At 48.1% G+C, this 102618-nt stretch overlaps 3 protein-coding genes and 1 pseudogene across 3 annotated transcripts; 2 read left to right on the forward strand and 2 right to left on the reverse strand.

Annotated features, from left to right (window-relative positions):
* Window positions 1-25737: 25737 nt before the first annotated feature.
* Window positions 25738-38108, reverse strand: LOC147083969 (uncharacterized). The gene is made up of 2 exons (XM_085979998.1): window positions 37899-38108; window positions 25738-28991 (listed from the first exon to the last, which is right to left on the reverse strand). The coding sequence occupies exon 2, from the start codon at window positions 28702-28704 to the stop codon at window positions 27895-27897; it is 810 nt and encodes a 269-aa protein (XP_085836124.1). The 5' UTR covers window positions 28705-28991; window positions 37899-38108; the 3' UTR covers window positions 25738-27894.
* LOC147083970 (uncharacterized) lies at window positions 37648-92970 on the forward strand. Its single transcript, XM_085979991.1, has 4 exons — window positions 37648-38156; window positions 38258-38359; window positions 40838-42140; window positions 91511-92970. The coding sequence occupies exons 3-4, from the start codon at window positions 40848-40850 to the stop codon at window positions 92318-92320; spliced, it is 2103 nt and encodes a 700-aa protein (XP_085836117.1). The 5' UTR covers window positions 37648-38156; window positions 38258-38359; window positions 40838-40847; the 3' UTR covers window positions 92321-92970.
* LOC147083971 (uncharacterized) lies at window positions 58424-59570 on the reverse strand. The gene has a single exon (XM_085979999.1). It carries the CDS (start codon window positions 59378-59380, stop codon window positions 58607-58609), a length of 774 nt encoding a protein of 257 aa, XP_085836125.1. The 5' UTR covers window positions 59381-59570; the 3' UTR covers window positions 58424-58606.
* Window positions 92971-98384: 5414 nt separating the features above from the next.
* On the forward strand, window positions 98385-99254 carry LOC147083972 (uncharacterized; annotated as a pseudogene).
* The last annotated feature ends 3364 nt before the right edge of the window (window positions 99255-102618 follow it).

Genomic DNA, 102618 nt, shown 5'->3' on the forward strand with positions numbered 1-102618 from the left:
GCGGGCTGACGGTCCTCCAACTAATGGCGGCGCGGGCGGGACCTCGGTGGGCTGCAGGCCGCTTTCCTGCTTTCATTGTCTGCAGGAGCTGTTAAAGGGAAGGGGAGGAGGGGGTGGAAAAAACCCAGCTTGTGAGTGTTTATTCCTTTGCATTACCTTTATTGCAAGGCTATTCATCATCTGCATTCATTTAAAAATAAGTGAACCTTTTTCTTTTTGATTTTTATCCAGGACAAAGAGCCCTGGTGCTGTGAACATTTTGGTGGGCAGCCACTTTTAAAGGGACAAAGACCAGCATTCTTCCTCCACTCTCTCTCTCTTGTGAGTATTTGTGGTGGTGGGGGGTGAGTCAAAGGGGACTGCAGCCCCTTTGCAACAATAAAAATTGTATGGCCATTTAAAGGGGAATGGGTGCCCCCCAGGTATTTCAAGGGGCAGTGCCTCTTTCTTTCTGTATCGTGTGTGTTGATTTGTATGTGGGTTCATTGACGACACATTCATGAAAGAGATGTCTTTTAATCTAAAGTATGTTCAACTCTGTTAACAGCATTACAGGAGACACCATCTTAGAGATCCATCTAAAGTGAAACTAAAACTAAACTGCTTGTCTCTCACATGCCCTCTGCTGGTCAGGCATAAATAATCAAACAGGCAAATATGCTGGTAAGGCATCATAATCAAACAGGCAAATACCATCACTATTTGCTGATATCATTACATCTCCCTTTCTTAAAACAAAAGTATTTTACTTTTATCTAACAACATGTTTTCTTTGTATTACTCTGCATTTTAACTGTAACACTTAATGAACTTACATTATCATTATCAAGGTTTTTTAACCTTATTTTGTGTGTTCACATGAAATATGTAAATACCTAGAACTTGAAGAAAGAATAAGATAACATTACTTCCTTCTATAACAATAGTCCTTAAACTTGCTCAATGAGTCTCTCAGGAGGCTTCACGTGTCTTGAGGATTTTCTGATTGATAGTCCTTGAATCTGAGTTGTTGCCTCAGATGATGTTTTCTCAGCTGTGTGATCAGGTTGTTCAACAGTATCAGTCTTTTGACTTGCTGTGGCTGGTCCCATGAGAAGATCTCGACAATTTCTTCGCAGAACAGCACCCTCATCTGTCTGAATGGTGTATGATCTTGGTTGAACTTCACTCAGGACAGTTCCCTTCTGAGTCCATATGTTTGTTTTGTCTTTGAACCTTACTTGGTCACCAATGTGGAGTTCAGGTAGGTTTTGTGTTCCTCTGTCATAGTAGTACTTTTGCTTTTCTTTCTGTTGTTCTTTGAACTTCCTCACTTTCTCCCCCTCCTTTGTTTTCAGGAGGTTCTCCGGGATGGGTAGGTTTGACCTTAGCAGACGTCCCATAAGGAGTTGGGCTGGTGACATACCACACTCAAGCGGCGTTGTGCGGTATACAAGCATGCTCTGGTAGAAGTCAGTTCCACTGTCTTTTGCCTTGTACATCAGTCTTTTCACTGTCTGGACCGATTTTCCACTAGTCCATTGGACTGTGGAAAGTGAGGACTTGACGTTGTGTGGACAAAGTCCCACTCTCTGGCAAAGTGTCGGAAACTTGCATTGTAAAACTGGGGTCCGTTGTCTGTGAAGACCTCGCTTGCCACGCCATGTCTGGAGAATATGGCTTTCATACATCTTATCACAGCATCTGCAGTGGTGGTGTACAGTCTACAAACCTCTGGATACAGGGAGTAATAGTCTGTGACTACAAGATAGTCCTTCCCTTGACATACGAATAGGTCAGCGCCTACCTTCTGGTAAGGTCTGTCTGGCGCTGGGTGTGGCTTTAGTGGTTCTACCGGATTGCTTGCTCGATATTTCAGGCATATTGTGCAGTTTGACACCTCATTTGTCACATCTTGGTTGATTCGTGGCCAGTACATCGCCTCTCCTGCTCTTTTCTTACACTTTTCGATTCCCAGATGTCCTCCATGGATCCTTTTTAGCATCTCTTTTCTCAGACTCTTTGGGATAACTATTTTACTTCCTTTGTAGATGATGTCTTCGACCACTGAGAGTTCCTCCCTGCAGTTCCAGTACTCTGCCATGTCAGGTGAGCAGTCTTGCTTCATGTTGGGCCATCCATCCAAGATGCTTTTCCTCATTCGTCTCATTGTTTCATCTTTGTTTGTCTCAGTCTTTATGAGCTCCATTTTTGCATCTGCTATGGGCAGTGCACTTGTGATCATGTCCACGTAGGCGTTCACTTTTTCATCCATTTTGGTGTTTGCGGGCTCACTTGGCTCAACAGCTCTGGACAACGTGTCTGCTGTATACATCAGCTTACCCGGTGTGTACGCAACATTCAGTGTATAGCGTTGCAGCCTGATCATCATTCTTTGTATTCTAAGCGGACAGCTATTTAGTGGCTTTTGGAACAATGCAATCAAGGGCTTATGGTCAGTCTCTACACTGATTGCTTGTCCTGCCACAAACTGGTGAAATCTTTCACAGGCGTATGTGATGCTGAGCAGCTCCTTTTCTATTTGAGCATATCGCGTCTCCGCGTCTGTCATTGAGCGTGATGCATATGCAATAGGTTGCCAGTAGTCATATTTTTGCAGAAGAACGGCACCGAGCCCACTCTGTGATGCATCTGATGATATCTTGATGGGTCTCGCTGGGTCATAAAACCTCAGAACTGGTTCCTCTGTGAGCAGTTTCTTTAGATCGCTCCATGACTTCTCATGCTCATGATTCCATTCCCATTCTATGTTCTTTTCAGTTAGTCTTCTCAGTGGCGCCATCTTTTCTGAGAGGTTGGATATGAATTTACCCATGTAGTTGATCATTCCATTAAACCTCTGCACGTCCTTTTTGCATTGTGGCTTTGGCATATTCTCAATGGCGGACACCTTTCTGGGATCTGGTCTGATGCCCTCACTGCTAAGGATATCTCCCACGAATACCAGTTCTGTCACCCCGAGCTGGCATTTCTCTCTATTCAGCTTCAGGTTTGTTTTCCTTGTTGCTTCCAGCACTTTTTTCAGTCTCTCGTCATGCTCAGTTCTCGTGGTTCCCCATACTATGATGTCATCCATTGATGTATCAACTCCCTCCAGGTGCTCATAGATCATATGGATAGTTTTGTGATACACTTCAGGAGCTGAGGCAATGCCAAATGGTAACCTTAGGAATCTGTATCTGCCAAATGGACTGTTGAACGTGCAGTCTTGAACTTGCCTCGTCCAGTTTCATCTGCCAAAATCCTGATGATGCATCTAACTTGCTGAAATACTTTGCATTTGCAAACTGTGCCATGATTTCCTCACGTGTAGGAAGCTTGAAGTGCTCTCTCTTTATTGCTCTGTTTAGATCTCTTGGATCCAGGCAAATTCTGAGCTTTCCATTCTTTTTGTCCACAACGACGAGGGAACTCACCCACTCAGTTGGCTCATCTATCTTCTGAATCATGTTCAGGCTTTCCATCCTGTCCAACTCTGCCTTCAGTTGCTTTTGAAGAGCAAACGGAACTTTTCTGCATGGATGTATGACCGTTGGCATACTTTTATCTACTCTGATCGTGTGTTCTCCTGGAAGGCAGCCTAGACCCTTAAATAGGTCGTTGTACTCTTTCATGAGTTCATCATAGACTGTCTCTCCTTCACTTTCCACAACGAGGACTCTCTTTACCAGATTCAGTCTCTCACAGGCTATTAAACCTAGTATGGCCTGCACCTCCTTTGGCACCACGATTAATGCTAGCGTGTGCTCTCTGTCCTTGTGTGTTACTTTGACAATGCATCTTCCTTTCACTGGTATATTAGTACCTGAGTATCCTGTCACTTTCACTTTTATTCCATGTATCTTTGGTCTGGGTCTAATTTTCTTAAAATCAGTCTCTGATATCACATTAACTTGTGCTCCAGTATCCAATTTAAATGGAATGTGTATGTCATTCACTTTTAGTGTCAACATCCAGTCTCTCTCTTGTTTTCAGACACAACATCTACATAGAACTCCTCTATCTCGCTTTCATCTACTGCATGGACCTTGTTTTGTTGCACTTGGTTCTTACAGCAACGGGCATAATGGTTGTTTTTGTTGCAACTATTGCATGTTTTACCATATGCTGGACACTTTTTTGGTGGATGCTGTGTACCGCATCGACTACATGACTTTCGATTGCCCCTTTCATTTTTGTTCGCTGGCCACGCCTCTTTTTTCACTTTGGCGCTCTTTTTGTTAAACGGTTTGTGTCCGTTCTTACTCACTGCATCCACATTGCAGCTACTGTCACTGAACAGCTCCTTTGCCTGCGACTTCACAATCTCTGTAGCCCTACACAGTGCTATGGCTTTTCCCAGGTCTAGATTTTGCTCTCTTAGCAGTCTTTCCCTTAGACCATTATCTGGAATACCACACACCAGTCTGTCTTTTATCAGCGAGTCTGTCAGTCCCCCAAATTCACATGTTTTGCTTCGGTTTCTCAGTTCAGTCACATACTGATCAATAGTCTCTCCCGTTTTCTGTACACATGTGAAAAATCTATGCCTCTCAAACGTCACATTACGTTTAGGTATGCAGTAGGCCTCAAACTGTTCCATTATTTTATCCAGCTTCATTTTGTCTCCATTAGCAGCGAATGTGAAGTTATTATACACCTCCAGCGTTTCATCACCCACGACATGTCAGAACACTGACGCTTTCATTTTATCACTTTCTCGTCAGCTCCAATTGCCGCTAAATACAACTCCAAACGCTGTTTGAACCTCCTCCAACTTTCAGCCACATTACCTGTCAACTGAAGCTTCGCGGGTGGGTGTAAACCTTCCATTTTTCACTTCATTAGCTATTCTCCAATGGTAAGTAACGATGTTCTCTTTTGGCTTGCTAATACGTGGAGAGCTGATTTAACTTCAGATTTTTCCTCTTCATCTCTTTCAATCACTTCTGACACCATGTGTTGATTTGTATGTGGGTTCATTGATGACACATTCATGAAAGAGATGTCTTTTAATCTAAAGTATGTTCAACTCTGTTAACAGCATTACAGGAGACACCATCTTAGAGATCCATCTAAAGCGAAACTAAAACTAAACTGCTTGTCTCTCACATGCCCTCTGCTGGTCAGGCATAAATAATCAAACAGGCAAATATGCTGGTAAGGCATCGTAATCAAACAGGCAAATACCATCACTATTTGCTGATATCATTACATCATGTAAGAGCAGGGAGGTTCTGCTTGAACTGTACAAAACACCAGTTAGGCCACCGGCTAGAGTGCTGCGTGCAGTTCTGCTCGCCCCATTGCAGGAAAGATGTGACTGCTCTAGACTGGAGATGTACAAGGATGTTGCCAGGACTGGAGAATTTCAGCGACAAGGAAAGGTTGAATACATAGAAACATAGAAGATAATCTACATCCTAGGGTACTTAAGGAAGTGGCCCTAGAAATAGTAGATGCATTGCTGGGCATCTTCCAAAATTCTATAGACTCTGGAACAGTACCCCTGGATTGGAGGGTAGCTAATGTTACCCCACTGATCAAAAAAGGTGGTAGAGAGAAAACGGGGAATTATAGACCGGTAAGCCTGACATCGGTAGTGGGGAAAATGCTAGAGTCCATTATAAAAGATGTAATAGCAGAGCACTTGGAAAACAGTGACAGGATCGGACAAAGTCAACATGGATTTACAAAAGGTAAATCGTGCTTGACTAATCCACTGGAATTTTTTGAGGATGTAACTGGTATAAGATAGATAAGGGAGAACCAGTGGATGTGGTGTATTTAGACTTTCAGCAGGCTTTCGATAAGGTCCCGCATAAGAGATAGAAACATAGAAGATAGGAGCAGGAGTAGGCCATTCGGCCCCTCGAGCCTGCTCCGCCATTCAATGCGATCATGGCTGATCATCCAAGTTCAGTACCCGGTCCCTGCTTTCTCCCCATACCCCTTGATCCCTTTAGCCTCAAGAAATATATCCAACTCCTTCTTGAATATATTTAATGAATTGGCCTCTACTGCCTTCTGTGGTAGAGAATTCCACAGGTTCACCACTCTCTGGGTGAAGAAATTCCTCCTCATTTTTGTCCTAAAACGCCTACCCCTTATCCTTAGACTGTGACCCCTGGTTCTGGTTTCCCCGACCATCGGGAACATCCTCCCTGCATCTAGTCTGTCCAGTCATGTCAGAATTTTATAAGTTTCAATGAGATTCCCTCTCATTCTTCTAAACTCCAGCGAGTACAAGCCCAATCGACCCAATCTCTCCTCATACATCATTCCTGCCATCCCAGGTATCAGCCTGGTGAATCTTGGCTGGACTCCTTCCATGGCAAGAACATCCTTCCTCAGATAAGGCGACCAAAACTGCACACAATACTCAAGATGTGGTCTCACCAAGGCCTGTACAACTGCAGAAAGACATCCTTGTTCCTGTACTCAAACCCTCTCGCTATGAAGGCCAACATACCATTTGCCTTCTTAACCGCCTGCTGCACCTGCATGCTTACCTTCAGCGACTGGTGCGCAAGGACACCCAGGTCTCATTGCACTTCCCCTTCCCCCAATCTATTGCCGTTCAGATGATAATCTGCCTTCCTGTTTTTGACACCAAAATGGATAACCTCACATTTATCCACATTGGGCAGAAGCATGGCAGATGCAATTCAATCACCCAACCTGTCTAAATCATCCTGTAGTTTCTCGGCATGTTCCTCACAGCACACACGCCCACCCAGCTTTGTGTCGTCTGCAAATTTGGAGATATTACATCTAGTTCCCTTGTCTAGATCATCACTAATATATATTGTGAATACCTGGGGTCCAAGGACCGATCCCTGCAGTACCCCAGTAGTCACTGCCTGCCACTCGGAAAACGACCCGTTTATTCCAACTCTTTGCTTCTTGTCTGCCAACCAGTTCTCTATCCAAGTCAATACCTTGCCCCCCAATCCCATGTGCCTTAACTTTACACGCTAATCTCTTATGTGGGACCTTATCGAAAGCCTTCTGAAAGTCCAAATACACCACATCCACTGGTTTGCCTTTATCTATTTTACTAGTTACATCCTCAAAAAATTCCAGTAGATTAGTCAAGCACGATTTTCCTTTTGTAAATCCATGTTGACTTTGTCCGATCCTGTCACTGTTTCCCAAGTGCTCTGTTATTACATATTTTATAATGGACTCTAGCATTTCCCCACTACCGATGTCAGGCTTACCGGTCTGTAATTCCCCGTTTTCTCTCTACCACCTTTTTTGAATAGTGGGGTAACATTAGCTGCCCTCCGATCCATGGGTACTGTTCCAGATTCCATCGAAAACCCAGCAGCTTCTCCTCCATCTCCACTCCAGCTCAAACTGCTGCAACAAAAAGACCTACACAGGCGGCCAGGGACCGACTTCCGTCACCTGCAATAAAACTCTTCCTGACAGCCGCTGACTAATGGCGGCCGCAGCACCCACAATTCCCCGCGCCCCAGAAACCGCTCTATCCAACGCGCTGATTTCCCCGCTGAGAGTGCGCATGCTCCCCGGGGCCGCGGGCCATTCTGGGAGCCTGGCTCCTGTCCTTTGTCCCGAGTCGGACTCGGTGGAACCGGCGGAAGAAAACGAGAAGCGGCGGCTCCGATGGGGGGGGGCGCTGCACCCTGGGTTTCCTGGTGTCAGGGCTCTGGCCGCACGTCCGCCGGGCCCAGCCGCTCTGATTCTGATTGAGGTTTTTGATGAGGTAACAGAGAGGGTTGATGAGGGCAATGCGGTTAATGTGGAGTACCTGGATTTCCAAAAGGCGTTCGACAGCGTGTAAAGTTAAGGCACATGGGATTGGGGGCAAGGTATTGACTTGGATAGAGAACTAGTTAGCAGACAGAAAGACAAGAGTTGGAAGAAACGGGTCTTTTTCCGAGTGGCAGGCAGTGACTAGTGGGGCACCGCAGGGATCGGTCCTTGGACCCCAGCTATTCACAATATATTTTAATGATCTGGACGAGGGAACTAGATGTAATATCTCCAAGTTTGCAGACGACACAAAGCTGGGTGGGCGTGTGTGCTGTGAGGAGGATGCCGAGAAACTCCAGGATGATTTGGACAGGTTGGGTGATTTGGCAGAAGCAGGGCAGATGCAATATAATGTGGATAAATGCGAGGTTGTCCACTTTGGTGGCAAAAACAGGAAGGCAGATTATTATCTGAATGGCAATAGATTGGGAGAAGGGGAAGTGCAACAAGACCTGCGTGTCCTTGTGCACCAGTCGCTGAAGGTAAGCATGCAGGTGTAGTAGGCAGTTAAGAAGGCAAATGGTATGATGGCCTTCGGAGCGAGAGGGTTTGAGTACAGGAACAAGGATGTCTTGCTGCAGTTGTACAGGGCCTTGGTGAGACCACATCTTGAGTATTGTGTGCAGTTTTGGTCGCCTTATCTGAGGAAGGATGTTCTTGCCATGGAAGGAGTGCAGCGAAGATTCACCAGACTGATACCTGGGATGGCAGGAATGATGTATGAGGAGAGATTGGGTCGATTGGGCTTGTACTTGCTGGAGTTTAGAAGAATGAGAGGGGATCTCATTGAAACTTATAAAATTCTAACAGGACTGGACAGAATGGATGCAGGAAGGATGTTCCCGATGGCCGGGGAGTCCAGAACCAGGGGTCACAGTCTAAGGATAAGGGGTAAGCCATTTAGGACAGAGATGAGGAGGAATTTCTTCACCCAGAGAGTGGTGAACCGGTGGAATTCTCTACCACAGAAGGCAGTAGAGGCCAATTCATTAAATATATTCAAGAAGGAGTTAGATATATTTCTTAAGGCTAAAGGGATCAACGGATATGGGGAGAAAGCAGGGACAGGGTACTGAATTTGGATGATCAGCCATGATCTCATTGAATGGCGGAGCAGGCTCGAGGGGCCGAATGGCCTACTCCTCCTATCTTCTATGTTTCTATGTGTCCCCAGGTATTTAAAGGGGCAGTGCCTCTCTCTTTCTGTGTCATGTAAGAGCAGGGAGGTTCTGCTTGAACTGTACAAAAACACCAGTTAGGCCACCGCGTGCAGTTCTGGTCGTCCCCATTGCAGGAAAGATGTGACTGCTCGAGACGGGAGATTTACGAGGATGTTGCCAGGACTAGAGAATTTCAGCTGCAAGGAAAGATTGAATACATAGAAACATAGAAGATAGGAGCAGGAGTAGGCCATTCGGCCCCTCGAGCCTGCTCCGCCATTCAATGTGATCATGGCTGATCATCCAAATTCAGTACCCTGTCCCTGCATTCACTCCATATCCCTTGATCCCTTTAGCCTTAAGAAATATATCTAACTCCTTCTTGAATATATTTAATGAACTGGCCTCCACCGCCCTCTGTGGCAGAGAATTCCACAGGTTCACCACTCTCTGGGTGAAGAAATTCCTCCTCATCTCTGTTCTAAATGGCTTACCCCTTATCCTTAGACTGTGACATAGTAACATAACATAGTAACATAGAGATAGGAACAGGAGTAGGCCATTCGGCCCTTCGAGCCTGCTCCGCCATTCAATGAGATCATGGCTGATCCTCGTCTGAGATCATAGCTGATCTTACCAGTTCAGTACCCCGTCCCCGCCTTTTCTCCGTAACCCTTAATCCCCTTAGCCTTCAGAAATATATCCAATTCTCTCTTGAAAATATTTATTGAATTAGCCTTCACAGCCCTCTGTGGCAGGGAATTCCACAGGCTCACCACTCTTTGAGTGAAGAAATTCTTCCTCATCTCTGTTGTAAATGATTTGCCCGCTATTTTTAGACTGTGGCCCCTGGTTCTGTGCTCCCTGGCCATTGGAAACATTCTCTCTGAATTCAGCCTGTCCAGGCCTGCCATAATTTTATATGTTTCGATGAGATCCCCTCTCAATCTTCTAAACTCCAGTGAGTACAAGCCCAAACTATTTAATCTCTCTTCGTAGGTCATTCCCGCCATTCCAGGTATCAGCCTGGTGAATCGCCGTTGCACTCTTTCCATGGCAAGAACATCCTTCCGCAGATGGGGCGACCAAAACTGTACACAATACTCCAGATGCGGTCTCACCAGCACCTTGTACAGCTGTAGTAAGGTATCCCTATTCCTATACTCGAACCCCCTTGATATGAAGGCCAACATACCATTTGCCTTCTTAATCGCCTGTTGCACCTGCATGCTCTCCTTCAGTGACTGGTGCACAAGAACACCCAGGTCCCTCTGCACTTCCCCATCTCCCAATCTATTGCCATTTAGATAATAATCTACCCTCCTGTTTTTACCCCCAAAGTGGATAACCTCGCATTTATCCACATTATAGTGCATCTGCCACGTATCCGCCCATTCCCCCAACCTGTCCAAATCGCACTGTAGCCTCCTGACATCCTCATCAGAGCCCACCCCTCCTCCTAGTTTAGTGTCGTCAGCGAATTTGGAAATATTGCATCCAATTCCCTGATCCAGATCATTTATATATATTGTGAACAGCTGGGGTCCCAGGACAGATCCTTGCGGCACCCCGCTGGTCACTGCCTGCCACTCTGAAAACGAGCCGTTTATTCCAACTCTCTGTTTTCTATCCGCCAGCCAGTTCTCTATCCACGTTAATACTTTGCCCCCAATCCCATGAGCCTTAATTTTGCATGACAATCTTTTGTGTGGAACCTTATCGAAGGCTTTCTGGAAGTCAAGGTACACCACATCCACTGGCTCTCCCCCATCTATTTTACCAGTTACTTCCTCAAAAAATTCCAGCAGATTAGTCAAACACGATTTACCCTTTGTAAATCCATGTTGACTCTGTCCGATCCTTTCCCCATTTGTCAAGTGCTCCGCTATTTTATCCTTAATAATGGACTCTAGCATTTTGCCCACAACCGATGTAAGGCTTACTGGTCTATAATTCCCTGCTTTCTGTCTACCCCCCTTTTTTAAATATTGGGGTAACATTAGCTACCCTCCAATCCACGGGTACTGTTCCCGAGTCAATGGAGTTCCGGAAGATGATCCTTAGAGCATCTGCTATCTCCAGGGCCACCTCCTTAAGTACCCTAGGATGTAGTTTATCAGGCCCCGGGGATTTGTCGGCCTTCAGTCCCCTCAACTTACCCAACACCATATCCCTAGAGATACTAATTTCTGTCAGCTCCTCCCTCTCATTAGTCCCTATGTTTGCCGATATTCCTGGGAGGTTATTTGTGTCCTCCTTTGTGAATACAGAACCAAAGTATGAGTTTAATTGGTCTGCCATTTCCTTATTCTCCATTATATATTCTCCCGAATCGGACTGCAGGGGACCGACTTGGGATTTTACCCCTGGCTCTGGACTCCCCGACCATCGGGAACATCCTTCCAGCATCTAGTCTGTCTAGACCTGTTAGAATTTTATAAGTTTCGATGAGATCCCCTCTCATTCTTCTAAACTCCAGCGAGTATAAGCTCAATCGACCCAATCTCCCCTCATACGTGATTCCTGCCATCCCAGTTATCAGTCTGGTGAATCTTCGCTGCACTCCCTCCATGGCAAGAACATCCTTCCTCACATAATGTGACCAAAACTGCACACAATACTCAAGATGTGGTCTCACCAAGGCCCTGCACAACTGCAGCAAGACATCCTTGTTCCTGTACTCAAACCCTCTTGCTATGAAGGTCAACATACCATTTGTCTTCTTAGCCGCCTGCGGCACCTGCATGCTTACCTTCAGGGACCGGTGCACAAGGACACCCAGGTCTCGTTGCACTTCCCCTTCTCCCAATCTATTGCCATTCAGATAATAATCTGCCTTCCTGTTTTTGCCACCAAAGTGGATAACCTCGCATTTATCCACGTTATACTGCATCTGCCATATCACCCAACCTGTCCAAATCATCCTGGAGTTTCTCGGCATCCTCCTCACATCACACACGCCCACCCAGCTTTGTGTCATCTGCAAACTTGGAGATATGACATCTAGTTTCCTCGTCTAGATCATTTATATATATATTGTGAATAGCTGGGGTCCTAGGGCCGATCCCTGCAGTACCCCACCAGTCACTGCCTGCCACTCGGAAAAAGAGCCATTTATTCCAACTCTTGGCTTCCTGTCTGCCAACCAGTGCTTTATCCAAGTCAGTACCTTGCCCCCAATCCCATGTGCCTTAACTTTACACGCTGTTCTCTTATGCGGGACCTTATCGAAAGCCTTCTGAAAGTCCAAATACACCACATCCACTGGTTCTCCCTTATTTATTCTACCAGTTACATCCTCAAAAAATTCCAGTAGATTAGTCAAGCACGATTTACCTTTTGTAAATCCATGTTGACTTTGTCCGATCCTGTCACTGTTTTCCAAGTGCTCTGCTATTACATCTTTTATAATGGATTCTGGCATTTTCCCCACTACCGATGTCAGGCTTACCGGTCGATAATTTCCCATTTTCTCTCTACCACCTTTTTTGAATAGTGGGGTAACATTAGCTACCCTCCAATCCATGGGAACTGTTCCAGAGTCTATCGAATTTTGGAAGATGACCAGCAATTCTGTCCCTCTTGTGCTACTCGTCTCTCCCAGTCCTCTCTTCACCTTGTTTCTCCGCTCTAATGTTTCATCCTGGTGCCCATCCCCCTGTCTAATTAATTTAAACCCTCCCCCACAGCACTAGTTAACCGTCCCATGAGGACATTGGTCCCAGCTCTGTTGAGGTGCAACCCGTCCACCTTGGACAGGTCCCTCCTGCCCCAGAACTGGTCCCTCCTGCCCCAGGAATCTGAAGTCCTGCAATATTTCTCTTTCAGGTACTTATCCAATTCCCTTTTGAAAGCGGTGATTGAATCTGCCTCCACCACCCTTTCAGGCAGTGCATTCCAGATCCTAACCACTCGCTGTGTAAAGAAGTTTTTCCTCATGTCGCCTTTGGTTCTTTTGTCAATCACCTTAAATCTGTGTCCTCTGGTTCTCGACCCCTCTGCCAATTGGAAGAGTTTCTCTCTATCTACTCTGTCCTGACCCCTCTTGATTTTGAACACCTCTATCAAATCTCCTCTCAGTCTTCTCTGCTCCAAGGAGAACAACCCCAGCTTCTCCAGTCTATCAATGTAACTGAAGTCCCTCATCCCCGGAATCATTCTCGTAAATCTTTTCTGCACCCTCTCTAAGGCCTTCACATCCTTCCTAAAGTGCGGTGCCCAGAATTGGACACAATACTCCAGTTGAGGCCGAACTAGTGTTTTATAAAGGTTCATCATAATTTCAACACTTTTGTACTCTATACCTCTATTCATGAAGCCCAGGTTCCCGTCAGCTTTTTTAACTGCTTTCTCAACCTGCCCTGCCACCTTCAATGATTTGTGCACATATACCCCCAGGTCTCTCTGTTCATGCACCCACTTTAGGATTGTACCCTTTAGTTTAGATTTCCTCTCCTCATTCTTTCTACCAAAATGTATCACTTCACATTTTTCTGCATTAAATTTAATCTGCCACATGTCTGCCCATTCCACCAGCCTGTCTATGTCCACTTGAAGTCTATCACTATCTTCCTCACTGTTCACTATACTTCCAAGTTCTGTGTCATCTGCAAATTTTGAAATTGTGCCTTGTACACCCACATCCAAGTCTTTAATATAGATCAAGAAAAGCAGTGGCCCTGGAACCGACCCCTGGGAATCACCACTGTGTACCTTCCTCCAGTCCGAAAAACAACCGTTCACCACTACTCACTGTTTCCTGTCACTAAGCCAATTCCCTATCCATGCAGCCACTGTCCCTTTTACTCCATGGGATTCAACTTTGCTGGTAAGCCTATTATGTGGCACTTTGTCGAACGCCTTTTGGAAATCCATGCACACCACGTCAACCGCATTGCCCTCATCAACCCTCTCTGTTACCTCATCAAAAAACTCCATCAAGTTGGTTAAACACGATTTGCCTTTCACAAATCCGTGCCGGCTTTCCTTAATTAATCCACACTGTTAGTTTTGTCCCTGATTTTTGTTTCTAAAAGCTTCCCCACTGCCGAGGTCAAAATGACTGGCCCGTGGTTGCTGGGTTTGTCCTTACACCCTTTTTTGAACAAGGGTGTGACATTTGCAATTCTCCAGTCCTCTGGCACCACCCCAGTTTCTAATGAGGATTTGGAAGGTTATGGCCAGTACCTCCGCAATTTCTTCCTTCACTTCCCTCAGCGTACTAGGATGCTTCCCATCCGGTCCTGGTGACTTATTTACTTTAAGTACAGCCAGCCTTTCTAGTACCTTGTCTTTATCAATTTTCTCCCATCCAGTATCTCCTCGACCTCCTCCTTCACTATGTCTATGGCAGCATCTTCCTTGGTGAAGACAGATGCAAAGTACTGATTTAGTACCTCAGCCTTACCCTCTGCCTCCGTGCGTAGGTCTCCTTTTTGGTCCCTAATCGGTCCCACCCCTCCACTTACTACCCGTTTACTATTTATATGCCTATAGAAGACTTTTGGATTACCTTTTATGTTAGCTGCCATTCTATTCTCATACCCTCTCTTTGCCCCTCGTATTTTCTTTTTCACTTCTCCTCTGAACTTTCTATATTTAGCCTGATTCTCAGATGTATTCTCGACCTGACATCTGTCATACACGCTCTTTTTCTGCTTCATCTTGCTCTCTATCTCTTTCGTCATCCAGGGAGCTCTGACTTTAGTTGCCCTACATTTCCCCTTAGTGGGAATGTACCTCGACTGTACCCGAATTATTTCCTCTTTAAAGGCAGCCCATTGTTCCTCTACAGTTTTTCCTGCCAATCTTTGATTCCAATTTACCCGGGCCAGATCCATTCTCATCCCACTGAAATTGGCCTTGCCCCACAGTGCAGTGGATGCGCTCTAGACTGCACAATCCTCCCGAGGTGTCGTCACCCTCACCGGGATTCAGCACTGAAATCCGGTTTGAGAGCGCCGCACTCCCGGGGGATTCCTGCACTGCCTTGCCTCCTCAAACCCTGCTGGGCGGCCACCCAGTTACAATTCCCACAAACTCTCTGTGGCTGTGGGGTGACCACCTCCTGGAACGTGTGCTCCAGGGAACTCTCAGCCTCCCGTCTGCCCGGCAGTGACTCCAGCCGCTCCCCAAGCTCAGAGACCCTGAGCTCGAGTTCCAGCCACGGGAGGCGCTTCCTGCACACGCGGTTCACCAGGACACGTGAAGCGTCCCAGAGTTCCCGCATGGCACAGGAATTGCAGCCATCGGTCCCATCGTTTGGCTTAAAATCTGTCTACTTAAGCTATAGATATATCTGATGTGAGGTTAGTGTGCCCTTACCCCTGTTTATTATTCAATCAGTGATTGTCCCTTTGCCAGGCCCGCTGCCTGCGGCCCCTCTCCCAGATTCCAGCCCCAGCTCTGTGCTGCCTGCGGCCCCTCTCCCAGATTCCAGCTCCAGCTCTGTGCTGCCTGCGGCCCCTCTCCCAGATTCCAGCTCCAGCTCTGTGCTGCCTGCGGCCCCTCTCCCAGATTCCAGCCCCAGCTCTGTGCTGCCTGCGGCCCCTCTCCCAGATTCCAGCTCCAGCTCTGTGCTGCCTGCGGCCCCTCTCCCAGATTCCAGCTCCAGCTCTGTGCTGCCTGTGGCCCCTCTCCCAGATTCCAGCCCCAGCTCTGTGCTGCCTGTGGCCCCTCTCCCAGATTCCAGCCCCAGCTCTGTGCTGCCTGCGGCCCCTCTCCCAGATTCCAGCCCCAGCTCTGTGCTGCCTGCGGCCCCTCTCCCAGATTCCAGCCCCAGCTCTGTGCTGACTGATCTGCTCTCACCTGGGGACAACTGGAACCTGAAAATCAGCTTCACTGCCCCTGGGCTGGGAAAGAGCGACATGAGACAACATTCTCCCTCTTACTACTTTCTACACTCCTTTTACAGGGTTTCAGAAATGGAGCATTTACAGACAGTGAGCTCAGACCAAACATCACCTCAGGATCAGACAGAGTCGCTCAATTCATCAGGACCTGAGTATCATCGGCCTTTGCACATGGAAGGAGAGAGCAGCGATCGCAGCGCAGACAAACCACACACGTGTTCCATGTGTGGACTCGCCTTCAGCCGATTGCCTGCCTTGGCGAGACACGTGCACCGTCACACCGGGGAGAAACCGCGTAAAGGTGGGGACAGAGGGAAGAGATTCAGTTCCCCATCTGCGTCAGATGTTCATCGGTGCAGTCACACCAGGGACAGTCCGTTCACCTGCTCCGTGTGTGGGAAGGGATTTGTTTATCCATCCCACCTGCTGAGACACCAGCTTGTTCACACTGATGAGAAACCATTTAAATGTTCTGACTGTGGGAAGAGCTTCAAACACTCCGGGGATCTGAAGGAACACCAGCTTGTTCACACCGATGAGAGTCCGTTTACATGTTCCGACTGTGGGAAGAGTTTTAAAAGCTCCAGGGTTCTGACCAGACACCAGCGAGTTCACACTGGGGAGAGGCCATTTCCCTGCTTTGTGTGTGGGAAGGGATTCTCTGATTCATCTACCCTGCTGACACACCAGCTTGTTCACACTGATGAGAGAGCCTTTAAATGTTCTGACTGTGGGAAGAGCTTTAAAAGACCCGGAGCTCTGACCACACACCAGCTTGTTCACACTGATGAGAAACCATTTAAATGTTCGGTCTGTCAGAAGAGCTTTAAACGCTCTGGGGATCTGAAGGAACACCAGCTTGTTCACACTGATGAGAGACCGTTTAAATGTTCTGACTGTGGGAAGAGCTTTAAATGCTCCGGGGCTCTGACCACACACCAGCTTGTTCACACTGATGAGAAACCATTTAAATGTTCTGTCTGTCAGAAGAGCTTTAAATACTCCAGGGACCTGAAGCGACACCGTCTTGTTCACACTGATGAGAAATCATTTAAATGTTCTGACTGTGGGAAGAGCTTTAAAAGATCCGGGGACCTGAAGCAACACCAGCGAGTTCGCACTGATGAGAGAGCGTTTACATGTTCTGACTGTGGGAAGAGCTTTAAACGCTCCAATGACCTGCTGAGACACCAGCGAGTTCACACTGGTCTGTAGCGCAGGGCCCTGTAGACAGCTGGGGTGACATGAACGTGGAATGGATGAATGTTTTATAAATTTTGTACTATTGTTTAATCTTTCAATCTGTTGTGCTGATGATTCCCTTGATTTGACTGTTCATGTTATTACATTGAATGTACAGCACAGAAACAGGCCATTCGGCCCAACTGGTCCATGCCGGGGTTTATGCTCCACACGAGCCTCCTCCGACATATCCTCCTATGTTTATCTGGCTTCTCCTTAAATACATCTATACCATTGGCCTCAACTACTCCTTGTGGTAGCGAGTTCCACATTCTCATCACTCTCTGGGTAAAGAAGTTTCTCCTGAATTCCCTCCTGGATTTATCAGTGACTATTTTATTGATGGCCCCACAAATATGATGAGATTCTGTTAAGCTGACCAGTATGTTGTACTTTGTCTTTTTCTGATGAATGAAACATTACTGAGCCCCTGTACCCGTGTTATGGGATGAAGTGCCAGACAAGTGAAGGCACAACGTTTGGGTGTGAATCGAATAATAACCTCATGGACCGTATAGGTGTGATAACCAGACGGCTTGTGGTTATAGTCTGGTCACAGATGGACTAAATTCCCTGAATTAGCAGGAGTTCAGGAGGTGGTCAACAGACGGGTCCAAACAATCCCATTTCCTGAGCGGTAACCAAGCTTGTGTATAAGAACAGGCCACTTAAGCCGTTGTCAGTTGGAACAGACTCGAGAAGATCGCGCGTGAATCCACTGTACTTCTATTCTCCAGATTGAGGGAGTTATCACCCGATCTGTGTTATGCAGCGCTCTTAATAAAGTCTGGAGAGACAATTTGTGTTCTTGTGAGCTTGATTATCTGGTATCCGAAACCCTGGGACTCCCGATCATTAGAGTCAACCTCAGTGTGTGGAAAGGGATTCCCTGGTGTATCCCACCCGCTGACACACCAGAGTGTCCACAGTGTGACTGCGGTGAGTCGATTCCACTGTTTCCGATGCCTTTAATCACATCCAGGACTGAACCATGTTAATTCAGGCAACTGGGGCTTGTTAATGTTAAGAGCTCCCAATAACTGGGCTGGATTTAAAGATTATTCCCTGTTCTCTCAGTACTAGTGAGCAGAGAGAAGCTGATGTTGTAGAATCATAGAGCACAGTAGGATGCCATTCGGCCCACCGTTCTGGTGCTGGCTCTCTGAAAGAGCGATGCAATTAGTCCCACTGCCCTGCACTTTACCCACAGCCCTGCAAATTTCTGCTTTTAGTATATATCCAATTCCCTTTTGACAGTTACTATTGAATCTGCTTTTGCAGACTGACCAAGGCTGAACAGATAAATAGGAACATAGTAGATAGGAGCAGGAGTAGGGCATTCGGCCCCTCGAGCCTGCTCCGCCATTCAGTGAGATCATGGCTGATCATCCAAATTCAGTACCCTGTCCCTGCCTTCTCCCCATATCCCTTGATCCCTTTAGCCTTAAGAAATATATCTAACTCCTTCTTGAATACATGTAATGAATTGGCCTCAACTGCCTTGTGTGGTAGAGAATTCCACAGGTTCACCACTCTCTGGGTGAAGAAATTCCTCCTCAACTCTGTCCTAAATGGCTTACCCCTTATCCAGTACTGAGGGAGCGCCGCACTGTCGGAGGAGCAGTACTGGGGAGAACCGCACTGTCGGAGGGGCAGTGCTGAGGGAGCGCCGCACTGTCAGAGGGGCAGTGCTGAGGGAGCGCCGCACTGTCGGAGGGGCAGTACTGAGGGAGCGCCGCACTGTCGGAGGGACAGTACTGAGGGAGCGCCGCACTGTGGGAGGGCCAGTACTGAGGGAGCACTGCACTGTCGGAGGGGCAGCACTGAGGGAGCGCCGCTGTGTCGGAGGGGCAGTATTGAGGGAGCGCCGCACTGTCGCAGGGGCCAGTACTGAGCGAGCGCAGCACTGTCGGAGGGGCAGTGCTGAGGGAGTGCCGCACTGTCGAAGGGGCAGTGCTGAGGGATTGCCGCACTCTCGGAGGGCCAGTACTGAGGGAGCGCTGCACTGTCGGAGGGCCAGTACTGAGGGAGCGCTGCACTGTCGGAGGGCCAGTACTGAGGGAGCGCCGCACTGTCGGAGGGGCAGTACTGAGGGAGTGCCGCACTGTCGGAGGGGCAGTACTGAGGGACCGCCGCACTGTCGGAGGGCCAGTACTGAGGAAGCGCCGCACTGTCGGAGGGCCAGTAGTGAGGGAGCGCCGCACTGTCGGAGGGGCAGTATTGACGGAGCGCTGCACTGTCGGAGGGGCAGTACTGAGGGAGCGCTGCACTGTTGGAGCGGCAGTACTGAGGGAGGGCCGCACTATCGGAGGGGCGGTACTGAGGGAGCGCTGCACTGTCGGAGGGGCAGTACTGAGGGAGCACCGCACTGTCGGAGGGGCTGTACTGAGGGAGCACCGCACTGTTGGAGGGGCATTGCTCAGGGAGCGCTGCTCCATCAGAGGGGCAGTACTGCGGGAGTGCCGCACATTCGGGGGAAGCAATGCTGTGGGAGTGCCGCATTGTCATAGGGGCAGTAATGAAGGAGCGCTGCAGTGTCGGAGGTGCCGTCCTATGGATAAGACGTTAAACCGAGGCCCCCGTCTGCCCCCTCAGGTGGACGTAAAAGATCCCGTGGTGCTATTTCGAATAAGTTATCCTCGGTGTTTTGAGCCCAATATTTATCCCTCAATCAATATGATGAAAAAGCAGATTATCTGGTCATTATCACATTGCTGTTTGTGGGAGCTTGCTGTGCGCAAATTGGCTGCCGCGTTTCCCACATTACAACAGTGACTACACTTCAAAAAGTACGTCATTGGCTGTAAAGTGCTTTGCGACGTCCAGTGGTCATGAAAGACGGTTATGAAGGCAAATGTTATGCTGGCCTTCATTACAAGAGGATTTGAGTATAGGAGTAAAGAAGTCTTACTCCAATTATATCTTTCTTCTTAGGCAGTCCCTCGGAACCGAGGATGACTTGCTTACACATTAAAAATGAGTTCTCAGGTGACTGATGAGTCCAATGCGGGACCGACAGCCTCTGTCACAGGTGGGGCAGACGGTGGTTGAAGGGGCGGGTGGGTGGTGTGCTTGGGTTGATGTGCGCTCCTTGCGTTTGGCTTCCCCTTGCTCCCGGCGGAGAGACTCGAGGTGTTCGGCGCCTTCCCGGATGCTTCTCCACTTTGTGCGGTCTTGGGCCAGGGATTCCCAGGTGTCGGTGGGGATGTTGCACCTTTTCAAGGAGGCTTTGAGGGTGTCCTTGAAGCGTTTCCTCTGCCCACCTGGGGCTCTCTTGCCGTGTCGGAGCTCCGAGTAGAGCGCTTGTTTTGGGAGTCTCGTATCGGGCATGCGGACAATGTGACCCATCCATCGGAGCTGATCGAGCGTGGTCAAAGCTTCGATGCTGGGGATGTCGGCCTGAGCGAGAACACTGACATTGGTGCGTCTATCCTGCCAATGAATTTGCAGGATCTTGCGGAGGCAGCATTGGTGGTACCTCTCCAGTGCACCTCAAAGCGCTGGAGACGTACCACAAATGCTGCCTCCAATTATATAGAGCCTTGGTGAGACCACACCTGGAGTACTGTGTACAATTTTGGTCTCCTTACCTAAGGAAGGATATATTTGCCATAGAGGGAGTGCAACGAAGGTTCACGAGATTGATTCCTGGGATGGCAGGACTGTCGTATGGGAAGAGATTGAGTAAACTAGGCCTGTATTCTCTTGAATTCAGAAGAATGAGAGGGGATCTCATTGAAGCATACAAAATTATTACAGGGCTTGATAGGGTGGATGCTGGGAGAATGTTTCCCTTGGCTGGGGAGTCTAGAACCAGGGGCTACAGCCTCAGGATAAAGGGTAACATAAGAACATAAGAAATAGGAGCAGGAGTAGGCCAATCGGCCCCTCGAGCCTGCTCCGCCATTCAATAAGATCATGGCTGATCTGATCCTAACCGCCAATCTACTATCACAGAACCATCTCCTGAATCTAACAGAATTAGACACACGAATTAGGAGCAGGATCAGGCTACACGGCCCCTGGGCCCGCTCCGCTACCCACAGGGCCATGACCGATCCGAACCTAGACTCATGTCCAAATTCCTGCCCGCTCCCTGTAACCCTTAATTCTCTTTACTTCTAGGAAACTGTCTATTTCTGTTTTAAATTTATGTAATGATGTAGCTTCTACAGCTTTTTGGGGCAGCATATTCCATGGACCTACCACCCTCTGAGTGAAGTAGTTCCTCCTCATCTCAGTTTTGAAAGAGCAGCCCCTTATTCTAAGACTATGCCCCCTAGTTCTAGTTTCACCCATCATCGGGAACATCCTCCCCGCATCCACCCGATCCAACCCCTTCACAATCTTATATGTTTCAATAAGATCGCCTCTCATTCTTCTGAACTCCAATGAGTAGAGTCCCAATCTAATCAACTTCTCCTCATATGTCCATCCCCTCATCCCCGGGATTAACCGAGTGAACCTTCTTTGTACTGACTCAAGAGCAAGTACGTCCTTTCTTAAGTATGGACACCAAAACTGTACGCAGTATTCCAGGTGCGGTCTCACCAATACCTTGTACAACTGAAGCAATACCTCCCTATTTTTATATTCTATCCCCCTAACAATGAAAGCCAACATTCCATTGGCCTTCTTAATCACTTGCTGCACCTGCATACTAACCTTTTTGAGTTTCGTGCACCAGGACCCCCAGATCCCTTTGTACGACAGTACTTTCCAGTTTCTTGCCATTAAGATAATAACTTGCTCTACGATTTTTCCTGCCAAAGTGCATAACCTCACACTTTCCAGTATTGTATTCCATCTGCCAAATCTCTGCCCACTTACTTAGCCTGTCTATGTCCCCTTGCAGGTTTTTTATGTCCTCACTCACTACTTTCCCTCCCATCTTAGTATCATCTGCAAACTTTGATATGTTACACTCGGTCCCCTCCTCCAAATGGTTAATGTAGATTGTAAAGAGTTGGGGACCCAGCACTGACCCCTGCGGAACACCACTGGTTACTGATTGCCAGTCTGAGAATGAACCATTTATCCCAACTCTCTGCCTTCTGTTAGATAGCCAATCCTCTATCCATGCCAGAATACTACCCCCAATCCCGTGATTTTTTATCTTAAGCAATAATCTTTTGTGTGGCACCTTGTCAAATGCCTTTTGGAAGTCTAAATACACTACGTCCACTGGTTCCCCTTTATCCACCCTATATGTTACTTCCTCAAAGAACTCCAGCAAATTTGTCAAACATGACTTCCCCTTCATACAACCATGCTGACTTTGTCCTATTAAATTATGATTATCCAAATGTCCTGTTACTGTCTCCTTAATAATGGACTCCAAAATTTTACCTACCACAGATGTTAGGCTAACCGGTCTATAGTTTCCAGCCTTCTGTCTACTGCCCTTTTTAAATAAGGGTGTTACATTAGCAGTTTTCCAGTCTGCCGGGACCTTTGCTGAGTCCAGGGAGTTTTGGAAAATTATTACCAATGCATCCACAATCCCTACTGCCACTTCCCTCAAGACCCTAGGATGTAAGCCATCAGGTCCAGGTGATTTATGCACCTTGAGTCCCATTATTTTACCGAGTACCACTTCCTTAGTGATTTTGATTGTGTTTAGCTCCTCCCCCCCTTTAGCCCCCCTGTTTGTCCAGTGTTGGGATATTCTTAGTGTCTTCTACTGTAAAGACTGATATAAAATATTCATTAATGTTTTTGCCATCTCCATATTTCCCACCATTAATTTCCCGGTCTCATCCTCTAAGGGACCAACATTTACTTTAGCCACCCTTTTTCTTTTTATATAACTATAAAAACTCTTACTGTTTTTATATTTTTTGCTAATTTACTTTTATAAACTATCTTCCCTTTCTTAATCAATCTTTTTGTTATTTTTTGCTGTCTTTTAAAGTTTTCCCAATCCTCTATCCTCCCACTAGATTTGGCTACCTTATATGCCCTTGTTTTTATTCGAATACTATCCTTAATTTCTTTACTTAGCCACGGATGGCTGTCTTTTCTTTTACAGGGTAGGCCATTCAGGACTGAGATGAGGAGAAATTTCTTCACACAGAGGGTGGTGAATCTTTGGAATTCTCTACCCCAGAGGGCTGTGGAGGCTCAGTCATTGGGTATATTCAAAACAGAAGTCGATAGATTTCTGACTAGTAAGGGCATCAAGGGATATGGCGATAGGGCCGGTGAATGGAGTTGAGGCAGAAGATCAGCCATGATCTCATTGAATGGCGGAGCAGGCTCGAAGGGCCGAATGGCTGACTCCTGCTCCTATTTCTTCTGTTCTTATAAATGCGAGTCTTTCTTTCTTTCTTATTGTGTCCAATTCTGGCCACCGCACTTTAGGAAGAATGTGAAGGCCTTAGAGAGGCTGCAGAAAAGATTACCAGAATGGTACCAGGCATGAGGGACTTCAGTTATGTGGAGAGACTGGAGAAGCTGGGATTGTTCTCCTTAGAGCAGAGAAGGTTAAGGGGAGATTGACCAGAATGGTACCAGGGATGAGGGACTTCAGTTATGTGGAGAGACTGGAGAAGCTGGGGTTGTTCTCCATAGAGCAGAGAAGGTTAAGGGGAGATTGACCAGAATGGTACCAGGGATGAGGGACTTCAGTTATGTGGAGAGACTGGAGAAGCTGGGGTTGTTCTCCTTAGAGCAGAGAAGGTTGAGAGGAGATTTGATGGAGGTGTTCAAAATCGGGAGGGGGTCTGGACAGATAGAGGGAAACTGTTCCCATTGGCGGAAGGCTCGAGAACCAGAGGACACAGATTTAAGGTGATTGGCAGAAGGTCCAAAGGCTCCTCACAGCTTACTGTCCCACCTAGCTTTGTATCATCAGCAAACTTGGATACATTACACTCGGTCCCTTCATCCAGGTCATTAGTATAGATTGTAAATAGCTGAGGTCCCACCACTGATCCACGCGGCACCCCACTAGATACCGCCTGCCAACCTGAAAAAGATCTGTTTATCCCTACTCTCTGTTTTCAGTCCATTAACCAATCCTCTATCCATGCTACTATATTACCTCCAACCCCATGAGCCCTAATCTTGTGTAATAACCTTTTATGTGGCACCTTATCAAATGCCTTTTGGAAATCCAAATATACTACATCCACTGGTTCCCCTCTATCTACCCTGCTAGTTACATCCTCAAAAAACTCTAATAAATTTGTCAAACACGATTTCCTTTTCATAAAACCATGTTGACTCTGCCTAATCATGTTATGATTTTCTAAGTGACTTGATACCACTTCCTTAACAATGGATTCCAGCATTTTCCCGATGACTGATGTAGCTTTCAAAAACTCTTATAATAATGTGTCCGTGACTACACAAACCTCTCTGGGTCCAGGTATATTGTGTATCAGTAAAACAGTCCGTGACTACACAAACCACTCTGGGTACAGGTATACTGTGTATCAGCAAAACAGTCCGTGACTACACAAACCACTCTGGGTACAGGTATATTGTGTATCAGTAAAACAGTCTGTGACTACACAAACCACTCTGGGTCCAGGTATATTGTGTATCAGTAAAACAGTCCGTGACTACACAAACCACTCTGGGTACAGGTATATTGTGTATCAGTAAAACAGTCTGTGACTACACAAACCACTCTGGGTCCAGGTATATTGTGTATCAGTAAAACAGTCTGTGACTACACAAACCACTCTGGGTACAGGTATATTGTGTATCAGTAAAACAGTCCGTGACTACACAAACCACTCTGGGTACAGGTATATTGTGTATCAGTAAAACAGTCTGTGACTACACAAACCACTCTGGGTCCAGGTATATTGTGTATCAGTAAAACAGTCCGAGACTACACAAACCACTCTGGGTACAGGTATATTGTGTATCAGTAAAACAGTCCATGACTACACAAACCGCTCTGGGTCCAGGTATATTGTGTATCAGTAAAACAGTCCATGACTACACAAACCACTCTGGGTCCAGGTATATTGTGTATCAGTAAAACAGTCCGTGACTACACAAACCACTCTGGGTACAGGTATATTGTGTATCAGTAAAACAGTCCGTGACTACACAAACCACTCTGGGTCCAGGTATATTGTGTATCAGTAAAACAGTCCGTGACTACACAAACCACTCTGGGTCCAGGTATATTGTGTATCAGTAAAACAGTCCATGACTACACAAACCACTCTGGGTACAGGTATATTGTGTATCAGTAAAACAGTCTGTGACTACACAAACCACTCTGGGTACAGGTATATTGTGTATCAGTAAAACAGTCCGTGACTACACAAACCACTCTGGGTACAGGTATATTGTGTATCAGTAAAACAGTCCATGACTACACAAACCACTCTGGGTCCAGGTATATTGTGTATCAGTAAAACAGTCCGTGACTACACAAACCACTCTGGGTCCAGGTATATTGTGTATCAGTAAAACAGTCCGTGACTACACAAACCACTCTGGGTACAGGTATATTGTGTATCAGTAAAACAGTCCGTGACTACACAAACCACTCTGGGTACAGGTATATCGTGTATCAGTAAAACAGTCCGTGACTACACAAACCACTCTGGGTCCAGGTATATTGTGTATCAGTAAAACAGTCCGTGACTACACAAACCACTCTGTGTACAGGTATATTGTGTATCAATAAAACAGGTTTATTAAGCATTAAACATCCGGTACAAAGAAGTAGTACTTAACAAGAAGATAGTCAGTCTGTCCGTTCAAACCGCGGCGTTCCTTCCGAGTGTCTGCGGCGCAAGTCTCCTGATGTATCTTGCTGTGTTCCGTTGACCCATGCGCGCTTCCTTGTGATCTTGCTGTGTTCTGTTGACCGAAGCTCCTATCAATCTCTGGTTACACGGTGCGCTGCTTTCGATGTTCAAAACCTGTATCTTTATACCCTTTTCCCATCTCGTTTTGCCGACGTGGCAGTAATTAACCCTCTAACACCTGGTAAAAAGTCTTGCTCCCTCGTTACCCACCTTATGACCTTGTTTGATCCTTCTGACTTTTTCTCCATGTATAACAAAGTTACCTTATCTCAGATCTTCACTTTTCACAGAACACTTCCTAGAATGTTGACAAAACAGTCTGTCCATCCAATAGCTGGACCAATGAAGGATGTCTCCAACTCTTATCTATCTCTCTAGATTTTATCTCTTTAAGCATAATATTGCTGAATCCCTCGTCTCCATAAACTTAGCACAACATTCTATTACTTCAGTAATTTTAAACAGAGGTTTTTAGTCAGGTTGGCATTATCCCATCCTGCTTTGCTCTCAGCCATTCTCCATTTTATACAGGCTTTTAGGATCTTAACATACAATTTCACATATTATAGTTATATTAGAATGGTTATCGAATCTTAATAATGTTTACTAAATCCTACAGGTACACCCTATCCTACATATCCCCACCTTGAGGGCGAGGCATTTGCCGACCCCTCAAAACTAAAATCTTACAAATGGATTATTTTTCTTCCGTTTGTGTAACTCTAACATGTTCTGGGCTGTGAGCATATTTAAATGTGATTGGGCATTGGACTTTAGGTGTTTCAGGTAGCAGGTGTAGAATAGTAAGCACATCATTACTACAAGTTGGGATATGACCAGTACATGGGAAATTATCCTAATCCAATGAGGAATTTCCATGTTTGTCCCTATGTTGTCTTATTAGTCCTAACAACTTTTGACTCCCTACCTTGTGACATTTGTGTTTAACTGGGTAGATCTCAAACAAACTTCTGATCTTACATAGTTCAAAGTTTTACTACATGGGTTACATATCTCAAATACAAAATCATTACAAGTTGGAGAACAACCAGAGCGTGTGAAATAATACGAGCCTAAGGGCATGCTGATGTATTTAGCCCAATATCCCACCAGTGTGTGTTGTCCCTTATGCTTTCAATTTCAATATCTATTCTCCAGTTGTCTTGCTCCAAAACATAAAAAATGCTTTAGGGAGGAGTTCAGTCGTATCATGAGCTCACTGAAACCCTCAACCAATAGGGGAATGTCGGGTCTGAATTGTGCCACATAACTGTGCAGCTCGTACTTAAAAACGTGTTGGTTGATGGGACAGGTCCTGTTAGACCCGTAAAGCATGGTAGTTGTGGTGGTAGTGACACAGGAGGCACCACCAAAATCACCTCATACTGGAATCGTACTGGTTTTCCCCACGCTCTGTTACCCACAAAACACAATTATTACAGTCACAGTTAAATTCAGTCTTACAATCATTTCAAGCGACATTACAGTTTCACATCTACTTCCTCATCTTCCAAGTCGAGATCCTTTCTCCCTTCCGTTTTTCAAAATAGCGGCCACGGGATCTTTTACACCCACCTGAGAGGGCAGACGGGGCAGTGGTTTAACGTCGCATCCGAAAGATGGCACCTCTGACAGGGCAGCTCTCCCTCAGTACTGCCCTGGAGTGTCAGCCTAGATTACATGCTCAAGTCTCCAGAGTGGGACTCAAACCCACAACCTTCTGACTCTAGAGGTGAGAGTGTCGCCCACTGAGCCGAGGCTGACCCCTCTTAAACTCCAGCCTAGTTACTGGGATTATTATCAGTGTCTTCAAACCGCCCCCGCCCCCGACCCCGTAATTGCCATTATTAACACAGAACAGTCCTTCATGTGATTGACAGCAGAATGGGACCAGTGCCCTCAGGTGTGAACTCGCTGGTGTCTCAGCAGGTGAGATGAACTGGTGAATCCCTTTTCACACACTGAGCAGGGAAACGGCTTCTTCCCGGTGTGGGTGCGCTGGTGTTTCAGAAGATCGGAGGAGCGCGTAAACCTCTTCCCGCAGTGAGAGCAGCTGAATGGCCTCTCCCCGGTGTGGTTGCGTCGATGCATCTCCAGGCCCTAGGAGCATTTGAAACTCTTGTCGCAGTCGGAACATTTAAACGGCCTCTCGTCAGTGTGAACCAGCTGGTGTTCCCGCAGAGAGTTGGAACGTGTGAATCCTTTCCCGCACTCGGAGCAGGAGAACGGCCTCTCGTCAGTGTGAACTCGCTGGTGCAGCCGCAGAGAGGAGGGACGAGTGAATCCTTTCCCGCACTCGGAGCAGGAGAACGGCCTCTCGTCAGTGTGAACTCGCTGGTGCAGCCGCAGAGAGGAGGGACGAGTGAATCCTTTCCCGCACTCGGGGCAGGTGAACGGCCTCTCGTCAGTGTGAACTCGCTGGTGTTCCCGCAGAGAGGAGGGTTGAGTGAATCCTTTCCCGCACTCGGAGCAGGAGAACGGCCTTTCGTCAGTGTGAAGTCGCTGGTGTATCAGCAGAGAGTCGGAACGTGTGAATCCTTTCCCGCACTCGGAGCAGGAGAATGGCCTCTCGTCAGTGTGCCCACGTTCGTGTACCAGCAGAGTGTGGGACTGGACAAATCCCTTCCCGCACACGGAGCAGGTGAACGGCCTCTCGTCAGTGTGAACTCGCTGGTACTGTATCAGTTCGCTGGATCTTCTGAAGCCCTTCTCGCAGTCAGAGCACTGAAAAGGTCTCTCATCGGTGTGAACATGCTCGTCTATCAACAGGTGGAAAGACTGGTTAAACCTCTTTTCACAGTGAGAGCAGGTGAACGGCTTCTCCCCGGTGTCAACTCGCCGGTGTCTCAGCAGGGTGGATTGTTGAGTGAATCCCTTCCCGCACACGGAGCAGGTGAACGGCCATTTCATGGAGTGACTGCGTTGATGAGTCTCCAGCTCGGAAAGGCAACTGAATCCCTTCCCGGATTCCCGACATTTGCACGAATTCTCCTCGCTTTGGTTACACTTGTGCCTCCCCAGGCTGAACCTTCAGTTGAATCCACATCCACACACAAGACACGTGTGCAGTTTGCCCGCACTCTGACTGCTGCGTTCCGCTTCCATATGTCGATGATATTCAGGTCCTGATGAATCGAGTGACTCTGTCAGATCTTCGTGTGAAGTTTGCGTTAAGCTGCCCGTCTGCAATTCCTCCCCTTGCAAGAGACAGTAAAACAGGTTTATATAAGTAATTAATGTAAATACAGGAGAGAAAGTAAAGAAAGACTGGCCTTTATACAGCGCCTTTCACGACCAACGGTTTTACAGCCAATGAAGTACTTTTTGAAGTGTAGTCGCTGTTGTAATGTGGGAAACACTGCAGCCAATTTGCATGATAAATAATGGCCAGGACACCGGGGATAACTCTCCTGCCCTTCCTCGAAATAGTGGGATCTTTTATGTCCACCTGAACGTCTCTTCCGAAAGACGGCCCTCTGACAGTGCGGCGCTGCCTCAGTACTGCCCCTCCGACAGTGAAGCGCTCCCTCAGTACTGCCCTTCCGACAGTGCGGGGCTCCCTCAGTGCTGCCCCTCTGACAGTGCGGGGCTCCCTCAGTACTGCCACTCCGACAGTGCGGCGCTCCCTCGGTACTGCCCCACCGACAGTGCGGCGCTCCCTCAGTACTGCCCCTGACAGTCCAGCGCTCCCTCAGTACTGCCCCTCCGACAGTGCAGCGCTCCCTCAGTGCTGCCCCCCGACACTGCGGCGCTCCATCAGTACTGCCCCTCCGACAGTGCGGCGCTACCTCAGTACTGCCCCTCCGACAGTGCAGCACTCTCTCAATACTGACCCTCCGACAGTGTGGCTCTCCTTCAGTACTGACCCTCCCACAGTGCGGCGCGCCCTCAGTACTGCCCCTCTGACAGGGCACCGCCCCTCCGACAGTGCGGCGCTCCTTCGGCACTGCCCCGGAGCGTCAGCCTAGGTTAATGTGCTCAAGTCCCTGGAGTGGGGACTTTGAACCCACAACTTTCTGACTGAGAGACGAGGGTGCTCCCAACTGAGCCACTGGCTGGCTCTCAAGGTCTTTCACATCCTTGCTAAAGTGCGGTGGCTGGGGGAATTGTCACAGTCCCTTTAATCAGAAGAACACACGAGACGGGGGAGGGAGTCCCTTTAAATATGGAAGGGGTGGGTGCCCCTTTAAATGTGGAGGGGGGGTGTCCCTATAAATGTCGAGGGGGTGGGTGTCCCTTTAAATGTGGAGCGGGTGGGTGACCCTTTAAATGTGGATGGGCTGGGTGTCCCTTTAAATGTAGAGAGGCGGGGCTGCGCATGCTCATTCGGCTCCACCACAACACGAGGCTGCAAGGTGTCGGGGAACATAGGGTCTAATGAGAGGGAGGAACTGAATGAAATCAGTATTTGTAGGGAAATGGTGTTAGGGAAATTGATGGGATTGAAGGCCGATAAATCCCCAGGGCCTGATCATCTACATCCTAGGGTACTTAAGGAAGTGGCCCTAGAAATAGTAGATGCATTGCTGGTCATCTTCCAAAATTCGATAGACTCTGGAACAGTACCCATGGATTGGAGGGTAGCTAATTTAACCCCACTATTCAAAAAAGGTGGTGGAGAGAAAACAGGGAATTACAGACCGGTAAGCCTGACATCGGTAGTGGGGAAATTGCTAGAGTCCATTATAAAGGATGTAATAGCAGAGCACTTGGGGAAAAAAGTGACCGGATCGGTCAAAGTCAACATGGATTTACAAAAGGTAAATCATGCTTGACTAATCTACTGGAATTTTTTGAGGATGTAACTGGGAAAATAGATAAGGGAGAACCAGTGGATGTGGTGTATTTGGACTTTCAGAAGGCTTTCGATAAGGTCCCACATAAGAGATTAGCGTGTAAAGTTAAGGCACATGGGATTGGGGGCAAGGCACTGACTTGGATAGAGAACTGGTTGGCAGACAGGAAGCAAAGAGTTGGAATAAATGGCTCTTTTTCCGAGTGGCAGGCAGTGACGAGTGGGGTACCGCAGGGATCGGTCCGAGGATATAGATTATCAGGCCCTGGGGATTTATCGGCCTTCAATCCCATCAATTTCCCTAACACCATTTCCCTACAAATACTGATTTCTATCAGTTCCTCCATTTCATTAGACCCTATGTTCCCCGACATCTTTGGGAGGTTATTTGTGTCCTCCTTTGTGAAGACAGAACCAAAGTATGTATTTAGGACCAGGACCAGTGCAAGATAGATTAAGGCAATACTCAGTACAACTAAATCAGGAGGTACAAGCACTAAATAAAGAAGTAAGGAACCAACAACAGATTAAAGATCTAGAAAGGCAGAATGCTGGACTTAAACCAGACAAGTTGCCCAGAATCGGTCAACAAGTAATGACGCAAGTTATCGCAAGAAAGGGAATGGGGCCCGTTGGATGGGGCCATGTACTGTATTAATGACAAGTGATACGTACGTTTGTCTACAGGGACCGATGGGTATGCAATGGAAGCAATGGACCCAGGTGAAACCATTTAAAACTAAAACCCCCCATTCTACGCTCTCCTCTCGGGGAAAGAGCTCGGAAGACGACCAGACCTCTGTTTAAATTACAGATAAACATGGATCCAGTCGACCCTTTATATCAGAGGGTCCGTCTCGGGGAGAAGCAGCTCTCCCGATTTACCCTTACACTTGAGAACTCATTTTTAATGTGGAAGCAAGTCATCCTCGGTTCCGAGGGACTGCCTAAGAAAGAAGATATAATTGGAGTAAGATTTCTTTACACCTGTACTCAAATCCTCTTGTAATGAAGGCCAGCATACCATTTGCCTTCTTAACTGCCTTTCACGACCACCGGACGTCCCAAAGCAGTTTACAGCCAATGAAGTACTTTTGAAGTGTAATCACTGTTGTAATGTGGGAAACGCGGCAGCCAATTTGCGCACAGCAAGCTCCCACAAACAGCAATGTGATAATGACCAGATAATGTTTTTTCATCATGTTGATTGAGGGATAAATATTGGGCTCAAAACACCGGGGATAACTTCTTCAACACAGCACCACGGGATCTTTTACATCCACCTGAGGGGGCAGACGGGGGCCTCGGTTTAACGTCTCATCCGTAGGACGGCACCTCCGACAGTGCGGCGCTCCTTCATTACTGTCCCTCCGACAGTGCGGCACTCCCGCAGCACTGCCCCTCCGATGGAGCAGCGCTCCCTGAGCACTGACCCTCCGACAATGGCAGGGGGTTGGGAACCTGAGCAGGGAGACAGAGGAAAGGAAAACAGGGATAAAAGCAAAAGATAGGAAGGAGAAAAACAAAAGTGGCAGTCAGAGAAATCAAAGGTTTAAATCAAACATGGCCACAGTAAATAATAATTCTAATAGGTCTAAGAGCGTTAAAAAAACAAGCCTGAAGGTTTTGTGTCTTAATGCGAGGAGCATTTGTAATAAGGTGGATGAATTGGCTGCGCAAATAGAGGTAAACGAATATGATTTGGTTCGGATTACGGAAACGTGGCTCGAGGATGGCCAAGACTGGGAACTCAACATCCAGGGGTATTCGATATTCAGGAAAGATAGGCAAAAAGGAAAGGGAGGTGGGGTAGCATTACTGGTTAAAGAAGGGATTAATACAATTGTAATGAAGGATATTAGCTCTGATGATGTGGAATCTGTATGGGTAGAATTGAGAAATGCTAAGGGGACAAAAACATTAGTGGGAGTGGTATATAGACCTCCAAACAGTAAGGCGGAGGTTGGGGATGGCATTAAAAGGGAAATTAAAGAAACGTGCAATAAGGGCACAGCAGTCATCTTGGGTGACTTTAATCTACATATAGATTGGGCCAACCAAATTAGTAACAATACAGTGGAGGAGGAATTCCTGGAGTGTTTACGGGATGGTTTCCTGGACCAATATGTCGAGGAACCAACCAGAGATCAGGCCATCTTAGACTGGGTATTATGTAATGAGAAAGGATTAATTAGCAATCTTGTTGTACGAGGCCCCTTGGGTCGGAGCGATCATAATATGATTGAATTCTTCATTAAGATGGAGAATGAAGTAGTTGACTCAGAGACAAGGGTCCTCAATTTAAATAAAGGAAACTACGATGGTCTGAGGAGTGAGTTGGGTAGGATTGAGCGGGGAATGGCGCTCAAAGGGTTGACGGTGGAGAGGCAATGGCAAACATTCAAAGACCGAATGGATGAGCTACAGAATTTGTTCATCCCAGTTTGGCATAAAAATAAAACAAAAAAGGTGACTCAACCATGGCTAACAAGGGAAATTAGGGATAGCATAAGATCCAAGGAGAGGACATATAAATTGGCTAGAAAAAGCAATAAACCTGAGGATTGGGAGCAGTTTAGGATTCAACAAAGGAGGACAAAGGGATTAATTAAGAAAGGGAAAATAGAATGAGAGTAAGCTAGCACGGAACATAAAAACTGACTGTAAAAGCTTTTATAGATATGTGAAGAGAAAAAGATTGGTGAAGTCAAGTGTAGGTCCCTTGCAGTCAGAATCAGGGGAATTTATAATGGAAAACAAGGAAATGGCAGACCAACTAAATACATACTTTGGTTCTGCCTTCACAAAGGAGGACACAAATAACCTCCCCAGAGATGCCGGGGAACATAGGGTCTGATGAAAGGGAGGAACTGAAAGAAATCAGTATTTGTAGAGAAATGGTGTTAGGAACATTGATGGGACTGAAGGCCGATAAATCCCCAGGGCCTGATGGTCTGCATCCCAGGGTAATTAAGGAAGTGGCCCTAGAGATAGTAGATGCATTGCTGGTCATCTTCCAGAACTCGATAGATTCTGGAACGGTACCCATGGATTGGAGGGTAGCTAATGTTACCCCACTATTCAAAAATGTTGGTAGAGAAAAAGCGGGGAATTATAGACCGGTAAGCCTGACATTGGTAGTGGGGAAAATGCTACAGTCTATTATAAAAGATGTAACAGCAGAGCACTTGGAAAGCAGTGACAGGATCGGACAAAGTCAACATGGATTTACAAAAGGTAAGTCATGCTTGACTAATCTACTGGAGTTTTTTGAGGATGTAACTGGTAGGGTGGATGGGGGAGAACCAGTGGATGTGGTGTATTTGGACTTTCAGAAGACTTTCGATAAGGTCCCACATAAGAGATTAGCGTGCAAAATTAAGGCACATGGGATTGGGGGCAAGGTATTGACTTGGATAGAGAACTGGTTGGCGGACAGAAAGCAAAGAGTTGGAATAAATGGGTCGTTTTCCGAGTGGCAGGCAGTGACGAGTGGGGTACCGCAGGGATCGGTCCTAGGACCCCAGCTGTTCGCGATATATATTAATGATCTGGATGAGGGAATTGGATGTAATATCTCCAAATTTGCAGACGACACAAAGCTGGGTGGGAAGGTATGCTGTGAGGAGGATGTCATGAATCTCCAGTACGATTTGGACAGTTTGGGTGATTGGGCAGAAACATGGCAGATGCACTATAATGTGGATAAATGTGACGTTATCCACTTTGGTGGCAAAAACAGGAAGGCAGATTATTATTTGAATGGCAATAGATTGGGAGAAGGGGAAGTGCAAAGAGACCTGGGTGTTCTTGTGCACCAGTTGCTGAAGGTAAGCATGCAGGTGCAGCAGGCGGTTAAGGCGGCAAATGGTATGTTGGCCTTCGTAGCAAGAGGGTTCGAGTACAAGAACAAGAATGTCTTGCTACAGTTGTACAGGGCCTTGGTGAGACCGCACGTTGAGTATTGTGTGCAGTTTTGGTCACCTTACCTGAGGAAGGACGTTCTTGCCATGGAAGGAGTGCAGCGAAGATTCACCAGGCTGATACCTGGGATGGCAGGAATGACGTATGAGGAGAGATTGTGTCAATTGGGCTTATACTCACTGGAGTTTAGAAGATCGAGAGGGGATTTCATCAAAACCTATAAAATTCTGTCAGGTCTGGACAGACTAGATGCAGGAAGGATGTTTCTGATGGCCGGGGAGTCCAGAACCAGGGGTCATAGACTAAGGATAAGGGGTAAGCCATTTAGGACTGAAATGAGGAGGAATTTCTTCACCCAGAGAGTGGTGAACCTGTGGAATTCTCTGCCACAGAGAGCGGTGGAGGCCAGTTCATTAAATATATTCAAGAAAGAGTTGGATATATTTCTTGAGGCAAAATGAATCAAGTGATATGGGGAGAAGGCAGGGACAGGGTACTGAATTTGGATGATCAGCCATGATCTCATTGAATGGCGGAGCAGGCTCGAAGGGCCGAATGGCCTACTGCTACCTTCTATACTTCTATGTTTCTATGTTTAATGCGGCGCTCCCTCAGTACTGACCCTCCGACAGTGTGGCGCTCCCTCAGTATTGGCCCTCCGACAGTGTGGCACTCCCTCAGTACTGCCCCTCCGACAGTGCAGCACTCCCTCAGCACTGCCCCTCCAACAGTGCGGCACTCCCTCAGTACTGCCCCTCCGACAGTGCGGCGCTCCCTCAGTATTCCCCCTCCGACAGTGCGGCGCTCCCTCAGCACTGCCCCTCCGACAGTGCGGCGCTCCCTCAGTATTCCCCCTCCGACAGTGTGGCGCTCCCTCAGTACTGCCCCTCCGACAGTGCAGCGCTCCCTCAGTACTGCCCCTCCGACAGTGCGGCGCTCCCTCAGTACTGCCCCTCCAACAGTGTGGCGCTCCCTCAGTACTGGCCCTCCGACAGTGTGGCGCTCCCTCAGTACTGGCCCTCCGACAGTGCGGCGGTCCCTCAGCACATAAGAACATAAGAAGTAGGAACAGGAGTAGGCCGTACGGCCCCTCGGGCCTGCTCCGCCATTCAATCGGATCACGGCTGATCCGAATCTAGACTCACATCCACTTCCCTGCCCTCTCCCCGTAACCCCTAATTCCCTTATCTGCTAGGAAACTGTCTATCTCAATTTTAAATTTATTTAATGTTGCAGCTTCCACAGCTCTCTGGGGTAGCAAATTCCATAGATTTACTACCCTCTGAGTGAAGAAGTTTCTCCTCATCTCAGTTTTGAAAGGGCAGCCCCTTATTCTAAGATTATGCCCCCTAGTTCTAGTCTCACCCAGCAGTGGAAACATCCTCACCGCATCCACCCGATCAAGCCCCCTCACAATCTTATGTTTCGATAAGATCGCCTCTCATTCTTCTGAACTCCAATGAGTCGAGTCCCAACCTACTCAACCTTTCCTCATACGTCAACCCCCTCATCTCCGGAATCAACCGAGTGAACCTTCTCTGAACTGCCTCGAGAGCAAGTATATCTTTTCTTAAATATGGAAACCAAAACTGCATGCAGTATTCCAGGTGTGGCCTCACCAATACCCTGTATAACTGCAGCAAGACTTCCCTGTTTTTATACTCCATCCCCCTTGCAATAAAAGCCAAGATTCCATTGGCCTTCCTGATCACCTGCTGCACCTGCATACTAACCTTCTGTGTTTCATGCACCAGGACCCCCAGATCCCTTTGTACTGTAGTACTTTGCAGTTTCTCTCCATTTAGATAATAACTTGCTCTTTGATTTTTTCTGCCAAAGTGCATAACCTCACACTTTCCAACATTATATTGCATCTGCCAAATCTCTGCCCACTCACTTAGCCTGTCTATGTCCTTTTGCAGGTTTTTTATGTCCTCCTCACTCACTGCTTTCCCTCCCATCTTTGTATCGTCGGCAAACTTGGATATGTTGCACTCGGTCCCTTCCTCCAAATCGTTAATATAGATTGTAAAGAGTTGGGGTCCCAGCACTAACCCCTGCGGAACACCACTAGTTACTGATTGCCAGCCCGAGAACGAACCATTTATCCCAACTCTTTGTTTTCTGTTAGATAGCCAATCTTCCACCCATGCCAGTATATTACCCCCAATCCTGTGATTATTTATCTTATGCAGTAATTTTTTGTGTGGCACCTTGTCGAATGTCTTTTGGAAGTCCAAATACACTACATCCACTGGTTCCCCTTTATCCACCCTGTATGTTACATCCTCAAAGATTTCAAGCAAATTTGTCAAACATGATTCCCCTTCGCACAGCACTGGAGTGTCAGCCTCGCTTTATATGCTCAAGTCCCTGGAGCGGGATTTGAACCCACAACCTTCGGACTCTGCTATCCACTGAGCCACAGCTGACTCCAGTCTTTTACACAGTTTCATCATAACTTCCTTGCTTTTGCACTCTACGCCTCTCCTAAAGCAGGGGAGTTATGATGAATTCTTACAGTTTTTTTTTTGCAGAGTGACCAAGGCTGTGTGTAGGAAACAATTGTGCATTTGAAAGCAGCTTGTATTGTGAAGCTTGTGCCCCTTTGCCAGGCCCGCTGCCTGCGGCCCCTCTCCCAGATTCCAGCCCCAGCTCTGTGCTGACTGAGCTGCTCTCACCTGGGGACAGCGCGTCACAATCGGCCCCAGCGCACCTGACCTGGAGAGGAGGCCCCGCCCCCTTGCCGCGCCGCCATTGGTTGGAGGACCAGGCCGCCCAGTTCAGTCCTTCCAACTCAGCCCTCTTCCTATTGGTCAGCGCTCCCGTCAGTCAGAATCACATTGCTCCGGCTCACTCCGCCACCCCGCGTGACTCAATCCGCTCCGTTCGGCGTCCGCGGAGGTGCCGCCCGCCCGACTCTCAGGTTTGGTTTTTCTCGTATTTTACTTTATAATCTCGCTCTCCGCTCCCCCCTCACCTCGATTTAAATCGATTCCCCAACACTTGACTTTACCCCGGCCGCTGATTCCGCCTCTTGCCCGGGACCGGCCTTCCAGCTGCTCCCTGGAGGCCCCGCGCAGGCGCACTGGCAGGGGAAGGGAGGGCGATTGATAGGTGACGATTGATAGAAGCGCCTGCCTGCGCTGTGATTGGTGCAGGGGAAGGGAAGTGGGCGTGTCCGGTGTCAGGCCCCACGTGGGGGAGTCAAAGGCTGGCTGGAGCGCATGCGCAGCCCGCCTCGCACCGTTGGGAAGCTTTTCAAATATTTTTTTTTGAGAAACAAATTGAAAACAGTCATTAATGCCCCCAACCTCCTCCCCTCTAAAGTGCGATTATTATTGTTCTTGTTCTTCCTCATTTGTGTTGGGTGTCTTCTTTTTACCTTGCGGTGGTGTGCGCCGATCCAACCGACCCCTGGTCGTTGCGTGCTGACGTCAGCGCGTAAGCGGAGGGGGGTTGATTGACGCGAGGCGCCCGCCAATCAGGAGCGTGGAAAACGCTGGGAGGACCGGGCGGGCTGACGGTCCTCCAACCAATGGCGGGACCGCGGTGGGCTGCAGGCCGCAGGCCGCTTTCCTGCTTTCATTGTCTACAGGAGCTGTTAAAGGGAAGGGAAGGGAAGGAGGAAAAAACCCAGCTTGTGAGTGTTTATTCCTTTGCATTACCTTTATTGCAAGGTTATTCATCAACTGCATTCATTTAAAAATAAGTGAACCTTTTCTCTTTTCGACTTTTATCCAGAACAAAGAGCCCTGGTGCTGTGAACATTTTGGTGGGCAGCCACTTTTAAAGGGACAAAGACCAGCATTCTTCCTCCCCTCTCTCTCGCTCTCGCTCTCTCTTGTGAGTATTTGTGGGGGGGTGAGTCAAAGGGGACTGCGGCCCCTTTTCAACAAAAACAATTGCTTGGCCATTTAAAGGGGAATGGGTGCCCCCCCAGGTATTTAAAGGGGCAGTATAATGTGGATAAATATGAGGTTATCCACTTTGGTGGCAAAAACAGGAAGGCAGATTATTATTTGAACGGCAATAGATTGGGAGAAGGGGAAGTGCTACGAGACCTGGGTGTCCTTGTGCACCAGTTGCTGAAGGTAAGCATGCAGGTGCAGCAGGCGGTTAAGAAGGCAAATGGTATGTTGGCCTTCGTTGCGAGAGGGTTTGAGTACAGGAACAAGGATGTCTTGTTGCAGTTGTACAGGGCCTTGGTGAGACCACACCTTGAGTATTGTGTGCAGTTTTGGTCGCCTTATCTGAGGAAGGATGTTCTTGCCATGAAAGGAGTGCAGCGAAGATTCACCAGGCTGATACCTGGGATGGCAGGAATGATGTATGAGGAGAGATTGGGTCGATTGGGCTTGTACTTGCTGGAGTTTAGAAGAATGAGAGGGGATCTCATTGAAACTTATAAAATTCTAACAGGACTACACAGACTAGATGCAGGAAGGATGTTCCCGATGGTCAGGGAGTCCAGAACCAGGGGTCATAGTCTAAGGATAAGGGGGAAAGCCATTTAGGACAGAGATGAGGAGGAATGTCTTCACCCAGAGAGTGGTGAACCTGTGGAATTCTCTACCACAGAAGGCAGTGGAGGCCAATTCATTAAATATATTCAAGAAGGAGTTGGATATATTTCTTAAGGCTAAAGGGATCAAGGGATACAGGGAGAAGGCAGGGACAGGGTACTGAATTTGGATGATCAGCCATGATCTCATTAAATGGCGGAGCAGGTTCGAGGGGCCGAATGCTCCTATCTTCTATGTTTCTATGTTCAGCCTCAGACAAATGTTAGGGAGAGGGATGGAGTCAGTGGCTAGGGAACGGAGTTTGTGGGGTGTCTGTCCCTTTAACTACAATTCATAGAATTATAGAAATTTACAGCACAGAAGGAGGCCATTCGGCCCATCTTGTTTCCTGCCGGCCGACAAAGAGCTATCCTCCCTAATCCCACTTTCCAGCACTTGGTCCGTAGCCTTGTAGGTTACGGCACTTCAAGTACATATCCAAGTGCTTTTTAATGTGATGAGGGTCTCTGCCTCTACCACCCTTTCAGGCAGTGAGTTCCAGACCCCCACCACCCTCTGGGTGAAAACATTTCTCCTCAAATCCCCTCTAAACCTCCGACTAATTACTTTAAATCTGTGCCCCCTGGTTATTGACCTGTCTGCTGAGGGAAATAGGTCCTCCCTATCCACTCTCTCTCTCTGCCCCTCATAATTTTATACCCCTCAATCAGGTCTCCCCTCAGCCTCCTCTGTTCCAAAGAAAACAACCTCAGCCTCTCCAATCTTTCCTTGTAGCTAAAATTCTCCAGCCCAGGCAACATCCTCGTAAATCTCCCGTCTCGAGCAGTCACATCTTTCCTGCAATGGGGCGACCAGAACTGCACACAGCACTCCAGCGGTGACCTAACTGGTGTTTTTGTACAGTTCAAGCACAACCTCCCTGCTCTTACACGATACAGAAATAGAGAGGCACTGACATATGAGGAGAGATTGGGTCGATTGGGCTTATACTCGCTGGAGTTCAGAAGAATGAGGGGATCTCATTGAAACTTATAAAATTCTAACAGGACTAGACAGACTAGAAGCAGGAAGGATGTTCCCGATGACCGGGGAGTCCAGAACCAGGGGTCACAGTTTAAAGATAAGGGGTAAGCCATTTAGGACAGAGATGAGGAGGAATTTCTTCACCCAGAGAGTGGTGAACCTGTGGAATTCTCTACCACAGAAGGCAGTAGAGGCCAATTCATTAAATATATTCAAGAAGGAGTTGGATATATTTCTTAAGGCTAAAGGGATATGGAGAGAAAGCAGGGACAGGTTACTGAATTTGGATGATCAGCCATGATCGCATTGAATGGCGGAGCAGGCTCGAGGGGTCGAATGACCTACTCCTGCTCCTATCTTCTATGTTTCTATGTTTCCCTCACTGATCGTGGCTCTTCACCAACACCGACTTTATAAAGAAAGCCCTGTGCGGCAGCCTGGAGCTCAGGGGCCCAGCGCGCAGGCGCGGGAGAGGATGATTGACAGGGGCCCAGGGTGTGTGCTGAGGATGCGCGGTGCGGGCCGGGCGCTTGTGGAGCAGGAGAGGGCGGGGCCATGGGGCGCTGCGTGGTGTCAGCCACAACTCAGCGCGGCAGCTGGAGCGCTTTCTGGAGCGTGGGGGCTTGTGGGAATTGCAGCCGCCATTACTGTTGATCCTTTCAACCAACCTGTGCAGCAGCTGGGGCCTGAAAATCAGCTTCACTACCCCTGGGCTGGGAAAGGGGGACATGAGACAACATTCTCCCTCTTACCACTTTCTACACTCCTTTTACAGGGTTTTAGAAATGGAGCATTTACAGACAGGAAGCTCAGACCAAACATCACGTCAGGATCTGACAGAGTCGCTCAATTCATCAGGACCTGAATATCATCGGCCTTTGCACATGGAAGGAGAGAGCAGCGATCGCAGCACAGACAAACCGCACACGTGTTCCATGTGTGGACTCGGATTCAGCCGATCGCCTGACCTGGCGAGACACATGCTCCGTCACACCGGGGAGAAACCGGGTAAAGGTGGGGACAGCGGGAAGGGATTCAGTTCCCCGTCTACATCAGAAGTTCATCCGCACAGTCACCCTGGGGACAGTCCGTTCACCTGCTCCGTGTGTGGGAAGGGATTCACTTGCACATCCCACCTGCTGAGACATCAGAGAGTTCACACTGATAAGAGACCGTTTCAATGTTCCGACTGTGGGAAGAGCTTCAAATTCTCCAGGGATCTGAAGGAACACCAGCTTGTCCACACTGATGAAAGACCGTTTACATGTTCCAACTGTGGGAAGAGTTTTAAAAGCTCCAGGGTTCTGACCAGTCACCAGCGAGTTCACACCGGGGAGAGGCCATTTCCCTGCTCTGTGTGTGGGAAGGGATTCACTGATTCATCTACCCTGCTGACACACCAGCTTGTTCACACTGATGAGAAACCATTTAAATGTTCCGACTGTGGGAAGAGCTTTAAATGCCCCAGGGATCTGAAGGATCACCAGCTTGTTCACACCGATGAGAGACCGTTTACATGTTCTGACTGTGGGAAGAGTTTTAAAAGCTCCGGGGCTCTGACCAAACACCAGCGAGTTCACACCGGGGCGAGGCCATTTCCCTGCTCTGTGTGTGGGAAGGGATTCACTGATTCATCTAACTTGCTGACACACCAGCTTGTTCACACTGATGAGAGACCCTTTAAATGTTCTGACTGTGGGAAGAGCTTTAAAAGATCCGGGGCTCTGACTACACACCAGCTTGTTCACACTGATGAGAGGCCGTTTACATGTTCTGACTGTGGGAAGAGCTTTAAATACTCCCGGGACCTGAAGCAACACCAGCTTGTTCACACAGATCAGAGACCGTTTACATGTTCTGACTGTGGTAAGAGTTTTAAACGCTCCAGGGCTCTGACCAGACACCAGCAAGTTCACACTGGGGAGAGGCCATTTCCCTGCTCTGTGTGTGGGAAGGGATTCTTGCAGTCCACCAACCTGCTGGCACACAAGCTTGTTCACACTGATGAGAGAGCGTTTACATGTTCTGACTGTGGGAAGAGCTTTAAAAGCTCCAATGACCTGCTGAGACACCAGCGAGTTCACACTGTTCTGTAGCGCAGGGCCCTGTAGACAGCTGGGGTGACATGAACGTGGAATGGATGAATGTTTTATAAATTCTTGTACTGCTGTTTAATCTTTCAATCTGTTGTGCTGATGATTCCCTTGATTTGACTGTTAATGTTATTTTTGTTTTTCTCCTTATCACAGGCAATTGCCTATTAAAAGTCAACCATCACAACCAATAAAACATGTAACATAACAAAAAAAGTTTATAGAGTCATAGTTATACAGCACAGAAAGAGGCCCATCGTGTCTGCGCCGACCATCAATCCCTGTCCAGTCTAATCCCATTTTCCAGCATTTGGTCCATAGCCTTGTATGCTATGGCATTTCAAGTGCTCATCCAAATGCTTCTTGAATGTTGTGAGGGTTCCTGCCTCTACCACCCTTTCAGGCAGTGAGTTCCAGATTCCAACCATCCTCTGGGTGAAAAAGTTCCTCCTCAAATCCCCTCTAAATCTCCTGCCCCTTACCTTGAATCTATGCCCCCTTGTTATTGACCCCCCTACTAAGGGGAAAAGTTCCTCTTTATCTACCCTATCTATGCCCCTCATCATTTTGTACACCTCAATCAGGTCCCCCCTCAGCCTTCTTTGCTCCAAGGAAAACAACCCCAGCCTGTTTAGTCTTTCTTCATAGCTGAGGCGCTCCATCCCAGGTAACATCCTGGTGAATCTTCTCTGCACCCTCTCCAAAGCAATCACATCCTTCCTATAGTGAGGCGACCAGAACTGCACACAGTACTCCAGCTGTGGCCTCACCAGCATTTTGTACAGCTCCATCATAACCTCCCTGCTCTTATATTCTATGCCTCTGCTAATGAAGGCAAGTATCCCATATGCCTTTTTAACCACCTTATCTACCTGTTCCGCTGCCTTCAGAGATCTATGTACATGTACACCAAGGTCCCTCTGACCCTCTGTACTTCCTAGGGTCCTACCACTCATTGTGTATTCCCTTGCCTTATTTGTCCGTCCAAAATGCATCACCTCGCACTTTTCAGGGTTAAATTCCATTTGCCACTTTTCCGCCCATCTGACCAACCCGTTTATATCGTCCTGTAGCATGAGGCTTTCCTCCTCGCAATTTACCACCCCACCAATTTTCGTGGCATCCGCGAACTTACTGATCATACCTTTTACATTCTCATCCAAATCATTTATGTAGATCACAAACAGCAAGGGACCCAGCACCGATCCCTGAGGTACCCCACTGGACACAGGCTTCCAGTCACAAAGGCAACCTTCGACCATCACCCTCTGCCTCCTGCCACTCAGCCATTTAAGGATCCAACGCGCCAAGGCACCCTGGATCCCATGGGCTCTTACCTTCTTGACCAGTCTCCTATGCGGGACTTTGTCAAAAGCTTTGCTGAAGTCCATGTAAACCACATCCACAGCATTTCCCTCATCCACACACCTAGTCACCCCCTCGAAAAATTCAATCAGATTCGTCAGGCATGATTTACCCATGACAAAGCCATGCTGACTATCCCCGATTAATCCTTGCCTCTCCAAGTGGAGACTAATTTTGTCCCTCAGAATTTTTTCCAATAATTTCCCTACCACAGATGTTGGGCTCACTGGCCTGTAATTCCCTGGTTTATCCCTGCTACCCTTCTTGTATAATGGTACTACGTTAGCTGTTCTCCAGTCCTCTGGTACATCCCCTGTGGCCAGAGAGGTTCTGAAAATTTGTGTCAGAGCCCCTGCAATCTCCTCCTTTGCCTCATACAGCAGCCTGGGATACATCTCGTCCAGGCCTGGGGATTTATCCACTTTTTGGCCTGCTAAAACCGCTAGTACCTCCTCCCTCTCGATGCTAATATGTTCAAGTATGTCACAGTCCCCTTGCCTGATTTCTATGTCTACATCGTCTTTCTCCATAGTGAACACAGATGCAAAAAATTCATTTAAAACCCCGCCTACATCATCTGGCTCTACACACAGATTGCCACTTTGGTCCCTAATGGGCCCTACCCTTTCCCTGGTTATCCTCTTTCCCTTAATATACTTATAAAACATATTAGGATTTTCCTTTATTTTGCTCGCCAGTGTTATTTCATGGCCCCTCCTCGCCCTCCTAATTTCTTTTTTAAGTATGCCCCTGCACTTTTTATACTCCTCTAGGGCTTCCTCCGTCTTTAGTCTTTTGTAACTGCCAAAAGCCCCCCTTTTTTCCCTAATGCATTTTTGTATATCCCTTGTCATCCAAGGTTCCCTTTGCTTGTTGGTCCCACCCTTGACCTTTACAGGAACATGTTGGCGTTCTACTCTCTCTATTTCCCTTCTGAAAGTCTCCCACTGTTTTGATGTGGATTTTCCCATAAGTAGCTGCTCCCAGTCCACTTTGGCCAGATCCTGCCTTATCATATTAAAATCGGCCTTCCCCCAATTTAGAACCCTTATTTCCAGGCCATCTTTGTCTTTTTCCATGACCACCTTAAATCTCACCGAATTATGGTCACTGTCGCCAAAATGCTCTCCTACAGACACTTCCACCACTTGCCCGGCTACATTCCCTAGAATTAGGTCCAGTACCGCCCCCTCTCTTGTAGGACTTTCTACATGTTGGCTCAAAAAGCTCTCCTGGATGCACTTTAAGAATTCTGCACCCTCTAAGCCTTTCACACTCTGACTATCCCAATTAATATTGGGGAAGTTGAAATCCCCCACTATTATTACTCTATTATTTTCGCACTTCTCTGAGATTTGCCTACATATCTGTTCCTCTATCTCCCCCTGACTGTTTGGGGGCCTATAGTACACTCCCAGCAAAGTGCTTGCCCCCTTTTTGTTTTTAAGTTCTACCCATATGGCCTCATTAGAGGAACCCGCTAATATATCATCCCTCCTTACAGCAGTAATTGACTCCTTAATTAATATTGCAACACCCCCTCCCCTTTTACACCCCCCTCTGTCTCGCCTGAAGATTCTATACCCCGGAATATTGAGCTGCCAGTCCTGACCCTCCCTCAACCATGTCTCCGTGATAGCAACAATGTCGTACTCCCATGTGTTCAACAACAACTTCAGTTCATCCACCTTATTTGCAAGACTCCTTGCATTAAAATAAATGCCTTCCAGCCTTGCCATATTCCCTTTTGCCTTCACATATTTGCTCTGCCTTCCCAGCTGACTTGTTTTTTCCTCTGTATTTGGCTGTAAATCACCCCCTACTATAGCTCCACTCTGTACCCCATCCCCCTGCCAAGTTAGTTTAAACCCCCCCCCAGCAGTGCTAACAAACCTCCCCGCAAGGATATTGGTCCCCCTCTGGTTCAGGTGTAAACCGTCCGACTTGTACAAGTCCCACCTTTCCCAGAAGCAGACCCAGTGATCCAGGAAACTAAAGCCCTCCCCCCTGCACATCCCTTTAGCCACGCATTCATCTGTTCTATCTTCCTATTTCTATACTCACTAGCACGTGGCACCGGGAGTAATCCAGAGATTACAACCTTTGAGGTCCTGCTCTTTAATCTTCTACCTAGCTCCCTAAATTCTTGCTGCAGGACCTCATCCCTCTTTTTACCTATGTGGACCACGACCTCTGGCTGTTCGCCCTCCCCCTCCAGAATGCCCTGCAGCCGCTCAGTGACATCCTTGACCCTGGCACCAGGGAGGCAACAAACCATCCTGGATTCACGTCTACGGCCACAGAAACGCCTATCTGTTCCCCTTACTATAGAATCCCCTACCACTATTGCTCTCCCACTCTTTTTCCCCCCTTCCTGGGCAGCAGGAGCACCCCCAGTGCCAGGAAGTTGGCTGCTGCTGCCTTCCCCTGGTGAGTCATCCCCCTCAACAGTATCCAAAGCGGTATACTTGTTTGAGAGGGGAATGGTCACGGGTCTCCTGCTCTACCTGCCTGCTTCTATTACTCCGCCTCGTGGTCACCCATTTCCTTTCTTCCTGTGCAGCCCTTACCTGCGGTGTGACCAACTCACTAAATGTGTTATCCACGTCCCTCTCGGCATCGTGAATGCTCCACAACCCATCCACCCGCAGCTCCAGCGCCTCAATGCGGTCTGCTAGTAGCTGCAGCTGGATGCATTTCTGGCACACGTGGACATCAGGGGCACCGGCAGTGTCCCTGAATTCCCACATAGAGCAAGAGGAGAATAACACGGGGCTGGGCTCTCCTGGCATGACTTACCCTTTAATTAATTTTAATTAATTCACTATCACCAATTAAAGATATCTCTAAGGCGCTTGTATAGTCTACCTACAGTCCCTGCTACACCAGAAAAGACCCTAGTAACTATAAACTACAGAGTTAAGTTTAAAGGAAACTTAAATGAAATTAAAATTCTATTTTCGGTGGTGATGATGCACGCCAGTCCCTCCGGTACCCACCGGTCATGGAAGGCCTCAAGTGTGCCGGTGGACTGTTCATGTTATTACATTGAATGTACATCACAGAAACAGGCCATTCGGCCCAACTGGTCTATGCCGGGGTTTATGCTCCACACGAGCCTCCTCCGACATATCCTCCTATGTTTATCTGGCTTCTCCTTAAATACATCTATACCATTGGCCTCAACTACTCCTTGTGGTAGCGAGTTCCCCATTCTCATCACTCTCTGGGTAAAAAAGTTTCTCCTGAATTCCCTCCTGGATTTATTGGTGACTTTTATATTTAGAGCCACATAAATATGATGAGATTCTGTTAAGCTGACCAGTATGTTGTTGTACTTTGTCTGTCTTTTTCTGATGAATGAAACATTACTGAGCCCCTGTACCCGTGTTATGGGATGAAGTGCCAGACAAGTAAAGGCACAACGTCTGGGTGTGAATCGAATAATAACCTCACGGACCGTATAGGTGTGATAACCAGACGGGCTTGTGGTTATAGTCTGGTCACAGATGGACTGAATTCCCTGAATTAGCAGGAGTTCAGGAGGCGGTCAACAGACGGGTCCAAACAATCCCATTTCCTGAGCGGTAACCAAGCTTGTGTATAAGAACAGGCCACTTAAGCCATTGTCAGTTGGAACAGACTCGAGAAGATCGCGCGTGAATCCACTGTACTTCTATTCTCCAGATTGAGGGAATTATCACCCGGCCTGTGTTATGCAGCGCTCTTAATAAAGTCTGGAGAGACAATTTGTGTTCTTGTGAGCTTGATTATCTGGTATCCGAAACCCTGGGACTCCCGATCATTAGAGTCAACCTCAGTGTGTGGAAAGGGATTCCCTGGTGTATCCCACCCGCTGACACACCAGAGTGTCCACAGTGTGACTGCGGTGGGTCGATTCCACTGTTTCCGATGCCTTTAATCACATCCAGGACTGAACCATGTTAATTCAGGCAACTGGGGCTTGTTAATGTTAAGAGCCCCCAATAACTGGGCTGGATTTAAAGATTCTTCCCTGTTCTCTCAGTACTAGTGAGCAGAGAGAAGCTGATGTTATAGAATCATAGAGCACAGTAGGATGCCTTTCGGCCCATCGTGCTGGTGCCAGCTCTCTGAAAGAGCGATGCAATTAGTCCCACTGCCCTGCTCTTTCCCCACAGCCCTGCAAATTTCTGCTTTTAGTATATATCCAATTCCCTTTTGACAGTTACTATTGAATAGTCACCAAGAAATCCAATAGGGAATTCAGAAGAAACTTCTTTACCCAGAGAGTGGTGAGAATGTGGAACTCGCTGCCACAGGGAGTGGTTGAAGCGAATAGTATCGATGCATTTAAGGGGAGGCTAGACAAGCATATGAGGGAGAAGGGAATCGAGGGTTATGCTGATAGATTTAGATGAGGAAAGACGGGAGGAGGCTCGAGTGGAGCATAAACACCGGCATGGACTGGTTGGGCCGAATGGCCTGTTTTTGTGCTGTATATCCGATGTAATCCTATGTCAAGTATCCCAGCTGGCTTAGCTCTAGGCACTTTAGCTCAGTGGGCAGCACTCTCACCTCGGAGTCAGAAGGTCGTGGGTTCAAGTCCCAGTCCAGAGACTTGAGCATAAAAATCTAGGCTGACACTCCAGTACTGAGGGAGTGCTGCGCTGTCAGAGGTGCCGTCTTTCAGATGAGATGTTAAACCGAGGCCCCCGTCTGCTCTTTCAGGTGGATGTAAAAGATCCCATGGCACTACATTGAAGAAGAGCAGGGGAGTTCTCCCCGGTGTCCTGGGGCCAATATTTATCCCTCAATCAACATCACTGAAATAGATTATCTGGTCATTGTCACATTGCTGTTTGTGGGAGCTTGCTGTGCGCCAATTGGCTGCCGCGTTTCCTACATTACAACAGTGACTACACTTCAGAGGTTCTTCATTGGCTGTAAAGTGCTCTGGGACATCTTGAGGTTGTGAAAGGCGCTATATAAATGCAAGTCTTTCTTTCTCAGCAAGAGGGCGAGTATCAGTGGTTGGAGGGAGTGATGCCAGTGAGTAAACTTGGTGGATGAGTCCGCCTCCCGATGATCTAAGTCCAGGCATGCTGGTGTGAGGATCTTCTCCATTATAAAAATGTTGTTAATAAAATTGATGCGCTATCAATTACTCATAAAAGACTGAGAGTTAGAAGAGTAACCAAAGGCTTTTATTAACAACAGAATGGAGGTCTGCCTCGAGTGGTCGACCGGTCCAGGATACAAGGGCTGGGGAGCAGTCACCTTTATACTAGGACCTGTGGGAGGAGTCAGCCGAGGCATGTCCAGGCATGTACACAGTGGAATACAAACAGGACAAACAGGAATACAAACAGTGGTTTACTGCAGGGAGGAGCTCAGTGTTGTCACTGGGTGGACACAGACAGATTGAAGCTAAAAGACAGAGAATGCTGAAGTTTGGAATGATAACACCCAAAGTCAGGAGACGAGCCCTTTGCCTAGATAAGGGAGGTGGTTGCTAAGCGACCTACAGACCTAATAACACTGCAAACTGCTCAGGCAGCAGACTTGTTGCAACATGTGAGGTCACGAGTGAGTTGGTGCCCAGACAACAGAGGCTTGGGCATTCCTGAGAGAGACAAACTGGTTCTGTAACCGGGAGAACAGGTGGAGGGAGTCACTCTACGTGGGACGGCTCGTCTGAGGTGTTAACACAGAGTCAGCTTGGGAATGGGATGATCAATGAATCATAGAATCATAGAAATGTACAGCACAGAAGGAGGCCATTCGGCCCATCTTGTCCATGCCGGCCGACAAAGAGCTATCCACCCTAATCCCACTTTCCAGCACTTGGTCCGCAGCCTTGTAGGTTACGGCACTTCAAGTGCATATCCAAGTACTTTTTAAATGTGATGACGGTCTCTGCCTCTACCACCCTATCTAGGCCCCTCATAATTTTATATACCTCAAATAGGTCTCTCCTCAGCCTCCTCCGTTCCAAAGAAAACAACCTCAGCCATCTCTGCTTATAGCTAAAATTCCCCAGACCAGGCAACATCCTCGTAAATCTCCTCTGCACCCCCTCTAGTGCAATCACATCCTTCCTGTAATGTGGTGACCAGAACTGCACACAGTATTCCAGCTGTGACCTAACTAGTGTTTTATACAGTTCAAGCATAACCTCCCTGCTCTTATATTCTATGCCTCGGCTAATAAAGGCAAGTATCCCGTGTGCCTTCTTAACCACCTTATCTACCTGTCCTGCTACCTTCAGGGATCTGTGGACATGCACTCCAAGGTCCCTCTGATCTTCTGCACTTCTCAGTGTCCTACCTTGCCTTGTTAGCCCTCTCTAAATGCATCACCTCACACTTCTCCAGATTGAATTCCATTTGCCACTGTTCTGCCCACCTGACCAGTCCATTGATACCTTCCTGCAGTCTGCAGCTTTCTTCTTCATTACCAACCACAATCAATGACTAGTGGATTAGAATAGTATCAAGGTGGAGCCTGTTCCCTGCAATAGTTGGAATTGTTGGGACGGCTGGAAGTCCACAGCCGAGCAGGGAGCCTCGAAACATAGAAACAGAGAAACATAGAAGATAGAAGCAGGAGTCGGCCATTCGGCCTCTCGAGCCTGCTCCGCCATTCAGTGCGATCATGGCTGATCATCCAAATTCAGTACCCGATCCCTGCTTTCTCCCCATACCCCTTGATCCCTTTAGCCTTAAGAAATATATCCAACCCCTTCTTGAATATATTTAATGAATTGGCCTCTACTGCCTTCTGTGGTAGAGAATTTCACAGGTTCACCACTCTCTGGGTGAAGAAGTTCCTCCTCATTTCTGTCCTAAACGGCCTACCCCTTATCCTTAGACTGTGACCCCTGGTTCTGGACTCCCCGACCCTTAGACTGTGACCCCTGGTTCTAGACTCTCCGACCATCGGGAACATCCTTCCTCAGATAAGGCGACCAAAACTGCACACAATACTCAAGGTGTGGTCTCACCAAGGCCCTGTACAACTGCAGCAAGACATCCTTGTTCCTGTACTCGAATCCTCTCGCTACGAAAGCCAACATACCATTTGCCTTCTTAACCGCCTGCTGCACCTGCATGCTTACCTTCAGCGACTGGTGCACAAGGACACCCAAGTCTCGTTGCACTACCCCTTCTCCCAATCTATTGCCATTCAGATAATAATCTGCCTTCCTGTTTTTGACACCAAAGTGGATAACCTCGCATTTATCCATGTTATATTGCATCTGCCGATTTCCTCACGAGTTCCTGAAAGTCTGCCTGCAGGACCTCAGCCCTTTCCCTTCCTATGTCTATGGTTCCCACATGGACCACGACTCCTGGCTGTTCAACTTCCCCCCTCAAAATGTTCTGCACCCTCTCAGTGATGTCCTTTACCCCGGCACCAGGGAAGTAACACGCCGAGCGGGACTCACGTCGAGGGTTGGAGAAACACCTGTCTAGCCCCCCTGACTATCGAATCCCCTATGACCACTAGATTTCCACACTTTGCTTTGTCCCCCAGTGCAGTCATTGCCCCACAGTGCAGTGGATGCGCTCTAGACTGCACTCTCCCCCCGAGGTGTCGTCACCTTCACCAGGATTCAGCACTGAAATCCAGTTTGAGAGCGCCGCACTCCCGGGGGATTCCTGCACTGCCTTGCCTCCTCAAACCCTGCTGGGCGGCCACCCAGTTACAATTCCCACAAACTCTCTGTGGCTGCGGGGTGACCACCTCCTGGAACGTGCGCTCCAGGAAACTCTCAGCCTCCCGTCTGCCCGGCAGTGACTCCAGCCGCTCCCCAAGCTCAGAGACCCTGAGCTCGAGTTCCAGCCACGGGAGGCGCTACCTGCACACGCAGTTCACCAGGACACGTGAAACGTCCCGGAGTTCCCGCATGGCACAGGAATTGCAGCCTTCGGTCCCATCGTTTGGCTTAAAATCTGTCTACTTACGCTATAGATATATATGATGTGTGGTTAGTGTGCCCTTACCCCATTTATTATTTCCTGATATAGGCATAACCTCGCATTTCTGGTATCATCCTTGTAAATCTTCTCTGCACCCTCTCCAGTGCCTCTATATCCTTTTTATAATATGGTGACCAGAACTGTAGACAGTACTCTAAGTGTGGTCTAACCAAGGTTCGATACAGGTTTAGCATAACTTCACTGCTTTTCAATTCCATCCCTTGAGAAATAAACCCTAGTGTTTGGTTTGCTTTTTTTATGACCTTATTAACCTGCGTCACTAATTTCAGTGATTTGTGTACTTTTACTCCACAATCACTTTGCCCTTCTACCCTATTTAGATTCTTATTTCCAAGTAATATGTGACCTAATAATTTTTTCTTACCAAAATGTAATACATTCGTCGGTGTTGAAATTCATTTGCCAATTATATGCCCATTAATGTAATAAGGCATGTTGTACAGCACAGGCTAGATACAGAGTAAAGCTCCCTCTACACTGTCCCATCAAACACTCCCAGGGCAGGTACAGCATGGGTTAGATACAGAGTAAAGCTCCCTCTGCACTGTCCCATCACACACTCCCAGGGCAGGTACAGCACGGGTTAGATACAGAGTAAAGCTCCCTCTAAACTGTCCCATCAAACACTCCCAGGGCAGGTACAGCACGGGTTAGATACAGAGTAAAGCTCCCTCTGCACTGTCCCATCAAACGCTCCCAGGGCAGGTACAGCATGGGTTAGATACAGAGTAAAGCTCCCGCTACACTGTCCCTTCAAATGCTCCCAGGGCAGGTACAGCACGGGGTTAGATACAGAGTAAAGCTCGCTCTACACTGTCCCTTCAAACACTCCCAGGGCAGGTACAGCACGGGTTAGATACAGAGTAAAGCTCACTCTACACTGTCCCCTCCATGTTACACACCATCCTGACTTGGAAGTATATTGGCCGATCCTTCAACGTCGCTGGGTCAAAATCCTGGAACTCCCTCCCGAACAGCACTGTGGGAGTACCTTCACCCCACATACTGCAGCGGTTCAAGAAGGCGGCTCACCACCACTTTCTCAAGGGCAATTAGGGATGGGCAATAAATGCTGGCATTACCAGTGACGCCCAGATCCCATGAACAAATTTTTAAAAAACGACCTCCCTGATTTTGTCTGTTTATTTTCCTTTCCTGCTCTTTCTCTTCTTGCCTTTCCTCTCCACATCTCTCTCTAATTGGCTGCTACATTACATTCCTACATGACCACATGTCAGAAGTCCTGCAATTGCTGCACAGCGCTTGGAGATGTCCTGAAATTGTGAAAGGTGCTGTACATATTCAAGATCTTTCTTTCTTCGTACTTACTTCCTCTCCTGTCTCATTTTTGAAATGTCAATGTTTCTTATCACTCACTTTCTCCTCAAATTCTTTTCTTCTCACCTCCTTCGTTTGTCTCGTTCTTACTTTGATCTTTAGTTTTTCTTTCCTTGTCTCTCATTTATTTCTAATGTCCTTTTTCACTTCCCTTATTACTCTCACTATTACCTCAATGCTAATCAATCGGGGGAAACTCTCCACTGGCTGGAGTCAGACCGAGCACAAAGGAAGATGGTTGTGGTGGTTGGAGGTCAATCATCACAGCCCCAGGATATCGCTGCAGGAGTTCCTCAGGGCAGTGTCCTCGGCCCAACCATCTTCAACTGCTTCATCAGTGACCTTCCCTCCATCATAAGGTCAGAAGTAGGAATGTTCGCTGATGACTGCACAGTATTCAGTTCCATTCGCAGCTCCTCAGATAATGAAACCGTCCATGCCCGCATGCAACAAGACCTGGACGACATTCAGGCTTGGGCTGATAAGTGGCAGGTAACATTTGCACTACACAAGGGCCAGGCAATGACTATCTCCGACAAGCGAGCATCTAACCACCTCCCCTTGACATTCAACGGCATCACCATCACCAGCTTCCCCACCATCAACATCCTGGGGGTCACCATTGACCAGACACTTAACTGGACCAGCCACATAAATACTGTGGCAACAAGAGCAGGTCAGAGGCTGGGAATTCTGTGGCGAGTGTCTCACCTCCTGACTCCCCAAAGACTTTCCACCATCTACAAGGCACAAGTCAGGAGTGTGATGGAATACTCTCCACTTGCCTGGATGAGTGCAGCTCCAACAACACTCAAGAAGCTCGACACCATCCAGGACAAAGCAGCCCGCTTGATTGGCACCCCATCCACCACGTTAAACATTCACTCCCTCCACCACCGGCACACCGTGGCTGCAGTGTGTACCATCTACAAGATGCACTGCAGCAACTCGCCAAGGCTTCTTCGGCAGTACCTCCCAAAGCCTCGACCTCTTCTACCTGGAAGGACAAAGACAGCAGGCGCATGGGAACACCTGATAGAATACATAGATCCCTGAAGGCAGCAGGACAGGGAGATAAGGTGGTTAAAAAAGGCATATGGGATACTTGCCTTCATTAGCTGAGACATAGAATATAAGAGCAGGGAGGTTATGATGGAGCTGTACAAAACGTTAGTTAGGCCACAGCTGGAATACTGTGCAGTTCTGGTCGCCACACTATAGGAGGGATGTGATTGCATTGGAGAGGGTGCAGAGGAGATTCACCAGGATGTTACCTGGGCTGGAGCGCTTCAGCTATGAGGAGAGACTGGACAGACTGGGGTTGTTTTCCTTAGAAACATAGAAGATAGGAGCAGCAGTAGGCCATTCGGCCACTCGAGCCTGCTCCACCATTCAATGAGATCATGGCTGATCATCCAAATTCAGTACCCTGTCCCTGCCTTCTCCCCATATCCCTTGATCCCTTTAGCCTCAAGAAATATATCCAACTCTTTCTTGAATATATTTAATGAACTGGCCTCCACCACCCTCTGTGGCAGAGAATTCCACAGGTTCACCACTCTCTGGGTGAAGAAATTCCTCCTCATTTCAGTCCTAAATGGCTTACCCCTTATCCTTAAACTACGACCCCTGGTTCTGGACTCCCCGGCCATCAGAAACATCCTTCCTGGATCCTAGAGCAGGGAAGGCTGAGGGGGGACATGATTGAGGTGTACAAAATTATGAGGGGCATAGATAGGGTAGATAGAAAGGAACTTTTCCCCTTAGTAGAGGAGCCAATAACCATGGGGCATAGTTTCAAGATAAGGGGCAGGAGGTTTAGAGGGGATTTGAGGAAAAACCTTTTCACCCAGAGGGTGGTTGGAATCTGGAACTCACTGCCTGAAAGGGTGGTAGAGGCAGGAACCCTCATAACATTCAAGAAGCATTTAGATGAGCACTTGAAACGCCATTGCTTACAAGGCTACGGACCAAGTGCTGGAAAATGGGATTAGAATAGACAGGACTTGATGGCCAGCGCAGACACGATGGGCCTCTTTCTGTGCTGTATAACTCTATGACTCTATGACCACCAACTCCAAGTCAAACACCATTCTAGCTTGGAAGTATATTGCCATTCCTTCATCGGCGCTGGGTCAAAGTCCTGGAACTCCCTCCCTGACAGCACTGTGAGAGTACCTTCACCCCACGGACAGCAGCGGTTCAAGAAGGCGGCTCACCACCACCTTCTCAAGGGCAATTAGGCATGGGCAATAAATGCTGGCCTTGCCAGCGACGCCCACATCCCATGAACGCATTAAAAAAAACGTCATCCCATAACACGCGTACAAGGGCTCAGTAATGTTTAATTCATCAGAAAAAGACAAAGTACAACAACATACTGGTCAGATTAACAGAATTTCATCATATTTATGAGGCCACAAACTTAAAATAGTCACTAATAAATCCAGGAGGGAATTCAGGAGAAACTTTTTTATCCAGAGAATGGTGAGAATGGGGAACTCGCTACCACAAGGAGTGGTTGAGGTGAACAGCACAGATGGATTTATGGGGAAGCCACATGAGGGAGAAAGGAATGGGAGGATGTGTTGATCGAGTTAATTGAAGTAGGGTGGGTGTGGAGCACAAACACTGGCATGAACCAGTTGGGCCGAATGGCCTGTTTCTGTGCTGTACATTCTATGGAACACCATGAACAGTCAAATTTAAGAAGTCACACAACACCAGGTTATAGTCCAACAGCTTTATTTGAAATCACAAGCTTTTGGAGCGCTGCTCCTTCGTCAGGTGAAGTGGAGAGATGCATAAAAACACAGCTTATATAGTCAGAGAATAATGTCAGATGTTTACAGGTAATCTTTCTAACTGCCATTTATCACACCTCGGCAGAGAGATAATCACAGCAATCAAAGGTGTGAATGGTGTCCCAACAGGTCAGTCAGGAAAACATTACATCAAAGAACAATGAGGTGGGGTCACAAGGGGTCAAATGTTGCAGATGCTGGGGTCTGTATGAAAAACAAAAAAAGACAAAAAACATTTTTTTTGCTGGAAATCACAGCAGGTCCGGCCGCATCTGTGTGGAGTGAACAAGCCAATGATGACTCGAGTCTGGATGACCCTACGTCAGGTGGGGTTACATGTAGCGTGACATGACCCCAAGATCCCGGTTGAGGCCGTCCTCATGGGTGCGGAACTTGGCTATCAGTTTCTGCTCGACGATTTTGCGTTGTCGTGTGTCTCGAAGGCCGCCTTGGAGAATGCTTACCCGAAGATCGGAGGCTGAATGTCCTTGACTGCTGAAGTGCTCCCTGACTTAGGGTCATCCAGACTAGAGTCGTCATTGGCTTGTTCTCTCCACACAGATGCGGCCGGACCTGCTGTGATTTCCAGCAAAAAAAAGTTTTTTGTCTGTTTTTGTGTTTTTCATACAGACCCCAGCATCTGCAACATTTGACCCCTTGTGACCCCACCTCATTGTTCTTTGATGTAATGTTTTCCTGACTGACCTGTTTGGACACCATTCACACCTTTGATTGCTGTGATTATCTCTCTGCCGAGGTGTGATAAATGACAGTTAGAAAGATTACCTGTAAACATCTGACATTATTCTCTGACTATATAATCTGTGTTTTATGCATCTCTCCACTTCACCTGACGAAGGAGCAGCGCTCCGAAAGCTTGTGATTTCAAATAAAGCTGTTGGACTATAACCTGGTGTTGTGTGACTTCTTGCATTTGTCCACCCCAGTCCAACTCCAGCATCTCCACACCATGAACAGTCAATCGAAGGGAATCATCAGCACAGCAGTCTTAAAGATTAAACAGCAGTACAAGAATTTCAAAACATTCATCAATTCCATGTTTCTGTCACTCCAACTGTCTGCAGGGCCCTGCACTATAGAACAGTGTGAGCTCGCTGGTGTCTCTTCAGCTCCCCGGAGCTTTTAAAGCTCTTACCACAGTCAGAGCATTTAAATGGTGTCTCATCAGTGTGAACCCGCTGGTGTGCCAGCAGGTGGGATGACTGAGTGAATCCCTTCCCACACACGGAGCAGGTGAATGGCCTCACCCCGGTGTGAACTCGCTGGTGTCCGTTCAGATTCCCGGAGCTTTTAAAGCTCTTCCCACAGACAGAACATGTAAACGGTCTCTCATCAGTGTGAACTCGCTGGTGTTGCTTCAGATCCCTGAAGCTTTTAAAGCTCTTCTCACAGTCGGAACATTTAAATGGTCTCTCATCGGTGTGAACTCGCTGGTGGCCCTTCAGATCCCCAGAGGTTTTAAAGCTCTTCCCACAGTTGAAACATTTAAATGGTCAGTACCCGTGGAACAGTACCCGTGGATTGGAGGGTAGCTAATGTTACCCCAATATTTAAAAAGGGGGGTAGAGAGAAAGCAGGGAATTATAGACCAGTAAGCCTTACATCGGTTGTGGGCAAAATGCTAGAGTCCATTATTAAGGATAAAATAGCGGAGCACTTGACAAATGGGGAAAGGATCGGACAGAGTCAACATGGATTTACAAAGGGTAAATCGTGTTTGACTAATCTGCTGGAATTTTTTGAGGAAGTAACTGGTAAAATAGATGGGGGAGAGCCAGTGGATGTGGTGTACCTTGACTTCCAGAAAGCCTTCGATAAGGTTCCACACAAAAGATTATCATGCAAAATTAAGGCTCATGGGATTGGGGGCAAAGTATTAACGTGGATAGAGAACTGGCTGGCGGATAGAAAACAGAGAGTTGGAATAAACGGCTCATTTTCGGAGTGGCAGGCAGTGACCAGCGGGGTGCCGCAAGGATCTGTCCTGGGACCCCAGCTGTTCACAATATATATAAATGATCTGGATCAGGGAATTGGATGCAATATTTCCAAATTCGCTGACGACACTAAACTAGGAGGAGGGGTGGGCTCTGATGAGGATGTCAGGAGGCTACAGTGCGATTTGGACAGGTTGGGGGAATGGGCGGATACGTGGCAGATGCACTATAATGTGGATAAATGCGAGGTTATCCACTTTGGGGGTAAAAACAGGAGGGTAGATTATTATCTAAATGGCAATAGATTGGGAGATGGGGAAGTGCAGAGGGACCTGGGTGTTCTTGTGCACCAGTCACTGAAGGAGAGCATGCAGGTGCAACAGGCGATCAAGAAGGCAAATGGTATGTTGGCCTTCATATCAAGGGGGTTCGAGTATAGGAATAGGGATACCTTACTACAGCTGTACAAGGTGCTGGTGAGACCGCATCTGGAGTATTGTGTACAGTTTTGGTCGCCCCATCTGCGGAAGGATGTTCTTGCCATGGAGGGAGTGCAACGGCGATTCACCAGGCTGATACCTGGAATGGCGGGAATGACCTACGAAGAGAGATTAAATAGTTTGGGCTTGTACTCACTGGAGTTTAGAAGATTGAGAGGGGATCTCATCGAAACATATAAAATTATGGCAGGCCTGGACAGGCTGAATTCAGAGAGAATGTTTCCAATGGCCGGGGAGCACAGAACCAGGGGCCACAGTCTAAAAATAGCGGGCAAATCATTTAAAACAGAGATGAGGAAGAATTTCTTCACTCAAAGAGTGGTGAGCCTGTGGAATTCCCTGCCACAGAGGGCTGTGAAGGCTAATTCAATAAATATTTTCAAGAGAGAATTGGATATATTTCTGAAGGCTAAGGGGATTAAGGGTTACGGAGAAAAGGCGGGGACGGGGTACTGAACTGGTAAGATCAGCTATGATCTCAGACGAAGATCAGCCATGATCTCATTGAATGGCGGAGCAGGCTCGAAGGGCCGAATGGCCTACTCCTGTTCCTATCTCTATGTTTCTATGTCTCTCATCAGTGTGATATCGCTGGTGTCTCAACAGGTGGGATGACTGAGTGAATCCCTTCCCACAGACAGAGCAGGTGAACGGCCTCTCCCCAGTGTGAACTCGCTGGTGTGTCAGTAGGTGGGATGACTGAGTGAGTCCCTTCCCACAGACAGAGCAGGTGAACGGCCTCTCCCCGGTGTGATATCGCTGGTGTCTCACCAGGCTTGATGGCTGAGTGAATCCCTTCCCACACACACAGCAGGTGAACGGTCTCTTTCCTAATGTCTCCAGCTGGTGACCCTTCAGCTCCTGGGACCTTCTAATGCATTTCCCACAGTCGGAATGTTTTACCGGCCTCTCCCCAGTGTGAACTCGCTGGTGTGCCAGCAGATTCAAGGACTGAGTGAATCTCTTCCCACACATTGAGCAGGTGAACAGAATCTCTCCTGCTCTCTCCAGCTGGTGTCTCTTCAGATCCTGGGACCTTTTAAATCTCTTCCCACAGTCAGAACATTTAATCGGTCTCTCATCACTGTGAACAAGCTGGTGTCTCAGGAGGGTGGCAGAATGAGAGAATCGCTTCAAAAATACGGAGCAGGTCAACGGTCTCTCATCGGTGTGGACAAGCTGGTGTCTCAGCAGCACGGAGGGTGCAATTAATCCCTTCCCACACAAGGAGTGGGGTAACGGTCTCTCCCTCGTGTGAACTTGCTGGTGTATCATCGGAGCGGATGACTGAGTGAATCCCTTCCCACACACGGGGCCATGGTTTCCCCCAGTGTTTGGCCACTGGTGTCGCTTCAGGTATTTGTAGATTTTGAAACTCTTTCAGAACATTTAAAAGTTCTCTCCCCAGTGTGAACTCACGGGTGTGCCAGCAGATTGGAGGAGCGACTGAATCATGTCCTGAGGAATCGCGTAACTCTCCGATCTTGAGGTGATGTTTGGTTTGAGCTTCCTGTCTGTAAATGCTCCACTTCTAAAACCCTGTAAAAGGAGTGTAGAAAGGGTAAGGGGGGAAGCAGGAATTTTTTTTGGCTTATTTTGCCTCAAAGAACAAACAGGGCAGAGCCGGTCCCACTGGTGTCCAGCCGTGCCCACAATAACCAGCGGGCCAGAAACAGCCCAATCCACCTCACTGACTTGGCCCTGAAGTCAAATCAAGATTCAAAGTCAAAAATGACATCCTTTGTGACTGTGACAAAGGTAAACTATCCCCCCTCAACCTTCCTGACTTGTCTGCAGTCTTTGACACGGTTGACCACTCCATCCTTCTCCAACGCCTCTCCACCGTTGTCCAGCTGGGTGGGACTGCACTCGCCTGGTTCCGTTCTTATCTATCTAATCGTAGCCACAGAATCACCTGCAATGGCTTCTCTTCCCACTCCCGCATCACTACCTCTGGTGTCCCCCAAGGATCTATCCTTGGGCCCCTCCTATTTCTCATCTAAATGCTGCCCCTTGGTGACATCTGAAAACACAGCGTCAGTTTCCACATGTACGCTGACGACACCCAGCTCTACCTCACCACCACTTCTCTCGACCCCTCCACGGTTCTGGGTGAGCAGAAATGTTCTCCAATTAAATATTGGGAAGACTAAAGCAATTGTTTTCAGTCCCTGCCACAAACTCTGTTCCCTAGCCACTGACTCCATCCCTCTCCCTAACATCTGTCTGAGGCTGAACCACACTGTTCACAACCTTGGTGTCATATCTGACCCTGAAATGAGCTTCCGAACACATATCCACAGCATAACAAAGACCGCCTATTTCCAACTCCGTAACATCGCCCGTCTCCGCCCCTGCCTCAGCTCATCCACTGCTGAAACCCTCACCCGGGCCTTTGATACCTCTAGACTCGACTATTCCAACACACTCCTGGCTGGCCTCCCACATTCTACCCTATGTAAACTTGAGGTGATCCAAAACTACCCGTGTCGTAACTCAACGCCGAGTCCCGTTCACCCATCACCCCTGTGCTCGCTGACCTACACTGGCTCCCGGTTAAGCAATGTTTCGATTCAAAATTCTCATCCTTGTTTTCAAATCCCTCCATGGCCTCGCCCCTCCCTATCTTAGTTATTCCCTTCAGCCTCACAACCACCCGCCCCCCGCGATAGAATCACAGAAAAATAATGACACAGAAGGAGGCCATTCGGCCCATCTTGTCTGTGCCAGCCGATTAAGTGCTATCCACCCTAATCCCACTTTCCAGCACTTGGTCCGTAGCCTTGTAGGTTACGGCACTTCAAGTGCACATCCAAGTACTTTTAAAATGTGATGAGAGTTTCTGCCTCTACCACCCTGTCAGGCAGTGAGTTCCAGACCCCCACCACCCACTGGGTGAAAACATTTCTCCTCAACTCCCCTCTAAAGCTCCGACCAATTACTTTAAATCTACGCCCCCTGGTTGTGGACCCCTCTGCCAAGGGAAATAGGTCCTTCCTATCTCGGCCCCTCAGAATTTTATACACCTCAATCAGGTCTCCCCTCAGCCTCCCCGGTTCCAAAGAAAACAACCCCCCCGCCCCCCCCCCCACCGAGACATCTGCGCTCCTCCAATTCTGCCCTCTTGCGCATCCCTGATTATAATCGCTCAACAATCAGTGGCCGTGTCTTCTGTTGCCTCGGCCCTAAGCTCTGGAATTCCCTCCCTGAACCTCTCCGCCTTGCTATCCTCCTTTAAGACATCGAAACATAGAAGATAGGAGCAGGAGTAGGACATTCGGCCCCTCGAGCCTGCTCCGCCATTCAATGAGATCACGGCTGATCATCCAAATTCAGTACCCTGTCACTGCCTTCTCCCCATATCCCTAGATCCCTTTAGCCTTAAGAAATATATCTAACTCCTTCTTGAATATATTTAATGAATTGGCCTCCACTGCCTTCTGTGGTAGAGAATTCCACAGGTTCACCACTCTCTGGGTGAAGAAATTCCTCCTCATTTCTGTCCTAAATGGATTACCCCTTATCCTTAGACTGTGACCCCTGGTTCTGGACTCCCCCGCCATTGGGAACATCCTTCCTGCATCTAGTCTGTCTAGTCCTGTTAGAATTTTATAAGTTTCAATGAGATCCCCTCTCATTCTTCTGAATTCAAGAGAATACAGGCCTAGTTTACTCAATCTCTTCTCATACAACAGTCCCGCCATCCCAGGAATCAATTTCGTGAACCTTCATTGCACTCCCTCTATGGCAAGTATATCCTTCCTTAGGTAAGGACACCAAAATTGTACACAGTACTCCAGGTGTGGTCTCACCAAGGCCCTATATAATTGGAGTAAGACTTCTTTACTCCTGTACTTATATATTTCTTAAGGCTAAAGGGATATGGGGAGGAGGCAGGGACCGGGTTCTGAATTTGGATGATCAGCCATGATCTCATTGAGTGGCGGGACAGGCTCGAGGAGCTGAATGGCCTACTCCTGCTCCTATCTTCTATGTTTCTATGTATTCAATCTTTCCTTGTAGCTGAAATTCTCTAGTCCTGGCAACATCCTCGTAAATCTCCCATCTGGAGCACAGTCACATCTTTCCTGCAATGGGGACGACCAGAACTGCACGCGGTGGCCTAACTGGTGTTTTTGTACAGTTCAAGCAGAACCTCCCTGCTCTTACATGATAGAGAGAGGCACTGCCCCTTTAAATACCTGGGGGGGGCACCCATTCCCCTTTAAATGGCCAAGCAATTGTTTTTGTTGAAAAGGGGCCGCAGTCCCCTTTGACTCACCACCACCCCGCCACTCTCTCACCCACCACAAATACTCACAAGAGAGAGAGAGAGAGGAGGAAGAATGCTGGTCTTTGTCCCTTTAAAAGTGGCTGCCCACCAAAATGTTCACAGCACCAGGGCTCTTTGTTCTGGATAAAAGTCGAAAAGAGCAAAGGTTCACTTTTTTTTTAATGAATGCAGTTGATGAATAGCCTTGCAATAAAGGTAATGCAAAGGAATAAACACTCACAAGCTGGGTTTTTTTTCCACCCCCTCCTCCCCTTCCCTTTAACAGCTCCTGCAGACAATGAAAGCAGGAAAGCGGCCTGCAGCCCACCGAGGTCCCGCCCCCCTCCTTCCCGCGCCGCCATTGGTTGGAGGACCGTCAGCCCGCCCGGTCCTCCCAGCGTTTTCCCCGCTTCTGATTGGCGGGCGCCTCGCGTCAATCACCCCCCTCCGATTACGCGCTGACGCCAGCACGCAACGCCCAGTGTTCGGTTGGATCGGCGCACGCCACCGCAAGGTAAAAAAAAAGACACCCCACACAAATGAGGAAAAAACAAAAATAATAATAATCGCACTTTAGAGGGGAGGAGGTTGGAGGAATTAATGAGTGTTTTCAATTGGTTTCGCAACAAAAAATATTTGAAAAGCTTCCCAACGGGGCCAGGCGGGCTGCGCATGCGCTCCAGCCAGCCTTTGTCTCCCCCACGTGGGCCGGGGCCCGGACACGCCCACTTGCCTTCCTCGGCACCAATCACAACGCGGGCAGGCGCAACACGAGGCTGCCAGTGCGCCTGCGCGGGGCCTCCGGGGACCAGCCGGAAGGCCGGGCCCGGGGAAGAGGCGGAATCAGCGGCCGGGGTAAAGTCAAGTGTTGGGGAATCGATTTAAATCGAGGTGAGGGGGGAGCGGAGAGCGAGATTATAAAGTAAAATACCAGAAAAACCAAACCTGAGAGTCGGGCGGGCGGGGCCTCCGCGGACACCGAACGGAGCGGATTGACCCGCGCGGGTGGCGGAGTGAGCCGGAGCAATGTGATTCTGACTGACGGGAGCGCTGACCAATAGGAAGAGGGCTGAGGTGGGAGGACTGAACTGGGCGGCCTGGTCCTCCAACCAATGGCGGCGCGGCAAGGGGGCGGGGCCTCCTCTCCAGCTCAGGTGCGCTGCGGCCGATTGTGACGCGCTGTCCCCAGGTGAGAGCAGCTCAGTCAGCACAGAGCTGGGGCTGGAATCTGGGAGAGGGGCCGCAGGCAGCGGGCCTGGCAAAGGGGCACAAGATTCACAATACAACCTTCTTTCAAATGCAAAATTGTTTCCTACACACAGCCTTGGTCACTCTGCAAAAAAACTGTTTAACAATTCATCATAACTCCCCTGCTTTAGGAGAGGCGTAGAGTGCAAAAGCAAGGAAGTTATGATGAAACTGTGTAAAAGACTGGAGTCAGCTGTGGCTCAGTGGATAGCAGAGTCAGAAGGTTGTGGGTTCAAATCCCGCTCCAGGGACTTGAGCTTATAAAGCGAGGCTGACACTCCAGTGCGGTGCTGAGGGAGCGCTGCACTGTCGGAGGGTCCGTACTGAGGGAGCTCCGCACTGTCGGAGGGGCAGTACTGAGGGAGCGCCGCACTGTTGGAGGGGCAGTAATGAAGGAGCGCCGTCCTACGGATGAGACGTTAAACCGAGGCCCCCGTCTGCCCCCTCAGGTGGATGTGAGGTTGCGAGGTGAGGCCCGATCAGAGTATCGGACCTGTGAGGGGGCAGTGACCGGCGGCAGAGCTTAAAAGCGGCGGCAGTTGCGAGGTGAGGCCCGATCAGAGCATCGGACCTGTGAGGGGGCAGTGACCGGCGGCAGAGCTTAAAAGCGGCGGCAGTTGCGAGGTGAGGCCCGATCAGAGCATCGGACCTGTGAGGGGGCAGTGACTGGCGGCAGAGCTTAAAAGCGGCGGCAGTTGCGAGGTGAGGCCCGATCAGAGCATCGGACCTGTGAGGGGGCAGTGACCGGCGGCAGAGCTTAAAAGCGGCGGCAGTTGCGAGGTGAGGCCCGATCAGAGCATCGGACCTGTGAGGGGGCAGTGACCAGCGGCAGAGCTTAAAAGCGGCGGCAGCGAACGAGGCCCGACCAGAGAGCTTGGACCTGGGGGAGAGCAGAGGCGCGACCGGCGGCAGTTAAAACCGGCGGCAGCGAACGAGGCCCGACCAATTCAACAGCAGAGGAGAGAGGTAAAAAGTAATCCAAGTGTGACGTCACCAGGAAGCAGGTAAGTGATTGGTTGGTGAGTATTTCTTTTATTACAAGCTTAAATTCTGCAGTTTATATTTTCTAGGGTCTCTGTGGTGTAGTGGGGACAGTTGGTAAATAAGCGCCCTAGAGTATATCTTTAACTGGTGGTATTGAATTAATTTAAATTAATTAAAGGGGTAAGTCATGCCAGGAGAGCCCAGCCCCGTGTTATGCTCCTCTTGCTCTATGTGGGAATTCAGGGACGCTGCCAGTGTCCCCGATGACCACGTGTGCCAGAAGTGCATCCAGCTGCAGCTACTAACGGGCCGTATTGAGGCGCTGGAGCTGCGGATGGATGGGTTGTGGAGCATTCACGATGCTGAGAGGGTCGTGGATTACACGTTTGATGAGTTGGTCACGCCGCAGGGTAGGGCTGCACAGGCAGGAGGGAAATGGGTGACCACCAGGCGGAGCAGTAGAAGCAGGCAGGTAGTGCAGGAGACCCCTGTGGCCATCCCCCTTTCAAACAGGTATACCAATTTGGATACTGTTGAGGGGGATGACTCACCAGAGGAAGGCAGCAGCAGCCAACTTCCCGGCACCAGGGGTGCTTCTGCTGCTCAGGAAGGGAGGAAAAAGAGTGGGAGAGCAATAGTGGTAGGGGATTCTATCGTAAGGGGAACAGATAGACGGTTCTGTGGCCGTAGACGTGACTCCAGGATGGTTTGTTGCCTCCCTGGTGCCAGGGTCAAGGATGTCACTGAACGGCTGCAGGGCATTCTGAAGGGGGAGGGTGAACAGACAGAGGTCGTGGTTCACATTGGGACCAACGACATAGGTAGGAAGAGGGATGAGGTCCTGCAACAAGAATTTAGGGAGCTAGGGAGCAGATTAAAGAGCAGGACCTCCAAAGGTTGTAATCTCTGGATTATTCCCGGTGCCACGTGCTAGTGAGTATAGGAGTAGGAGGATAGAGCAGATGAATGCGTAGCTAAAGAGTTGGTGCAGGAGGGAGGGCTTTAGTTTCCTGGATCACTGGGCCTGCTTCTGGGGAAGGTGGGACTTGTACAAGTTGGACGGGTTGCACCTGAACCAGAGCGGGACAAATATCCTCGCGGGGAGGTTTGCTAGCACTGTTCGGGGGGGTTTAAACTAAAATGGCAGGGGGTTGGGAACCTGAGCAGGGAGACAGAGGAAAGGAAAACAGGGATAAAAGCAAAAGATAGGAAGGAGAAAAACAAAAGTGGCAGTCAGAGAAATCAACGGTTTAAATCAAACGTGGCCACAGTAAATAGTAATTCTAATAGGTCTAAGAGCGTTAAAAAAACAAGCCTGAAGGCTTTGTGTCTTAATGCGAGGAGCATTTGTAATAAGGTGGATGAATTGGCTGCGCAAATAGAGATAAACGAATACGATTTGGTTGGGATTACGGAAACGTGGCTCAAGGATGGCCAAGACTGGGAACTCAACATCCAGGGGTATTCAATATTCAGCAAAGATAGGCAAAAAGGAAAGGGAGGTGGGGTAGCATTACTGGTTAAAGAAGGGGTTAATACAATTGTAATGAAGGATATTAGCTCTGATGATGTGGAATATGTATGGGTAGAATTGAGAAATACTAAGGGGAAAAAAACATTAGTGGGAGTGGTATATAGACCTCCAAACAGTAAGGTGGAGGTTGGGGATGGCATTAAAAGGGAAATTAAAGAAGCGTGCAATAAGGGCACAGCAGTCATCATGGGTGACTTTAACCTACATATAGATTGGGCCAACCAAATTAGTAACAATACTGTGGAGGAGGAATTCCTGGAGTGTTTACGGGATGGTTTCCTGAACCAATATGTCGAGGAACCAACCAGAGATCAGGCCATCTTAGACTGGGTATTATGCAACGAGAAAGGATTAATTAGCAGTCTTGTTGTACGAGGCCCCTTGGGTTGGAGCGATCATAATATGATCGAATTCTTCATTAAGATGGAGAATGAAGTAGTTGACTCAGAGACTAGGGTCCTCAATTTAAATAAAGGAAACTACGATGGTCTGAGGAGCGAGTTGGGTAGGATTGAGTGGGGAATGGCGCTCAAAGGGTTGACGGTGGATAGGCAATGGCAAGCATTCAAAGACCGAATAGATGAGCTAGGGTACTGAATTTGGATGATCAGCCATGATCACATTGAATGGCGGAGCAGGCTCGAATGGCCGACTCCTGCTCCTATCTTCTGTGTTTCTATGTAAAAGATCCCGTGGTGCTATTTGGAAGAAGCTATCCCCGGTGTTTTGAGCCCAATATTTATCCCTCAATCACCATGACAAAAAAACAAATTATCTGGTCATTATCACATTGCTGTTTGTGGGAGCTTGCTGTGTGCAAATTGCCTGCGCGTTTCCCACATTACAACAATGACTACACTTCAAAATTACTTCACTGGCTGTAAAGCGCTTTGGGACGTCCGGTGATCGTGAAAGGCAGTTAAGAAGGCAAATGGTATGCTGGCCTTCATTACAAGAGGATTTGAGTACAGGAGTAAAGAAGTCTTACTCCAATTATATCTTCTTCTTTCTTCTTAGGCAGTCCCTCGGAACCGAGGATGACTTGCTTCCACATTAAAAATGAGTTCTCAGGTGTAAGGGTAAACCGGGAGAGCTTCTTCTCCCCGAGACGGACCCTCTGATATAAAGGGTCGACTGGATCCATGTTTATCTGTAATTTAAACAGAGGTCTGGTCGTCTTCCGAGCTCTTTCCCCTAGAGGAGAGGGTAGAATGGGGGTCTTTAGTGTTAAATGGTTTCACCTGGGTCCATTGCTTCCATTGCATACCTGTCGGTTCCTGTAGACAAACACACGTATCACTTGTCATTAATACAGTACATGGCCCCATCCAACGGGCCCCATTCCCTGTCTTCCGATAACTTGCGTCATTACTTGTTGACCTATTCTGGGCAACTCGTCTGGTTTAAGTCCAGCATTCTGCCTTTCTAGATCTTTAAGCTGTTGTTGGTTCCTTACTTCTTTCTTTAGTGCTTGTACCTCCTGATTTAGTTGTACTAAGTATCGCCTTAATCTATCTTGTACTGGTCCTGGTTCTCCCACCCCTCCAGCCAAATCCTCTGGTAGTCTCATAGCTCGTCCTGTCATTAATTCATAGGGGGTCAGTCCGGTCGTTCGTCCTGGGGTGGCTCGCAGCCTCATTAGTATGCTGGGTAATAATTCCAACCATCCCTTCCCTGTTTCTTGGATGACTTTTGTCAGTGCGTTTTTCAGTGTCCTATTCATTCTTTCTACCATCCCCGAGCTCTGGGGGTGATATGGTATTTGATATTTTTATGTCACATGTAGCAGGTTACAGATTTCTTTCATTATTTTGCCGGTGAAATGAGTGCCGTTGTATGAGTCAATTTGCAGAGGCACTCCCCAACGGGGTATAACCTCGGTAGCCAATATTAGTGCAACTGTTTTTGCAGAGCAGTCTCGGGTGGCAAAGGCTTCCACCCACCTGGTAAATTGGTCAATTATTACCAGGCAATATTTCTTCCCCCGGTCCTGCGCTAAGGGGCCGGTAAAGTCAATTTGTAAATGTTCCCAGGGTCCTTGGGGCCTGGGTTGGTTTGCTACTCTAACTCTACATCTCTGTCCTACATTATTCTTGCACATATTATACAGCAGTGGCAATATTTCGCTACTTCCCGACGTATCTTTGGCCACCACCAGTACTGTGTCAGTAGGTGCAACATGTTACTTCTGCCAGTATGTGTTACACCATGGTATAGCGCCATCAGTTGTTGTCTACAACATTCCGGTGCCACCACCTGGTTACGTGGGCCCCATTTCCAAATTCCATCTTGTAATTGCGCGCCAGCTTGTCTCCATTTCTCCTTTTGCTCTTCACTAGTATTTTCTTGTAGCTCCATTATATTCACTTCCTGTACCCCACTGACTATCATGACCATATTTATTTTGTTTTTGAACGCGTCATCTGGTTGCATTTCTTCTGCAGCTAGTTTTGCGCCTAGATCTGCATACCTATTCCCCACAGGGGCCTGGTCCTGGGGTTCACAGAAACATAGAAGATAGGAGCAGGAGTAGGCCATTCGGCCCCTCGAGCCTGCTCCGCCATTCAATGAGATCATGGCTGATCATCCAATTTCGCTACCCTGTCCCTGCCTTCTCCCCATATCCCTTGATCCCTTTAGCCTTAAGAAATATATCTAACTCCTTCTTGAATATATTTAATGAACTGGCCTCCACTGCCTTCTGTGGTAGAGAATTCCACAGGTTCACCACTCTCTGGGTGAAGAAATTCCTCATCTCTGTCCTAAATGGCTTACCCCTTATCTTTTAGATTGTGACCCCTGGTCCTGGACTCCCCCACCATCGGGAACATCCTTCCTGCATCTAGTCTGTCCAGTCCTATTAGAATTTTATAAGTTTCAATGAGATCCCCTCTCATTCTTCTAAACTCCAGCGAGTACATGCCCAATCGACCCAATTTCTCCTCATACGTCATTCCTGCCATCGCAAGTATCAACCTGGTGAATCTTCGATGAACTCCCTCCATGGCAAAACATCCTTCCTCAGAAAAGGCGACCAAAACTGCACACAATACTCAAGGTGTGGTCTCACCAAGGCCCTGTACAACTGCAGCAAGACATCCTTGTTCCTGTACTCGAACCCTCTCGCTACGAAGGCCAACATACCATTTGCCTTCTTAACCGCCTGCTGCACCTGCATGCTTACCTTCAGCGACTGGTAAACAAGGACACCCAGGTCTCGTTGCACTTCCCCTTCTCCCAATCTATTGCCATTCAGATAATAATCTGCCTTTCTGTTTTTGACACCAAAGTGGATAACCTCGCATTTATCCATGTTATTTTGCAGCTGCCATGCTTCTGCCCAATCACCCAACCTGTCCAAATCATACTGGAGTTTCTCGGCATCCTCCTCACAGCACACACGCCCACCCAGCTTTGTGTCGTCTGCAAACTTGGAGATATTACATCTAGTTCCCTCGTCCAGATCATTAATATATATTGTGAATAGCTGGGGTCCAAGGACCGATCCCTGCGGTACTCCACTAGTCACTACCTGCCGCTCGGAAAAAGAGCCATTTATTCCAACTCTTTGCTTCCTGTCTGCCAACCAGTTCTCTATCCAAGTCAATACCTTGCTCCCAATCCCATGTGCCTTAACTTTACACGCTAATCTCTTATGCGGGACCTTATCGAAAGCCTTTTGAAAATCCAAATACACCACATCCACTGCCCCTCCGACAGTGCGGCGCTCCCTCAGTACTGCCCCTCCGACAGTGCAGAGCTCCCTCAGCACTGCCCCTCCGACAGTGCGGCGCTCCCTCAGTACTGCCCCTCCGACAGTGCGGCGCTCCCTCAGTACTGCCCCTCCGACAGTGCAGAGCTCCCTCAGCACTGCCCCTCCGACAGTGCAGCGCTCCCTGTGACTGGAAGCCTGTGTCCAGTGGGGTACCGCAGGGATCGGTGCTGGGTCCCTTGCTGTTTGTGGTCAACATTAATGATTTGGATGTGAATGTAAAAGGTATGATCAGTAAGTTCGCTGATGACATGAAAATTGGTGGGGTGGTAAATAGCGAGGAGGTAGCCTCAGTCTGCAGGACGATATAGATGGGTTGGTCAGATGTGCGGAACAGTGGCAAATGGAATTTAACCCTGAAAAGTGTGAGGTGATGCATTTTGGAGGGACTAACAAGGCAAGGGAATACACAATGAATGGTAGGACCCTAGGAAAGACAGAGGATCAGAGGGACCTTGGTGTGCATGTACATAGATCCCTGAAGGCAGCAGAACAGGTGGATAAGGTGGTTAAAAAGGCATATGGGATACTTGCCTTCATTAGCCGAGGCATAGAATATAAGAGCAGGGAGGTTATGATGGAGCTGTACAAAACGCTGGTTCGGCCACAGTTGGAATACTGTGTGCAGTTCTGGTCGCCACACTATAGGAAGGGTGTGATTGCTTTGGAGAGGGTGCAGAGGAGATTCACCAGGGTGTTACCTGGGCTGGAGCGCTTCAGCTATGAAGAAAGACTGGACAGGCTGGGGTTGTTTTCCTTGGAGCAGAGAAGGCTGAGGGGGGACCTGATTGAGGTGTACAAAATTATGAGGGGCATAGATAGGGTAAATAGAAAGGAACTTTTCCCCTTAGTAGAGGGGTCAATAACCAGGGGGCGTAGTTTCAAGGTAAGGGGCAGGAGGTTTAGAGGGGATTTGAGGAAAAACCTTTTTCACCCAGAGGGTGGTTGGAATCTGGAACTCACTGCCTGAAAGGGTGGTAGAGGCAGGAACCCTCACAACATTCAAGAAGCATTTAGATGAGCACTTGAAATGCCATAGCATACAAGGCTACGGACCAAGTGCTGTAAAATGGGATTAGAATAGACAGGGCTTGATGGCCAGCGCGGACGCGATGGGCCGAAGGGCCTCTTTCTGTGCTGTATAACTCTATGACTCTATGACACTGCCCCTCCGACAGTGCGGCGCTCCCTCAGTACTGCCCCTCCGACAGTGCAGCGCTCCCTCAGTACTGCCCCTCCGACAGTGCGGCGCTCCCTTAGCACCGCCCCTCCGACAGTGCGGCGCTCCCTCAGTACTGCCCCTCCGACAGTGCAGCGCTCCCTCAGTACTGCCCCTCCGACAGTGCGGCGCTCCCTCAGCACCGCCCCTCCGACAGTGCGGCGCTCCCTCAGTACTGCCCCTCCGACAGCGCGGAGCTCCCTCAGCACCGCACTGGAGTGTCAGCCTCGCTTTATGTGCTCAAGTCCCTGGAGCGGGATTTGAACCCACAACCTTCTGACTCTGCTATTCACTGAGTCACAGCTGACTCCAGTCTTTTACACAGTTTCATCATAACGTCCTTGCTTTTGCACTCTACGCCTCTCCTAAAGCAGGGGAGTTATGATGAATTGTTAAACAGTTTTTTTTTTGCAGTGACCCAGGCTGTCTGTCGGAAACAATTGTGCATTTGAAAGAAGCTTGTATTGTGAAGCTTGTGCCCCTTTGCCAGGCCCGCTGCCTGCGGCCCCTCTCCCAGATTCCAGCCCCAGCTCTGTGCTGACTGAGCTGCTCTCACCTGGGGACAGCGCGTCACAATCGGCCCCAGCGCACCTGAGCTGGAGAGGAGACCCCGCCCCCTTGCCTCGCCGCCATTGGTTGGGGGACCAGGCCGCCCTCGTCCTATAAGAACATAAGAAATAGGAGCAGGAGTAGGCCAATCGGCCCCTCGAGCCTGCTCCGCCATTCAATAAGATCATGGCTGATCTGATCCTAACCGCCAATCCACTATCACAGAACCATCTCCTGAATCTAACAGAATTAGACACACGAAATAGGAGCAGGATCAGGCTACACGGCCCCTGGGACCGCTCCGCTACCCACTGGGCCATGACCGATCCGAACCTAGACTCCTGTCCAAATTCCTGCCCGCTCCCCGTAACCCTTAATTCCCTTTACTTCTAGGAAACTGTCTATTTCTGTTTTAAATTTATGTAATGATGTAGCTTCTACAGCTTTTTGGGGCAGCATATTCCATGGACCTACCACCCTCTTGAGTGAAGTAGTTCCTCCTCATCTCAGTTTTGAAAGAGCAGCCCCTTATTCTAAGACTATGCCCCCTGGTTCTAGTTTCACCCATCATCGGGAACATCTTCCCTGCATCCACCCGATCCAACCCCTTCACAATCTTATATGTTTCAATAAGATCGCCTCTCATTCTTCTGAACTCCAATGAGTAGAGTCCCAATCTACTCAACCTCTCCTCATATGTCCATCCCCTCATCCCCGGGATTAACCGAGTGAACCTTCTTTGTACTGACTCGAGAGCAAGTATGTCCTTTCTTAAGTATGGACACCAAAACTGTACGCAGTATTCCAGGTGCGGTCTCACCAATACCTTGTACAACTGAAGCAATACCTCCCTATTTTTATATTCTATCCCCCTAGCAATGAAAGCCAACATTCCATTGGCCTTCTTAATCACTTGCTGCACCTGCATACTAACCTTTTGAGTTTCGTGCACCAGGACCCCCAGATCCCTTTGTACTTCAGTACTTTCCAGTTTCTTGCCATTAAGATAATAACTTGCTCTACGATTTTTCCTGCCAAAGTGCATAACCTCACACTTTCCAGTATTGTATTCCATCTGCCAAATCTCTGCCCACTTACTTAGCCTGTCGATGTCCCCTTGCAGGTTTTTTATGTCCTCCTCACTCACTACTTTCCCTCCCATCTTAGTATCATCTGCAAACTTTGATATGTTACACTCGGTCCCCTCCTCCAAATCGTTAATATAAGTTGTGAAGAGTTGGGGACCCAGCACTGACCCCTGTGGAACACCACTAGTTACTGATTGCCAGTCTGAGAATGAACCATTTATCCCAGCTCTCTGCCTTCTGTTCGATAGCCAATCCTCTATCCATGCCAGAATATTACCCCCAATCCCGTGATTTTTTATCTTAAGCAATAACCTTTTGTGTGGCACCTTGTCAAATGCCTTTTGGAAGTCTAAATACACTACGTCCACTGGTTCCCATTTATCCACCCTATACGTTACTTCCTTAAAGAACTCCAGCAAATTTGTCAAACATGACTTCCCCTTCATAAAACCATGCTGAATTTGTCCTATTAAATTATGATTATCCAAATGTCCTGTTACTGTCTCCTTAATAATGGACTCCAAAATTTTACCTACCACAGATGTTAGGCTAACCGGTCTATAGTTTCCAGCCTTCTGTCTACTGCCCTTTTTAAATAAGGGTGTTACATTAGCAGTTTTCCAGTCTGCTGGGACCTTTGCCGAGTCCAGGGAGTTTTGGAAAATTATTACCAATGCATCCACAATCTCTACCGCCACTTCCCTCAAGACCCTAGGATGTAAGCCATCAGGTCCAGGTGATTTATCCGCCTTGAGTCCCATTATTTTACCGAGTACCACTTCCTTAGTGATTTTGATCGTGTTTAGCTCCTCCCCCCCTTTAGCCCCCTGTTTGTCCAGTGTTGGGATATTCTTAGTGCCTTCTACTGTAAAGACTGATGTAAAATATTCATTCAGTGTTTTTGCCATCTCCATATTTCCCACCATTAATTTCCCGGGCTCATCCTCTAAGGGACCAACATTTACTTTAGCCACCCTTTTTTTTTAATATAACTATAAAAACTCTTACTATCTGTTTTTATATTTTTTGCTAATTTACTTTCATAATAACTATCTTCCCTTTCTTAATCAATCTTTTTGTTATTTTTTGCTGTCTTTTAAAGTTTTCCCAATCCTCTATCCTCCCACTAGATTTGGCTACCTTATATGCCCTTGTTTTTAGTCGAATACTATCCTTAATTTCTTTACTTAGCCACGGATGGCTGTCTTTTCTTTTACACCCTTTTCTTCTCAGTGGAATATATACTTTTTGGAAGTTGTAAAATAACTCCTTAAATGTACACCACTGATCATGTATCGTCTTACCCTTTAATCTATTTTCCCAATCCACTCTACTCAATTCCGCTCTCATATCTTCATAGTCTCCGTTATTCAAGCTTAGCACGCTTGTTTGAGATCCAACCTTCTCGCCCTCTAATTGAATATGGAATTCAACCATGTTATGGTCACTCATTCCAAGGGGATCCTTTACGAGGACATTTTTAATTAATCCTGTCTCGTTACACAGGACCAGATCTAAGGTTGCTTGCCCCCTGGTCGGTTCAGTTACATACTGCTCAAGAAACCCATCCCTAATACACTCAATGAACTCATCCTCAAGGCAGCCCTGCCCAATTTGATTTGTCCAATTAATATGATAGTTAAAATCCCCCATAATTATAGATGTTCCCTTATTACAAGCCTCAACTATTTCCTGATTGATACTCCGTCCAACAGAGTTGCCACTGTTCGGAGGCCGATAGACTACGCCCACTAGTGTTTTTTTCCCCTTATTATTCCTTACCTCCACCCAAACTGTTTCATTATCCTGATCTTTTGACCCAATATCATTTCTCTGTATTACAGTGATTCTTTCCTTTATTAACATAGCCACCCCACCTCCCCTTCCTTCCTGCCTGTCCTTCCTGATCGTTAAATAACCTGGTATGTTTAATTCCCAGGCATTGTCACCCTGCAGTCATGTTTCTGTAATGGCCACAAGATCATACCCATATGAAGTTATTTGTGCCATTAACTCGTCTATTTTGTTACGAATGCTACGTGCATTCAGATAGAGAACTTTCAAAGATGTTTTGTGACACTTAGTTCCTGCTTTTGCCCTTTTTATTACTTTACCTTTTACTCCATACCTTCTGCCCCTTCCTAACACGCTCTGGTTTTTAATTTCCCCACTGCTACCTAAGTCTATATGACCTTCTCTGTTGTCATTTTTATTATTTGCTCTCTAGGAATCTCCCCCCCACTAGTTAGTTTAAAGCCCTCTCTACAGCCCTAGTTATATGATCCGCCAGGACTCTAGTCCCAGCACTGGCCAAATGAAGCCCGTCCCAACGGAACAGCTCCCTCCTGCCCCAGTACTGGTGCCAGTGTCCCAGGAAGCAAAACCCATTTCTCCCACACCAGCCTTTGAGCCACGCATTTAACTCTCTAATTTTATTTGTCCTAGCCAAATTCGCTCGTGGCTCAGGTGATTATTACCCTTGTGGTTCTGCTTTTTAATTTGGCCCCTAGCTGCTCAAACTCCCTCAGCAGAACCTCCTTGTCCTAACTATGTCGTTGGTACCAACATGGACCACGACAACTGGATCCTCCCCCTCCCACTTTCTCTCCAGTCCAGAGGAGATGTCCTTAACCCTGGCACCGGGCAGGCAACACAGCCTTCGGGACTCTCGCTCTCGGCTGCAAAGAACTCTATCTATCCCCCTAACGATACTATCCCCTACCACTACAACATTTCTTTTAACTCCCCCCACTTGAATGGCCCCCTGCTCCACGGTGCTGTGGCCAGGTTGCTCATCCTCCCTGCAGTCCCTGCTCCTGTCCCCACAGGGAGTAAGAGCCTCGAACCTGTTGGACAAGTGCAAGGGCTGCGGCTCCTCCAACACTACCTCCTGGATCCCCGTACCTGCCTCACTTCTAGTCACACCATCCTGACCCTGGTCACGGACTACATCTGAATTAATTAATCTAATTGGTGTGAATACCTCGTGATACACAGAGTCCAGGTAACTCTCCCCCTCCCTGATGTGTCTCAGTGTTTGAAGCTCAGACTCCAGCTCTTCAACACGGAGCCGGAGTTCCTCGAGCAGCCAACACTTACTGCAAATGTGATCACTGTGAGCATCAATGGTGTCCACCAGCTCCCACATATTGCAGCAGCAACACATCACCTGATCTCCCATTCTATGTAATTAATTAAATTTATTAATATTATTCTTAAATACCCTCTGTCCCGATTCTAGATGGTGAATATCACACCTTAGAAACTATAAACCAAAGAGATTTAAGCTTAAAAAGGGAGAAACACTTACCAACCAATCAGTTACCCGCTTTCTGGTGACGTCACACTTGGATTACTTTTTACCTCTCTCCTTCCCTCCGAGTTCCCAGACTGGAGACTGGTAAACCTACCTGGTCTCTGGGGCCTTTTATAGCCCCGCTCTGCCGCTCGAGATTCCCGCCGACGCTGTGAGGCCTTACCTGGTCTCTGGGACTTTTATAGCCCCGCTCTGCCGCTCGAGATTCCCGCCGACACTCTTTTTTGGATAGCAATTATTAATGGATGTTGGCCTAGTTCTGCCCTGCATGCATTGTTTACAGTTTTCCTTTGAGTCCGGAGGATACTTTTACAGAATTCTGCATGTAGGATCTCAATTGGGTGTTTGTCCCATTTTGCAAATTCTTGTTGTGTTAGCGGTCCCCACACCTCACTGCCATAGAGTGCAATTGGTTCAATTACTGATTTAAAAATTTTGAGCCAAATGCTAATTGGGATTTCTATTTGGATTGATTTTTTAATGGCATAGAAAGCCCCCTTTAAGAGCCCTCCGCCCACCACTTCCACCTTTTTCTTAAAGTCTTTGAAATTAATAATAAAAATTCTTGCAGAAAAAATGTGAGTGTCTGTCTGACTGTATTTTAGTGAGTATCTGTATCTGTGTGTCTGTCTGACTGTATGTGTGTGTGTCTGTGTAGAATAGCATCATAGAATGATACAGCACAGAAGGAGGCCATTCGGCCCATCGTGCCTGTGCCGGCTCTTTGAAAGAGCGATCCAATTAATCCCACTCCCCCTGCTCTTTCCCCAAAGCCCTGTAAATGTTTTCCCTTCAAGTATTTACCTCAATCTCTTTTGAATTATAATATCGAATCTGCTTCCACCGCCCTTTCAGGCAGCGCGTTCCAGATCACAACAACTTGGTGTAAAAATCTGTTTCCCCATGTCACCTCTGGTTCTTTTGCCAATCGCCTTAAATCTGGTTTCTGTCCCTTCAGCCATTGGAAGACGGTTTCTCCTTATTTACTCTCTCAAAATCCATCCTGATTTTGAACAACTCTATCAAATCTCCTCTTAATCTTCTTTGCTTAAGGAGAACAACCCCAGCTTCTCCCGTTTCTCCACGTAACTCAAGTCCCTCATCCCTGGTCCCATTCTCGTAAATTTCTTCTGCACCCTCTCTAAGGCCTTGACATCCTTCCTAAAGTGTGGTGCCCAGCGGAAGCCTAGCCAGTGTTTTATAAAGGCTTAGCATAACCTGCTTGCTTTTGTACTCTATTCCTCTATTAATAAAGTCAAGGATCCTGTTTGCTTTTTTAACAGCCTTCTCAACTTGTCCTGCCACCTTCTAAGATTTGTGTACATACACCCCGAGGCCTCTCTGTTCCTGCACCCTCTTTAAAACTGGACCATTTAGTTTATATTGCCTCTCCTCATTCTTCCTACCAAAATGAATCACTTCACACTTCTCTACATTAAATTTAATCTGCCACGTTTCTGCCCATTTCACCAGTCTGGCTACATCCTCCTGAAGTCTGTTACTATCCTCATTGTTTGCTACATTTCCGAGTATTGTGTCATCTGTAAATTTTGAAATTTTGCCCTGGATCCCCAAGTCCAGGTCATTGATATATATCAAAAAAAGCAGTGGTCCGAATCAATGTTCACGTTAAGTTGCGCGGCCACGCAGCGGTCTGGAGGTCCCGCGCAGCCGGCTCACCGCCCTATAAATGGAATAAACGCGCATGCGCGGAAATTTGAATGGGCCGTGCAGCCCGTTAAAGGGGCCACGCACCTCAAAAAAAAAAAAGAGGGAACATTGATCCTAATACCGACCCCTGGGGAACATCACTGTTTACCTCCCTCCAGTCTGAAAAGAAACCGTTCACCACTACTCTCTGCTGTCTGTCCCTTGGCAGAAAATTGGGAGGGGGCAAGTGCAAACAGCACCTGATTTCTCACCAAGCACTCAGGGGAGCAGGGGATTAGCCCCACTTTAAATGTCAGTCTCTTACATATACATTAATAAAAAGGGAGACGCTGTCCCTTTAAAAATCGGTCATCCACGGGGAGGCGGTCCCTTTAATGAAAATCTCATAGAAAAAGAGAGCGCCTGTCCCTTTAAGAGAACCCCCACCACTCCCATATTTCTCTTAAAGTGCTTGAAATTAATAATTAAAAATACAGAAAATTAATATTTAAAAAATTAATTCAGGGAGAAAAAATATTTTTACTCACATTTGCTCCACAGGGTTTCTTGTTTCTGTTTCATCAATTTAAAAACAAACTGCTTTTTTTATGATCAGCCATGATCGCATTGAATGGCGGAGCAGGCTCGAAGGGCCGAATGGCCAACTCCTGCTCCTATCTTCAGTGTTTCTATGTTTAAAACAAGTATCTTCTGTAAAATAAAATTAGTTTGAGCTGTAAAATCGGAAAGGAACATTAAAAATAAACTTTCCCAGGATCACAGATTCTGACCAGGCCGCTTTACAAAATGGCGGCGGGCCGATCCCAGGTCCCGCCTCCTCCTTCGCCGCGATTGGTTGGAGGACCAAAGCCCCTCGGTCGGTGCTCCAGGCTCCGCCTCCCATCGCTCATTGGTGGAGAGCTCAGTGTCTGTCAGTGCACGCCAGCGCCGTCGTGACGTTGCAGGGTGGGCGGTTGGAGCAGGCGGGAAATTTAATTCATTTAAATTAAATCTCCCGTCAGCCTCCTCTGTCCCAATCAGCCGGCGAAAGTCCCGCCCCTCGGGCTCCCCGATTGGTTGGAGGACCCGCCGCCGGCTCGCTCCTCCAGCCCCGCCCCGCTCGCTCCCTATTGGTCGGAAGCTCCCGTCAATCAGGCCCTGGGCCCGGGTCCTATCTTCTATGTACTTTCAGTGATGACTTTTATAAACTGGTTTTACAGGAAATTAGAAGAGATGGGGAGAGATTTGAAGACACTCGGTCCCTTTGTGACTCTAAAGCTGCAGCTGACCCCGCGCATGCGCCCCATGGCCCCGCCCTCTCCTGCTCCACAGGCGCCTGGCCCGCACCGCGCATGCTCAGCACACACCCTGGGCCCCTGTCAATCATCCTCCCCCTCTGAACAGGCTCCGCCCCCTCCCCCCTACTCCGCATGCGCCGCCGGGCCACGCTCCCGAAGTTGAGACGGTACCGCGCCTGCGCAGGGCCTCGCATTCTGGGTCGGCCCGGGCAACCGCGAGAGTCCGGATCACCGGCGGAAAGTGAGTTTTATCAGGTTTTTTTATATAGAGGAGAGAAGCGCGGGCGGGGAGATAAATAAAAAGAAAATACAAACTGCACCGTCCCAGCGCCCTCCCGGCACCGAACGGATCGGATTGAGCGGCCGCAGCCCCTTGTCTTCTGCAGGGAGCCGGACTGGGGCACGTCATCAACTCCGCGGCGGTGACTGACGGGAGCTCCGACCAATAGGGAGGGAGCGGGTGGAGCTTGGGGGACTGAGGTGGCGGCGGGTCCTCCAACCAATCGGTGTGTCCGAGGGGCGGGACTTCCGCCGCCTGCTTCTCCTGCTGCTGAGACAAGTGGAATGCAGCAGAGGGCGCTCTTCTGAGTTTGGGGCTCAGGCCTGTTAGTGGAGCAGTGCAGAGGGAACTTTACTCTGCACTGGGCTTTACTCCCTCAGCACTGCACTGGAGGGGCAGCACAGAGTTTTAGACTCCAGTCTCTGGAATGCGACTTCAACCCACAACCTTCTGACTCAGAGGAGAGAGTGCTGCCGCCTGAGGCACGGCTGACACTCTGTATCTAACCCGTGCTGTACCTGCCCTTGGAGTGTTTGATGGGGCAGTGTAGAGGGGGCTTTACTCTGTATCTAACCCGTGCTGTACCTGCCCTGGGGGTGTTTGATGGGACAGTGTAGAGGGAGCTTTACTCTGTATCTAACCCGTGCTGTACCTGCCCTGGGAGTGTTTGATGGGACAGTGTGGAGGGAGATTTACTCTGTATCTAACCCGTGCTGTACCTGCCCTGGGAGTGTTTGATGGGACAGTGTACAGGAAGCTTTACTCTGTATCTAACCCGTGGTGTATCTCCCCTGGGAGAGTTTGATGGGTCAGTGCAGAGGGAGCTTTACTCTGTATCTAACCCGTGCTGTACATGGCCTGGGAGTGTTTGATGGGACAGTGTAGAGGGAGCTTTACTCTGTATTTAACCTGTACTGTACCTGCCCTCACGAGCAAATTTGGCTAGGGTAAATAAAATCAGAGAGTTAAATGCGTGGCTCAAAGACTGGTGTGGGAGAAATGGGTTTTGCTTCTTAGGACACTGGGACAGGAGAGAGCTGTTGCGTTGGGATGGACTTCACTTGGCCAGTGCTGGGACTAGAATCCTGGCGAATCAAATAACTAGGGCTGTAGAGAGGGCTTTAAACTAATTAGTGGGGGGGAGGTTTCAAGAGAGCGAAAAATAAAAATGTCATCGGAGAAGGCAATAGAGCAAGGTGGCAGTGGGAGAATTAAAAACCAGAGTGTGTCAGGAAGGGACAGAATATAGAAAGATAAAGGTAAAGTAGTAAAGGGGGTAAAAGCAGGAATAAATTGTCACAAAACATATTTAAAAGTTCTTTATCTGAATGCACGCAGCATTCGTAACAAAATAGACGAGTTGACGGTAGAAATAATTACACATGGGTATGATCTGGTGGCCATTACGGAGACATGGCTGCAGGGTGACCATGACTGGGAACTAAACATCCAGTGGTATTTGACTATTAGGAAGGACAGACAGGAAGGAAAAGGAGGTGGGGTGGCTGTGTTAATAAAGGATGGAATCACTGCAATAGTGAGAAATGATATTGGGTCCAAGGATCAGGATAGTGAAATGGTTTGGGTGGAAATGAGGAATAATAAGGGGAAAAAGTCACTATTGGGCGTAGTCTATAGACCTCCTAACAGTTGCAACTCTATTGGTCGGAGTATAAATCAGGAAATAGTTGGGGCTTGTAATAAGGAAACAGCTATAATCATGGGAGATTTTAACTTTCATATTGACTGGACAAATCAAATTGGGCAGGGCATCCTTGGGGAAGAGTTCATAGAGTGCATTACGGATGGGTTCCTTGAGCAGTATGTTACTGAACCAACCAGGGGGCAGGCAATCTTAGATCTGGTCCTGTGTAATGAGACAGGATTAATAAAAAATGTCCTAGTAAAGGATCCTCTTGGAATGAGTGACCATAACATGGTTGAATTCCAAATTCAGTTGGAGGGTGAGAGAGTTGGATCTCAAACTAGCGTACTAATAAGCTTAAATAAAGGAGACTATGAAGGTATGAGAGCAGAGTTGACTAAAGTGGACTGGGAAAATAGATTAAGGTGTAAGACGGTACATGAGCAGTGGTGTACATTCAAGGAGATATTTCACAACTTTCAAGAAAAATATATTCCACTGAGGAAAAAGGGGATTAAAAGAAAAGACAGCCATCCGTGTCGAAGTAAAGTAATAAAGGATAGTATCCGACTGAAAACAAGGGCATATAAATCAGCCAAATCTAGTGGGAGGATAGAAGATTGGGAAGCATTTAAAAGCCAGCAAAGAATAACTAAAAGATTAATTAAGAAAGGGAAGATAGATTATGAAAGTAAGCTAGCAAAAAATAGAAAAACAGATAGCAAGAGTTTCTACAGTTATATAAAAAGAAAAAGGGTGGCTAAAGTGAATGTTGGTCCCTTAGAGGATGAGACCGGGAAATTAGTAGTGGGGAACATGGAGATGGCAAAAACGCTGAATAAATATTTTGTATCAGTCTTTACAGTAGAGGACACTAAAAATATCCCAACACTGGACAAACAGGGGGCTACGGGGGGGGGAGGAGCTAAACACAATTAAAATCACTAAGGAGATGGTACTCGGTAAGATAATGGGACTAAAGGCGGATAAATCCCCTGGACCTGATGGCTTACATCCTAGGGTCTTGAGAGAGGTAGCGGTGAGGATTGCGGATGCATTGGAGGTAATTTTCCAAAACTCCCTGGATTCAGGCAAGGTCCCAGCAGATTGGAAAACTGCTAATGTAACGCCCTTATTTAAAAAGGGAGGTAGACAAAAGGCTGGAAACTATTGACCAGTTAGCTTAACATCTGTGGTTGGTAAAATGTTGGAGTCCATTATTAAGGAAGCAGTAACAGGACATTTGGATAAGCATAATTTAATCGGACAGATTCAGCATGGTTTTATAAAGGGGAAGTCATGTTTGACAAATTTGCTCGAATTCTTTGAGGATGTAACAAACAGGGTGGATAAAGGGGAACCAGTGGATGTGGTGTATTTGGACTTCCAAAAGGCATTTGACAAGGTGCCACACAAAAGATTACTGCACAAGATAAAAAAATCACGGGATTGGGGGTAATATACTGGCATGGGTGGAAGATTGGCTATCTAACAGAAAACAGGGAGTTGGGATAAATGGTTCATTCTCGTGTTGGCAATCAGTAACTAGTGGTGTTCCGCAGGGGTCAGTGCTGGGACCCCAACTCTTTACAATCTGTATTAACGATTTGGAGGAGGGGACCAAGTGCAACATATCCAAGTTTGCTGATGATACAAAGATGGGAGGGAAAGCAGTGAGTGAGGAGGACATAAAAAACCTGCAAAAGGACATAGACAGGCTAAGTGAGTCGGCAGAAATTTGGCAGATGGAATATAATGTTGGAAAGTGTGAGGTTATGCACTTTGGCAGGAAAAATCAAAGAGCAAGTTATTATCTAAATGGAGAGAAACTGCAAAGTGCTACAGAACAAAGGGATCTGGGGGTCCTGGTGCATGAAACACAGAAGGTTAGTATGCAGGTGCAGCAGGTGATCAGGAAGGCCAATGGAATCTTGGCTTTTATTGCAAGGGGGATGGAGTATAAAAGCAGGGAAGTCTTGCTTCAGTTATACAGGGTACTGGCGAGGCCACACCTGGAATACTGCGTACAGTTTTGGTTTCCATATTTAAGAAAAGATATACTTGCTCTCGAGGCAGTTCAGAGAAGGTTCACTCGGTTGATTCCGGAGATGAGGGGGTTGACTTATGAGGAAAGGTTGAGTAGGTTGGGCCTCTACTCATTGGAATTCAGAAGAATGAGAGGCGATCTTATCGAAACATATAAGATTGTGAGGGGGCTTGATCGGGTGGATGCGGGGAGAATGTTTCCACTGATGGGTGAGACTGGAACTAGGGGGCATAATCTTAGAATGTGGGGCTGCCGTTTCAAAACTGAGATGAGGAGAAACTTCTTCATTCAGAGGGTGGTAAATCTATGGAATTTGCTACCTCAGATAGCTGTGGAAGCTGCGACATTAAATAAATTTAAAACACAGATAGACAGTTTCCTCACTGATAAGGGAATTAGGGGTTACGGGGAGCAGGCAGGGAAGTGGACGTGAGTCTAGGTTCGGATCAACCATGATCCTATTGAATGGCGGAGCAGGCCCGAGGGGCCGTATGGCCGACCTCTGCTCCTACTTCTTATGTTCTTATGTTCTTTTTCTCTTCACATATCTATAAAAGCTTTTACAGTCAGTTTTTATGTTCCCTGTAAGCTTACTCTCATATTCTATTTTCTCCTTCTTAATTAATCCCTTTGTCCTCCTTTGTTGAATCCTAAACTGCTCCCAATCCTCAGGTTTACTGCTTTTTCTGGCCAATTTATATGTGCTCTCCTTGGATCTTATGCTATCCCTAATTTCCCTTGTTAGCCACGGTTGAGTCACCTTTTTTGTTTTATTTTTATGCCAAACTGGGATGAACAAATTCTGCAGTTCATCCATGCGGTCTTTGAATGTTTGCCATTGCCTATCCACCATCAACCCTTTGAGTGACATTCCCCAATCAATCCTACCCAACTTGCTCCTCAGACCATTGTAGTTTCCTTTATTTAAATTTAGGACCCTAGTCTCTGAGTCAACAACGTCATTCTCCATCTTAATGAAGAATTCGATAATATTATGATCACTCCGACCCAAGGGGCCTCGTACAACAAGATTGCTAATTAATCCTTTCTCGTTACATAATACCCAGTCTAAGATGGCCTGATCTCTGATTGGTTCTTCGACATATTGGTCCAGGAAACCATCCCGTAAACTCTCCAGGAATTCCTCCTCCACAGTAGAGGACATGAGAGATGGGGAGGGAGTTCCTTTAAATGTGGAAGGGCTGGGTGTCCCTTTAAATGTGGAGGGGGTTGGTGTCCGTTTAAATGTGGAGGGTGTGGGTGTCCCTTTAAATGTGGAGAGGCGGGGCCGCGCATGCTCATTCGGCCCCACCACAAAACGAGGCTGCCAGTGCGCCTGCGCGGGGCCTCCGGGGAGAAGAAGGAAGGCCGGGCCCGGGGAAGAGGCGGAATCAGCGGCCGGGGTAAAGTAGTGTTGGGGAATCGATTTAAATCGAGGTGAGGGGGGAGCGGAGAGCGAGATTATAAAGTAAAATACGAGAAAAACCAAACCTGAGAGTCGGGCGGGTGGACCTCCGCGGACGCCGAACGGAGCGGATTGACCCGCGCGGGGGGGCGGAGTGAGCCGGAGCAATATGATTCTGACTGATGGGAGCGCTGACCAATAGGACGAGGGCTGAGGTGGGAGGACTGAGCTGGGCGGCCTGGTCCTCCAACCAATGGTGGCACGGCAAGGGGGCGGGACCTCCTCTCCAGCTCAGGTGCGCTGGGGCCAATTGTGACGCGCTGTCCCCAGGTGAGAGCAGCTCAGTCAGCACAGAGCTGGGGCTGGAATCTGGGAGAGGGGCCGCAGGCAGCGGGCCTGGCAAAGGGGCACAAGCTTCACAATACAAGCTTCTTTCAAATGCAAAATTGTTTCCTACAGACAGCCTTGGTCACTCTGCAAAAAAAACTGTTTAACAATTCATCATAACTCCCCTGCTTTAGGAGAGGCGTAGAGTGCAAAAGCACGGAAGTTATGATGAAACTGTGTAAAAGACTGGAGTCAGCTGTGGCTCAGTGGATAGCAGAGTCAGAAGGTTGTGGGTTCAAATCCCGCTCCAGGGACTTGAGCATATAAAACGAGGCTGACACTCCAGTGCGGTACTGAGGGAGCGCCGCACTGTCGGAGGGGCAGTACTGAGGGAGCGCCGCACTGTCGGAGGGGCAGTACTGAGGGAGTGCCGCACTGTCGGAGGGGCAGTACTGAGGGAGCGCCGCACTGTCGGAGGGGCAGTACTAAGGGAGCGTCGCACTGTCGGAGGGGCAGCACTGAGCGAGCGCCGCACTGTCGGAGGGGCAGTACTGAGGGAGCGCCGCACTGTCGGAGGGGCAGTACTGAGGGAGTGCCGCACTGTCGGAGGGGCAGTACTGAGGGAGTGCCGCACTGTCGGAGGGGCAGTACTGAGGGAGCGCCGCACTGTCGGAGGGGCAGTACTGAGGGAGCGCCGCACTGTCGGAGGGGCAGTACTGAGGGAGCGCCGCACTGTCGGAGGGGCAGTACTGAGGGAGCGCCGCACTGTCGGAGGGGCAGTACTGAGGGAGCGCCGCACTGTCGGAGGGTCAGTACTAAGGGAGCGTCGCACTGTCGGAGGGGCAGCACTGAGCGAGCGCCGCACTGTCGGGAGGGTCAGTACTGAGGGAGCGCCGCACTGTCGGAGGGGCAGCACTGAGGGAGCGCCGCACTGTCCGAGGGGCAGCGCTGAGGGAGCGCCGCACTGTCGGAGGGTCAGTACTGAGGGAGCGCCGCACTGTCGGCGGGGCAGTACTGAGGGAGCGCCGCACTGTCGGAGATGCCGTCCTACGGATGAGACGTTAAACCGAGGCCCCCGTCTGCTCCTTCAGGTGGATGTAAAAGATCCCATGGTGCTATTTTGAAGAAGTTATCCCCGGTGTTTTGAGCCCAATATTTATCCCTCAATCATCATGATGAAAAAACAGATTATCTGGTCATTATCATATTGCTGGTTGTGGGAGCTTGCTGTGTGCAAATTGGCTGCCGCGTTTCCCACATTACAACAGTGACTACACTTCAAAAATACTTCACTGGCTGTAAAGCGCTTTGGGACATCCGGTGGTCGTGAAAGGCAGTTAAGAAGGCAAATGGTATGCTGGCCTTCATTGCAAGAGGATTTGAATACAGTAGTAAAGAAGTCTTACTCCAATTATGTCTTCTTCTTCTTAGGAAGTCCCTCGGAACCGAGGATGACTTGCTTCCACATTAAAAATGAGTTCTCGGGTGTAAGGGTAAACCGGGAGAGCTTCTTCTCCCCGAGACGGACCCTCTGATATAAAGGGTTGACTGGATCCATGTTTATCTGTAATTTAAACAGAGGTCTGGTTGTTTTCCGAGCTCTTTCCCCTAGAGGAGAGGGTAGAATGGGGGTCTTTAGTGTTAAATGGTTTCACCTGGGTCCATTGCTTCCATCGCATACCCATCGGTTCCTGTAGATAAACACACGTATCACTTGTCATTAATACAGTACATGGCCCCATCCAACGGGCCCCATTCCCTTTCTTCCGATAACTTGCGTCATTACTTGTTGACCTATTCTGGGCAACTCGTCTGGTTTAAGTCCAGCATTCTGCCTTTCTAGATCTTTAATCTGTTGTTGGTTCCTTACTTCTTTATTTAGTACTTGTACCTCCTGATTTAGTTGTACTAAGTATCGCCTTAATCTATTTTGTACTGGTCCTGGTTCTCCCACCCCTCCAGCCAAATCCTCTGGTAGTCTCATAGCTTGTCCTGTCATTAATTCATAGGGGGTCAGTCCGGTCGTTCGTCCTGGGGTGGCTCGCAGCCTCATTAGTATGCTGGGTAATAATTCCGACCATCCCCTCCCTGTTTCTTGGATGGCTTTTGTCGGTGCATTTTTCAGTGTCCTATTCATTCTTTCTACCATCCCCGAGCTCTGGGGGTGATATGGTATTTGATATTTTTGTGTCACATGTAGCAGCTTACAGATTTCTTTCATTATTTTGCCGGTGAAATGAGTGCTGTTGTCTGAGTCAATTTGCAGAGGCACTCCCCAACGGGGTATAACCTCGGTAGCCAATATTAGTGCAACTGTGTTTGCAGAGCAGTCTCTGGTGGCAAAGGCTTCCACCCGCCTGGTAAATTGGTCAATTATTACCAGGCAATATTTCTTCCCCCGGTCCTGCACTAGGGGGCCGGTAAAGTCAATTTGTATGTGTTACACCATGGTATAGCGCCTTCAGTTGTTGTCTACAACATTCCGGTGCCACCACCTGGTTACGGGGGCCCCATTTCCAAATTCCATCTTGTAATTGCGCGCCAGCTTGTCTCCATTTCTCCTTGTGCTTTTCACTAGTATTTTCTTGTAGCTCCATTATATTTACTTCCTGTACCCCACTGACGATCATGACCATATTTATTTCATTTTTGAATGCGTACTCTGGTTGCATTTCTTCCGCAGCTAGTTTTGCGCCTTGATCTGCGTACCTATTCCCCATAGGGGCCTGGTCCTGGGGTTCATAGAAACATAGAAGATAGGAGCACGAGTAGGCCATTCCAGACCCCTCTTGATTTTGAACACCTCTATCAAATCTCCTCTCAATCTTCTCTGCTCCAAGGAGAACAACCCCAGCTTCTCCATGTAACTGAAGTCCCTCATCCCTGGAATCATTCTCGTAAATCTTTTCTGCACCCTCTCTAAGGCCTTCACATCCTTCCTAAAGTGCGGTGCCCAGAATTGGACACAATAAGTAAGAAAGACTTGTATTTATAAGAACATAAGAAATAGGAGCAGGAGTCGGCCATTCGGCCCCTTGAGCCTGCTCCGCCATTCAATGCGATCATTGCTGATCATCCAAATTCAGTACCTGGTCCCTGCTTTCTCCCTATATCCCTTGATCCCTTTAGCCTTAAGAAATATATCCAACTCCTTCTTGAATATATTTAATGAATTGGCCTCCACCGCCTTCTGTGTTAGAGAGTTCCACAGGTTCCCCACTCTCAGGGTGAAGAAATTCCACCTCATTTCTGTCCTAAATGGCCTACCCTTTATCCTTAGACTGTGACCCCTGGTTCTGGACTCCCCGGCCATCGGGAACATCCTTCCTGCATCTAGTCTGTCCAGTCCTGTCAGAATTTTATAAGTTTCAATGAGATCCCCTCTCATTCTTCTAAACTCTAGCGAGTACAAGCCCAATCGACCCAATCTCTCCTCATACGTCATTCCTGCCATCCCAGGTATCAGTCTGGTGAATCTTCGCTGCACTCCCTCCATGGCAAGAACATCCTTCCTCAGATAAGGCAACCAAAACTGCACACAATACTCAAGATGTGGTCTCACCAAGGCCCTGTACAACTGCAGCAAGACATCCTTGTTCCTGTACTCAAAGCCTCTCGCTACGAAGGCCAACATATCATTTGCCTTCTTAACCGCCTGCTGCACCTGCATGCTTACCTTCAGCGACTGGTGCACAAGGACACCCAGGTCTCGCTGCACTTCCCCTTCTCCCAATCTATTGCCATTTAGATAATAATCTGCCTTCCTGTTTTTGCCACCAAAGTGGACAACCTCACATTTATCCACATGCTTCTGCCCAATCACCCAACCTGTCCAAATCATACTGGAGTTTCTCGGCATCCTCCTCACAGCACACACGCCCACCCAGCTTTGTGTCATCTGCAAACTTGGAGATATTACATCTAGTTCCCTCGTCTAGATCATTTATATATATTGTGAATAGCTGGGGTCCTAGGACCGACCCCTGCGGTACCCCACTAGTCACTGCCACTCGGAAAAAGAGCCGTTTATTCCAACTCTTTGCTTCTTGTCTGCCAACCAGTTCTTTATCCAAGTCAGTACCTTGCCCTCAATCCCATGTGCCTTAACTTTACACGCTAATCTCTAATGCGGGACCTTATCGAAAGCCTTCTGAAAGTGCAAATACACCACATCCACTGGTTCTCCCTTATCTATTCTACCAGTTACATCCTCAAAAAATTCCAGTTGATTAGTCAAGCACGATTTACCTTTTGTAAATCCATGTTGACTTTGTCCGATCCTGTCGCTGTTTTCCAAGTGCTCTGCTATTACATCTTTTATAATGGACTCTAGCATTTTCCCCACAACCGATATCAGGCTTACCGGTCTATAATTTCCCGTTTTCTCTCTACCACCTTTTTTGAATAGTGGGGTAACATTAGCTACCCTGCAATCCATGGGAACTGTTCCAAAGTCTATCGAATTTTGGAAGATGACCAGCAATTCTGTCCCTCTAGTGCTACTTGTCTCTCCCAGTCCTCTCTTCACCTTGTTTCTCCTCTCTAATGTTTCATCCTGGTGCCCATCCCCCTGTCAAATTAATTTACACCCTCCCCCACAGCACCAGTTAACCGTCCCATGAGGACATTGGTCCCAGCTCTGTTGAGGTGCAACCCGTCCACCTTGGACCGGTCCCTCCTGCCCCAGAACTGGTCCCTCCTGCCCCAGGAATCTGAAGTCCTGCAATATTTCTCTTTCAGGTACTTATCCAATTCCCTTTTGAAAGCGGTGATTGAATCTGCCTCCACCACCCTTTCAGGCAGTGCATTCCAGATCCTAACCACTCGCTGCGTCAAAAAGTTTTTCCTCATGTCGCCTTTGGTCCTTTTGTCAATCACCTTAAATCTGTGTCCTCTGGTTCTCGACCCCTCTGCCAATTGGAAGAGTTTCTCTCTATCTACTCTGTCCAGACCCCTCTTGATTTTGAACACCTCTATCAAATCTCCTCTCAATCTTCTCTGCTCCAAGGAGAACAACCCCAGCTTCTCCAGTCTATCAACGTAACTGAAGTCCCTCATCCCTGGAATCATTCTCGTAAATCTTTTCTGCACCCTCTCTGAGAAACATAGAAACATAGAAGATAGGAGCAGGAGTAGGCCATTCGGCCCTTCGAGCCTGCTCCGCCATTCAATGAGATCATGGCTGATCATCCAAATTCAGTACCCTGTCCCTGCCTTCTCCCCATATCCCTTGATCTCTTTAGCCTTAAGAAATATATCCAACTCTTTCTTGAATATACTTAATGAACTGGCCTCCACCGCCCTCTGTGGCAGAGAATTCCACAGGTTCACCACTCTCTGGGTGAAGAAATTCCTCCTCATTTCAGTCCTAAATGGCTTACCCCTTATCCTTAGACTATGACCCCTGGTTCTGGACTCCCCGGCCATCAGAAACATCCTTCCTGCATCTACTCTGTCCAGGCCTGACAGAATTTTATAGGTTTCGATGAGATCCCCTCTCAATCTTCTAAACTCCAGTGAGTTTAGAAGAATGAGAGGGGATCTCATTGAAACTTATAAAATTCTGACAGGACTGGACAGACTAGATGTAGGAAGGATGTTCCCGATGGTCGGGGATTCCAGAACCAGGGGTCACAGTCTAAGGATACGGGGTAGGCCATTTAGGACAGAGATGAGGAGGAATTTCTTCACCCAGAGAGTGGTGAACCTATGGAATTCTCTACCACAGAAGGCAGTAGAGGCCAAAACATTAACCATATTCAAGAAGGAGTTGGATATATTTCTTAAAGCTAAAGGGATCAAGGGGTATGGGGAGAAAGCAGGGACCGGGTACTGAATTTGGATAATCAGCCATGATCGCATTGAATGGCGGAGCAGGCTAGAGGGGCCGAATGGCCTACTCCTGCTCCTATCTTCTGTGTTTCTATGTTTCAGTTTGAGCTGGAGTGGAGATGGAGGAGAAGCTGCTGGGTTTAACCGCCAGTACTTCTGAGCCCAGGAGGACCCAACAATTTCCAATGTGAGACTATCAAGGGAGGTGGATTCTGGGGGCGATTAGGTTGTTACACAGACACTGTACGTACAATGTAAAAGAGTATTGTTTTAGGAACAAGTATTTCTGTACAGGCTTTTAATCCAGTTTACATCTACAGATTTGTTTTAATTCATTCTTGGGATGTGGGCGTAGCTCGCAAGAGCAGCAAATATTGCCAATCCCCAGTTGCCCGTTGAGAAGGGTGTGGTGAGTCGCCTTCTTGAACTACTGCAGTCCGTGTGGTGAAGGTATTCCCACAATGTTGTTCGGTAAGGAGTTCCAGGATTATGACCCAGCAACGATGAATATATCTGAGTCAGGATGGTGTGTGACTTGGAGGGGAACTTGGAGGTGATGGTGCTCCCATACAACAGCTGCCCTTGTCCTTCTAGGTGGTGGAGGTTGCGGGTTTTGGAGGTTCTGTCAAAGTTCTGGTCCGGTTGCAGATGTATAAAGTTTCTTTCCTTCGCCCCCTCCCCCTCCAACACCCACCTCTCTCTCTCTCCTCCCATAGAGGCCAGATTCTTGTGTAGGCCCAGACCAGGTGGTGGATTCCCTTCCCTGAAGGACATCAGTGAACGAGTTGGGTTTTTATGTCAATCCGGCAACTTTCATGGTCACTTTTTTCTCGTGCCGGCCCCACAATTGACCAGATTCATTGAGCTCAATTTCACAACCTGCCTTTGTTTTCTTGTGGGTTGTCTCTCACGCTCCCTGTTTTAAATTAATTTTACAGGGCACTGGAAGGGGAGGATTTGCAGATGGTAAGCTCAAACCAAACATCACTTCAAGATCTGACAGAGTCACTCGACTCATCGGATCTGAATATCATCGGCCTCTGAACATGGAAGCAAAAAGCACAGTTCACAGCGGGGAGAAACCGTACACGTGTTCTGTGTGTGGACGAGGCTTCAGCCAACCCTCTGGCCTATTGAGACACAAGCGCATTCACACCGGGGAGAGGCCGTTCACCTGCTCTGAGTGTGGGAAGGGATTCACTCAGTCATCCCACCTACTGAGACACCAGCGAGTTCACACTGGGGAGAGGCCGTTCACCTGCCCTATGTGTGGGAAGGGATTCACTGAGTCATCCAACCTGCTGAATCACCAGCGAGTTCACACTGATGAGAGACCTTTTAACTGCTCGGACTGTGGGAAGTGCTTTAAAAGTTCCAGGGAACTGACATGCCATCAACGTGTTCACACTGACGAGAGACCGTTCAGGTGCTCTCACTGCGGGACTGGGTTTAGGCAGTCACCTGACCTCACTATACACCTGCGCACTCACACTGGGGAGAGGCCGTTCACCTGCTCCGTGTGTGGGAAGGGAGTCACTCACTCATCCCACCTGCTGAGACACCAGCGAGCTCACACTGACGAGAGACCTTTCAGGTGCTCTCACTGTGGGACTGGGTTCAGGCGATCATCTGACCTCACTGTACACCAGCGCACACACACTGGGGAGAGGCCGTTCACCTGCTCCATGTGTGGGGAGGGATTCACTCAGTCATCCAACCTGCTGAGACACCAGCGAGTTCACAAGTGACTGCAGGGGTTGGATTCTGCTGTTATTGCTGCTGTTAATCACATCCAGGACTGAAACCATGTTCATTCTGACAGTTGGGGTTTGTTTCTGCTGATGTTAATAACTCCTGTAACTGGGCTGGAATTTAATATTCTGGATAGATGTCAAATAACCCAGCTGTAATAATAATAATAAATAACTTCCGGATGAAGTTATGTGCACATCACTTCCTGTGAACTGTGAACTCTGTGCATACATCACTTCCTGTGCATACGTCACTTCCGGTGTTTGGACTAGTATAAATACTGAACTGCTCAGTATGGTAAAAGGGCTTCTCCTAGAGGCATGGTGAAGACCGCTCTTGTATATAGTATAATTATAAGTTGCTTAATGTGTGAGACTCCTTTTTACATCACCAGCTTTGCTTTAAACACATTGCTGTAGATTTTTGTCTTTCCCACCTGAGTGTTTAGCATCACCTGGCTGGAGCTCAGAAAGGACAATCTGGGGGAGGATCGTACAGCGGGAACAACTCCAGCCTGGACACAGTCCTTCAGGGCCACACTGAGAGGGGCAACCGGCACTTTGGTCTTTCTTGTCTCTCTTCACTGACAGCAAAGTTGCCGTGCGGGTTAATCTCGAGGCGTGTGAGAAACGTATCCCAGCCGCTCTCTGCCATGGTTCAGAGCTCCTAGGCATGGAACAGAAGGCTCCTTTAGGAATGTACTCAGTGCTTTCTTTTTAATGGCCTTATTAACCTGTTTCGCTACTTTTAGTGATTTGTGTATCTGTATCCCTGGATCCCTCCGCTCCTCCAGCCCATTTAAACTATTAGGGAGAAATTCAGTGGCGCCCCCTTTGTGTCGCTAACGTCGCCGGGGCTAATTTTAGCCCCCTGAAAATGTTAGCGCCCCTGTGCATTAAATCCAGTGGTAGCGCCCCAGGCAGGAGGCGGGGTGCTACTGGAAGCACTCCCCTCCCTCTTGGGGCGCAACCAGTGAATTCCGCGGCACTTCGTGCAACAGCGCCACGCCCGTCGGCACATAGAAACATAGAAACATAGAAGATAGGAGCAGGAGTCGGCCATTCGGCCCTTCGAGCCTGCTCCGCCATTCAATGAGATCATGGCTGATCATCCAAATTCAGTACCCGGTCCCTGCCTTCTCCCCATATCCCTTGATCCCTTTAGCTTTAAGAAATATATCCAACTCTTTCTTGAATATATTTAATGAACTGGCCTCCACCGCCCTCTGTGGCAGAGAATTCCACAGGTTCACCACTCTCTGGGTGAAGAAATTCCTCCTCATTTCAGTCCTAAGACTATGACCCCTGGTTCTGGACTCCCCGACCATCGGGAACATCCTTCCAGCATCTTGTCTGTCCAGGCCTGACAGAATTTTATAGGTTTCGATGAGATCCCCTCTTAATCTTCTAAACTCCAGTGAGTATAAGCCCAATCGACACAATCTCTCCTCATACGTCATTCCTGCCATCCCAGGTATCAGCCTGGTGAATCTTCGTTGCACTCCTTCCATGGCAAGAACATCCTTCCTCAGATAAGGTGACCAAAACTGCACACAATACTCAAGGTGCGGTCTCACCAAGGCCCTGTAAAACTGTAGCAAGACATCCTTGTTCCTGTACTCGAACCCTCTTGCTACGAAGGCCAACATACCATTTGCCTTCTTAACTGCCTGCTGCACCTGCATGCTTACCTTCAGCAACTGGTGCACAAGAACACCCAGGTCTCTTTGCACTTCCCCTTCTCCCAATCTATTGCCATTCAAATAATAATCTGCCTTCCTGTTTTTGCCTCCAAAGTGGATAACCTCACATTTATCCACATTATAGTGCATTTGCCATGTTTCTGCCCAATCACCTAACCTGTCCAAATCGTACTGGAGTTTCATGACATCCTCCTCACAGCATACCCTCCCACCCAGCTTTGTGTCATCTGCAAATTTGGAGATATTACATCCAATTCCCTCATCCAGATCATTAATATATATTGTGAACAGCTGGGGTCCTAGGACCGATCCTTGCGGTACCCCACTAGTCACTGCCTGCCACTTGGAAAACGACCAGTTTATTCCAACTCTTTGCTTTCTGTCCGCGAACCAGTTCTCTATCCAAGTCAATACCTTGCCCCCAATCCCATGTGCCTTAATTTTGCACGCTAATCTCTTATGCGGGACCTTATCGAAAGCCTTCTGAAAGTCCAAATACACCACATCCACTGGTTCTCCCTTATCTATTTTACCAGTTACATCCTCAAAAAATTCCAGTAGATTAGTCAAGCATGATTTACCTTTTGTAAATCCATGTTGACTTTGTCCGATCCTGTCACTGCTTTCCAAGTGCTCTGCTATTACATCTTTTATAATGGACTCTAGCATTTTCCCCACTACCGATGTCTATAATTCCCCGCTTTTTCTCTGCCACCTTTTTTGAATAGTGGGGTAACATTAGCTACCCTCCAATCCATGGGTACAGTTCCAGAGTCTATTGAGTTCTGGAAGATGACCAGCAATGCATCTACTATTCCTAGGGCCACTTCCTTAAGTACCCTGGGATGTAGATTATCAGGCCCTGGGGATTTATCGGCCTTCAGTCCCATCAATTTTCCTAACACCATTTCCCTACAAATACTGATTTCTTTCAGTTCCACCCTTTCATCAGACCCTATGTTCCCCGGTATTTCAGGGAGGTTATTTGTGTCCTCCTTTGTGAAGACAGAACCAAAATATGTATTTAGTTGGTCAGCCATTTCTTTGTTCCCCATTATAAATTCCCCCGATTCTGACTGCAAGGGACCTACGCTTGACTTCACCAATCTTTTTCTCTTCACATATCTATAAAAGCTTTTACAGTCAGTTTTTATGTTACCTGCAAGCTTACTCTCATATTCTATGACTCTCATAGCATCATAGCAGACCTCCGTCCCTGATTAAAGGGGAGGGGCCTAGCACTGCAGACATTGGGGCCCTGCTGGACCACCGGGGAGCGGGGTGTCGGATCAAGAGGAGCGTCAGGCTGAGCGATCGCAGCCGACACCCCGAAGAAGAAAGGGGAAGTGGGCAGGTGCTGGCAGTCAGCCAAAATAAAACGTTGCCACCCGACGCCTGCCTTTAAGTGGCGCCGCCACGGCTGCAGGAACGACCCCTGACCCTGTCGGACATATTGTCCGGCGATAGGGCAGGCGGCGCAACCCAAGGTTGCAGCCGGGGCACTGCGCATGGTGATGACGTAATTGCCGGTGGTGCTATGCCGCGGGGCACTACCGGCTACTGCCGCCGCTAACCTCCCGTTGAATATCACAGGACGCACAAAGCAACCCAATTTCACCCTCTTGTCCAAATAGTGAGTGGCCTCCTTATTCTTCCCACCAAAACACACCACCTCACGCTGATCGATAGTGAAATTCATTAACACATCACCTCACACTGATCTATAGTGAAATTCATTAACACACCACCTCACGCTGATCTATAGTGAAATTCATTAACACACCACCTCACACTGATCTATAGTGAAATTCATTAACACACCACCTCACACTGATCTACAGTGAAATTCATTTGCCAACTATATGCCCATTCTGAAATGTATTAATGTCTTCTTGCATTTTGTCTTCCTCAGTATTAATTGTACTTCTGATTCCCGAGTCCAAATCATTTATGAACCACAGTGGTCCCAGCACCAATCCCTGTGGTACACCACTTCCCACCTTTTGCCAGTCTGAGTAGCTACTCCCAACCCCTACTCTCGGTTTTCTGTTCTGTAACCAGCTTGTTATCCATAAACAGTATGTAAGATCGACAAGATGACGAAGGTCAGGCCGTGTGGAGTGAATCCCTCCATGGCCTCGCCCCTCCCTATTTCTGTAATTTCTTTCAGCCCCACACCTCCCGAGATATCTGCACTCCTCTATTTCCGGCCTCTTGAGCATCCCCAATTTAATCACTCCACCATTGGTGACCGTGCCTTCAGTTGCCTGGGCCCTAAGCTCTGGAATTCCTTCCCTAAACCTCTCTGCCTCTCTACCTCCTTCTTTAAGATGCTCCTTAAAACCTACTTCTTTTACCAAGCTTTTGGTCATCTGCCCTAATGTCTTCTTATGTGGCTCGGTGTCAAATTTTGTTTTATAACGATTCTGTGAACAGCCTTGGGATGTTTTACTACATTAAAGGCGCTTTATAAATACAAGTGGTTGTTGTTGTTTCGTGAAACTAATAATAAATTCCCCAGAGGGAAAAAAACTTGTACATTTACTCCCAAATATTAGAAAGTTTGTTCTACAGAAGCACAAGGTTTATCTGCTTTTATTGATGAATTTAAAAAGTCTGTCTTGCAGTCTGAGCCTGTGTGTTGTGAGCCAAAGAGCCTTGTGTCCAGTGAGGGGAATAAAGGCCCACAGCCTCCCCTGGCCCCAGGCCCTGAACAAGGGACTGGAGAAACTCGCTGCCCTGCGGATCCGACAATCAGCCGGCGCAAGTTCCGCCCCTCAGGCTCCCCAATTGGTTGGAGGACCCGCCGCCGGCTAGTTGCTCCAGCCCCGCCCCACTCGCTCCCTATTGGTCGGAAGCTCCCGTCAATCAGCCCCTGGGCCCGGGTCACGTGTCCCTCACCGCCTTTACAAAGAAAGCCCTGCGCGGTCGCCGGGCTGAGCTGCTAGTCGGCGGGAGCGGGGTTCAGAGATTAATAAACTGCAGGTAGGCCATGCCGCAGGGTTTATAAAGTTGGAGAACGGCCTCAGGCCCGAATGAGATCCAGCAGCCCGGTCTATGTTCCACCGGACGGCAGCTGTGAGGCTTTTTCTCGGTTGCAGGCCCGGGTTACGCGCCGCCATCTTCTATTCTTCTGAGGCGGTCACTGGGACTGAGGATCTGGGCGTCGCTGGATGGCCCAGCATTAATTTTTTTACTGTTTTAATAATGGGGCCACACTTGGGCGTTTGCAGCCCGCGTCCCCACGGGTTTATTTTTAAATATTTAATATTTGAACATTTTTACAGTAAATGACGTTTACAGACCTCAGGCTCAGCTCTTTGTACAAAGTCACAAGCCATCATTCCCTACAAGGCAGGGGTCCCAGTCTCTTTAAGTTAATGATGTGATCTCCAAGCTTCTTGGTCATCTTTACTTGTTCATCCAGATAGCGGGTCTCCAGGAATTCACACAGATGAGGGTCGGCGCTCCCAGTGGAGAGTTTGTGCAGATCCGGCAGACTCTGGTTGACATTCTTCTCCATCCACAGAGCTCTCTGCATCGCCGAGTGGAGCCTCCCGCTCTCCCAGCCGAACAAGTGGACTGTAAAGAAGATTAAAAAAACACTAGATTAATTTTTAAAACTTATTAAATTAAATTAAAATCACATTGGCCGGGGTGATAATGCACTCCAGTCCCCGCGGCGCCCACCGGCCTCCCTAGTTTCCCATTGAGCAGGTGGTGGTGAGCTGCCTTCTTGAACCGCTGCAGTCCGTGTGGTGATGGTGCTCCCACAGAGCTGTTCGGGATGGAGTTCCAGGATTGTGACCCAGTGACAATGAAGGAATGATGATATATGTCCAAGTCAGGATGGTGTGTGACTTGCAGATGATGGTGTTCCCATGCACCTGCTGCTCTTTTCCTTCTAGGCGGTAGAAGTCGTGGGATAGGTAGGGTGGCTGGTTCCCTTCCATAAGAACACAAGAATTAGGAGCAGGAGTAGACCATACAGCCCTCGAGCCTGCTCCACCATTCAATAAGATCATGGCTGATCTTCGACCTCAACTTGACTTTCCCGCCCGATCCCCATACCCCTGTGGGACATTAGTGAACCAGTTGGGATTTTAATGACAATCCGGCAGCTTTCATCATTACTTTTTTCCTGGTACTGGCCCAACAAATTCCCAGATTTATTGAGCTCAATTTCACAACCTGTCTTTGTGTTTTTGTGTGTTCTCTCTCATGCTCCATTTTCTTGTTTTATATTCATTTTACAGGGTATTAGAAGGGGAGGATTTGTAGACAGGATATTTAACTCAAACATCAAGATCTGACAGAGTCACTCAATTCAGCAGGACCTGAATATCATCAGACATAACATGAAAGCAAAAAGCACAGTTCACAGCGGGGAGAAACCGTACACGTGTTGTGTGTGTGGACGAGGATTCAGTCGATCCTCTGGCCTGGCGAAACACAAGCGCAGTCACACCAGGGAGAAACTGGGGAAATGTAGGGACTGTGGGAAAGGATTTGATGACCCGTATCAGCTGGAAACCCATCGGCGCAGTCACACCGGGGAGAGACCGTTCACCTGCTCTGAGTGTGGGAATGGATTCACTCAGTCAAGTGACCTGCTGACACACCAGCGAATTCACACTGGGGAGAGGCCGTTCACCTGCTCCGTGTGTGGGAAGGGACTCACTTAGTCATCCCAGCTACTGAGACACCAACTTGTTCACACAAACATGAGACCTTTTAAATGTTCTGACTGTGAGAAAAGCTTTAAAAGCAAAAGGGATCTGCTGACACACCAGCGAATTCATTCTGGGTAGAGGCCGTTCACCTGCTCTGACTGTAGAAAAGGATTCACGAATTGAACCACCTTTCTGACACACCAGCGAGTTCACACTGGGGAGAGGCCATTCACCTGCTCAGTGTGTGGGAAGGGATTCACAAATTCATCCCACCTACTGACACACCAGCGAGTTCACACCGGGGAGAGGCTGTTCACCTGCTCAGTGTGTGGTAAGTGACTCACTCAGAACTGCAGCCTGCTGGCATACCAACGAGTTCACTCTAGGGAGAGGCCATTCACCTGCTCAGTGTGTGGGAAGGGATTCACTCAGAGCTCCATCCTGCTGAGACACCAGCGCACTCACACTGGGGAGAGGCCATTCACCTGTTCCGAGTGTGGGAAGGGATTCACTCGGTCATACAACCTGCTGACACATCAGCAAGTTCACAAGTGACTGCAGGGGTTGGATTCTGCTGTTATTGCTGCTGTTAATCACATCCAGGACTGAACCATGTTCATTCTGACAGTTGGGTTCACTCCTGCTGTGGAACTCCACCACTGACCCTGCTGAAGGTTGTAGGCTCAGGGAGTGGGGCCTCCAGGAGTTGGCTTTAAGAAAGCTGGGTTTCGGTATCCTGACAAATATATGGCGAGGAACCAGAGGAATCCTTACTAAGGAAATGACTGGGGTTTTACCAGCCAGCGTAGGTCTAGGGGTGAATGATGCCTGACTCCCTGAACTGTCTTACATTGAACCCAGTTCAGATCAAGATGAATTCAGTTTACAGGAGAATAGAGAGAAATATCACCCACAGTTGAGGGAGACAAAAGCAGCAATAGAGAAGCTCAGAGATCTTTGGAAAAGAAGGTGGTGCTCAATTGTGGTAAAAATGGCAAAATCTTTCCCAGCTCCGTCAGGAGGCAGAATCCCATTAAAGATGGTTTTGGGCATGGGTGGGCAATGATTTGGGCTGGAGGGCCACTGAACAAGTTGTGGTGAGCTGTTGAGGGCCGCACACCAATGTTGCCCCTAAGGTGCGTGGCTGCACGGTGGCGCAGCAATGGCGAGGATCCGCGCAGGCCGCTCACCAGCTCCTGCCGCTGGGAGAGAAACTGCGCAGCATATTTAAAGGGACCACGCACGTTGGTGAGAGCAAAGTGTTCAATTGGTGAATCGGAAACTGTCCGACTCTTAATGTTGAGCATCGCACCACTTCTACCCGCCCAATAATTTATCAACATAAATTCAGATAGTCATCAGAAACTATCCTAAATACACAGAATGTGGTGTAAGATAGTAAAATCTGCCGTTACTAAATGAATGAAATGAGTGCTCGATCGATCGATGGAGTATATGTTGGACTGAAAGTCCACGTGGCTGTTTGGCCGAGTGGCTCGAGTCTTTTGAAGTACAAGTAGCTCTTTCTGGACACTGTTTCTGCTTCAAAAAACTGAAGAAATCAGAAGTCATTAACGGAGACGGGCACAGCATGCCAGCTCAACAAATGGCACCAAAGAATGGTGGGATGTGGGTTTATGCCCATTCTCCCTCACACTGCAAATCCTTAATCTCTACTGGACTGTCGGGAAGAAAGAGGGGGTCAACAGAAAGTGAGCGTGTCCCCACAAGGAAGTCCATTTGGAGGATGAGACCCCATGGGTCACAGTAGAACGGCAGGGTCAGCGCAAGCTGCCCACCTGTTCCCTCAGCTGAGAATGCTTTGGTTGTGTGCAGGGACCTAAAGAGAAAAAAACACACAACAAAAAATAAAAGGCAAAAGAAAATTCAAAGGGTTTGCTTAAAGTAAGAAAATACTATATTTGTAAAATAACTGCAGGTAGTTCTTTGGCTAAACTCTTACTTAGTCAAACAATCATATTCCAATAAGTGATATTGCAGCTTGCTGTTGATGATAAGTAGAGATGTACTTTGTAGATAAATAGTGTACGAGGTTAGAAAGCAGAAAGTTTCCCATTTGGGGATTCGTGTTGCTGTGGAACTGCTCAGGCAATTTCCATCGTTATTTTATGGTCCTTTTGGCCATTTTTAGTAGTTGTCCTTCTAGTTCAGATATGCTGGGGGTAATTTGAACCTCCCCCACCTGACGGGATTGAATTTCCTGCCTGTTTTACACCTTCCCTGATTTTGTTCTCCAATGATTTCAGTCGAAAGTGAAATCGGGCGGGGTGTAAAACAAGCGGCCGATCTGATCGCATTAGTTTCCCGTCGGGTGCGTGAGATTAAAATCACCCCCCTGCTGTTTCCAAACACAACTCAAGCAAACTTCTCCTGACAATAGTTTGGTTCTGATCCTTAATAATGTTCCAGCTACTCTTATCACCACAATTGCTTTAATTCTGACATTTGGCCTGTGATCTGACAGCAAAGCAGTGATCTCTTCACTGCAGTGAGCAAATGGGAACAAACTGGAGGTCCATTGTGCAGGAAGAAACCCAGACACGCGACGACCTTTTCTCTCATTTGAAGATGTGCATTGCTGAAGAGGATAAGACAGCTTGTAATGTGGAGGACAATCCAGTGTCAGGCAGTGTGCTTGGAGATGCCCAAATATTTACCATCATCCAGTCTGGTCCTCCGCATTGAAAACTCTTGGAACATCTCGGATTTGTGAAACATTGAGGTTGATTTTTTGGGAAATATCAAATTCAGCTCTGATTTGCAAACCTTTATTATCGCAATGCTCTTGCCATTGAGATGCATCAGTCAGCTGAATAAGGTAGATTTGATATTTTCAATAAATACGGGGTTCAGTTTCATATTTCCAACAAGGATTGGCTTCCCAAGTCCATTAAACACCACAGATCAGATCATTCAGTCAGGCTCATTTTCAAAGAAAGGCTCAATTGCAACTGGCACATGGGCAAGAATGGAATGTCGATCCTTCTCTTGCAGCTGATCGGGGATCTTGGATGTGTTTGACGTTGCTGAGATTGCTGAGCTTAGACTTCTTGGGGCTGATTTTCACTCTGGGTGGACATCGGGTGAGCGGTGCAATGGTGCTGCCTGTCCAATGTCCTTGGCGAGAGGACCCAGCCATTTTGCTGGCCGGGCCTCATCTGTGCAATATCCAGCACCAACCGCTAAACCAGGGCTGACAGGGAGCTTGCAGATCGGAGGGCAGGGGTGGGTGAAACTGGAAATCTGCCGGCTCCTCCATGGAACAGAGCCAGACACATTGATACAGCAAATGGCAGATTCCATTGGTCTGCCTCTGTTTGTGGTTGTGACTCCCCTGCTGCCTCGGAGACAATGACCCACTTCCTGACGTTATGTGGGCTGGGGTCAGGTGCAGCGGAGGTTCAGCCTCGAAGCCAGGCCATGGCGGGCTGGATTGAATCGATTTGTTTCTGCTGATGTTAATAACCCCACTAATTGGGCTGGAGTTTAATATTCTGGAAATAAGTCAAATGAATCTGCTTTGTTCCAAACACACTTTGTATCGAGTCCTTGATGTCTCTAAGATAAGAGGAGACTAATTGATGTCCTGTTACCGACTGTTCCATTCTGGGCCTTTTCTCCTGTGTTAAAGAAAGACTTGTATTCATACAGCACCTTCACAACTTCAGGACATCCCAAAGCGCTTTACAGCCAATGAAGTACTTTTGAAGAACAGTCACTGTTGTAATGTAGGAAATGCAGCAGCCACGTTGTGCACAGCAAGCTCCCACAAACAGCTCTGTGATAATGACCAGATGATCTGTTTTAGTGATGTTGGTTCAGGGAGAAATGTTGGCCAGGACTCCAGGGAGAACTCCCCTGCTCTTCGAAATAACATCATGGGATCTTTTATGTCCAC

Source organism: Somniosus microcephalus, unplaced genomic scaffold (genome assembly GCF_052327205.1).
Source record: "Somniosus microcephalus isolate GS21.2 unplaced genomic scaffold, FLI_Smic_1.0 scaffold10, whole genome shotgun sequence".
Classification (NCBI taxonomy): domain Eukaryota; kingdom Metazoa; phylum Chordata; class Chondrichthyes; order Squaliformes; family Somniosidae; genus Somniosus; species Somniosus microcephalus.

Excerpts from the sequence above, each read along its gene's own strand:
- LOC147083969 (XM_085979998.1), bottom strand. The coding sequence starts at position 28,704 with ATGAAATGGCCGTTCACCTGCTCCGTGTGCGGGAAGGGATTCACTCAA.
- LOC147083971 (XM_085979999.1), bottom strand. The coding sequence starts at position 59,380 with ATGATACACCAGCAAGTTCACACGAGGGAGAGACCGTTACCCCACTCC.
- LOC147083970 (XM_085979991.1), top strand. The coding sequence starts at position 40,848 with ATGGAGCATTTACAGACAGGAAGCTCAGACCAAACATCACGTCAGGAT. Across the intron at positions 42,141-91,510 it reads ACCTGCTGAGACACCAGCGA|GGCACTGGAAGGGGAGGATT; the intron begins GTTCACACTGTT and ends TTAATTTTACAG.